Source organism: Battus philenor, unplaced genomic scaffold (assembly GCF_028537555.1).
Source record: "Battus philenor isolate CCGP_79_NKW_IND1 unplaced genomic scaffold, ilBatPhil1.0.hap1 SCAF_23, whole genome shotgun sequence".
NCBI classification, from domain to species: domain Eukaryota; kingdom Metazoa; phylum Arthropoda; class Insecta; order Lepidoptera; family Papilionidae; genus Battus; species Battus philenor.
In genome coordinates this window covers 11,619,333-11,747,506 of record NW_027181686.1, presented here as the reverse complement: position 1 = coordinate 11,747,506, position 128,174 = coordinate 11,619,333, and the positions used below count along the sequence as shown (strand labels likewise).

General features: G+C 34.2%; 1 protein-coding gene across 2 annotated transcripts; it reads right to left on the bottom strand.

Annotated features, from left to right (window-relative positions):
- Positions 1–9,912: 9,912 nt before the first annotated feature.
- Positions 9,913–86,837, bottom strand: LOC137924051 (rho GTPase-activating protein 12-like). Of its 2 annotated transcripts, XM_068767363.1 has the most exons (13): positions 85,630–86,837; positions 47,278–47,409; positions 32,303–32,414; positions 31,319–31,518; positions 30,134–30,322; positions 29,224–29,333; positions 28,584–28,698; positions 27,246–27,360; positions 18,394–18,531; positions 14,775–14,950; positions 12,349–12,487; positions 11,862–11,967; positions 9,913–10,773 (listed from the first exon to the last, which is right to left on the bottom strand). In XM_068767363.1, the coding sequence occupies exons 1-13, from the start codon at positions 86,680–86,682 to the stop codon at positions 10,584–10,586; spliced, it is 2,775 nt and encodes a 924-aa protein (XP_068623464.1). In that variant the 5' UTR covers positions 86,683–86,837; the 3' UTR covers positions 9,913–10,583. The 2 variants fall into 2 exon arrangements, with proteins under 2 accessions (XP_068623464.1, XP_068623465.1); XM_068767364.1 differs by lacking the exon at positions 18,394–18,531.
- Positions 86,838–128,174: the final 41,337 nt, after the last annotated feature.

Sequence of the window (128,174 nt, the reverse complement as noted above, 5' to 3'; positions counted from 1 at the left end):
TAGTTTTTTTTTTGTACAAATTATCATCGCTTAAATAAAATTTCAATTGCCATTAATAATAAATGTAAACACGAGCTTTGTATTTCGATTAGGGTAAATAGAATTGTACATCGTACTATCAATTTTTTTGTTTTAATAATACAGTCATAGGGAACATATTACGTCGTTAAAATTACGTCACCATATTGATTAGTGTTATAATTTGTAATTAAATAAATGATAAACTGTTAAATATGTGTGCGTGTACACGATATAATATAACTAATATATAAATAAATGTTAATTTTTGTATGAACATTTCAGTAGATATATCCTAGTGTTAATTATTCATTTTTAATTATGTAAATGGCAACATTCCTCGGTTACATGGGACATGTGTTTTTTATAACTCCATAATGAATATGGTTAAAAAATTAAGACTGCGTAAAATAATAAAAAAAAACACAGGATTGAAATGAGACAGCGGCAGTTTTAGTAAGTTACGTAAGATAACAAGTTAATAAAAATGTTTTCACACTAAGATTCGTTTTATTTTTCACTTGATTCATATCAAAGCACGATCTGTATAGTTAGAGCAAAAGCAAGGGTCAGCACAGCCGAGGATATTCCTAGAGGACTGGACAGACATGCGGTACAGTATTACCATCGTATATCAAATCTGAAGTAAGCAAACCATTAACCACTAAACCAGTGATTCCCAAGTGGTCTATATCGACCCCTAGGGGTCTATGACAACCTGCAAGGGGTCTACGTCAGTGAAAAAAAATTTGGGGGTCCATGAAATGAAAATGGGGGTCCACGATAGTGGATCTCAACGCATACACTGATAGTACCTATTTACTTACAGTATGATGTAAGTAAAATAAAGTACCTATGAAGTAAAAAAATCATTGCTTATGTTATTTTATTTATAGTTTATTTAATGTTACATATATTTTACATAACAGATACAAAATTTTATTATGAGTAGTTTTAATTTAATTTCAATTAATAAATGTCTAAATTAACATGTGTTTTTACTTTAAGTTTTTAACACTTAACTTGACTACAGTTAGAAATTTACAGGAAATCAATATCAGGTAAGTAGGGGGTCTACCCAACAAGTTAAAATATGGCAAGGGGTCTACGACACAAATCGTGAAGTGAACAGACTAAACAGACTAGAACTGACAGTAAAGAATAATAAAATAATGTAGACAAAATAAAACATAAGCAAATATAAATATTTTTAAATATAGATCAAAAATAAAACATTCAGAAACGTTACAGGTAAAAGGGTGTGGAAAGGAATGGAAGAGAATGTGAAAGACAAAAGAGAAGCGTGGAAATAACGAAACTGTTGTAAAAAAATTGTAAATAATGAGCAGAGGTAGCTTAGCGGTTGAGGATTGAGAATAGCGATCGTAGGTCGCGGGTTCAATTCCTGGGATCTTATATAACTAACAATTTGGATAATAATTATATCAACACAGTTCACAAAGAAGTTTCCAGAGGATGCAGTAGCGTCCTCTGCGTGCCATAATACCACACTGCGATCGCCAACCCGCCTGCCAAGCGTGGCGATTATGGTACATTCCCCCATAGATACCTTTGTGGGAGGCCTGTCGTGCTGTGGGTGTCAATGTGCTAAAAATATGACGACGAATTGCTCTGGAAAAAAGGTACATCCTTGCACATCTCCTCTTTCTTCTGTCTTAACTAACGAATGGGTAGGTATTTTATACCGATCAAATCTTCTGAAACTCTACTTGTCTTCAATCTGAACTTTTTAATCGATTTGCATCTGGTTTTGAAAATTAAGGAAGCCAGATGCTTAAAACGAAATTTACGATAGGATAACTCGCCTTGGATTCTTTGCTGTGCAATCCACTCTGATTCCGGAGTTGAGATTGGGAAGAGGATTAGAGAAGGCAGCATCGCCTTCCTCATAGGCGACGACAAAAGTCGCCTTATATTTCTAGAATTCTCCAAAATTGTAGTACAATATACCATAGAAAAGAATAAAACTCAGAAGTCAAGAAGTGTCGAGCAAGATCCCAAGCAAGTTATGAACAAAGCAATATATAGGTTTATTAAATAAGAAAAGATAATGAAATAGCTATAATTGTATAAAAATTAAACTACAAATAATTGAGTCAACGCTGTGATAATGTAACAAACCTTATAATGTAACAAACTGTGATAATGTGACAAACTGTGATAGTGTGACAAACTGTGATATTGTAATAAACTGTGATATTGTAACAAACCGTACAAGTAAAGTAACAAACTGTGATAATGTAACAAAATGTGATAGTGTAACGAATTGTGATAATATAATAAACTGTGGTTAAGGAATGAGATTGAGGAAAGGAAGGTGGTGCACGAGAGAAGATAAGAATGTGAAGAAATATAGAAATTGTAAAGGAAGAGAGGTGAAAGTGAAATAAAAGAATAAAATGAAAAAAAAATACTTTACCCGAGTTGTAACGATCCTGCTCATATATAGCAGGGGTAACGGTAGGTTAAAAAGGAGGGGGCGATAAGACTGCACAAATGTAGGTAGGACTGTACGAAACTGAAGGCTTTTACTAAATCATTCATTTGGTCATTATTTCTATATAACCGTAGATTTGCACAAGTTTCACTTATCCTTATTAATAATAATAAAATTAGGTGGAAACTGTGTTCGTAGTGCGGTGAAGCAATAAAACGCTTGGACGCGGAAGTGTGTTGACAATGACTGGCATATCATCATCAACAATGGTAGAATAACAGATATACGAGATGACATGTGTTCGGTGCAGCTGTTCTTGATGTATACTTACATAAAGTGGGCGCGGAAGTAGCTTGGGCAGCAGTCGAAAATATGACGGTTGAAGTGGCGGATACAAATCGTTAAGGACCGGTATCCGGAATGTACTCCTGTCCCTGGAGTTTTAATTTACTTTATTGGAGATAAACAGTAACAAAAGGCAGTAAGGAAGTACTAAGTTAGAAATTTAGAAATTTAAAATTAGTTACAATTGTTACCTTATAACAATCTCACTAAAAATGTTTAATGGTTTAAAGTCAAACAATGACAAAACAAAGAAAAACATTACTAAACAGGTATCAAAGATCCAGCGAATTAATATCACACCGTTCAATGAGTTTTAAATTGTATTGTTTGTATTCAATAATTTCGAACGAAATTGTCTTTTAAAAGATACGAGAGAGCACGAGAATATATCAAAATCACTAACATATGAATTATGAAGGTCATCCTATATAAGGGTGCACGTTTACCGATATTTGTCTTAGCCGTTGATAAAAAGAAGAGAGATCTAAAACGCGTTCTTGCTGCAGGAATTCGAAAGTTTGCCTCGGACAACAGTTCCGAACAGTTAACATTGCCACCACAAATATTTTTAAGTGTAGTCCATTAGAGAACGTCGATCCTTCAATGATAACATTTTTCGCAACTGTTTCAAATGTGTTCAAATGAAGTCTCTTTTTTCATTCTTCCTGTTTTCATACTTGATTCCGCTGCGTTTGACACAAAATTTCAAGATCATCGACTTACAGCTATAATAACGAATGAAAATAAATATGTCATAGATTAAATCATGTTGCCTATGCCATGTTTTTCCGTGTTGGGTAGACCTCCTACTTACCTGATATTGATTTCCTGTAAATTTCTAACTGTAGCGAAGTTTAGTGTTAAAAACTTAAAGTAAAAACACATGTTATGTTATAAAAATGTAATGCGACCACAAAGCGAATACCAACATCCTACAACTTACACAATTTTATTAATAAATTTTTTACTTTATAGGTACTTTTATAAATAATGTAAATGTTTTGATATTATAAGATAGAATGATGTAAGTAAATAGGTACTATTAGTGTATGTGTTGAGATCCACTATCGTGGACCACCATTTTCATTTGGACCTCCAAATTTTTTTCGCTGACGTAGACCCCTTGCAGGTTATCATAGACCCCTAGGGGTCGATATAGACCACTTTGGGAATCACTGGATTAAATTTATTATTTAAATTATATATAATATTTTTATATGAACAACTATATTTTAGTTTCAATGAGATTTGTTTTAAACTGTAAAATAATGCGTTGTCTGTTAGTTTTAATTAAAAAACAGCACGAACACTGTAGCAGTATCTAAAATAAAAATAGATTCTTAATTTACACTAATAGATTACATCAGTTAATTTGTAATTTCCTTAAGTGATCGTGTCCAATGTATACTTGTCGGTTCGTCCATTCAATTACAGGCAACACGCCCACGCCCACGCTACAAATTAAATGCTATTTAGCATTGTCCGTTTTATAGCGTCGGTTATTTAACAAGGGTTATAAAACGGACAAGCTGCTATTTTTAAAAAGAGCGTATATATTTGTTTTAAATTAAAAATTTAATGGAATCAGGCGTTACTTCGCGGAAGTCCATCCTAAGTAAGAAAAGGACCAATATTTAGCCACTTCCGCACATGCAGTGGTAGTCGTGCAATGAAATGCACCGCCCGCCAGCCCGCTGATAAATGCGTATGCGGCAAACAATGCGAATCACACAACCGCCACCACCAAATCACTCAACACGTGTTTCACCCCTCCACGGGGCATATGGATAGGGGCATAGGAGCAATGTTACACCGATTAGTGCCAAACACAGAGTTGTTCTCTGTGTTTGGCGCATTTCATTGCACGACTACCACTGCATGTGCGGAAGTGGCTAAATATTGGTCCTTTTCTTACTTAAATTAAAAAGTTATATAGAATTCCTCATCGCCGTAATATCAGCTGATATACGCCCACGGCTGGGCATAGACCTTCGCATCCAATGAATCTCTTTAACTATCTTCTCCTTTTATCCTTGTATATGAAAAGACCTCCGATCATTTTGACTCGAGCCTTTTATTGCTGTCAAAAAACATTCATTGTGTCTTTACTATTTTGTAATTAAATATAATATAAATCAAGTAAGATAGAAGATTAACCTACACCCGATCCAAAAATGTACGTCTGCCTTAACTATGTGGTAGGTTCACGGAGTGATAGGCTTATCCGCGTCACGGTAGTTTAGGGTGGGGGCCCTGAACTCCCACTAGCTTCGGCGAATCTGAGGCGGACGATGGTTCGACGTGGTCTCCAACTATCGTGATAGCACCACGAGGGTTTCGGGGGTAGCGTATACACGCATACCCCAGGACGGGCTATCGAAAATAGCACGGCGCGAGGGAAGACCGCGTGGCGATCCCTGACCGGGAGATACCGCGGTCCCCTATATAACGCAGAGGGCGATCACCGAGGGTTTTAGTGGGTAGGAATCCCACATACCCTCCCTGTCCTCCCCCCGGAGGCGAGGCAATTTGAACGTCCGGAAGATCCCCCCCCCCACCCCCCGAAACCAAAAAAGGCTTACCCGCGTCAACTGGGTCTTGATCGAGTATGTTAATGTTCAACGGCCATCGCCACGTAAGAGCGATACAGCCAACACATCAATACTGGTGGAATTTATGTAGCATTCGACAGATTACAATACTCAAAGCGGATTTTTAAGTAATCAATTTTGTTTCCCGAAAAAGTGGATAGATGGTGACCACAAGAGAGCCTCATGTGCTGGACAGATCTAAAGCTACCTCCGAAGATCGGCAGAGATGGAGTAACATATTATACGAAAAATTTTCCTGGATTATGATTCTTGGCTGTGAGGAACATGGTCCAAGGAGCACGGTTTTGCCTTACATATTATACTGTATAAGAAAACTACACTAAGATTCTACTGTCATAAATAGTGTACTCTACATCATGCTTAGCATATCAAGTTTAGGTTCAAAAAGAAAATCAACTACGTTCATGTTCAATTGTCTACCAATTCACATCACTATAGACTTTCGGGAACTCCTAGATACATCTAGAAGTTCCAGAAACCCGGGCATGTCTGCCATGTAAAAAAGGTGGACCCACTGTCCCAAGCACATCAACCTCCACCTCCATCAACCCACACCTCTCCAGTAGTACCAGAGACCAGGGCACGGCTCCCATGTAAAACAGATAGGCCCATCGTTCTCGGCTATCAGCAAACAAAGCCGGACCCCCACTCGCTACCACAGGCCCACCACTACCACCATCATCTCAACATGGTCTTTAAGCTATCCCTAGATATACATCATCATATGATAACAATCAATCTACCAACTGGTGAACTGATTTGTGCAACTTACCCGGGTCAAGGGTCAACCAACCAACCGTTATCGAAGCAAGAATCTTACCACGTGAGGCCTGTGACTGTCTTACCAATCGGTCACAGCACAACTCTCTCGGATAACTCCAACTTTGAACTTCTCACGCGCGTACTTGCGCCAACACATGCTTCACCAACGCATGTTGTTTTTTCCTCCGCACGCGCATATTTCGTGCGCCATTACATGCCCATCTTAAAGGCACATTTTACTCCCTAATAATGCTCGTTTTCCCGAATAAAATTTATATTTTATCAATTTGACATAATTTGTCATAAAAAGTAAAATAGCATAGCGACAATACATTGTCAGAGTGACAAAAGAGGTCTAATACATTTTGTTGCACCAACCTCGCGTCCGAAAATCGCATATTCGTATCCTGAACTTAAAACTGAAATTAAAACAATCTTGTTGTGTAACAATCAAACGGCTATTCGAGAAGAATCTAGAAGGTTGCAGGTGTTAAAGACACAAAGAAACCGGACCATGGATACACGTGGTCTGGAACTGTCGTCATAATACAAGGGGTAGTGACCAACGCAAACTAATTGTCCAGAATAGCACAGCATGGGGGACTGTGGGAGGAAATGACCAAACGCAGAAGGAGACCACCGATAGGATTGAAATGAGAAGGAATCTCAAAGAAATCTCTTTGACCAAGGATGATCAATTTAAACCTTAGCTGCTTGATTGGACTTACTTTAAAAATGTTAGAGTCCAGATCGACATGTCGCTTTACCCATGTATAATTAAGCTACCATCTTTCTTTTATCGGTTTTCTACCTAACGATTCATAGTAAGAACTCGTAGCCAGTTCAAGGTTTTGATATTGGCAATTTTTAAATATATAAGACGACAATTTAACGTAATTTCGTGTATATCGTGATGCTTTTAAAACACACAAACTAATTTGAAAAAGTCTTATTCAACGGTTTGCCGAGAAATACAAGAAGATTTTTCTTATATGATATTTAATTTCAAAATGCTCAACACGCATATGTAATGTTTTAAATAAAAAAAAAAATTTATTACAAAACTTCGTGTTGTTTTTTTTTTTCATTATTACACCTGGAATATTGTCAAGCTGCGAATGTATTCAATAAATAAATTGATCACTTTAAAATACGTTTCATTAATTTATTTTACTGGCCAATAACTTCTGGCAATACATCTGTTGAGATAACCATTTTATAAACGGTGAAGAAAGAAGTATCAGGCAGAATAAAAAACTGTAGTTTTGTTTTTTCGGCCCTGTTTAGTTGAACCTATATTGATAATGTTTTAAGAAGGAAGGTGGTTTAAAACAAAGACAAAACATATTTGAATAAGTGATTTATATTTTATGTAACTTCGTTTTCTATTTCCAAGCATTATTGGCGTTAAAATAATTATATAATGATAACTACACAACAAATTATAACCGTATGGCTGTTAAATCTAGCCGAAGATGAATAACTTTGGTTCCTAGCTCAATGAAGTCACAATATATATTGGTGTCACGTCAGTCATCTGTGAGACGCATATATTCTTTGAATTAAAATGACGCACAATCAAAATACTCTTATAGTTTCTAAAAAGCTATACAGAAATGATAAACAAAAACATGAATCAGTAAATTCCCGCCAAATTTCACACGTGCGCCATTTTGATTCAATCGGCCATTTTAAAAAAAAGAACTCCCGCCTCATTTCGCTGATAAAAAGTCCGTTTTATAACAATAAGGACTAGACCGCCACTTTTATAAGCATTTTAATTAAAAAAAAGGAATAAAAACAAATTACAACACATCAACAACTCCGAACCGTATCACATAATATATCATCTATGATGAATATTTACAAAATCATATATTATATTAAGGCACGTAATAAAGCAGGCTCAAAGCCTATAGGACATATCTATGTACAAGGCTGGGTCCGCCGGCATCTCGGGGTAATCTAGAAACGGTCTAGAAAATTCTAGAGCTATGAGCAACTGCTATCATGCTTCTAAAACTAAATCTAGGGCCTCCGACAGTCTTTCCGTAAACTATATTGACCAATCACAACACCGATTACAAAATTAACATTCTCCTTAAAAATTGTCACTTTCATTTTCAATAGACACCTGTCAAAAAAATCTACATAATTATTAGTGAATTTGTATAATAATAATTTCAATTCCAGATGTGATAATAACAATTTATTTATTAAAATATTTTTTAGGCTGTAAGACCTTGTGACCTTTGCCTTTCCATTAAAAATAAAAGTGACAAATGACGTAAAGGAAAAAAAATTAATACACCACTTCAACAATCAGCATGTAACAATCAAAGATGTTATTACATAGTTTAGTAAGACGGAGACATCACTACCGTCCCATGTAAACCTCGAAGACTAAACATTCCATCGAACATCCCCAGGTTGTTTCTGCATTAGGACGAGCTAAAATTTAATTAAGCGCAGAGATCAAGTCATAAATCATTCATCCGTTGTACTCCAAGCGCTTTCCCATTCGAATCACAATATATACAAGAAACTTAAACATTGGTGTACTGTAAGATAAACAATTCTAAAACACATACATTATTTAGCAACTTTAAAAGAAAAAAAAAACGAAAAATGACAATTAGTTTTGGCGCCAATCTGTCAAAGTCATGGCGGATCTGTAGCTGTCAAAATTGTATGAAATCATGAATTGTGATACTTTTAAATTGTGCACGGTCGGTAAATTTATTGGGAATGTAGTATAAATGAAGTAGAAAAACATAAACATGAAGTTCGTATTTAAATAAATAATAATATAACTTCGTGTTACAGTTAACTATATTTTATTAGCCGAGCAGAGTAAATATAGCTATTTCAACCGCCATTATATTAATTGAAAGGGACAGATGATTGTGGGCGTCAATGATTGTTTTGATTTCTAAAGATGCGTTCACATGTGAATAATTTGGGTGCATTATTTCAAGTTCAAAAAAAATTCCGTCTCAAATTTTTTGTTGGGAATTTATGATGTAATAACATAAGTCACAAAACAGGAAAAATGAAAACAAGGAACTAGTCTCATGTAACCGCATCTTTACCTAGAGATTAGATGTGCATTTTTTAGTATTTACTCCATTTGGCTAATAGTGAAGTAACTCTGAAAGATGAAAATTGTATTCTATACATATTTAAAACTCAATTAAAAACTATCACACCTAACAACCTATATACATATTTATTTATAATAGCCTTAAACAATCTTTATATGTGTAACATACCACGTAAATATATTTATATTAAATTCGCCTATATGACCCAGCTATTCAGTTAAAATAACATATATATATTATATCTAAAGTATAATTCATTTCAACACATGTATTACTCACATACATCTGAAATATTATTATCTAAAGAAGATATATTATTTTTTTATTTAAGAACAAGCTATGATGACGAGATATTTTTTAAAAGCATGTTCATATATATGCATTGATATGAATATATATAAAATTTATTTTTCTTATTTATTTGCTACTGTTCTGTCTAGAGGGGTTGAAATTTACTTATATTAAATATTATTTAATAACAAAATTATAAACATAAATTAAAATAAATTGATTTGATTTTTGACAGACATCGTAAGTTTGTGGCGTTCTGAATTTAAAATCATAATTGATTATACGTGTAAAAAAATTTTTTTTGGTATGTCAAACTAATTTTTTTTTATTAAAATTTGACAGCTCCATAACAACATAAGTTTGCATACGGGCACAGATAATAAATAATAATTACTTTTTATATAGTTAGAATTTTGAAAATGCTTTTTCTACTGTATTATTATTATGTTATATATTATTTTTGAAACCATTATTTTTTGGATTTTTACACCTACAACCAATCGCCTGTTTTTTTCCGCCATTTTGTTTAGACTTTATTTCATTTCACAGATTATATTAGATAGATTATATATGACAGTAAGTGTCTGGTATAACCGATTTTGTGGCTAAATATTTTATTTATTATAAGTAGATAATAACCAAATTTTATATCTATAAAAATAGCAGGTTTATGATACTTATACCGACGCTATTCATTTTCGATCTACCCTACAAATTTCCGGGGGAAATCCCCCTATACCTGTACCACTTAGTTGAACTATTTACACATATACATCAAACCGTTTCTCCGTTCTGATGTAAAGAAAAATCTAGAATATTCGATAAAATATATGTTACAATAGAGTCGTACATATAACAGAGACATTTAATTGAGTTATCTCTCTCTGTATCTCTTTTATTTTCAGTTAAATTGTGGTCCACATTTGGCTACAGTTTTTTCTTGCCCCTGTCTTGTGCTACGGCCGCGACGGGAATCCCCTGGGACCAAATGAGTCACGCCTTCTTCTTTCCGTCGAATATCTCGTGGTAATCGTTGAGAAGTATATCCACGACATTGTTCTGTTGGATGCAGTCGATGGCGATGTTGTGGGCCTGTTCAGCAGGCGCCCATAGTAGAGTAGGGCCGAATACGATCGCCAGATTTGCGGTGTGCATCCTATTGCGCTCGCTGTACTGTGTTACCCTGAAGACAAATAGATACATTTTAGTTTTCTTATACAGTGACTGACATAGATAGACTCTGTGTTTAACACTAATCGGTGTAACAACTCCTGAAGATGCCCCGTGGAGGGGTGAAACACGTGTTGAGTAATTTGGCGGTGGCGGTTGTGTGATTCGCATTGTTTGCCGCATACGCATTTATCAGCGGGCTGGCGGGCGGTGCATTTCATTGCACGACTACAACTGCATGTGCGGAAGTGGCTATATATTTGTCCTTTTCTTACTTGGGATGGACTTCCGTGATGTGATGCCTGATTCCATTAAATATAGATACTGCATATTTTAAATTTTAAAATTTATGCTACTTTTGTGTATATAGGATGTTCCATAATCTTTGAGCCCCAACGGCCATTGGTTGCACAAGCGATGTACCCCTCCTACTGCCACTTGAGATGGGCAATTCTTCGAGCCTCGTCGTTAATCTTGGTTCCTCAGCGGATCTCATTTTTGATTCGATCTCGCATCGAAAGTCCGAGCATAGCTCATTGTTCTCTGTGGACTTCGAGCGTTTTTATAAGGCCCGTCGAAAATAAAATACAAAAATTAAAATCACAAATCCCATTGCTAAGTGTTACCCACCGTAACATTAACACGTTGCACGCCAGACTAAAAGCCATGTTTAGTTCAGTGGGCCGCGACGGACACCATGTGACTGCCATCATGTTGGGTCCAAGATGTCGCGTCGGACACCACGTGTCCGCATGCCCTCGATCACTTCAGAAGCCTCTAGGGAGCCAACGGACAGTGTTTCGACTGTTTTTACCAAGGCAAGTGACCCGCGCGGCCCCGCAGAAAATAATGGGTAAATCGCTGTTTCCGTAAGTCGCCCATTATTTTTAAGGGTTTTACTGACAATATTTGCAAAAAAACACCTTGGCTATTTTTTTACGATTTTCGATTTAATGGTGTGGCCCCATGGGACAGTCGGCAGTGGTATATTGGTATCGGACTCATGGTGTCCGCAATGGCGTTCAACGTGTTAATATATTTTTATAGCAACATTTTTAAACTACGCAACGACCACACTATCTGGTTTAAAATTGAATCTACCTGAGGAGATGTTCCAGCAGAAACTTGAGGGTGTCCCGATTGCAGTCGGGCAGGGTGTGCACGATGTCTCTGAACTCCTTTATCCTCGCATCCCTTGGCTTTATCGCTGCAATCATAAACGACGTGGATCAAGTGGTCGCACGAAACGTAATTTTAAATGTACATTGATATGGCATCTTTAAATTAACAAGATACCAATAATTAGAGACTAACAGCGAAAACGTGAGTCAAAAAATATCGGAAATGTAAGTTATAATACTAAAAAGAAAGTGACGGACGATTAATGTCTGTGAAATATAGATTCTGAGAACTATGTTCTTATTCCAACTTCTAGCAATACCGGAGGGCTAAAATTAGTCTGTCACATACATCAAACTGTTCCAGATGGAATCGTGGACATAATTTAACAAAAATAAAACTAACTTCTTTCTTTTTATTGCTGCATTTAAGAACAACATGGTGAGGTGAATAAAGGAGTTGAACTCACAGCAAGCGGCGAGGATTCTATCAAACATGGTGCAGGGTATGAGGGGTTCCTTCAGTTCGCGGAAGAACAGCTTCAGCGCCCCAGTCAACACGTGGATGTCCGTGTTGTTGCTGATAACCGACTGGTTCTTCTGGTCGATCTGGGGAAGAATGAAACGTGATATTCGATGATGATGCAGGTATATAAGGTGACGGCTTCGTAGTATGGTACGACGGTATGAAGTTTTGTGAACAGTGGTAAATCCTATATAAATACTAGCTGATCCCGCAAACGTTGTTTTGAAAAAAAAATTAAAGTTTTTAATTAACAAATGTAAGATAAGAGTTGATAGAAGAGGGGTGAAAATTTAGGTTTGTATGTATTTTTGTATGCTGTATCATAATAAAATAAAAACCAAAAAAATTGTCTAAAAAATTAAAAATAAAATTTAGGGGTAAACCACCCTTATCACTTAGGGGTATGGAAAATAGATAGTAGCCGATTCTCAGACATACTGAATACGCATGTAAAATTTGGTAAAAATCGGTCAAGCCGTTTCGGAGGAGTTCAAGTTCGAACACCGTGACACGAGAATTTTATATATTAGATATAGTGTGAATTATATGACATCGTATCTTGGAAATCGAATCCGTGATATACAATTGCAAGTATCAGACATATACCGCTTGGCTACCACTGCTCTAAGGTGACCGTTTATAGGTGCAAAATCTTTAAAGGAGTGAACACATAGCTCATTTATCAGCAAAAATCTTTAGAAAAGTGATCACACTTAACACTCTATTGGAATGCGATGGGCATATATAACAGATATATATAAATAAAAATTATTATCAGATTCTTAAAAAAAAAATTTTATCATTAGTTGTTTATTATTTATGAAACATTGTTTCTTTGGATGGCGTGCGCCGTAACATATATTAATAAATATAATAATAATAAATTGACGGAAATACGCAAATTATTCAATAAATAAACATTTAAATGACAAGAATCCTTGGCAGTGATTGTCGCCTGGTTATTTTGATTTAATTTAAGCTATATATAAAGTGTAAATATAAATCTGTGTTAATTTTTTTTTAATGTGTTATTATGAAGTTCCTTCCTGCTTTTTCTCCGTTACTATAACACGTTGCGAAGCAGAGTGGAATAAAAAATAAAATAGATTAATAAATAAATAATACGTTGACGATCTACAAGAGTTCTGATAAAAGTTCCAATGTCGAATATTAAAGAAAAAAGAAGTATTTTATCTATTTTATCAATCAATCTGTATATAGATTTTCAATTATGTGATGTTTTAATTATTCGCTTGTAATACATAATAATAGGCTATTTTGTATTAATATATCATATATATGTATATATAAACAATATAAATAATGTCCTATTTTGTTTTCTCTCTACAATTGTTTTATTACCAAACAGCCAAACACTCTACCACGTTTTAAAACGACTCAAAATCTAGAACAAAATTATTATATTTTGGCGATAGAAGTCGGCGCTGGGTACAACAAACCCAGACGGCATCTAGCTAAAGACGCCCAAGCATATTGCAGGAGTTTGAACCTCGTAACCAATGTTTCATAACTTCAAAATGGTCTGACTCGAAATGAAACACCACTGGTTCACAAGGAGTCCTTTATTCACAAATCAGATGGTCACCCTACTTTAACACAAAGTATACTTTCGTCTAGTCCAAACTACGTTTCCAAATCGCTCAAGAAATCACTGTTCAAATAACTTACCAAATAGTCACTTGGTATCACTGATCGTAGATCTTAATCTTATAACTCGAAAAAAAACTTGAACTGTCCACATGGGTATTACACCTGTTTGTCTCACGGAGAAGGTTCCAGTAAGTTAGCGATAGTGAGTTTGTTTGGCGTTTACTAGGGTTCTGTAACTCGTGCTTTGTAACAATATTATAAGTAATTGCAATAAAAAAAACTGTAACAAGCGGCGACGGACTGAGCTCACTCTGTGTTTGGCACTAATCGGTGTAACATAACTCCTGAAGATGCCCCGTGGAGGGGTGAAACACGTGTTGAGTGATTTGGTGATGGCGGTTGTGTGATTCGCATTGTTTGCCGCATACGCATTTATCAACGGGCTGGCGGGCGGTGCATTTCATTGCACGATTACCACTGCATATGCGGAAGTGGCTAAATATTGGTCCTTTTCTTACTTAGTATTGACTTCCGCGAGGTAACGCATGATTCCATTAAATAAAAAACTGTAACGTAAATATGCCTTATATAGTGGTCGCGGAAGTGCTGATCACTGCCTAAGGTATGTCAGCTAGAAACAAGATAAACTAGACGCACACGTGATATTTGAGAACAGATAGATCTCCGGATAACTATCGAATAGTAACCATATAATGAACTGTATTTTCTTTATGTACTTTGTTGGAATATGTAACATACCTCAAGACGTATCTTCTGAACTTGACTGAGGTTGCCGCTGGCTCGATACAGTCCATCGGTGCACATGTTCTCTTCACTGCTCTCGATCTCACGCACACATGCGCGCACAAACTCCGGCACGCGGGGACTGCCTTCCGCGCAGACCTCCTCCAGCTTCCGTCCGAAAACCGGCTCATCTGTTCATACAAATAAGGTCCTTTTTTGAATAAATCGCTCACATGTCCAAATCGCATACATGTGTGCGTGTGTATATACGCAAATCGTATGTACGTATGTGTTATATGTATATAAATACAATATACAGAACCGTAAATATCATTTATTTATTTTTATAATAAGAATAACTAATTTTACGAAACATTATCTTTTTTACTACCATATTTTATTAAATCTATAGCTTATAAAAATCATAACAATAATATCTTTACAAAATAAATTGGTGGTAGAACAAAAGAATTCTTTATCTTACGTCCTATCCAGAAGACTGTCTCTTCCAAATTCAAATATCATAATACGTTGTCGTAAGACAGTCTTTGTCAGTTCGTTACTATTACAATATAAATAATACATTTTAATTGTAAAATGTTCAAATAACAATAATTTTGTATCAGTATCTTACAAGTGCATTATAAATTAATCGGTAATTTTAGAAGTACCCTAATGTTGTAATGTAGGGTAGTCGTAAATCTCAAATCAGTGTGATCTAAAATCAATGTTGAAACGTCTTACTTTAAGTATGTTAAGTATATATACTTTATTGTTATATATCTAACATTATAATTTGGTTATGTATGTATATGGTGCCTCTCGGTCGTAGGAAGTTTTAAGAAAAGGCCTATGGCGATGAACGTCTTATGGCAGAAATGATGGTGTTAAATGTATGTTTAAGTGTCTATCACTACGCCCAATGCACAAGCCTCTCCTATACACCACTTTGACCAGTCTTGCGCTACCCGCATCCAACGACTTCCAGACCTTGAATATTTCTCCGGTCCATCAGATGTCTCTATTAAATCTAAATTATTGATATTTTAAAAAATAATAAAATAGATATCAACAGGTTTAAATATAAGTAATGTATAGATGAACAAAAATACATATATTTCTAAAGAATACAATGTTAATAATAATCAACATTTGAATAACGTTCGGGAGATAGTACCGCGGGGAAGCCCCGTATTTCTACGCGCACGATAAATCGTCAGTACGACTTGGGAAGCGCACCGCGAATGACGTATCAAACTCCCACGCGATATAGTTCTCTAATCTCATTTGTGCTTTATGTATATATTATATACGCGTAATTAAAATGGTTTTTTTGTGTGTGTATGTGTGTGTACTATATTGTTTAATATAGATATGTATAATATTAGAATTATGGCGAAAATTTGGAAAATAAATAAGTAAAGACCTCTTGATAGCATAACTACGTCCACCTTAACAAATATATTTGATACATGTAATATCTATATAATTATGACATTTCATATATTTTAGGACATGCTTTACTTTTATAAGTTTAAGATATTTTTTTTTCAATCTGGTGAAATATTAAATGTTGTATACTGCAAGTTACTATAATTTACTGAAAGAGGTTCATTGAACCTTCAACCCTCTACCACCTTATGCCTTATAAGACTGTCAATGTCAACCGTCAAAGTATTTAAAAAAAAAAAAAAAACAAATTTTCGTGCAAACTTTTTGCAGATATTTTTTATTCAAAAGATAAGAAAACATTAAGCTGCGTTCAATTTACTAAATAAATAGACGTTCAAATTTTAGCTGACAGTTAAAATTTAAAAAGTTTTGACAGACAATAACAGATTGTTTGATGTGCGTTCAGCGCTGTGGGTTGTGGATGTATGCGTCAAATCATCTGTCTGCCATATAGGAATGAACGCCATCACCAAATTTTTTTGGCTTACTTCAATTCTACGTACCTTGACAAATTTCTTAAAGAAAATAATTTTAAGCGGCATTACGTCTAAATAACTAAAGATTTTTTTATATTTGTGCAATATTGGTTAATGTTGCCATTGCAAAAACGAATGACAGGTGCTAAATTAAAAAAAATACGTGTACTCATGTAGTATACAAGCTAATATACCTTGAAATAAAAACAAAAGATGAAAACACTATATTCTTTTATTAAACTAACCATAGCAAATTGTTCGACAAATATCATCTAATTACATTTCTACAACAACAAATCTATGTTCAGCGAAATGCTAAAAACAGGGGAAACGGGAATAAAAAATAAAACAATTCAAGTATTTTATTGTATAAATAGATCTTTGATATATTTCTATATTGGTGCGTTTTTCAAATTGATTTATATTTAATACACGAAAAGATTTCATCCTATACGAAATTATTTATATATATTTATACAGAATGATTGGTTATATGTTTGTTTATATTTATATATTAAAAAACTTTAAAAACTTTTACACCTATTTACATTCGCATAAAGTGATCACGCTGTAATTCTATGGGAATGCGATAGCCTAATAATTTAGCAATACAAAGTCTGCAAGAACAGGTAATAAATAATAATTGCTTTTAATAATTGAAAACGCCTTTTCTTGTTATGTTATCATTAAGCTATTTATTATTTCGACTGCAAATAAGCATTAAACCCTTTAAAATTTGTACGCATATAACCAATCAACCTGTATAAACATTTCTAAGCAGTGGCGTACCTAGAACTTTTGCCGCCCGGGGCGATCTCCAGTTTGCCGCCCCTTTTATTATAAGTCAAACAAATAGTGGTTTTTATAAATTAATACATATAAATAAATTATTAACACTCGTATATAATACCTACTCTTCTAGCTTTCATACTAGAAAAATCGTGTATAATGCTCTCAAAATTTATATTATTTGTAATTTCTTGTTCTATTGACAATATTGCAAGATTTTGTAGTCTTAATTGACTCATTGTAAAACGAAGATAATTTTTTATCAACTTCAATTTTGAGAAGCTTCTTTCGCAACTAGCGACACTGATTGAAATTGTTGAAAAAATTCTAAACAAAATTACAATGTTGGGAACAGAATTTTTATTTATAATTCAAGAAAGAAAATAAATATGAAATGAAATAGTTGCTTTTTACAACTATAAGTAAATATTAAAAATGTCGCCCCAAGGTAAGTGCCGCCCGGTGCGGACCGCACCCACCGCCCCCCCCCTAGGTACGCCACTGTTTCTAAGAGACCCCTTTTCGTTAGTCTTGAAACAATTAACATAAACATATTTTTTAAAAAAAGCACAGATAAAAAAATGTATCTCTATCAATGTCTACTTCTATAGTAATTTTTATGATCTAACACAACTACGTTGAATATTTGTTTTAATTACAGTGCAATTTTTTATCTGCTGCAAAGTACCAACACCATTTAAGCCAACCCAACACCCAAAAAAGCGTATATCTAAAGCAAAACGAAAAAAAGCGCTAAAGAAATTTACGTCTAAAGCGTTATAACTACAGCGATATAGAACGATACCTGCTATTAGCACTGCTATATTTTTCCACTAACGCCGCTACTTATATTGATTTCGTTTTATCAAAGTGCAGGCTATATCCGTGTAAGCAGAACATTTATATGCGTTCCGAACCTTTGTAGATTCCTTTTTTCACGAGATCTTCCATTGTGGGCCGCTTCGGAAAGAATTTCCTGAGTACTTTTGTCACTTGAGATTTCTGGGTTGAAACCTCAGTAGAGTCACTGAGATCCTCGTTGCTACTTCCACCAGCTGAAAGAGTCATAGAAATAGATACAGAGTGTTATGAAAACGGACACAAGAGGAGATAGAGAAGCGACAGATGAAGCTAGACAGGGATAGAATGAAAGAAGGCCAATTAGAGATATCAAATAAATTGCGAACCACATTCATAGCTTTATTAATAACAATATTAATGCTATATGCTATATAGCTTGTTAACGTTAAATAACAAATATCCGATGCCCGACCTTATTTCCCAGAATATTTATAAATAATTTCCAGATTAAAACATATCGGTGTAACCAGACAAAAAAAATGGCGCCAAATTGACATTCACAAAGACAGATGAACAGGCGTAATTTGCATTACATTTTATTTACCTTAAAACGATGTCTCCTTTTTAAATTTCAATCGAATAAAGTTTTTTTTTTTTGTTTAGAAGATAACTTTTTTAGTTTCACAGATGAAAAACGAAATTTTGAATTTGGAATAACGACGAACTCTCGCGGTAATATTTTATATACGTAAACGCAGAACCCGTAAGCGCATTTGAAAATAAATACATTTAAAAAACTTTTAAGTTAAACGGTTTTTTGATACCCATATTGTGGTGGTTGTGGAAAAATATGTACCTAGTCCGCCATATTGGAACGGCGTCCATCTTGAATTTTAAATTTTGACATAATCATCGTGTTCTACTAGTGTAGCCCTATCATTTGATACCCATATTGAGGGGGTTAAGGAAAAATATGTAATCCGCCATTTTGTATCGCCATATGTATTTTGTATACGGCCATCTTAGATTTATAATGTTATTGTTTTTTATATTGTCATCTAAATTAAATGTGTGTACCAAATTTCAGATCAATCTGACAACGGGAAGGTGCTTAAATTTCAATTTCTAATTTTGACCCAAATAAATAAACAAATAAATTCCGTACGGGTCGAACTAAATAAAACCGTTTAAAAAAAAGCAACATTATAAAACTGTCAATATTTTGGTTATTGATTTACGAATATAACGAATATAAATAAAACAAAATTTTGACATAAATTTTACCTTGGTAATGGCTTTTAAATGTTATTATATATATGATACGTTTACACTCCGTGTACATTCATTTAAAAAGATTTTTTTTTTCATTTATATTTATTTTATACAGGACAGTTGGACTTTCAAGAAGTGAATGTATATCTCATTTGAGAGCAAAAAGTTTTAAAGGTTTAATACTTTTTTATACAAACGTACGGTTTGTATTTCGTGCGACAGAGATAGCGCTCTACGAAGCCGAAATTAGCCGATTGTCACTTACCAAAGGTCGATGTGCAATATTTATCGCCGGGTAGTGTAATTAGAATTTTCAATTTTTTTTCTTACTATACTATCATTACTTTATTAATTGTTTCGGAAACCATTTATTTTTAAATATGTGCATCTAACATCCTTAAATTATTTGGCAGCATATAAGCTATTCATTGACTTTGAAGTTTGTACACCAATGTCCAATCACCCTGTATAAATTACAGTAATAGTTTATAACGGCAATTTTACTATTACTAATAATAGTAAAATTGCCTTTTAAAACTCAGTAATTAGAAATAAACGTCAGGTTATCATTCCTCGAATTTGACATAACCTAAAAATATAAAATGTCATTTTATTGCTTGAAAACTATCGTAAATTTGGTCAAGTTCAATAGATAACTAGAGATTGCGTTTATCTTCAATGATATCATACGCGATTGTTGCTTGATATAACAACGTGTTTAAATCTATAACGCTTGCAACACTGACGAAGCGAACTGCTACAGATTATAAAGATATCCTAACGATATTCCGTTAAAAAAAAATAATGAATAGACATTTTTACATTTGACATTTAAATTATTTGTTATCTCAGAATGTTTTTTACCGTTTAAATTCTAAAATTAAAAATATATTATTGAGTAAAATATTTTACAGCATTTGAGTTTTTTTTTTGATATGTGGAACTTCAACGTACATTAAAAATTGTAAAATTTTATGTAGCACGTCAGCGATTAGAGCCGGTAAATAGCATGCTAAATGCTATTTATTATTTGTATAGGTTATAGCTTTTTTGTTATCATTACAAATTACTATGTGCAATGTTCTTATAAATATTTGTTTTATGTTGAATCTTCTCATCGTTAGTTCTTAAAACCCGTGACTCACGTATTCCGTAAACATGGTTTCATAATCATTACTCATAATTTGTTAATTGTCCGAATTCTTCAATTTCTGTAACACGCTTTACTCTTATCTCAATAATTCTTTAATGCCACTGTTATAACTTCAGAGAACCAACAAATATTTTGAAAAATATTCCAATTATTTAAATTATTTTAAACGAAAAGAAAAAGGTTTCGTTAAATGCTATATTTTTGTATACATGCTATAAAAAGCTTTTTTCACATAGCATTTTTCGTCCCGTTTTACCGGTATTAAATATATTAGTTGCTATATTCATTAATGCATGTCTTTATCAACTGAGGATCATATTTAAATCACTTTAAATTATGAAAATAACACCAGATGAACTTAAGTTGAGAGACTTAATACAATTTACTTAAGTTAGTAAGATTTAAGTTCCCTTATAATAGCATCCTGCAACTTAAGGTACGAAGATTTCAAACGCGGCCTGATCTGAGAGGAATCCACATCAAACTCGAGGTGTTTTTTTGCTTTAATACAATAGTTAAATCAATTATTTTTCCAAAAATAAATTCTTTGTAACCATTTAAAATTCTTTTACATTGTAAAAGTATTTTTACGCGTTTTCTTTTTTGTCCTATTTTTAAGTCAATAACATTATATATTTTAATATGTATTTAAATGTATTTAATATATGTAATGTATATACGTAGTTTCATATGCCGTAATAATGATCAAATGCGTATATACGTTGAAAAAGCTATTTGAAAATAGCATTTTTATCAGCGCTTATAATTGAATTAAACTCTACACGTATATGTGTATATAAATGTTTGTAAACATGTAAATTATTAATTTAAAACTATAAATATTGACTATTCAGGTTATACATGTGTGATACATATGTGTTAAAAGGTTTATAGCAGTGAATGTACAGCGTATTTGCCGTCAATAAATATATGGAACACCCTACTCAAAAATCAATGGTTTAAAAAATAATAAATAATGTACCGTGACGGTATATATAGTAAAAAAAGCGTTTTTTTTTTTAATTCGGAACACTAGGTTGTCAAATTAATAATATCTCTGCAGACTTTGTACCGCTAAATGATTGTAACATATTCAGATTGATCACTTTATACAGGATGTTTGAAATCAGTAATAAAAGTTTTAAAGTTTTTATGCTGAATGAGGTATAACCTACACATCTTTAAAGCTTTTAAACATTTAACCAAACATTACTGTAATACTATATATATATACTATAACTAGCTGTTCCCGCAAACGTTGTTTTGCAAAAAAAATTAGGGTTTTAATTAACAAAAAAAATAAGGGTTGATCGTAGAGGGGTGAAAATTTAAGGTTGTATGTATTTTTGTATGCTGTATCATAATAAAATAAAAACCAAAAAAATGCCTAAAAAATAAAAAAAAAATTTAGGGGTGGACCACCCTTATCATTTAGGGGTATGAAAAATAGATAGTAGCCGATTCTCAGATCTACTGAATTCGCATATATAATTTGGTAAAAGTCGGTCAAGCCGTTTAGGAGGAGTTCAAGTTCGAACACCGTGACACGAGAATTTCATATATTAGATAATATTATCAAATATAAAACACTTTAAAAAAGCTATTATAAAATAGCATTTTTATTAGCAGTTATAATAATATTATAAGCTATATATAAATGTGTTCAAATTATTAATTTTGGTGTGTAAATATGAACTGTATTTACATTTGAAAATGGAATTACTAAAATATTTAACATTACTGTGATGCGATCCGAAAAACTGTTTGAATTTGGAATGATGTTTTTCAGTTGGACTCTTCTTTGGTTTCTCCATAACAGGGTCTGGTCTGGCGTGCCACAACTCCGTCACAGCTTGCACAATTTCAGGTTCCATATTTAAATGTTAACCGTCACGTCAGATATTCGAAATATTTGACATTTTGAATGGGTACAATTGGAACAATAGTACACTCGACACACGCATATTCCGTACGATAGCTGAGTAACACTGCGCCCGTAATCTAAGATACGCATATCGCCGCCTTATCTAGATTAACTTCGTAACAGCGCACTAATGACTATATATCGTATCGTTTCATGTAAATAAACATTCGTATCGGAAAATATAGAAAATTCACATCCAAAATGCCTTCCCTCCAGATGCAATCAAAAAAAGCCTCTCAATTAGTACACCTTCAAATTAAAATATATGGTCAAAGGTGTGGCAATTTCGTAAATTTTCCTCTCCACAACTACCTAATTTTTGAAGCCTGCAACAATAGAGCCTGATCCCGAGAAGATGGTGAGAGATTCTATACATCCAATTCCTCAATTTTCAGAATATAAAATTCCTCAGAGAGGGACAGATGATGGAGGACTGTGAGACAAGTGCATAACTCTCACGACTCTCAAGCTTATTTTTACATACATACGTTCATATACAGCCTCTAATTATCAATGCTAAAACGCTACTGGCAATGCTATTTTTAAATTAGCTGCTTAAATGTGTGTACCTCTGATTATTTTAACGTAACAGTACATTTAAATTTACATTTTGAACTTTTATACATACAGATGTATAAGAGATTTCCAATTATATATTTACATCACGATATCTCTGGAACCATAAATCTTGTAAACATGAAACTTGGAAGTAAAATATTTTTAGCAGTGTAGAAGTAAACTAAGAACAGAAACGAAAATCCACCACACAAGAATACTGAGGTAGCATTCATATAAAAAAGCATATTCTCTTACTATAGCCTTTATAGTTATTAAACTGGCAAGAATATTAAAACATGTGCATGCTAAAAATAGCATGTTAAAAATTACCGACAATAGATTTTATGACGCCACGCTAATCGGAGGACATAGTATAATAATTTATATTTCTATATATATACAAAATGTCACGTGTGTTCTTTATTTTTATATTTAAACAAAATTCGAAATACGTTGATATAACCTAAAATTTTGAATTTCAAAGATGGCGTCCATTATACCCGCGTGGTTTATGTCCCATACATTCTTTAACGCTTGCATTGTTAGAACCGTTACACTATTATAAAAATATGTCATTTTTATATAAACATATTGTTTTAATATTATGAATTTGTAATTATAATTTATTTTTTAAATACCATTATTTATTTACAATCTGTAATGGCGAATTTAAAGTCTCTAGGCATTATCTATCTGTCAAGTCAATTATTATATGGCAACACTTAAGATTTTGGTTGGCATAGATAAAAAAACAATTTATTAATGTGGTAAATTCATTATAGGAATTAATAGTCACTCTTTCTCTTAAATAATCAATATAATAAGAAGATGGAATACGCCTTTTCATTCACTTTTATTTCTCTTTGCAAGTACAAATCAAATTCATGTAAACAATACTGCTTATTACAAACACAAAGTGTGCCGTAACACTGGCCTGAATAAATCATTGAGAAAGCGCCTTTGTAGTAAGATACACGCTTGCGCATGTGTTTACATCCTATAAAGATAATGATCTCGTTCATTTCGCAAACAGATAAAAACATTCAAATGTTGCAATTGTATTATAACAATAAACTATTAATAATTTAGTATCCTAAATTATTTTTGGTCCAGGGATTACCAAAGAGATTGAATTTATTTTTCCAAAGGTCTATCATGAACATTTTTTTTTAAATTAACACAAGATCTCGTTTGAACATTTTAAGGTACTTTGTACGTTCGGATACATGTACCAACTTATTACACTTTAGTAGGAAATGTCATTGACGTGTTAAAAAAAATTGCCTTTTATGAATGTCAAATTTAATAATTTAACCGAACAAAAAGTTTTCAAATCTAAAGATAGGATTTTTAAAGTAATTTTAAATAGGAAGGCTTGGCCAAAATAGATTAGGATATATATTCCGCTAGGCAGTTAACAATACCCAGAAATAAAACTCTAAAAACACATGAGACGCTGTTTTTTGGATCGTTTCGTAGTTGACATACAAAATAGATTTTTTTTATTAATATAATTTCTTTCTATAACAAAATAAAAGTTTGACATTTGTTAATACACGTGAAAAAAAATACTGCCAACGTGTAAAGAAAAAAAAACTATAAACTAATAGTGTTAATAAATTCTTACATGAACGTCTTGACCGGAAACGGTTGACACATCCGCAAGTCATAATTCCACATCACAAATCGAGATGCATACACCGTGGCTCGCAGAAATAAAAAAACAACTCACACTAGAACGCGTATCCGAACGTAAAGTCAAAATAATTTTAAACGCGGGAAAATGTTGACACGATTTTTGTTCACAGATTAAATTAGAAATGGCGTAAATTGAATGAACACACAAATATGAAGGAGTTTGACCCGTCGATCACGGGACACTGAACAAGGAAAACAAGTGTAAAATATATTCTGTCTATTCATTCCAATACCAGGATTATATTCGTCATGCTCATGTTAAACATACGCTGTGTATTACGTATCAAATTATTTATTTCAATAAATAGTCGAGTAATCAAAATTAAAAAAAGTTAAAATATTTTAATTTTGTTTTGTGTCTAGCTTTCAAATAATCGTGTTGTCAAATGCTATAGAAATACTAATATATTCTCTAATTCAGTGCTCTAAACTGGACTCAACACGAGTTCAACCTTTTCGTTTTAATATAAAAATATATATATGTTACATAGGGGGTAGTATAAGAATTTTAGAAAGCCTAAGATAGTGCAAAGCACATAAAAGTTTGAAAAACACTACTCTTAATAGTTTTCCATGTAATAAACGAAATTGTTAACCTGATATAATCCGGCCAAAATCCGTAGTATATCACTGGAATAAATAAACGTGATTTCCTTCTGCCACGCATTTGTATTAGCCATTTTTTTACCTTATGTTTAATTGTTAGTACTATTTGCGTATTTATGTTTGTTTATAATTGTTTATGCAATATATTTTATATCAACTTTAATGAGTCGAATGCTTGGTATATGGTTGTGAAGACTAAGACGAATGTTCAATGAGTAGGGCAAATGCAATCAGGACACGCAAACATCTAGCTGGCAATGATTGGAACAATCTATTTTTAAATTACGAATCTTATACAACATTATATGTATCTATTTAGTTTTAATTTTTTTATTATTACTAGGATCCATATTGCACAGACATTGACATTTGTACCTTTGTTTTACAGTACCCGGCGATAAATATGGCACATCGACCTTTGGAAAGAGACAATCTGCTAATTTCGGCTTCGTAGAGCACTCTCTCTGTCCCACATATACATTGTACATTTACGTTTTTTTTTCGATTTTTTTATCACGTCTTGAATGTTACAGTGTTTAAATAAAAAGTAAGTCTCTTTATCTATTTTAAAAACGTCCTAACAAAGTCCAGTGTTTAAGATAACTCTTCGTGCGACCACTTCCTCATTCCTACTCCACATTGGCATCATCAGATTGTATGCCAGTATCCGTGCGGCGGTTGCCATATTCGTCACATCGATGAATCTTTTTAATTAGTTGTACAGTACTAAACCAGTAAACAATTTTGGTAGGTAAATTATTTTTTTCCTCTTTAATCTATTTAAGATTATAAAGATAATTTATAATCTGTAGTCGATTTAAATCACGTTCTTTTGATCCATATTTAGATACAGTACCCGGCGATAAATATTGCACATAGACCTTTGGAAACAGAGAGAGTAGTATAGAAAAACTAGTGTATTTTATACGAAAAAAATAATTATCAAAAGAAGCAAATGATACTTGTTGTAACAGCTCCTAATAGATACCGGACTGTTTGTATTTCGTGCGACAGAGATAACGGTCTACGAAGCCGAAATTATCCGATTGTCTCTTTCCGAAATTCAATGTGCAATATTTATAGCCGGGTAATGTACAGGACATCTCTATATTGTTATTTTTTTTTTACTTTCGAGGAAATTTCACATGAGATACCCTTTCACTGTGAGGGCACCAAAAGAGTTATATCTGATTACATACCAGCTAAAACACAACAATCCTTTCTGATATCAGTTATAAAGTTTCGGGAACTCTTTAAAATACCGTCGCAGTTTCAATGCTGTGTCTCTACGAAAAATAATCAAATGAATCTTCCCAACCGTTATAATAAAATGTGTTTTTAAATAAACCTTGTATATCATACGTCAAGCAGATCACGTAAGCCAGCAAAAGTATGACCTTGGTTCAGGTGGCAGTCACCTCAGCCATTTAACCCATGCTCATTAGAATACAGCTAAGATATCCTCTGTCGTAAGAGGCGACTAAAAGGACATTGAGGGTGGAGGCCGTTATCCTCCTATCAATGCAACCTCAAGGAGGTCAGCAATGCAAAGTCTACTGTTCCTGCAGAACGGTTCAGATTCCGGGATGTTCCTTGACACAGAGGCATCTGCGAGTTCCACAGGAACTCCAGCGACCCGTCCTTTAGTACAGAGGACCAAATTGTAATAAGTAGAAATCCGTTATAACCTTGTTCTTCCACCAGAGGGTAGTATACTGTCTATCGATATATCACCCCGAAGTAAAAAAGACACCCACCTTTCTTAGTCCGGTTGTAGTGCCTGGTGACCGGAGGCGTTCTGCCGAGGCTCTCCAGGTCTGTGTTGCTGCTCTGGTACTGCGGCCCTGGGTACTCATCTAGAGTTGGTGGACCCTGTTGAGAACATAGGTATTCTTATATAACTAAAGTAGAGATCATTCTTCATTCATCGTCATTCTTCTTCGTTTATGGCCAGATCTTTTACCACGCAAGCTGTTCCAGGAATTATTTACCGATGAATATAAGACATGCTAACTCACTACCTATTTTTAAGAAAATGATCTAGTAATATTTACTAAACCAATGATCATTTAAGAAAAGGACCAATATTTAATTTGGCACTAATCGGTGTAACATAACTCCTGAAGATGTACCATGGAAGGGTGAAACACGTGTTGAGTGAATTAACGGTGGCGGTTGTGTAGTTGTAGATGTGCGCATTGTTTGCCGCATACGAATTTATCAGCGGGCTGGCGGGCGGTGCACTTTGTTGCACGACTACCACTGCTTGTGCGGAAGTGCCTAAATATTGGTCCTTTTCTTACCTAGGATGGACTTCCGCAAGGTAACGCCTGATTCCATTAAATATTCAATGATCATTTGTACTATAATTCACATCACATCATTACGATTACACTATTGTAACCAACGATCTTTGATTTAAAATACATTTTTTAAACTAGGATCTTTATTTCACAGACATTAACGTCCATGCCTTTGTTATTATATTTCCGATTTTTTTCTTGTTCTAAACTATGTACCAATTTAAATCCTAGACTATTTCAAACAAAGTTGAAGTCAGCTATTTATTATGATTATGGTTTTTGAAATCATTGATATCTTGTTTGTTTTTAAGCGAAGCCTTAACAATGTCCAGTTTTTAAGATTACGTTTCGTGCGACCACTTCATCCCTACTCTATATTGCTATCAGGTTGTACGCTAGTATCTGTTCGCCACATCGATGAACCTTACGATCGCATCTTGAGTCTCGTCCGTGCAATACACGCACGAGTTCGTGTGATGTATTGCTACCACAGTATGATGGACACTGTTATACAGCCCGAGGGTGTCTGTTGATCGACGGACAATGACCGCCTCGATCTTCAGCCCCTGAACCTCGTGGATGGTGAGCGTCCTTCAACTTGTCTCTGTACTTGCCTTGGCTGATGAGAAATTATGTATCGGCTTTGGTGTGAGCAAGATACAATTATTGAGCATTGAGCCATATATTCACCACTTTCTAGCTTTTACACGTATAAACAATCATCCTGTATTTTCAAATCATAAAAAATCATTCAGGAAGTAGACAAGAATCCAGGCTGTAGACTACACTTACCAATTTATATATGATGCCCTGGATAAGTTTCAGGAGATGCTTCGCTTTCTCATCTGTCTCATCCTGGAGTAGATAGGTGTCGTACCCAACAGTCAGCATAAACGAGCGCGTATACCTAGAACGAGGGTATGCTGATAAAATAATAATTTTGATACTTGCCATTACAAAATCAATGTCAATCGTCAAGGATCAAGAAGGATTAGATTTGTTTTCAAAATTCTACAAAAATATAAGACGTACTAAGTCACTAGCTTATTTAAATAAAATTTTTAATCAATGTTTACTTGGCTTTTGCTTATTTATACTTTAATTATTTTCTTCTCTCTCTTTCTCTCTTTCTATTCTTTTTAAGGCAAGTTCGATCTAAGTTAGTTTTATGCTTTTGTTTATTATCATATAATTTACGTTTTATTGTTAGTATATATTAATTAATGTATGCTATATACATACGTATGTTTATGTCTGTATGTTTCGTATATATGTACACGTTAACTACTGTTTCTGGTATTGGAAGGTTGCTAATGTAATAATGAGTAAATTAGGCTACTTTTATTTTAGGAAAATTCTTAAAAAAAAAACTTATTATAAAATATAACGGCAGTTCTGTGAAGAGCATACGAAGAAATTCATGTTTTCTTACCTCCTGGTGTGACTCTGTATGCAGGGTAGCACGTGAGCGTTGCGGAGGGGGAGTATCAGCTCCGCCCGTGGGGCTGTCGGACTCGGGGGAGTTCCCGGCTTTCGAATCTTCTAGAATATCAATTACGTCTTATTTAATACACTGCTATGTCGATAGTTCAAGAAAACATATACGAAATTCTCTTCATTTATCATTATTTTTTGAAATATTCTAAATTCTACCAAGTATATTCCAGTACGTTTAATAATATTATATCACATAAGAATAGATATACTAAAATAATTCATCATCATCTTTAGGACACATCACCATTTCAGCCATGGAATGTCCACTGCATATAGGAACTTGTGGCGTGCATATCGCGCGCCACTCAAACACCAAGCTCTTACCCACGTGACCGTCAATCGCATCGCGGCGGCGCAGAGAAACAGATAAATGAAAGATGGCGCCACAGTAGACCCAACGAAAATCTGCATCGCGCTGTTGAGAGTCTCCGCGCTCATTATAAGGGCTAGCGGAGGTGCGGTCAACATATTAAGAAGCAACTGAAGATCGAGAAGCAACCGAAGAACAAGAAGCTACCGAAGAACAAGAAGCTACAGTACTACGACCACTCTTACACTGGTGACCCTTGGTGACTTCTATAGATTTTCAATAGGCCAGGTTGGACTGGCATCTTTCAGGGACGTTAAAAAGGTCTTTCCACCTTAAAAGGCTGTATTTAAGTGGATATCCTCAGGTGCTGAGAATTTAAACAATTGAGCTGAAAGATGGCCGCTGCAAGACTTAGATTCCTATATTCCTCAGAATATCGGCATGATCACCAGACTTACGCTGCCCGCATCATCACCGGTGATCAAGGGATTTCCCACGCAAATAAATACTAGAAGTTAAAAGAAGATTGACATACCGTTGCATTATAAGTCCTCTGATCCTTATAGAAGTAGAGTGCGGTGTTCGTGAGCACCATGTAGCTGTCGCTCCAGTTCTTTTTACTCTTCTTCCCACTCTCGGAGTACTTGGTTCTCTTCAGAGGTCTCTCGTCCACCACTGAGCTCGCTGACTGCGCTGCCGGTTCCACCGTCTGACGATCGAAGGCCTGCGAAGTTCGACTGATTTATATACAAAGATTTTTATTAATCTAGAAGTAAGGCAGAAAAAAAGAAGACGAAGAGAGATTGGTTGCTAAACTTTTTCTCCGCTTTGTAAAGTCATTTGAGTTTTCTTTTTAAATTTTCTATCTATATTTACAATCAGCAAGAATGCTTTAATTAAATTTGTTGATCGGATTGTTGTAGTTTTTGGTGATGAACCTATTTTCGATGATGTAGATTATCTTTTTAAACGGAATACACTCATCAGAGACTTTTCTAAATAGTTCTTATGACATTTCAATCTCTTTTTATAGATTTTATGGAATATTTAGATCAGTTCGTAGACAGTCGGCATTTCCAAATGTTTGTGGACTGTAATTATAATAGCTGGGTAACGTGAGGAGGGAGGGAACAGGGGGTAGCATCACGCAGGCTTTTGGACGCCTTCTCACACCCTCTGCTATTGACACATATAAGACCATTGATAGCCATCTTGAAGAATTTTTAAGAGCGTTGCCATAATGTACTTTTTTGAAGTGCCTATATAAATGTCACTATTTATTCACGTAAGTTAATATGGTCACCAGATATATGAGAGCTGAAGTGATAGCAATCTTTTCTGTGTTTCTCTTATAGAAGTTCCTCACTAACCAACTCTCTAGTCTCTAGAAGTCTATAAAAATACGGTAAATATGTACGTAATTACAAACAAAATATATCTATGTATGTATACATCAGACTCACATATAGTCATTTGAATGAAAAGTCCTATGAAGGACCTTTTAAAGAGTCAATATAGATAAAGTAAACCAAATTACAAGTACCCGGCGATAAATATTGCACATCGACCTTTGGAAAGAGACAATCGGCTAATTTCAGCTTCGTAGAGCGTTATCTCTGTCGCACGACTGACAAAACGTCACATAGATGGTGTGGGGCAGAGATAATGCTCTTGGCTGAATGTAAATATGTTATAGTACTTTTGATCAATTATTAAATACCTCAACAGGGGGCAGTACTCTTCGAGGAGCTGGAACAGGGGATCTCTTGTGCGCCACCATGGAGCGGGATTTCCTGCTCCTAGCGTACGACGGCTCCCGTTCCCGGACCTCAACATCCAGACTGTCACCGGACGATGACGCCGGGAGATGTATGTGGTTCGGCCGCAGGTTTGGCACGATCAGGTTCTCCGTTGAACCGCCTGGGAATAAAATAATGAAATGTTACGTTGCTAAGATATTATAGTATTTATTTAAAACGAGAAGAAAGTCAAAAAGGGTCCAATTTTTTTGAAAATAGAATCAAGTTGTAATTATCTTTAATAGAATGCTTCGAATTAAAACTACAAAGGTTACAAACGCACCCTGATTTGATAAAAGCTACAACAAACTAAAATCGCTATTTATTTTTTAATGTATACTAAATAAAACTTATCTATATTCTATTTTCATTTTTTATTTCAATTAGAATCATTTTTTTTCGTTTTTATTTCAATTATGCGAGCCAGGTATGAATTTTACAATTTATGTAAATTCTCACATCACCCACAACTCTAAGCGTCATCATACGTTCGCCGTTTTCGTTTCAATTCAAATCACTATGAACTGTCACGGCAATATATGAAATCCATTGAAATGACAGTGGCGCCATCTGTTGAAAATTCATTATACCAGGTGAGAAACCTTCGCGGTCTCATGCACAACAACTTTGCTAAAGATCATCACGTGATCAAATGCATAGTTTATGACTCTTAAGGACATACAGACAAACATTTTTATATATCCCGTGCACTTAACTATGTCATTTGTCCACCTACTGGGGGGTGGGGGCGTAGGAGCCATGCCCCGTCTACTGGCTCGTGGTCAAAACTCGAGAACCTTCCGGCCTCAACGGCCATCAGTTGCACGAGCGAAGTACCCAGCCTATTACCACCACACACGAGCAATTCTTCGAGATACTCCGTTGATCTTAAGAAGATTACATACCTAATTTCTTGTTGATCCTGACAAAGGGGGGGCTGTCGGCCGAAACCTTGCCATAGCCCCGCTCCAAATGAGCACTGCGCTCTGAAGCCGGACTCCATTCCTTCGCTGACTCCTGGAACAATTGATTACAATATCAGACTGCACATCTTTAACTACACTCTTTGATTATATGTGTAAAAGGGTAAATGTATCATTTGTTAGCAAAAACCTTAATAGCAGTGCTTTCCAACATTGGGCCCACATCCCACAGTGAGGCAATTTGATTGTAAATTAAGACAATTCGAAAATAAACTACACACGAGTTTAATCCTTTCTTTTAGGGGGACATATAAAATTTTAGAAAGGCTTAATTGGGTCATGACAGAAAAAAAGGTTGCGTAACACTGGTTTAAAGCGATCACTCTGAAATATGTTACATTAATGTAAATATTTTCTTTTGGAATACGACCTACTAATAATCTTTGCCTGTACAAACTATGCAAGGAGAGATAGTACACAATAATTATGTAATGTAATATAACCTAATTACGAAAATGCTTTTTACTACGTAACCTATTACATCACATTGATATTTCGATAGACGCTTACTGTACATCTAAAGATATCTACAGGGGGATATATATCATAATCGCCACACTTGGCAGCTTTGTTGGCGATCGGTATATACTATGGTACACAGAGGGCGCTGATGCCCATCCTCTGGACTTGTTAGTGAGTAGTGGTCATCCTATATAATTAACGCACAAAGTGTGAATTATATAAGATTGTATCCCGGGAATCGAATCCGCGATTTAGAAACGCAAGCGTCAGTCTTCTACCGCTGAACTACCATCACTCAATATATTGATATGTACTCAAAATTTATTTATTTTTATCTGAATATATATCGACAATATGTTATAACACCTTTTGTTTCAATGAAGAATAGGATGGTGTCTAAAATATTACACCAATACCTCGCTTTGCGTCGTTTCGTTTTTTTCGAAGTTGCGTCGCTGCTTAATTAGTACTAATTTTCACTGTGCGTCGTTAGATTTTCGAGGTTGGGTTGTTTTGGGTTCGAGTCTTTAATTTATTTTTTTTAAATTTTAATTTTTTTCTAAAATGTGTGAGTAACATTGAAAATGAGAGAAATAAGAAAATAGTGATATATAAATTGTATAAATAAACTAAACTGCAGTAATTAAAGATGGATGAAAGGATATTAGAGCGGAAGAGAAATATAGAGAGAATTATGGAATGAAGATTAGAATAATAGGAATTTTGAAGAATGAAAGAAGAATTTGATTTAGAAAGTTAATCCCTGTTCCCAACAAAATAGGGGGTGGAACGAGATGTCCCCAATAGCGGGGGCCACGTAAAAAGAAGTGGGAGGCCTATCCAAGCCACTGTAGAACCTTTCAGTCCTAATGGCCACTTACGTCACTTTAAATAGTGATAGTAAAAAAAAAGTTTTTTTTTTAATTAGTCAAAGACCAATAGAATGTCTGCCTGTCAATCTCAACACGCGACGTTTTACTAAGCGTCAGTATTTTATTTTCTTAATTAACATTTTAATTAAAAAACAAACCGTAAAATAGATTAGATTACGATTTCCGGAATTCCGTTGATGGGTGCGCTTTGCTTTATGCACCACAGATAATAAATGCAGATTATATAACGATGCCGGAACCCGCCCACGCGTGCATATTCGCACGCGGATCTCTATCGACGGATGTGACGTAATTAAGTTTTATTTTTAAACGATAAATTTAATGGTGGGTCAACAATGTGCGATATTACTACTGGATTTATTAATTATAATTTTTATGATCATATTATAGGGGCACCGATCTCTGGTCTCAGCCAGAAGCTAGGCACAGGTCGTTTTAAATTGATCTAAATGTCTTATATGATAATGACAAAAAAAGAAACATTCATAGATTAACTATTAATAGCCTGATTTACGAAAGTGTTTTTTTTTAATATTACTGTGTTTGCTTGAGGGTCTAGATGAAGGGAAAAATAGATTTTTTTTTAATTTCGTTGGAAAGAATATTATACAACAGTAAAATTCGTACAGCCAACCTATAAAAAAAACTGATAGTAATGTGAACATTCGGTTTAAAAGATTGGTATCAAAATTGAAACTCTAGGCTATTAAGGGTTAAGTATATGACATATGTATATATACTCTGTGTTCAAAAAGAAAGGTGAAATTGTCATTGACAACTTCCAGGCATTACGCAGGTATTTTTTTCATGCATTGGTAGGACTGTCTATAACATTTGCTAAAAGGTTTATTTATCTCAGAGTTACATGCGATTTTCTCAATTGTTACAAATTTGCCAAACGCGTCAGGTTTCGATTGAAAATCGCACAATTTAAAAAAAAAAACTTTAAAAATTCGACTGATATTAGTCTGGCTATTCAACAAACTCAAAAGGCTAATACGGAGATGCAGGTTTGACACGATTGAGGATATAAAAACCGAGTGTAAAATCTTGAAGGCTATACCGGAAAAACACTATTCTGATTACTCCAAGGATTGGAGATAGCGTTGGTAAAAGTGCAATTTATCTAACGGTGATTACTTTGAAGGTGATGAAATTGATTTGAAAGAATAAATACTTTTTTATCATAGTATCATGTTCATACCATAATCAATCAATAACACCGATTCACAAACTGTGATAATATACCCTTTGACTTGTATGTTTCTAATTGAAAGTATATATAAAATATTTTTTATAATTGCGAAAACACTGATTATTTAAAACTTTTATATAGGCATTATCATAAAGCAGATCTAACAGCCAAAATTATGAAATAAGAAAGCCATATTCACATTGACCACTTTAAATAAACCCGTACGATAAGTAGGGTGCGATAATGTTGGCAATAGTACCAACAAAAAATGTTTTAGTTAAGATTTTATCTATGGTTTGGCGAATCTGTAAAATATGTTTTATCTGTGCTCCCTCTCTGCTCCCTACCGGCACCGAGCACAAGTGTTTTCGTTTCCTTGTAAAATTAATTCTTAATAATTTTATTCATTCTCTGGACCAAGGCCTTTTAATTAAATACAATCCACTAAAGTCAATCCCAATCTTATACAGATACAAATATATAATCAAAGTCAAAAGTGTCAAAACAACCAACTATTTTATCAACTAAGGATACTTATAACAAGCTTTTAAACTAAAGATAAAGATACTTCGCCATTCAACCACTTCTCTTGAGTAAGAATCAATAGGGCGGGCGGACATCGAGTGGCCAATGTGATGCAGCTTCAAAAAGCAATCTAGACCAAGGGAGCTCGGCCCCTACATAGAGCAATGATCTATTGATACGCCAATCCTTGTCTAGCTAAAATCTTGCCAGCATCGTGTATATACAGGATGATCAGTTATAGGTAAATGTTTTTAATGTGTGAATATGTCGCTCATTTCTCCAAAAGCTTTCACATCTATTAGATTAGTAAAGAAATATTATTATTTCTTAAAACCTTTGATTTTTGGATAGTGTTACCATATATCATTCAACGAAAACAAGATGACCACGTGGTAAAAACTGCCTTAAGCCTCCCAGAATTCCCAAGAGGGAGAGAGCGTACAAAAGCTACGTGGTGGTCTAATATCAGAAAGGAACTGGAAACCCTTCAACTTGATGCAGAGACAATCCAGGATAGAGTGGCGCAAATTGATAAGGAGACCCAACCCCAAATAAAGGAAAAAGGGAAGGAAGAAGAAGAAGAGTTACCATATATCATGGATGCACAGACCGCGGCCCGCCGGTCGAATACTGGTGGCCCGCCGACAGCAAATATAATACTCTCGTACATTCGAAAAATATTGAATTCTAATTATTATCAATTCTTTATTGTCTTTATTTACCTATACTTCTGGCGGCCAGCCCGCCATCAGTTCATGATTTGCCCGAGTGGCCCCTAGTCTTAATAACGCGCAACCATGCCATATAATTGACAGCAAATGAACTATATATTCATGCTTTCTTTGTTCGCGTCTAAGGATCGTTGTATAAGTTACATTACTGTAAATTACATTTAAAATTCTCCTAGACATTACATTAGTAAGAATAACAAGTAAACATTTTAAAAGCCAGCCAGAGAGTATTGGAGACCATGATAGCTGGTAGAATTGCACGCAATCGGTAGCTGTTGGGGCCGAAAGGTTCTCGAGTGAAGTTCTTTGAGAGAGACCCATGCCATAGTGGGCATCCATCTGCTTTAAAGAAGAAAGGACGTCTGTCAGGACAGCTGGTTACCAATTCACAGGATGATTGGTTATTAAGTAAGAAAAGGACCAATATTTAGCCACTTCCGCACATGCAGTGTAGTCGTACAACCACCGTAAAACCGCCACCGCCAAATTACTCAACGTGTGTTTCACCCCTCCACGGGGCAACTTCAGGAGTTATGTTACACCGATTAGTGCCAAACACAAAGTGAGGTTGAGAGTGTGGTTGTGAGATTCGCATTGTTTACCGCATACGCATTTATCAGCGGGCTGGCGGGCGGTGCACTTTATTGCACGACTACACTGCATGTGCGGAAGTGGCTAAATATTGGTCCTTTTCTTACTTAGGATAGATTTCCGCGAGGTAACGCCTGATTCCATTAAATGATTGGTTATTGCTGCAAAAGCTTCATCAAAGTAAATGACAGCATTTATTTAAAACTTTCACTTCTATCTCCAATCATTCTGTATAAAGTTATCACTTTGAATAATGTTACATTTTTTTTTAATTCGCATGTGACAGAAATATAGCTTCTAGCGGCACTATGACTGTACGGACAGATAATAAATAACAATAATTAATTTTAAATTAACATTTCACTCTGTTTATTATGATATAATTTTACAAGAACTATATAGCTATATTACAATCGCAAATTAAAAATATAGCCAATGATAATTCAAGAAGTAAATAATATATTTGAATGTGAAATATTTCCTCAAACGAATTATAAACGGAACGGGTTCGCTTCGTGTGGACGAGGAAAAAACAAGTACACGAAGCTGGCAACACCACGCATATCGTTTTCGCGCCCGCAGCCATGTCATCGGTATATACAAACAGCTATTCAATCCGTACATAGCTCAATTGACGACAATTACACTGACATTATTCAATTAAATCTTGCATTAGATGCATCGTGGACTGCATGTATCGTGGTCGATCCGATATCTATGTTTAAAACAGCAGAATCTAAATATGTGTCATCATAATTAGCAAAGTCTTAATTATGTGGTCGTTTTCAGGACCATGTTCACCCGACACATACCCTGGAGTAAGTCATCCCAAATAATTTTGAATGACGCAAAGAATTGGGGGTGAGTTTTGAATGGAACTACTGAAGACCATCACAACAATGTAGGAGACGATAATAATAATAAACCTTCTAGAAGCATCCCTCCATCTGAATATTTGAATCAGGAGGAACCGAAGAGGACACCGCTTCTAGAATCTCCAAGGAAAAGGCATCCTTTCGCACGGCTCCGTTCTGTATGGCAATCACGGAAGCTGACTAGGAGAGTTAAGCTCAAAATATTCCGGTCCAATGTGAAAACCGTGTTGCTATATGGATGCGAGACGTGGAAGGTCACCAACGATTTCACGCGTCGGCTCCAAGTCTTCGTTAACAACTGTCTTCGACGTATTCTCGATATACACTGGCCTGAGAAAACCTCCAACGTAGATCTCTGGAAACGCTGCGGTGAGATACCGATCGACCAGCAGATCAAACGCCGCAAGTGGAACTGGATAGGCCACACGCTCCGAAGGTACCCTGATCATATACCGAGGCAAGCCCTAGAATGGAATCCTCAAGGAAAGCGAAGACGTGGCCGACCAAAGTAAACCTGGCGGCGGACGATCACTGCAGAAGTGAAGGCAGTTGTAATGAAGTGGAGCGAAGTAAAGCGCGAGGCTCAAGACCGTTCGGAATGGCGACGTACTGTGGAAGCCCTCTGCCCATCTTGGGGACATAGGAATGGATGATGAAACCAACGATCATAGAGGATGAAAGTTTCTAGAGTACCGACCACGATAATTGCAGTCAAAGTCGCGGGAAGTCCCTAGATGCGGGCAGAGCAAGACCGGTCATATCGGCGGTCTTCGGGGTAGACCTATACTCTGCAGTGGGCGTATATCAGCTGGAATGTAGGTGGTGATAAGACCTTAGTATCTAGATCACAAATTATACCTAAATCAAAAGCCTCCGCCATGTTTCTAAGTATACAAAGTTCTCCATATAACACTTAGTCATATAGAATACTAACTGTTCCCGCAAACGTTGTTTTGCCATGTATGTTATTTCTAGGAAACATTAAAAAAAAAACAAATAAAAAATAAAGGTTGATCGTAGAGGGGTGAAAATTTTAGAGTTGTATGTATTTATGTATGCTGTATCATAAAAAAATAAAAACAAAAAATTTTGTTTAAAAAATAAAAAATAAAAAACAAAAAAAATTATCTAAAATTCGGGGGGTGGACCACCCTTAACATTTGGGGGGATGAAAAATAGATGTTGTCCGATTCTCCGCACTGGCCGATATGCGCGCTAAGATTCACGAAAATCGGTCAAGCCGTTTCGGAGGAGTTCAATCACGCACACCGTGACAAGAGAATTTTATTTATTGGAGAGAGATATATATATATATATATATATATATCCTATATATATATATATACATATATATATCCTATATATATATATATATATATATATATATATATATATATATATAGGATATATATCTCCAATAAATAAAACATAGCTAAAGTCACTGGAAAAGATCAAGACCAGACAATATAGTGATCTTTGGGAAAGACCTATGCCTTACAGTGGGCATCCATCGACTGAAAGATAAGAAGAAGGAAGCAAAACGTAGCATCCAAAAAGTGCACATTGCAGATATTCTTTATATCCCCTTTTTTAATGTCACTTAATTTCTTTACCTCCATATGTACCAAAAACATTCTTTTTAAATACCATTTCTTGATGCGCAATTGCTGCATATCTATATAACAACCACCAGTCCAATATCTCCAAGTCTTCAAATGAAAATCTACAACCAAATTGTACCACCAGTAAAAACCTACAGTACTAAACCCTGGTCTTCCACTTCGGGCTTCATTAGAAAATTAACAATCAATAACCCATGTGCTCGAAATTTTCCTGGCATATTTAATCAGGAATAAGCAAATCCTTAGACGAGCGAAAGTTTCCTATATAGCCCAACGGATGGGCAAGTTCTGTAGCAGTAAAATGGACATATTGCGTGAAAAATCGATGGCAATGGTGAACAAGACGCCTGGAATGGTTGGACATCACGAATCTGCCAAACGCAGCGCAGATCATCTATCAATAACATGACAGACTACCTTGTAAGATCCTGGCAGGATATTAAATGCAGGTCGCTTTCTAACGCGTCCTATCAAAAAGGTTTATGTTCAATAGTGGACTATTTACGACTGAAATGATAATGATGACGTTTACTTAAATAATCTTTAACCACGTTTTACTTTTTTTAGCCTTCACGTGACGTAAACGGGAAGACCTATTATTGATATAATGTAATAATTATTTCCTCAACAACGCTATTGTTGCCACCTTATAGAAATTTATGACGCATTGACCTAAAAACTAAAGAGTTATTTTTTTTAAAATACATACGCTTTGGTTATAAGAAATTAGTATGCTGACAAAACATTTTTAAACTATCGTCAACAGATGGAGCTAGTTGTATCACACTTTGACAGCTGTGTAGATTCAACATCCAGTCAACTGTCAATGTCACAGAGTTTCTTTTACTTATGGCCACTTATTGTCAAATATCTTCTCGTCGACGGCAACGAATGTCTTTGATCTTGGGCCTTATAAGAAAGCTCAAGATCAACCAAAGACCAGTAAAAAGGCTGTAGAAACTTTTGCTGCGAAATCGAATCAGAAATAGAAATGAGGAGATCCAGAGAGAAGAAATCGCTGTGAAGCCGGTTAGATGTCGTTCTTTTAAAATAAATTTAACATATTTTATTGCCTCCAAATGACTCAAGTAAACAAGTTTCAGGATTATCCATTTATTTCGTCTAAAATATCTGTTATAAGTAATAAATAATATATACTGCAGATTCGAGGGAGCAGAGGGCGCTTAACCTAAAGGCTCTTTTAAGGCAGCGAAACTCGAGGGCTCCCTAGAAAGCCTTATCAGCTCAAGCAGCTACAATCTACTATTTTACCGGACTACCATGACCTGGTCAATTAAGTAAACAACATATTACCCAAATATATATCACTGACATAACAATAATAAATTGCCGCCATTTGTAACTTTTGACAGATATCTTTGACAGTTTACACAAAATCATCGTTATGGCTGCATTCATTTTAAGGTACGAATAATAACAATGTGACGTAATCTGTTAAATTATTTCTATATGCAAATATAATAAATAATGAATTCGTTAATTGGATTTAGATGCGATGTGACTTTATATTCGATTTTTAATTTATGTTTTTTTTTACTAGTTGTTTGTGTACAGCTATTCATAGATCAAAGGGACATACCTTTCCTATGTTCTGGCATTACATATACTCGTATTAACAGGAATTAAGTTATTCTTTTTCTAACTCCACATTTTTTGTTAATAAAACAATTGTAGATTAATTTAAAATACGAAACTTTCGAAAATAAAAATGGAATAATATATTTGAATTTGAACAACGTACTTAATGAGAGAATTTTAAATTTAGAACGACAATTATTATGATTCTTAACAGCCACTTGCGTTGATTGCGATGACTCAAAGGTTATAATAGACGTCCTGTTCCATTTCCGTTGATATAGGAATTCCGCGCTCGGAGCTCTCACGAAATAATGTTGCCACAACAAATTATAATTACCCTCCCGAACCAAGTCCTCTCCCTCTTCACTTTGAACATCGTTCCACTTCCTTTTTCACACTTCTCATCACTCGCATGTCCACATTTTGATATCTAAACCACTAAACATACACGTTCTTCACACACGTTTCCCTTTGTAAACTATAAATAAATTAAAACTAAGTAATAACGTGGATAGGGAAAAGTTGTTTAATAAATCGCGCAGGACATATTGGCGCTGTGTCACACCAACAATTGTGGCTGGTGGGCGCGAAACATAATGATATTGTTGTAGTGATGCGACGTGTCGATGGGTGGTCGATTCTTGTCGATAAAATCTAACCAAATATGGCGGTCAAGTGACGTTCGTCGAATTATAATTTTTTTCGTATTAAAAAGTTAATTATTACTTTGAATAAGATAAATATAGTTAATATTTATTACTCTATACATACTGTATAAGAAAAAATAAATTAATTAATGTATTTCTGAATCATCAGTTTATTTATTTTTGACGATTGGGTTTCACAAATTGTGCATTAATTATCTATGATTTTCACTGCTCAGAAAGAAGTTTCTAGATAGACAGCAGCGTCCTCTGCGTATAATACCACACTATGACCGCCACCCCGCCTGTCATACATGGCGATTATGGTATATATATATAGCATATATTTGAGAGAAATATATGTTTCTAAAGGCCTATTCCTTGCTTGAATCTATGAGCTGAAACTAAGAAGTTTTAAGTTATTGTTATAAAGGCATATAATAAAAACTCTTTTTCTTACTTTTCTATTACAGAACTTAATAATAGAAACAAAAGACGAAGTAATGTGATTATATTTTAATAGTAATATTTTATGCATGATATTTTTACGTTTGTCGATATTCTAACAGGCCTTTAGGACAACTGTTCTATTTTAGTTTTTGTTTTCAGTTGGTTAAAATAAGAGTTTCTTGGTTCCAGTTCTATTATCATCAAAAGTTTCCATTTGTTCTTTATTCAAAGTAATCCCTAAACGATAAAATGCACTCCAAACAGTCGGAACTGTCATTTTCCTCTTTAGTCTTCAAGATTTTCTTCGATTTCATTTTTTTCTCACACTACCAATGAAGTTTAGTCGTGCGACAGAAAAGACGCTCTACGAAGTCGAAATTAGCAAATTGTATCTTTTCAAAGATCGATGTGCAATATTTATCGCCAGGCACTGCACGCGTTCTTTTACCAATATAATAAAATGTTATACTTATCCGAAAGCTCAAGGTTTTGAGTTGTTTTTTTTTATTTAGTCTGTTTTAAAAATAAATCAAAAGCTTTTAAACATCGATATCTCGCATCGCATCACTACAGCTCCGTTATCAGCGGTCGGTCGTCGAATCGACGCTAGGAAACGTTCGCCATCGTTATCTTACGCTTTATTACGAACAAACTGATTGCCCCACACAGCGGAGTCGAATCAATGAGCGCCTCAGTGCATTCGAGTGGGGGCGAATGTGAACTCAGAATTCGCTTTATTAAACAGCCAATTAGCTATATATGCTACAAATTTACTTCTCAATTAGCAACGTAATAAATATTTATAGAAAGCTAAACATATGCCAATGATCCAACAAATATAATGTACATATCAAAAATTATATCATTCCATTTAAAAAAACAACAGTTGAGTTTCCTACTGGCTTTTCTCAACAGACCAGCATTCTGAACTGGTGATATCTTACTACAACTCATGTAAAAGCCTAGAGGATTTGCAAGTTGAACTGGCAGTACAGGCCACATGTGCAAAGAACAGATGACAGCTACAGCCTTAAGGTTCTGAGTCAGACCGCTTGCAACAGGTCCTATTTTAAGTATTTATGAAAAAGGCTTTAATCCAACAACAGACTTTCTACAACTAAAATGATGATGATGGAAGGTTATATCCATAAAGGTGTGTGAATCTTGGTCTACCAAAGTTCTAGAGTTTTCCACAGTTTAGTAGCTAATGTTTTAATATATTAAGATATAGAACCTCAAACTACAGGAATATAAAGTATTGTATATGTTTTTAGACCCTTAGAATCACTAAAAGATTATTTCTTAACAAAAATTACAATCCAAAGTTTAAATTTCGAGTGATCCATAGTTTTGTAGCACTTGTTTACAAAATGTTATAAAAAAAACTTTAAAATTTAGTAAAGAATAATGTCTACACATTAAATATTGAGTTTAATTGTATAGAATAGTGTGTTGCAAGGAACATTTCGAGTTTTCCATATTTTCTCAACACATGTATTAATATTTAAAAAAGAATATTTTGTTTAAAAAATTCTTCATATATTTTATCATCGTCATCATTTCAACCGTAAGACGTGGACTGATGAACGAAGGTCTCCCGTTTAAAACGACCAGAAAACTATATTCGGACAACTTTAACAAAGTTATCTGACGCACTTTTTGCCAAATTAAGTTTATTTTTATATTTTTTACGCTTTAAAAATTGAATATCACAAGCCTTATTAACACTTAAAAGAATTAGAAATAAATTATAAAATAATAATCGCATATATACAGCACTTTCGTTCCCGTCCCGACAAACTGTCTGCCATATCATGGCGCTAGTGCAGCAAGCTTTCTACACTTTGACGTCAATTGATAATAAGCATTCATAAAACATAACTTAGTTTGCTCTTGTTTTACTTAAGTTAATATCTGTGTTGTTTATAATTTTGGCGGGAAACTTCTATCACAAATTTCACGTACTTTAGAAAAAGACAGAGCTAGATCGTATTTCTAACCTCAAAAAAGAACAAAAATAATAAACAGAAGTAATAAAATAGATGCTCTAAAAAGTCGAAATTAGCCGATTGCCTCTTTCCAAAGATCGATGTGCAATATTTTTCTCCCGGTACTGTACGGTGTCAACAATTCGTACCGTTAATATATTCTTTCAACAAACTTTAGTAAATCTGTCAATATTTGTTATGTTATTTGACGTTTTTTACTGTTATATAGTGACAAAACACTTAACAGTATACTAAAGACATTTCCAAAATAATTTAAGCATAAAGCACCTTTTTCAAAACAAAATATGCCTTTTTTATTAAATTATATATGTGTACATACTTTTTTTATTACAGTATCTCAATAAACACTGCAAACATAAACATAATTGCATTTGAAATGGGTTCATATTGCTGAAAAGCTGTTAAATTTGAAATGAAAACGCCGTAGTGTTTGTCATTGAAAAATAAATTCTTGCGTGCATATTAAAGTACACATTTATAGATTCAAATTCAATTCACTCGATCGTTGACAGCCGGACGCGTCGATGGCGCGCGCGCCGCCATCTTGTTTGCGAGGGAAGCGCATAGTGCTGCGCGCATGGCTAATGACGCGACATCGGTAATCGGACAAATTAGCAACCAACTACGGATCGCTCGTCCGGGACCTTTGACTCACCGGTTTTACTCTGTTTGCAAATTCGTCTTCCCTCTCTTTCGTTTACAACTCACTATATATAGACAGTCACAATGTCTAAGCATGCCCTAATTTGTTATACAATTCTGCATTCATGAACGTACATCTAGGAATTTTTTCACACAATTTATTACAAATTAAAACAAAGAAAACTTTGTTAAACCAACGCCTAATAAAGATGACATTGAATAAACAAAAAAATATTAAAATACGAAATTGATAAGTTCAAGTAGCAATGCCAAAATGGGATGGTGTCGTCCATCTATTCAACTTTCAGGTTCTGGATTAGAAACCTTCGAGTTGGACGTTGCAGAAGGTTGACAGAATACTTTATCTAGGTCGTGGGTCTAAGATGCTGGAATCTAGACTGCTTTCAACAGGTCTTATTTTAAATTTATAGGGAAGACTTATGCCCAGCGGTGGACGTCTTCTGGCTTAAATGATGATGGGAAATTAATAATATCAATTATTATTCTTAGTTTTAATATCGAATATCACATATATTGGGGGAACCGGAAGGTAATGTCGCTTTTTTAAGTTAAATTCACACGACTACATTTTTAACAAGTTTTTATTTCTAATCAATAATATATTCAATTTGTTATCAACCTTTTGCCGTCTAGTATACAATCAATGCCGGAGCGGTAACAAATCAATCGGTTTTCATGTAAAATTTGTCGACAGATACGACATTACTTTTTTCCCTAATACAAACCATATAAATAATCCCATAAATGAAGTAAGGATATTTAAAATATATCTTTATATAAAATACGCTATTTTATTAATGCCATAAAATTGAATCGTTATCTTAAATCAAATTAGTAATAGTTTTTAATAAGATCATTGCAATCATTGATAATCTTCAGCCTATTAAGTTTATGTTAGTTGGTAAAGCGCCATCTATTGATAAGAACAAACAACAAACTCAATGAGATTTATAATTTCTTTTGATGGTTGTATAATATAAAATATTAACTTAAAATTCGAACAAATCATATCCAAACATATTTATCGTGAACATAGTCTAAAATATAGTAATATGCTTTTTGACAGAGCCTGTGTTTAATGGATTTCTTGAATTTACTAAGAAATAGAATAACTATACTGAATGTCAATAAGGCAATGATTAGATTTCTCGGTTGTAGATTGTCACTGCTAATAAATAATGAAACGTTTTACTTTGTTAAATATCCTGAATATTCGAGAAAAATCCTTTTGTTATATATTTATATATATGAACTATAATCAATTGGTCTCAATTCTATACGTCATGAGAAGAAATACCCGATTTCTCATATTACGGTATCTTCTTACTGAAAAACTACATCAGTTTCAAAAGCACCGTGGTCTAATAAAAGCCTACAACCAACTCAATCGTTTAGTTTTTAATTATCGTCTTCAATATCTATAATCCAATTTTATTTAGGATCGCAATGTCACTGCTGTCCAAATGGCATTTGCAGATTCCACGGGTTTAAGATGGCAGAGCGAAGAGGGCATCTAGACAAAGTTCTCTTTTAAAATAGCGAAGTTCGAAGGCCTCCGGGGGAACGGAATGCTCTATGGAGTGAGCAAGGCCAAAGGGCCCCACAAGTGGACCTCGGATTGGGCTATCACGTTGATAATACCAGCTTAGTAACCTCTGCTTGGCGAGTTGCTATTGTCTGACTTATATCACCTCTACCATATCCATTGGAGATGTTGCGGGAGAAACTTTTAATGCGTCTATCTAGTATGATCGGTGGTTGGCGACCCTGGTGATATATGATCCGACCTCGTATTGCTTCAAAAAATTCAGGCATTATTGTCATTTAAAATCGTATTAAAATTGTGCTTGCTGTATAATATATACCCTATATTGTATACAATAAGTGGTAGATTAATATTACAAGACTACAGATGTAAGGCCGGTTTAAAACGAAAAAAACCGTTTAAAACCGAAGAAACCCATTTTTTTCGATTTTAAACGTTTAGTGTTGACGACTATGTTTTTCTTAAATATAAACACATTATCTATTCCAAACGTAGACATTACCTAGCTAAGTTGAAAAACTATTACCTAGTTAACTATATTGGTTATTTTGAAAAGATTTATCAATCAGTTTCATTCGGTTTAAAACCAAACTCACACACTTGCACTTCTCACGCGGAGGGACGTCAAGATGCAACGTTGCCAGCTCGCCTACTCCACACCACACACACACATACATAGCGTGTTGCATGCGAACATGTCAGTGTTGCCAGTATTGTAAAAAAAATGTACAAATTTGGATTCAATATAAAGGTACTCGTACCAAATATGCCAAACATTACTAAATAACTAAAATGTAATGAGCTGTTATAAAATTAGATTATTAGGTACCCGACTTTTTCTTGAAAGGTAATATTGTTTCTTTATAATTATAGTACTTTATGTGTAATATACTTACCTACATAGGTATAAACTGCATAGGTAACTAACACAAGACCAAGTATTGTAGAGAATGTTGTGTAAAAACACTGTTTTTATATTTTAATAGGCAAGTTTTAAACCGTTTAAAAAGATTTATTTGGGGTTTTAAACCGCCACTTTTGGTTTTAAACGTTTTAAATCGGCTTTTTTACATCTATATACAAGACACTCACCTCGTACCCATGCGCAACAAAGTTCTGCGGCCTGTTGTCGCGGCGTAGAGCGCGATACTGGGTAATGCGGGGAATGACAAGCGGAGGTCTGCGTTCACGGTTGTACACCGCACACTCTTCGGGTGTGATCCACTGTAACAATGGAAAGATTTAATTAAAATTTATTCAAATAGATGTTCTGTATTTAAAAAAAGTTTTGTCAACACCCGTGTATAATAAAAGACCTAATTAACCCTTGGGGCAACCTTCACTAGTCAGACAATATGTTCATAGGTAGAAAAAGAAAGAATTGTAAATATTTTATTTAATTGTTAATTAAATATGTTATACAATAAAAAAATTTGCTTACGCCATTAACCATTCATAATACAATGATTTCCATTTTTTATCACCGTAACTACATAGTATAGTATATATCAACATAAATCGATTAAACAGAAAACTTACTTGATTGTAAGCGCCAGATATTATCTTTTATCTGTAACGCATTTCAAATAGAATCGTCAATGTCACATTGTCGTATAAAGAAATAAATAAACGCTGTATTAAATATAATCTGTAAAAATTAAATTAAACTACTAGTGACATCTCTGATCGCCGCGCATAACTATCGTAAAGCAATCAAGGATTATATTTCATTGCATAATCCTAGATGGCGCTAAACATTTCTCTTTCCATTATAAAAATGATAGTTCATCTAATGGTCACTAGAATTCTTGAAATTAAATTTCTTTAGACGCTTTTGTATATGTACTTATAAACTATATTCATTTATTATTTAAAATGAAAATTTAAATAATGTAAATATTACTTCTCATGTGTTCTATATGTTGAGGTGAACTATCCGTATGTATTATTTAATTATGACAAAAAATTATAACTTCTCACGCACTTACATAAATACACGCAAACATTTTTTCTTTTATTTATATGATTGTAAATAATCAAATATTATTTAGCATAGACAATAATTAAAAATAATTATTAAATAAATTCGTATATATTACTGGCCACGTAAACAGTGCCTTTTAGTACATAAGAGTAAATTATTCTTACGCATTCGGATTCATATTCGAATACCGATTTAAATTCGGACGCCATTAGTGAGTTAGTCGCCATTTTGTTTGGGTCAAAGTTACTGTTAAATAATATATATATACATATAATATGTGATATATATCACAACTTAATTTCATTTACTCGCCATTGAATAGTGAAGAAATACGCCCACTCAAGTGGTAAGTAAAGTAGGTAAATATATTAACATCGTAATATGAATCATATTAGATCTTTTTTTTGCTTAACCTAGCGGATGTTGTGGTTGCCTGTCTTTCAAATCGCATTTAATGACTAATTAAAAATACGATTTTTAATTTTGTTTTATATATGACATTATTAATGTATTTGGAAATCATATATAAATAAAATAAATATATACAAACCACTTCGCCTAGTACTATGTCATTAAATATATTTGTAATATTTTTTTCTATATAAAGACAGACAAATTACTGAAAAAAAATTGTAGATATCTCAATATAACAGCCCCTCGTGTACGGACCCTCGTGTTCCGGATGTACGGAAACGCCGCCAGCGTACTAAAGCGCTGTTCCGGGTTCGATCCCACGAGATAATGTTTGCGGATGTCGCCATTATGAATAATGTTCGCGCAATTATTTTAATACCTGTGCAACATTTTAAATGTCTTTGATCGATTGTTGATGTATATACAGGGTGATTGGTTATAGCTATAGTTTTAAAGAGGTGAATGTACGGAACATTTTGTTCAATTATGGGAACCAAAATCAAAATAGCTTAATGATAATATATTAAGAAAAAGCGTATTTAAAATTCAAATTACAACATATTAAATTTAATTATTGTTTACAGTCTATCCTTGCAGAATTTATACTGCAAAAAGTGAAGTTTCTCTTGATATAGGATGCTGATAAATGAGCTATAAATCTATACATGTATACAACAAAGCGATCGTTGGAAGGTCAAAACGTTTCCACGCGAAAGATCTTTCCCATACCTCAACAATTGAACTTCAAGGTATAACATTGTACTTAATGTGTAGACCTTGAGGTCACTTATCCCTGAATCTGATAATTTTTAAATTAACTTCTGAAGTAGAAACATCTATTACCGCGTTAAGAAAAATCGGCTTCAATTACCAATGTATAAAATATTGTCAAATACGGACAAGTTCTACACTATCTTCTATCGAATAAACAGGCTCTGGTGGTCTAAACTAACAATGATGAAGTGGAATACCAATATATTAGATACATCGGTGATTAATGCTGATTTTAAATATCGCGATAATAGATGCGTTATCTCAAACGTAAATGCATTTGTCAGGGGAATAACTTTTAACGAAGATCTTTGAGCAAAGTTTGTGACCACGTCTCGGATGTCATGACGCATGAATCCGAGGTGGTCGCTCACGGACCAAATGAAGACTCAAGGTCACCCGGAGGTCACACGAGTTTGAAATCAAATATGAAATGAGGAGGTGTTAAGTCTCTTAAAATCATTGAAGGGTTCCGAGTCTACCTAACCTAACACCAGCTTCCTCTTGGCACCTGGTCTTGGACTTCCACATACCGCTATTTCACCGAATTGGGATTCTATACGTGTGATCACTGTAAATGTTCCTATATATATATATAAGAATAAATGATCACTAAATCCATGTATCGCGAACACAAAAAAAATTTAACTTACGAATACCAAGGATATTCTGACTCATCTTAATTGTTAATCAAACGCAGGCGATTCCGGGGGCGTGTATTAGTCATGGCTCCTTTGCCGTGGGTCAAGGTTTAGAGCCCGTCTAGCGGCACCCACTGTCTCTCATTGATCTAACGTCATTCATATTGCAATACATACAGAATTACTACATATTGTGTCACATAGTTATTTTCTGTCTGGAGTTGTTAAATACGTAAATTTAAATTTCACTTTTCTAAACCTCTTCATCTCTCTGTTCATTTTTATACTTACAAAAGAGTATATAAAAGAAAAAAATAATTTTGAATTTGTATTAAATTAATGTTTTTTTTTTCTACACTCCACGGACTGACATAATATTTCCAAACTTTTTGCTTGCGTTTCTGTCAGTGTTTACTGAGTCTCTTAAACTATTTCCTGACTTAAATCTTAACCATTACCACGGCTACACGGTGTTGATTAGTTGGAGCCTGATTGTTTATTGATGCCCAAGGTCTTGGCCCTGGTTCTCATATACGTCCATTTCGCGTTTGGTAACCGCCTCTATTCATCCCTGGTACTCCTCCTCCCTATCGTACCCCACTATAGCGGCCAATCACTTTGGGTTCAACTTCCCCTTCATTTCATGCTAGCTGCTTCAGCTGTTTAATTAACGGTGATCGTTACGTTTCCTTAGACCTCCCTCCGTTGAACTCCCTCACTCACATCTTTGGTACTCCTCCACCCTGTCTCCCCTTGGTACCCCACCATGGCTTACACGCTGATCACTTTGGGTTCCACTTCCCCTTCATACCATGCTAGCTGCTTCAGCTGTTTAATAAACGGTGATCGCTCCTTTTTCTTAGACTCCCCCTCTTCCACTCCCTCACTCTCATCCTTGGTTGTCCTCCTCCCTATCTCCCCTTGGTAACACACTATAGCGTCGAGGCTAATCACTTTGGGTTCAACTTCTCCTTTATTTCATGTTAGCTGCTTCAACTGTTTAATTAGTCTCCCCCTTCCACTCTATCAGAGCAAACTTATTTATGAACGGCCTTCTAGTTGACTTTTACAGTTGACTGCGTTTGAGTTGAAAGACCTGTGAAAGTGCTTATAAAAACCTGTTAATAGAAGCAAAGCTTTAGGTACTCCAAGAACCTCGACGCGAGCCGGTACATTGCTTATTTCAACATAACAGCTGTGAGATCTCCTTTTCTGAACATTGGCCTTTCTTGAAGACACCTGCATCCAGCGTCTAAACTGTCTATACTAATAAGGACAGAAAATATTTGAAAATGGAATTACAAATATTCCAATATTGAACTCATTTGACGATTTTCAATTGTTCTATTTTAGAATCGTCATCCAATATTTTCGAATTTTTGTTAATTAAATCAGTTCATTAGTCAGTTCCATCTGTCATTTAAAAATATTGTTTAAAACAAATATACAGTTTTAAAATTAGTTTAAAATTTATATATATTTCTTCCATATTTATGTGACATAGTTTAATAATCATTTTTTTATAAATCCACTTCTATGTGACTCAAAATATTACATATAGAAATGAGGTCGCTTAAAAATATGCTATGTACGCGATAAAATTTTAATTAAATAAATCATAGTATAATATATCGCAATATAGCATGTAGTTGTTTCTATGATTAGTCGATTATATTTCTCATTGTTTCGTAATAACATTGAATCATCTACCAAACTTCCCGCCATTATGCAATCTGTCATTTCTTTGCCGCCATTTTGAAAAGCATTTTGCCAAGGTGATAGTGCGTTTTTGAACAATCGCATGGCGACCTTTACTAACATTTCCGTAATTATATAACGCTTATACATCGTGACGTGTAAACTATCAATTTGACCATCACTTGACCTCAATTTATCGTCGAGGCGGGTTGAATCAACTTCTTGACCTCATGTCAACGCAGACGGTCCATTCATGTCTTTATCTGTCGTCTTTCTCCAACGCTTACAATGTTATATAGGTGCGAGTGAAGCGGATCGCACCGGATGTGAACTCGATAACTCTTAATTAGTTGGACAGGCGAGGTTTAAATGAAGAATGCATTGTAGTCATTTAGAAATTGTACATTTTATTCCAGTATCCATACAAATGTGTTTAAATGTAAGTAAAAACGAGAGAATTTTAAATACATATAAAATTGCTATTTACTTTCAATAATTGTGCTGTTTATTTTTAAAATATCCCAAATTTCATACGTAAATTTAGATATTAAAAAAAATAATTCCAATGCAATTAAATAAAGGCACAGATTATAAATAGGTACACACTGCTTAGATTTATCTATGTGCTATTCTTTATGATTTATGTGTTAACTTTTCTAATTGTAAAATAAACAAATATAATCAACTATATGCATTGTCTTTTGGTAAATTAAAGATGTAATATAAATTAAATAAACAATTTATTATTTACAACTATTATTACTATTCTAATGTCATGTACAGTACCCGGCGATAAAAATTACACATCGACTTTTTGGAAAGAGACAATTGGCTAATTTCGGCTAAACACAAGAGAGACGGAATTAAAATAAACATTATGACTAAATATAATCATTAAATAGCTCATTAAACAACAAAAACAATAAAAAAATATTTAGAATAATTAATATTCCTTAGTTAGAACGGAATAACGCAAATGTGTTATGACTGGATTTCGCAAACAAAAATCATTAATCAACAAACTTACAAGATAACAAAAAAAATGTTACGGTTTTATTATTGCATTAGTGTAACAAACTGAACCGCATTCCACAGACCATATTACATAAACGAAATATCGATAAAAATAAATAAAGTGTATCGATATAATAAACACTAGGCGAAACGTCATAACATATCAGGGCGCTGTTACATGAGCCATACTTGATTAAAGAGTGGTATACAAGTCTTTGTGCCTTTTCACATGAGTTACGGGTGTTAATCGTCGACATCACTAAGTGGATATTACCCTCCTTTATAATGTAATTGAACGAAAGAATTATGTGGATCTGTCTACATGAAACGATTGTGTTAAAAGAATATATACTACTGATATATTATTTTTATAATATATTCGTGCACGATACATAAATCAATGAAAGTAATCCATTAAGCTGTGACCAGGGCACATGGTGCGAAAAAAGTTGACCTGTTTGTTTATATAGTGGAGACAAATCTACAAGTGTAGCGTATCACATCCACTAGATCAGTGATTCCCAAGTGGTCTATATCGACCCCTGAGGGTCTATAACAACCTGCAAGGGGTCTACGTAAGCGAAAAAAAAATTGGGGGTCCATGAAATGAAAATGGGGATCCACGATAGTGGAACTCAATACATACACTGATAGTACCTATTTACTTACATCATACTTTCTTATAATATCAAAACATTTACATTATTTATAAAAGTAGCTATGAAGTAAAAAAATTGTTTATTTAATGTTACGTATATTTTACATAACATATACAAAATTTTATTTTGAGTAGTTTCAATTTAAATTCAATTAATAAATGTATAAATAAACATGTGTTTTTACTTTAAGTTTTTAACACTAAACTTCACTACAGTTAAAAATTTACAGGAAATCAATATCAGTTAAGTAGGGGGTCTACCCAACACGGAAAAACATGTCAAGAGGTCTACGACACAAAAAAGTTTGGGGAACTCTGCACTAAATGGACAGGAGGCTTCGTTCAAGCTCTATTTGAATTCTAAAGTAGACCTATGGGCACCTATTAGATGAAATAATGTTGATATTTATATATCAACACAACGTACAAAAATAAATATCCTTGCTGTAATTTCATTCGTAACTTTGGTGTTCTATTTACAAAATAAAAATAATCCATTTTTTACAGTCAAATGCTGTTTACCTATCGTCATTTACATCACTGGGTTTGTAGTGATAGAAAGCTAAAGGCAATTAGTGTTATCATGTTTTCGGTGATTATTCTTGATGGCTATGTCTAGATTTTCACCTCCGAGCGCCATTTATTAGTTAAAAAAACCAACACATAACTTCAAAAAATTAACATCTTTGTCATCATTACAACCGTCCACAGCTGAACATAAACCTCACCCACATATTTACAATAAGAATTAATAATTTTACACCACATACTACTAGTATTCTTCTCTAAAAAACATATTGTTAAAACATATAGTATGTGTTTCGAATTATTTTTAAAATCATTTCGATTACATTATATATGTCCAATGATTGACATTTTTTACTTACTTAAAAAGGCGATTGCTATGCGACTTGTAATTACAATACATATTTAATCATATTTAAATAAGTTATAAAACAATTACGTTTAATTTGCATATTTTAAGACAAGATAAAATATTTAATTTATATTTATATAAGTGTATATAAAATAAATTTTGCTAAAATACAATGCGGCACTTGAATAGTAACGCATTTAATGCGATGTCTTACAATATGTATTATCAATCAAGTGATGCCATTTGCAGAGGTCGCCCATCGGCGCCATCTTGGCGGGCTGTCTCCAGTCGGCTACTGTCAGACGTATAATGTTCAAACGCCCAGCCTTTTGGCCATGTTAAAGTTAACATTGTACTCTTAGTTCTTTACATTATTTTATTATTCCTACATTCATATATAGACAGATATATAAAATGTTTCTTAATAAGGATATATTAAATTGCACAATAAGTTTCTTGAATGCACGATTTTGCTGTTCGGGTAATTTTTTTTTTCACATTTTCAACCTTCACAATCAAATCGTCACCTTCATCACCTACCTACTCTAAACTTCGTTGCTATCCCAGTTTGCTATATTATCACAATTTTGACTAAATAAAATAGCTAGTCTTATCAGATCTTTTGGCTGAGATGATGATATTGATGATTAATACATATCGTAAGAAAAGAACCAATACTAATACCAATACGAATACGCATTTATCAGCGGGCTGGCGGGCGGTGCACCACTGCATGTGCGGAAGTGGCTAAATTTTGGTTCTTTTCTTACTTAGGATGGACTTCCGCAAGGTAACGCCTGATTCCATTAAATAATCCATATCGTTTGGTTGTATGCCAGTCCAATTGGCAATCTATGGAGAAAGCAAATGTCCCTCAGTGAACGTCTAGCGGCTGTAATAATAATACAGTAAAGACTCCTTATTCGCGTTTTTAATATTCACAGATTAAAAATATGCGATCAACGCATATTTGCAGCTAAAAATGTCTCTATTCGGATCTAATAAGTACAATTACAATTGATATCCAATACATTATCTTTTGTAAATGCCGCGAAATTAACAATAATAAGTAATAAAATAGATCTTATTATAACTTTACAAACATAGCCGAAATCGCGAATGGAATATGACGATAGGTTCGAACAGATAGAATCAAGTGACATTCAGGAATTATTTAAATCGCCAGATGAAAATTGTGAAATCAAATGTTAAATTCACAGCCCTTAAAAGAAAAAGCGTAAAGAAGTACTGGAAACGTGACATTTAATTTTAAAAATCTTATTGAAGGTTTAGTAATAGCAAATTAACTTTGAGATTTCTTTATGAACATTTATTTGTCTATGGAACGAAATCTAATTAAGAGACAAATTGCAAATTGTGTCAGTCTGAATTGAAACTTTTAAAACTGTCAAGCTAGAAAAAATTACAAAATTCTTCAAACATTTGTTTAAGTATTAAAAAAAATTATTAAAAAAATATTTTGTTACCTAGCAATGTATCTCCTATAATCGCATATAAATGAACATTCCGTATTCACTCAAATAAACAGCTTTTAGTGTAAATCTCGGTATTGCTTAGTTCTGTGGGAAAATCGATTAAAAACTCTTTAAAAAATATATTTTATAATGTAAATGTTTTTTTGTATGTTAGCTGTGTAAATTACGTGAACATTCTGTCAACAAACGACCCTAAAATTAACAATACACGGACACGTGACCCCCGTTCGAGCGGCACAGAGAACGTTGACCTACATATGGCGACCCAGCGACTCGACACACGTGTAAAACACGCCAAATTCACCTTTACCGTACATACATATAAGGTTTATAAATCTAAAATAAATTTACTTTTAGCTACGTATGCAGATTAAAAATATATAACAAAAATTTAAATTTTAAATATGCATTTGCGTACAAATATATTTAAATATAAATAGATCAGTAATATTCAATTTTGTTTCATTATATGTTTAAATAAATACATAGTTTTATTTACTTTTATTTACATAATAATTTTACTAAACTATTTCATTATTAACTTTTTTATGTATGTTATGGTGGACGTAATGTCATATAGGCATTCTTTATCTGTCAAAAATAATATCGATTTTTTACATGAAAATGCCATCTCATCAAAATCAGCCTGTTTTTCATCACCGTCATCATTACAGCAGAGAGTTCACAACTGCACATGGATGAAATCCTGGTTTTTTCTTACGTCATTAAAAGTGCATTATTAAATATTAGTCGATATCTTTTCTCAAAACAAAATTATGTGATACAAAGAAAAAAAAATACGGCTCATATAAGGCAACCATTTTGTTGAATCAATTTAATTCAAACAATAAAATTTACATTACACACTACAAAAAGACTACACAAACACATCAGAATATTGTTCCAAATTTAAACAAAATGGATACTTATAAAGAAAATAGAGAACGTTGTAGCACACTACAAAAGAACACACACACGAAGGTAGCGGACAATATCGTTCTAAATTCAAAAACAGCCGATCAAGCGTCCCGCTTGTTTACGCGCTAGTAAACAATAGTATCAAACAGACAAAGATTGTATATGTACATTCGCAGAGAGTACAAATAGATTACACATGTTATTGCCTAACATGTACCAAATATTTATTTTTCGAATATTTTTGCCTAATATTATTGTTTCATTAATCAAATTTTCAAATAGACTTCAACGTGTATAAGCATTATACTGTAAATTATATTTATGTGTAATAAACATTACGTATGTTTTTTTTTCTTGTTTTTTTTGACATTTTAACAGCTGTAATATCAATTTTAATTAGCTGTTATTTAATTCAATCTGTTTATTTGTTAATAAAAAACGTAAACCAATATTAATAAACATAATACTGTCAAAACAAACGTTTACAAAATCTTCTTTTATTGAAATGGTTAATAAAATTTACTTTTTTATTTACTTAGAAAACTACAGATAACGTAACTATTGTAAATTAAAAATAATTAATCAGACACAAACAAATAGGTGATATGTAATTATATATCAAGATGACATGAATTATAAATTCTTGGTCTTTGTTTGAAAACTGTCATTTTGGTGAAAAAGTGAGAAATGTCAATACGGTGGACCAGCGGATGTTATATTGTTCTACCAAAGACAAAATCTTTTAATAAATACGTTGTTGTTACATTATTTGTACGCAGTACCAACGTGGAACAAAAACTTCTAACATGCACTCAAGGAAAATCGAAACTTTTATTTTATTATTTACATATCTAGTATCACATCTCTTTATTAACTTAGTTTAATAATTATAAAATTTACATTATTGAAACATTAATATTTTCAAATTTATTGACCAATAATCGTCAGTATAAGTAATCATAGAAAATTATTTTTAATTTAAATGGGTTAATATAAATGAATACAATAAAAGCTTGAGTACAGGTAACGAACCCTATAGGCATCGAAATAGAAACACTCCATTGCGTTTCGTCATCTAAATTTTTTTTAATCTTTGACCGCACTAGTTTATTTTGATGGCGCGGGAAGTTGGTTTACGTGGGGATGACGTGTATAAGATAAAATCCGTTTCGTTAGATAAACGGCTTCTGTATTGTTCATTCATAAGACACGCTCGTATCTTTTGATTTTAACTCCCTCGCAGTTAGATAAACCATGGAATAAATTATATAGAAAGTTAACATTGACATTTTATTAACAACTGTCAGACTATACTGCTAGAAGTTATTAGTGTATCTGTGGTAAGTATTGCAACAGAAAAAAAATATGGCGGATTTCAGAGTGATCGCGTTTTACATTATTAAATACGAAAATATGATAATTAATTTTGTGGTCGTTAAGTATTGACAAATCAAGTTATGCGCCTATATACAGGTTGATTAGATATACGTATTTAATCTTTAAATGTTTGAATATGTAGCTGATTTGATGTCAACTAATGTATGGTACAACCTATGATTTAAAATTTATTACTACATATTAAATTAAATTTTTGTTTACTATCTATCCCGGAAAACTTTGCACTGGCAGTATTTATTGGCCTGTCGCATTTTAATAGAAAAAAAGTAAATTTCTAATTTTAAAAAATTCAGAGCGATAAATAGCATAGCTATTTACTAACAAATAAGCTATTTATTAACCCAATTTAGAACTTTTATCTATAATTAACGTTTATACATTTGTCTTGAAATTATGAGACATTTTAAGGATTGCTTATTTTGCTTACATTGTGTTACGTAAAAATATAAATGTTTATTTTCAACTACATAACACTTAAGTCTGTCCATACATTCGATGTTTTTAACACTTTCAAAGTACTCAATAAAAATGCTCCGAACTCAACCTTTTTACGAACAAGGAAAGGATAGTTCCCTAAACACAACGTACACGATATTTACTTCTATTACACTTGTCTTACGGATTATAATACTCTGAAGGTTTATTTATTAGCCAGTATGTATTTTATACATAGATTAATACAGTAGTAACGACTTTTTAAGAGTTTTCTATTTACGGCAACGCATTGCGGTTGTCTTGAAGAGAAAATTCTTAGTGTTCATATATGTGCAGCTATAAAACTGTTCCATAAACAATAATTTAAATATTTCCCGCCATAAATATCAAAACTTTTGAATTGTTTGTAAAATATTTAGTTCACAGTTCCCCAAACTTTTTTGTGTCGTAGACCCCTTGCCATGTTTTTCCGTGTTGGGTAGATCCCCTACTTACCTGATATTGATTTCCTGTAAATTTCTATCTGTAGTGAAGTTTGGTGTTAAAAACTTAAGGTAAAACACTAGTTAAATTAAAACTACTCAAAACAAAATTTTGTATCTGTTATGTAAAATATACGTAACATTAAATAAACAATTTTTTTACTTCATAGGTACTTTTATAAATAATGTAAATGTTTTGATATTATAAGATAGTATGATGTAAGTAAATAGGTACTATCAGTGTATGTGTTGAGATCCACTATCGTGGACTCCCATTTTCATTTCATGGACCCCCAAACTTTTTTTCGCTGACGTAGACCCCTTGCAGGTTGTCATATACCCCTAGGGGTCGATATAGACCATTTTGGAAATAACTGATTTAGTTCAACATGACCTTGCGATTCAATGTTATCCAGTTGTTTGAGTCCACAAATACACCTACTGGAAGGTATAGGCCTCCCCCAGAGATATCTATGGAGGGATTAATCGCCAACTTTGCAGGAAGTATTGTGATACGCAGAGGGCGTTGCTATCGGGCCTCTGGAAACTTGTTTATCGAACCCGCGACCTACGATCACAATCCTCAGTCCACTATCACTGAGCTACTAATGTATTTATTGCTACTAATACTTGTTTTCCTCTCCATTATTACAAATGCAATAACATGATACTTGAACCCATATTGATTCTGTACAATAATGTGACGTCGCAACGGTGACGTCACGCTTTCTTAACACACTGCGAAGCTATGTCATGTATGTTTTTCTCTACTCCGTTATTCTTCCTTTCAATTAGAAGAGTCGCTGAAGTTTGTTCCGCAACTTCTTCTCCAAGAGGTAAAGTCTTCCAACCAAGCCGAGGTTCGGCCCACTCCGGTGCCATATAATATATATCCGGTGCCATAGACATATAATGCTTAGTACACCAGCGATAAACCATGTTGACCTGTACGGTATGTAATGGAATCAGGCGTAACCTTGCGGAAGTCCATCCTAAGTAAGAAAAGAACCATATCATATTCAGCCACTTCCGCACATGCAGTGGTAGTCGTGCAACAAAGTGCACCGCCTGCCAGCCCAAGAGTAACTCTGTGTTTGGCACTAATCGGTGTAACATAACTTGAGATGCCCCGTGGAGGGGTGAAAGACGTGTTGAGTGAATTAACGGTGGTAGTTGTGTAATTCGCATTGTTTGCCGCACGCGCATTTATCAGCAGGCTTTACAATAAAATCGGTTATTAACAATTGTTTCAATTTTTTTTTTGTGAAAACCGTGTAAAAGTGTAAAACAAGTACCGTGTAAATCGGGGGATAGGTATACATACATTTTTATTTTTTATTTATTAAATTCTATATTCTATATCTCTCACATACTATATCAGTTTTTTTTCTCATTCTACTTTTAGACATATATATATATAATACTAGCTGATCCCGCAAACGTTGTTTTGAAAAAAATATTTTTAATTTTCAATTTAAAAATAAGGGTTGATCGTAGAGGGGTGAAAATTTAGGGTTGTATGTATTTTTGTATATTGTATCATAAAAAAATAAAAACAAAAAATTTCGTCAAAAATATAAAAAAAAATTTTTAAGGGTGAACAACCCTTATCACTTAGGGGCATGAAAAATAGATAGTAGCCGATTCTTAGACCTACTAAATACGCATTTAAAATTTGGTAAAAATCGGTCAAGCCGTTTCAGAGGAGTTCAAGTTCGAACACCGTGACACGAGAATTTTATAAATTAGATATAGCTAAATAAACACTATAAGGTCACAACAGTGTTTCGTCTTCATTTATAAACGTACAGACGGTCAGACGCCTTGCCAATCCTTGGACATCCTTAAGCACCCATTAGCTTCTATTTAAGGCTCTGTAAGGCGTATCGTATGCGCAACACATTAAATTTCAAAACGCACACCTCGCCCGCGTCTAGAATACTAAAGCGACATGTAAACCCGTTTCATTGTGCGACTTAGTCGCACAAGTTAATTGGCTTAAGTGATACAACTTAACCCTTTACTTGTGCCGTTATATAAGAAGAAAAATATATATTTATATTTCTACCTCGATGATAGTAGGTAATTTTAAGTGTAAAACTCGAAGCGTAAAAGTCGCAGTGTAAAACTCGCACCCCTTTGGGGTGCGAGACGGTGTGAAGGTTGTGGCGTGAACTAAATGATGCCCAGAGGATGAATAGGACCAAGGCGTGAATTTATAACGTAAATTCTAATTGGCCCCGGCGCGTGAGACGTCACGTAGCTGGTGTACGCAACCGACACAAAGAGTGTGCGTCGGTGCGTGAGACGACACCTAGCTAGTGAACGCCGAGGCCAGGATCCTTCTGCCTGGCAAATGTGAACTGTTCTCGCTGGTGCGCGGGCGCATAGGAATTTTTGTTATAAAAACAAAGATCCGCTGAACCAATAGCACGCTCCCACGACCCCACGCCACTTGAGACGTACCGTTACCCGCTAAGGGTTGAACAATTTTTTGCTGTATTGCGATTTATGAGACGTTTCTCGTGTTTATATTTTTTTGGTTAAAATTTTAACTAAGATTCATGGGACGTTAACTTGCAACGTTACATACTTACCGCAGTACGTTCCGCCGAAGTATACTCTACTGAACCATGTGCGAAGTGTGTATTGCATGGCTGTAGGCTGATATTCCAATTTTCTCATTCGTGTTACACATTTAAATATTCTACTGGTATATTAAAACATAAGTTAGGATAATTGTTAGTAATTTATATGGCTGTGATAAATCTTAAAATAGGGATCTACACATAGCGTACATTACAAGATGGATGCCGGCTAACTCTGGCGCTGGTAACGAAAGGGTTAAGGAGACACTTAAATTGATTGTTTATACGTCAAAAGTCTAGTGTTGTGATTGAAAATATTTATCGATATTTGTAAAATATCTCTATAGTTTTATCGATAACATAATTAGGCATAACATCTTGATTGGTTATGTCAAAATCAAAATATTCTTTATTCGAATAGACCGTTACATGCAACAATCAAAATTCAATCAACATAAATTGTCGACATTGTTGTCGCAACAGGAAGCTACCACCAGCTCGGAAGGCAGTTCTGCTGAAACCGGGGAGAAACTAAACAGTTGCTCTTTACAAATATAGTTTTATAGATGCGCGACAATAATTAGCTTCCTATATATATTTAAATCTATAAATAATTATTAAATTATATATATACATATATACAATATAAAAAATTTATTTTTACTTAGATTAATTTTTTTATACATTACGAAGTTTATATTACAATTATCCCAAGTAAACTGTAATCTATTTATAAATTTAAATAGCTGACTTTTCGAAAGTGTTCAACAAATCGTATTTGTAAGAATAAATATTTGTGTCATTATTTTATACATGTAAACAATCACCCTGTATATATAAATGAATTTATTATTAGGCAACAGCGCAGTATGAACGGGCCAACCAACCGCCCAGCGTTACATTATTCATTGAACCTTATTTCCTGAACAATTGTTTATAAATGTTTTGCAACGTTTTGCAAAAGTAGGTTAAGATTTCAACTAATTTCTTGTCTAATTTTAAATTGTACTTGTACTTTACACGACTCTAACTGCAACTAGTGATATTACATTGTATGATGACAAATAGCAAACTAGCATTGTAAATTAATTGTTAAATATATTACAGCTGTATCGTCTCATATACTAAACGGCAGGGGCGGCTGTAGCTCGTGTAGCGCACGTGTGCAATGAAATCCTGGCGCCCCCTAGACCTGACCCCCCCCCCCCCGGCCATAACTAATAACTTTGCCGTCGTAACAAGAAAGTTTTTTCATATTCCAACAAGCTATTTTATAAGCAGGTATAGCTTACAGTATGGTATGTTACGGCTTCTAAATTTTAAATACGTGAAATTAGGTTTATTTCGAATTGAAACAAAATGTTCGAAAAAGAAGTCGTACATATGGCGCTCGCGTTTGATAACTGCCGCCACCGCGCTGGCTGGCCGCTTTATATCATTGTTGTACCATGATGGTCCGAGACGATGCTCTTAGCTGTCTCAGGGAGCACGGCGGCGCCCGTGTGCATTGCACACCCTGCACTATAGGTTAAGCTGCCCTTGCTAAACGGTATCAGGATTCGACAAATCTTTCTATCTTTTATATCTGTCTTGGTAATCCTTACGGGACGTCTATGCCTTGCAATGTGCTTCTTATCGTCTGTCAATATGAAGCACTATTTTATAGAAACTAAAAACAAATTGAACTTATGTTTTATCTTTCAATTTAAACCTTCGAGTGTCTATAAAACGACTGGATCTAAGAAAGGCCTACAAGTTTATATCCTTTACCAATACAATATCTGTTTAAACACAATACACACAAACATCGCCTCTATGAAGATGCCAAAAGTAGGGAATCGTTTCTCAGTTTTTGTAAAGCAATAGTCAAACATGTTACAAAAATAAACATGTAAAACAGTGTAATAGAGTAAACATAAAACTGTTAATAAAAATGTGAAATAGAGAAATAAGGCGATGTATGAATGAGAATTAGAACGAAAGAGAAAGATAGAATGAATTGTGGAAAGAACAAATGGAACGATAGATTATGTGAAGAATGATAGTAGAGAATACAAATGAAAAGGACAGTGAAAAAAAATAATAAGACAACAAACGACCCACTCCTTCCCAAAGATAGTGGAAGGAGATTAAAAAAACACAATATACATGCAAAATTCAAAACGCATATTAAAAGGAAATAGACGGAAGAGAAATATAAGTTGAAAAACTGCCTGTACTAATGTTTCGACTGCAAAAAGTCTTTTATTCATTTGTAATATACGGAATCAGATTTTGTAATAAAATTCCGCAAAACAAAAATCTGAAAAAAAAAGTACCAATGGCTGGGTAGCATACATTGCGCGCTTGACGCGTTCAAAGTCCGCTTTATAGTACAAAAGTTGCCATAAGCACCTAAAACGAGTTACCGTCGAATTGAACAACATCACCGCACGCGTATCAAGGTAACGGGCCGAGGTCAGGACGACGCTTAACAGATAAGAGTTTGTTGACACGCATTTCAGCAAACGTCAAAGCAGTAACGACAAGGAAAACTAACTCACAAGTACGTAACAAGAGATATTTCAATCAATTATTTAATAATTACAACGGAATATATTTTAAATAAGTCTTGAACAAGCTACACGAAAGCCTACGACATAATTATGTGTGTTACTAGTGATGATTTATGTCTCACATTCTGAGCCTCATTTGAAAGTTCACAGTCGCTTAACGAACTTTAGAGAGAGGAGGGTTGGGTTTGAGATGATGAAGTAGCAGTAGGCAGACCAAATGAGCGGAACATTGCCGCTGGAACTATAATTTTCTAATGTGAAGACGGTCTGGCAAAATAGCAGTAGAAAGTCCACTTACAAAAACGATATTGCTGAGGTCGCTTGTAAGTCGTTGAAAGCTCCTAAGTTTTTAGGTTAAGACCATGTCCAGCTGTGGTAATATAACTTAAATGACGATGACGATGATGTCTACAAAGCCTAAGATAATTTAAAATCAAAATAAAATACTTGTTAAAAAAATAGTAACATATTTCAGAGTGGTCGCTTTATTTATTTTTCCTGTCTTCCCTGGAATAACTACAGGTAGCACGATTCGTTCCTCTATATCCTTTTCTTATACTCGGTTTATTTGTTTCTGTTTATATTTATTTCTATAACTCTCTTGCAGTACTCTTGGAAGGTCCGGCAACTGTCTTATCTATCTACCAGCGAGGCAATGGCATCCTCACTGATCCCTATCCAGCTGATATTTTACCTTCAGCTCGTAGCTCAGTTCTTGTGCTACAGTCTGGTCCACCAAATAGTATCAGATTGAGAAGCACTTCTGTTCTCAGATCCTTTACAGACGCTCTTCCTTGAGGAGACATCGGCTCGGACGTTTATTGTCTCATTTATTTGTATCACAATTATTGAGAGGAAAGTAAATGTAAGTCACCGCCTAAGTCGGAGTCGGACTAAGACGCGATCGACAAATCGACATTTGTCTCATTCTACCGCTCGTGTACAACCAGAATCGACAATCGCTTGCGTAGAAACACAAACATGTCTGTCAAATCTAGTTCAAATCAAAATTGGAATAACAAGGAACAGTTTCGAATAAACGCAGAAGACGCCATCACGTGTCATCTCAAATGAGACGATTTAAAACATTCATCTGATTAGCAATCTGCACATGTGGTCTAAAAATGAATATTACATAGATTTATTGCTAATTTAAACTAAAAAAATGATGAATCAAATCTGTCTCTATGCTACCAAATTGTGTTTATAAGGAGTATGACGTCAACAATTCCGACGTCATCATATTATATCTGTAACTAAAACAAACCTCCAATACCATACAGTTTCAAAGACCTCAGAACAAGGACCCTATCTACAGTTTACTTGCGTAGAATAGTAAAATACTTCGATCAGATTCGTTAATCAGAAGCACATAGATGTTGGTAATGAAAGTAAAAAGTCTAAAGGACTGTCGCAGTTGCAAAAGCGTCCAATACCACCGTGCACAGCTAAATAAGAATTTATCAATCCTGTAAAGTCTAGAAAGAGCAGAAACTGATATAATTGACCACGACAATCAGCAATAATACGAATTACTTTTTTAGTATTTATTTTTAGTAGTAGATTAGTGCAAAACACAGAGACTCTGTGTTTGGCACTAATCAGTGTAACATAGCTCCCGAAGATGCCCCGTGGAGGGGTGAAACACGTGTTGGGTGATTTGACGGTGGCAGTTGTGTAATTCGCATTGTTTGCCGCATACGCATTTATCAGCGGGCCGGCGGGCGGTGCACTTTGTTGCACGACTACTACTGCATGTGCGGAAGTGGCTAAATATTGGTCCTTTTCTTACTTAGGATGGACTTCCGCAAGGTAACGCCTGATTCCATTCAATATTTATGGAAATTACTGAATAGAAGAATTGCAGAAGCGAATGAAGTAACGAATAACTAACGGATATGTTATCAAAAGGCACTGGTTATTTGGAATATCGCGAAATTGATAATCATAATGTCAGTCAGTAGACGCCCAAAGCAAGGAATAGAACCTTCAAAGATCCTCGAAATCACAGGTATTTTGCTGTCTGCATTCAGCAACTTTCTGCTTTGCTTCTGCTCTTTCTTCTGCTACCTCCACTACCACTCTATCTAGTGGAGATCCTGCCCCCGTGGCGACTACTGAGTCACGATCAAGACTTGAGAAACTTTTGGCACTAACTTGCCACTTCACACTAGTAATTTTTATACCTACGTCATTGACCTTATTTTTTATGTAAGAAAAGGACCAATATTTAGCCACTTCCGCACATGCAGTGGTAGTCGTGCAACAAAGTGCACCGCCCGCCAGCCCGCTGATAAATGCGTATGCGGCAAACAATGCGAATCACACAACTGCCACCGCCAAATCACTCAACACGTGTTTCACCCCTCCACGGGGCATCTTCAGGTGTTATGTTACACCGATTAGTGCCAAACACAAAATTATTTTTTATGATCTCGCAGCAATGGTGACTTTAATGATTTATATCGAACTCAATGTAAAAGAACACGACTAAGATATATATTGCACTGATGTGTACTTCATATTAAGAAATAATTGATATCAATACGGACTCCATGCGTCATACACAATTACTCCAGCAAAACAATGATCGAAAAACAAACCATAAAGCAGAGACAAAACAACGTGATTAATGAGAAACACGCACACATGGACGTTTTAATGTAATTACAATTGATTCATTATTAAAAAGCGACCGCAAACTTTAACACGTCATCGGCACAAACCTGCCCAGCGATGGGCTTACGGTGGACAACATCCGGTCAGCGGTGACTCAAGAATCAATCGACACAATTGTGATGCAAAAGTAATATTTACTTTGCAAATAGAGAATACCATTCAAATAATGAGGTCAATATGACTTGTTTTACATACCAATATATTTGTTAGATATATTCCGAACAATAAGAAGAAAAACTGGATGATGTCTTTAATAAACATATCCTTTTAATTAAACTTAAACCAGAGTTCCCCAAACTTTTTTTGTGTCATAGAGACCCCTTGCCATGTTTTTCCGTGTTGGGAAGATCCCCTACTTACCTGATATTGATTTCCTGTAAATTTCTAACTGTAGTGAAGTTTAGTGTATGTTCAAAATGTATTGCGACCACAAAGCGAATACCAACATCCTACAACTTACACAATTTTATAAACATATATAATTTTTTTTTACTTTATAGGTACTTTTATTTTATAGTATGATGTAAGTAAATAGGTACTATCAGTGTATGTGTTGAGATCCGCAATCGTGGACCCCCATTTTCATTTCATGGACCCCCAAATTTTTTTTCGCTGACGTAGACCCTTTGCAGGTTGTCATAGACTCCTAGGGGTCGATATAGACCACTTTGGGAATCACTGACTTAAACTAATCTTTGATTTCTTATCGGACGCCACGTTTCGTATGCTTAATTCTCACCGGGTTGTAGTTATTATAATATATATGAAGAAAATATGTTTTTTTCATTATTCATTTCATTTTAACAATTTAAAAAAAAATATATTTATTTTCCGAAAAACGTTATACATTTATTTATATGTATTTAATGTGTAGTATTTTTGTAACAATCTCCAACATGAGGAAATGGTTTCCTTTTTCACGTTTCACAGCAGTATAGTGTTGTTTTCCTTCCTTCAGGCTACCTACGATTAGAACATACTAAGTAGTCGTTGCGTTTTCCTGTACCATCAGGTTGCAAGATATGTAGTTTCCCATCCAATCTCCCCTCATTATCTGATATTGAAGATACTATTAAAATTAATAAATTTAATTTTTAATCAAAAAAAAAGTAATTCAAAATGCTGCATTAGGTAAATGCTTTGTTGGTAATGATAAACTAAAAAGACAGTCGTATGCGCATTCAATAGGCAGCAAGTTGCATCATGATCCAACTTGTCGCCTCACACGTGACATACCAGCGCTGTAGAGAACTACCGTTATCACGACGTCAGAGGAGACTATAATTATTACTTTGAAGTTATAGATCAGGGGTGGCCAACCTGCGGCTCGCAATCGACAGAACCCGAGCTCTCTTTTAATTTTGGTGTGATTATTTTTTTAAAAAATCCTGAAAACCAAACACCGTACAATAACTAAAGAGCATCTGAACTGTTGTCACTAATTATTAACTGTGTTTAATATACATTTCGTGCCACATTTTATACGTGTTAAATAAATATAATTTCTGTAATTTATTTAATACCTTTTTGTACATATTACGTATTTAAAACGTGTTAATTTTGGATTTGTGACAATTTTTCCTTAAAAATATTAGAAAATAAATTAATGCAATTACATCAAATTGATCACTTTATACAGTGATTGTAAACAGTTGTAAAAGCTTCAAAGTTTTTTAACAGTTTTATTTAGTTCGACCCGTACGTAATTTATTTGGGTCAAAATTAGAAATTGAAATTTAAGCACCTTTCCGTTGTCAGATTGATCTGAAATTTGGTACACACATTTAATTTAGATGACAATACAATATAATAAAATCAATAACATTATAAATCTAAGATGGCCGCCGATACAAAATGGCGGATTACATAATTTTCCTTAACCCCTCAATATGGGTATCAAATGAAAGGGCTACACTAGTAAAACACGATGATTATGTCAAAATTTAAAATTCAAGATGGACGCCGTTCCAATATGGCGGACTAGGAACATATTTTTCCACAACCACCACAATATGGGTATCAAAAAACCATTTAACTTAAAAGTTTTTTAAATGTATTTATTTAGCTGGCAAATGAGCTGTATATTCTTTTTTAAAGTTTGTACACATATAATAAATTATCCTACTTTTCAAGCATATTTAAACTTGAATCAAAACAGTCGGCCTTTTTATCGCACTATTGTACAAAACCCCAGCACGTGGCGTGTATATAAGATAACTATATTAAAACAGATGTTCGACATATCGTCAGTTACAACGTATTAAAGTTTACATATCACAAATGTGATACAGCTGGATACCAATATAAATATTTACGATCATAATTTTGTTATAAAAATTTTTTGTTCGACATCAATTTATGGGACCCCCGTAGATTGATATAGCCGTCATAATATTATATTGCTTATGGAGTACTAATCACAAGCTGTGATGGCGGAGCGGTGAAGAACTAAGACTTACAATCATAGGTCGCGAATTTGAATTGGAAACCGTCTTATATAAATCTCACTTCGTTCAATAATTATATAGGATCTTCATTTATTTGTCTTTATATCACAGTTTATTTCCCTTTTTTTGTTTTAGTTAAATTGTTTATGGAATAAACTTTATTTGTTGGCTCCTATCATAGGTACAATGTCCTTCCAACGGAAATCTAGAAATGTCTGTCGACTTTCCTTATAACTAGTGAGGTGTTCTCTTCTGGATACTTCTTTTTGCAACCGAAACTGATAATCTGCTCTTTTCTCTCCAAATACGGGACGGTTACAGGCATTCCCTTAAATTCATCTTGTTGCCAAATGTATACATACCACGTTTCACGTTATTTTATTGAAGTCGTGTGGAATGTGTTTCCGAACGCACTTTGACGACCATAGATAACAAATATTTTTTTTATTGTCAAAAAAGAAATTATGCAAGTTTCGGCGGCAAATCTATTTTTTTTTAATAGATATTTGTAATTATTAAATACCTACCAGGAAACATTTTTTCCAGGCCGCAATAATAAACCATGCATTTAAGGGTTAAGTTTTTTTTTTTGGACTTTCACTGAGTACTTTTTTTTGGTTTCGGGGGGGGGGGAGGGGGGAATCATCCGGACGTTCAGGATCCCCAGCCTCTGGGAGGAGGACAGGGGTATGTAAGATTCACGATGGATATCACGATGGTACGAGACCACGTCGAACCATCGTCCGCCTCAGAGTCGCCGAAGCTAGTGGGAGTTTAGGGCCCCCACCCTAAACTCCCGCGACTTCGAAGGCCCCGTTTATGGTAGGGGAGCATCATTCACCGGAGGGCAGGGGAAATTTTCATCTAATAACTTCTGATAACAATAAAGTGAACAATAATAAATTTTGATATGTATATATACATCCAAAACCATTGATTTTTGGATATCGTATACACTCACATCTATAAAGCTTTCGCAACTTTAACCAATCATCTTGTATATTGATCTATTGTCAAGTTAAATATCATATAAAAGTTACTAAATCTACCAAATCTTGATACTTTAGACGATTAATAAAAGATATTATTTCAAAGTCACTTCACGTTAACGTGTTATAATTATTAAGTGTACCACAAAGTGATGTTACGAGAAGTGTGGCAGGCGAAGCTTTGATTTCTCTTATCTACAGCACTCACTCGGCGCGGCCATCTGGACGAGAATCGTTGAACTTACAAACTTTCAAAAGTGGAGACATTACTAAGAAATGATTCAAAAGACGACCATTTCGGAACTCAATCTTCATAGGAACCGATTTAAATATACATCACACATTTTATCTACGATCGGAAGACGTGAAAATAGCATGCTTAAAATAGCAGGTTAAATTTATTAGTCGTTATACGCTATATAACGTGTAAGTTTAGCAAAATGTTTAGAAATTTATAGCAAAAATATAAAAGTACATCACCTGAAGGGCGATATCATAATCATCATTGATGATAAGAGTCCAACTGCTGGACCATATAATCTTACTAGTTAATGATTAAAACGCTCAAGATCACTCAAGTCCAAGAGAGCAATGAAGAGATCTATGCTAGAAGTTTCGAAAGAACTAAGTTTAAGGCGTAGTTTAAAAAAGTGCTTGTGTGTAGTGGCAGTGGGGGGGAGGAGAGGGGGTAGGGGGAGGTCCAAAAGTTCTCTGTGTAAGCTGGCCCTTCACAAAGTGGACCGATAACATATCGAAGACTAAACCTTGCAATTGGAATCTATCGGCTAATATGATCAATAAGGAACAATGTTCATAGTTTTCTGGCGGTGACTTAAACTTGCAATCTTATGTCGCGTGTTCAATTCGGATACAAACTTATATTACACTTTGTGCATTAATTGCATATGAATGCCACTGCCCACAAAGAAGTTTCCAGATGATGGGCAGCAGTGTCCTTTGCAAATTATATCATACTTCGATCGCCAACTCACCTTCCATGCGTGGCGATTATGGTATACCCCTTCATAGATATCTCTGAGGGAGAACCACGTCTTTAAATTTATGCTATTGTATTAAGTATTTCAAACGTTGTACACGCGTTAAACTTGCTTTTCTAAATAAATAAAATATATTGTTAATATATAGCACACTTTAATTCAAGAATCTAACCAATCTTTATGTTTAGCAGATGGTGCAAAAGTAATGTCATAATTTAAACCGACTGCCATTTTGTTATAAATTAAAAAAGAGCTCTGTAATTGCAAAAAAAAATATGTTTGAAAGTGTAAGATTAATGATAATAATTTGAAAAAATCATATCGTTCAAGTGGCCACCTTCCGAGTTAAAGAATAATTGCGCTCTTTTTACTGCATTTTGTACTAGCAAAACTTCTGTTTCAATATTGACGTTATTTTCATAAATGTTAGGTTTAAGGGTTGTGAAGTGGTTTGAAAGAAATAACGCGAGATTTTAAAAAGCCTCAAAGGAAGAAGTCTAGTGTATGACGACGAAATTAACACTGCGTTAAAACAACAGTCAGAAAATTTATTAAATAAGTATAACAATAATACCACATTCTAGATCTGTGTATTGTTCTATCACTTATTGAAAACTAATTCTCTATATATATACATCATAAATGTCAAAGCGCAGTGACATTTGGGCGCCATTTGTAAAAATTAAGTCGCGATCACATTATGACATTACTTGTATGCCAACTGTTATATACACTTTACATTGTTATACATGAATTGATAATACGAAAAATAGTTTATTTATTCAAATAATTGTTATTAATGGGTAATTTAAATAAATCCAGATAAACACAAAAGATTCGACACAATCGGAATTTGAAAGAAAAACGCGTAGAAACATGTCATTGTTCGCCACACAATCGTCTAAATATTCGCCGCAACGTAAACAACTGGCTCTACGTGACCGTAACGGTTGCCTTTAGCGAGAGTGAAAACAAGACGAAAAAAAAAATTTAAGCGCACGCGGAATCATCAAACTAGCTAGTTTATGCGTAATTTTCAGGGTTGTCAACTCATATTTCACGTGATAAGTAAATCTAAACCTTCTTCAAATTTTTTCATTCTTCTTTTTTTCTTTTTCCCCCGTCTTAAAATCTTCCACTCCTTTGACATTGTTATACAATCTCTCATACCTTTTCACCTCTCCATTCTATCCCCAAAATGTCACAGTTTTGTTATTGTATTATTATCACAGTTTTCTTATCACATTTACTTATTTAATATATTTTGGTTTTTATATCTCATTTAAAAGTGTTATTTGACCAGTTTATTGTTTACTTTCAATTCTATTATTACTATCGTCTTACATCACTTTACTATTTTTTTCCATTAAATAATTACATTTACAATTGTCTACCGAATCGATGCACATTATCGCGACCGATGCCATATTTTCTACTTAGATTTTAATTGCAAATTAGATCAGACCACTGCACCCGCAGGCCAAGGTAAATGTTTTGCCGCGACGCCTTCGAGCGTGAAAGAAAATCGCCATTTACTTCCGCGATAAGAAACCATACAAAAGCAACTGTTATCAAATAATTTACCTGCTTTTAACATTCTCAAACTATATTAAAAATCAGAGCCCAAATTTCTCAGACACAGATGATTAGTTACAAGCATAAAAGCACAGGCTTTCAAACTTTTCCACCAATTTTCAATCACTATATCACACTATGAAATTTTCTAAGAAAATTCAAAGCGACCACACTACCTATGTGACGTTTTGTCATTCGTATTTCGTGCGACAGAGATGAAGCTCTACGAAGCCGAAATTAGCAGATTGTCTCTTTCCAAAGATCGATGTGCAATATTTATCGCCGGGTACAGTATATGTATTGTATATATTAGGGAAAACGGAAAGTAATGTTTCTGTCGACATATTTTAAATATACACGCACACACGCACGCACAAGCACACACATGTGTGTGTAAAGAACATTTACTTTTTTAAACGGTAATAATTTTCAAATTTACTTCTCTTTAGTACGGTCTTGACGTTGATTTATGGGACAAATGTTTCGCATATACCGTTTAGTATTGTACATGAACGAAATAAACAAGGTATTTCTGATTGCACGGTTTAGTTATCGGTCCATTAGTCAAGGCGTTATGGCCAGCTGTTTAGCTGCTGTCGTAACAAGTCGCCCGCATTCCTTGAAAGTAATACTAATAAACATTTCTTTGTGTGCATCGTATTGTCTGATGGTAGATTTGTCTTTGGAATTCAGAGTATGGTTTTGGCGGGAATCTCTGGTAGTACGCGTTACTTATAAAATATCAAGAAGCCATCTGCCATTGTGGTGAAACACCATATTATAACAGAACTGGCCATTCCGTTACGTCTCCATCATCTTCCCTAGGTCTTCACTGCACCTGCATGTCCGTGCCACCACCGGATTGCAGAGAAGACAGTTGCAGCAAGACAGAGAAAGATAGACAACATCATTCACTAGTGATGACACCGGAAATTAAACCGTGCCTGTCCAAAGACTTCAAACTCGCAGCCACAGTTCCTTCGACTGATATAAAAAAAAATAATTTTAATATACCTTTTGCCTTACGACCATATACGGCACATACACAAAAAAAAATTATTTTTTATCTGTCTGTTTGTTCCAGCTAATGCCTAAAATTCCTGGATTTATTTCGACAAGACTTTTCCGGCATATAGCTTAAAAACTAAATTAAACTACTTTTATTTTAGAAATAAAAATTACGACGAAAAAAAATTAATTAAACTGTTCTCTTTTTAAATTCCACTCGGACGCAGACACAGCTGGCCGATAAATAAAAAATTTAAATTTAAATATGGAATTATAAAATTCTAGGAATGAGCAATCGATTGGTCTCGAGTTCCTGGAAACGACGATTCTATTTAATAACGCTTCGGGCGTAAACGTTATCAGTTAAAACGATTGCAGTTAAAGTTAACCGCCATTCTTCGCGAATGAGTGACGAGGTTATCTACTAACTGTGTTATTTCAGCTGTTGGCTTCTTATTTATTCAAACTATCTATTCAGGAGTGAATGTATATCTCATTTGTCTGTTAACGATTTAAAACGCTATTATACCCATCTCTAATCAATTCAATTTTTATATTGAAATACGTTACGCCAATTACTTTTTGCAATATAAAGTCTATGTTAATATTGTGTTATTATACACAACTATATATATACTTTAACAACTATAAATATATCCTGTATATATGTCGACGTGAGTATTGTGATCAAACGTATCAAATGAGCATGAGTTGTTGAACCACGCTACGGATTTTTAAGACGTTTTGTTAGTTCAGGGGTGATCAACATGCGGCCCGCTTGCGGACTTTTTAAACTGTTTATACGGCCCCCATTGAATTTATTTTATCGACTTTCTCTCATCGATTTATTCATTTAAAATTAATTATTATAAATAGTAGTACGTATTAAACCGTTGTGACGATTTACTCACACAGCGATTTATTCAAACATGGAATAAGAACGCGATGCGTCTGCGCAATTTTTTTATATTGATTCTATGTTCTATCTATGCTCTAATTTGCACTAATCATACCAACACTTACTAGATTTCTACCTATTTCTACCATGGTGGGTCAAATTATCCTATTATGTTCCTGCTTTAATGTATGAAATATGGTTTATTGGGTAGCAAAAAATTAGTATAATAACAGTACTTGTAAGAAAGAGTCATGAAGTCATTTGCAAAGGCCTGTTATGGTATATTTATTGTTAAAAAGGTTGCTCAGCCCTGTTTTAGTCTAATATGAAAACATTCTTCGAAACTGTATTATATTTAAAGTTTGTTTTAATCACCAAAATTTATTTTTAACAAGCGTAATGTGGTACATTCACATAAATGTTACGGAAGTATTAAAACTTAATGTTTATAAAATGATATACACTAACAAATATTTAAAATCGATTCAATAATAATTCATTAGTGAATGATCGCAACATTAACGAACTATTTATAAATGGAATTTCTTAAATGCACAGATTAAAAACGTGGATGTAATAAAGAGAGAATTTATGTCTTTTGCAATGGCGGACGAACGCATGACAAAGGTGACCTTGTATTAATGCCTTCTGAAAACATAACCCGAAACCATGTGTTTGATTTTATTCTATTTTTAAAAACATTTTGAGCGATATTTTTGTCCTATGTGTCAATAAAAAAAAAATTGATTTTCATTTATTATCTACGTATATATGACATTTGCGTCATTATGCTGACTCATCACGATATCTCTTCAACTATAAGGTTTGGATACATGAAATTTTGTATCAATATTCCTTTTGTTGAGTAGTAGTCAGCTAAGAATTTAAAAAATCCGAACATACATTCAAATTTTATTTATTTGTATGTATAGATGAACATATTTACTAACCTAACTCCGCACCTGTTTCGCTTGCCGGTTCGATATCTCCGACTTTGCAGGCAAGCCGAGGTTTAAACAACCTCACATATAATCAATGATAGTATAAGAACTTGTAACAAAAAACCTTACATCAGTCTTAACAAATATATAATAGGAAAAATATTCGCACACTTTCATGACGCGTCATTAATATTAAAACATTGAGTTTTGCACGAAAGAGGTTGCATGCCGATAAATTGATTGCAAAATCGATTTCTTACGCAATCGATAATTGACAGACATAATTACATCGATTGACGAGTTTTAAAAGTAATAAATATTACATAATTTATGATTATTAAAAATCGATTCTAATCTTTTTTTTTATTCTTTTCCTCGATATAAAAATAGACAAAAGTAATACGTGTACAGCCAAATTTTGAGTTTTTTTAATATTCGCAAAAATTTTACTGATTTTTCCAGAAAGTACGACTTCATTATCGACATGTAATCTGATCTTCTGTATCCTATATCTATGTTGTTGGTCCATCAAGTGGACGGCTTTACCCACACTGCGACATATACAATAAATATAAAAAAAATAACAAAATTTCTTGTCTAAAAACGCGAATTCATTGAATTTGCTTCTATCTTTACATGAGCAGCGTTTACTATTGCCATAGAATCTCAGATAAAATGTTAAGTAATCTTTCACTAATATGTTTATAAAAAATTGTCTGTCCATTTGTATGATAAGGTTTCAAACAATGTAAATGACATCATAAAAGATACATATCTCAGGCATTCCATTGGAAAACCCATCAAATAGCCTGTTAAAAATCTCATCATTATCTTTATTAAATACTAGCTATGCCCGCAATTTTGTCCTCGTGGTAATTAATAAAAAATATTTACTTATTTTTTTTCATTTAATATTTTTTCTTAAATAAAAGTAGCTTAAGTTACTGCTATTACTTCAGCTACCTACAGCTTTCTTTCACTTTCAGCTACCAGAATAAGTACCGTCGAAGGAGCTCAAGTATTTTCAGAGATTAACCAGAATATACATACAAATATTTAAAATAGACATGTTAATTTAATATATGTACCGTATATATATCTACTTACGAACAAACACTTTAATTTTATTTATTTGTATAGATATAATTTTACAATTATTTAAAAAATAAGTAGCAGTTTAGAGGCATTTTATCCGAACTGGTGGTAGATAGGTTTAACTTAATGTCAAAACGAGATGTAATCTTTTGTATCTTGAATAAAGAACTTATATTTTAATTAATTTACTAATTAATACTGATTTTATAAAACTAATTGTCTGTCTGTTTTTGCATAATTTTAATGCATTTTTTTACATTATTAATTATATAGCAGTTGATTAGAAAATATCATATTAAATGTATATTATATAATAGTATAGTGAATGGCTCAGCGCGGTCAGAGATAGAGCGACGCCTACACCGTCGTCTCCAAAACTGTAGTCTTTGCTTCCTGTTCAAACCGGATATAATTGAGCTGTGACGTCATGTCCTAATCAAAACTAGTTTATACTTTTTTTTCCAGACATCACACTTCGTCACTTCCGGTAGCGGTTCATTTTTAAATGTTCTATTCGTTTTTTAAATTATAAGAATATCCCGGATAAACAAATGCATCTGTCTTTTTGTTTTGGTATGACATTTCTTTCTATTAATGCTTATATTTTTTTCTCGTTTTAGATTTCCTTTATATATGTTAACATAGTTTTGTTATATCACCTATGAGACATATATGTGAGTCTTTTCAGTTCATATACGCCTCCAAGGCATGAACTTCCAGCAAAAGATATCTATGGTGGGATATACCATAATCGCCACGTTGGGAGGCGGGTTGGCGATTGCAGTGTGGTATTATGGTACGCAGAGGACGCTACTATGCACAAAGTGAGCATTACCTGAAATTGTTTACCAGGAATTGAACCCGATACCTATGATCGCACATCTCAATCCTTTAAGGTTCTATACGACATAAATTCCGCCATTATTGTATGTTTTTGGAAGGCCTAGTAGTGATATAAGCCAATAAATATAATAAAGCTTGTGTGTGAGCAGTTGTATTCTTATATAATTAATGTACAAGGTGTGAATTATATAAGATTGTATTCTGGAAGTCGAACAGATGACCTAGGATCGCAAATCTCATTCCTCTACCACTGGACTACCACTGCTCTAACAATGCGACTTTACCAATGTAACTATGGAAGCTTATTAGCTATATGTGATAAATTGTTACTCAAACACAATGATCTGGAAACACCGTAGTATATATCGCAAAGTTTCGACTCATGAGAACCCTGGTCTTTATAATCTTTCTATATATAGCTGAGACTCAGACGCAGAGGATTCTAAATTGTCGTAGAGTTGACTCCCTGAGGATGTGGCGCTGGAGACGTATGCTGATAATCCCGTGGATACCTCACCGAACCAACGTTTCGATCCTCAAAGAATTAGACATAAAATATAGGACATCGTCCACTGTATACATAGGAATATTTTTTGTTTGGACATGTCATAATGAGGACTCAATGGAACTGAAATGAATTGAAATGGAACGTGAAATAAGAATTTATGTGAATTCCAAAATTTTTTTCCGCTATCATAAATGAAGAAAAAATATTAATACTAATTCCACGCAGACGCAATCGCGGGCCACAACTAGTTTTTTTATAAATCCCTAACAATGTATAGAATTTTTACAAAGTTGTTTGGACAACGTGTTTAATTTATTGCATTATAATTCTGTGGCATTACGAGAGAGTTTATTATGAAAACGTACACGCTTACAGTACGCGGCGATAAATATTGCACATCGACCTTTGGAAAGAGACAATCGGCTAGTTTCGGCTTCGTAGAGCGTTATCTCTGTCGCACGTCTGACAAAACGTCACACGGGTTAGTGTGGGACAGAGACAATGCTCTTCGGCTTAGCCGATTTTCTCTTTCCAGAGATCGATGTGCAATATTTATCGCCTATATATTAGTAACTAAATATAATAAATCCTAAAAAAAGATATAACCAGTGTGTTTATAAGCGTTTCAATCTTTAAGTACATCGCCATATTTTTCATATTAATATCTATATTTATACACAATTAGGGTTTTATAAAAGAAAGTTCTCGAAAATCTTTTTAAAATGTAATCATGGTATATCAAGAACATAAATACATCTTTCTAAAATTTATATTCACCTGTTTCCATAAACAATTTAAAAACAAAAACCCACAAGTTTGCCAGCCTTCGACTATTTTATGACCGCTATAAACTGACTTTTCGAAGCGATTAAATACCCTTAAAAATAGTTAATAGCTGCAGTGTTGCCACAAATCAGAGTGAGCGGGTCGATAGGCTATCTCATTAAAGATATTTAAAAACTTATTTAGTATACCCACACACTGACAAGTTATACACACGTACACATGAATACATGTGTATCGCATACGAACTAGCATTTATTTGCATATTGCTATATAGCAGTAGCACCATAACAAACAAATAGCAACAAAACCACACTAACGAAATCACAATTTCTCTCAGGTACTATTTTATGATCCTTTAAACTGTTACACGATTTTTACGAGTTTCTTTTTTATACAGAAGTTTTGTTTCGATCCTAAATTCTATTAAAATGAACACTTTCTTCATTTTTTTTTTCAAAATGTACACAGTTTATCAATATGGATAATCATAACATGATAATAAAACTAATAAATATATAATCCAAATGACATATTTTACTTAAAATAAAGTGAGAAATGGACCAATATTTAGTTTTAGCCGATTAGTGCCACTCTTTTGGTCACTCTGTGTTTGGCACTAATCGGTGTAACATAACTCCTGAAGATGCCCCGTGGAGGGGTGAAACACGTGTTGAGTGATTTAACGGTGGCAGTTGTGTAATTCGCATTGTTTGCCGCATGCGCATTTATCAGCGGGCTGGCGGGCGGTGCACTTTGTTGCACGACTACCACTGCATGTGCGGAAGTGGCTAAATATTGGTCCTTTTCTTACTTAGGATGGACTTCCGCAAAATAACTCCTGATTCCATTAAACACTTAAAATAAATTTACGCGGCAAAATTATACACCATAACCAATATGGCGGACAATATTTAAAATAACCTGTTTTTAAAATTACATTATTATACTACCTATGTGACGTTTTATCAATCGTGCGACAGAGATAACGCTCTACGAAGCCGAAATTAGCCGATTGTCTCTTTTCAAAGGACGATGTGCAACATTTATCGTCGTTTACTATTGTTTTGCTATCAATTTATGATTACTGTATTATTATTTAAATACTTCTTATGTGAAATATAACAGTATAAGATAGAAGAATAATAAAAGATATTAAGAAGTATAAAGAAGATAGTATAATAAAAAAAAATTAAGCAAACAATTTCTATCCGATATTTAGAGGGAACGAGGTCCTCTCACAATAAGAATAAAAGTATGACAATACTGTCTTAAAAGCGACACAGATTACATCTATTTCTTTCGCGACGTTTCTCTCTCTTTCTATCATTCAAAAATTCCGGAGTATAATAGAAGAAATATGAATAGAGATTAAAGTCAAGTAAGTTTCCGTGCACAATATAACGCGCGGTGAAATCACTTAAAGTATTTATGACTTCTTTGAAACTTAAATCTTTGTCCGTGCGATAAACAAAGACATATTTTTATTCATTTAAAGAATTCCGAATATCTATAGGAAGAATAAACGACATTTATACATAGAGTCTTGGTAGTATTAACCTATGCCCGATTTAAAAAAAAATAATTAAAATCTAATATATAAAATTCTCGTGTCACGGTGTTCGAACTTGAACTCCTCCGAAACGGCCTGACCGATTTTTACCAAATTTTACATGCGTATTCAGTATGTCTGAGAATCGGCTACTATCTATTTTCCATACCCCTAAGTGATAAGGGTGGTCCGGTCCACCCCTTAATTTTATTTTTAATTATTTAGACATTTTTTTTGGTTTTTATTTTATTATGATACAGCATACAAAATACATACAAACCTATATTTTCACCTCCTACGATCAACCCCTATCTTACATTTGTTAATTAAAAACTTTATTTTTTTTTGCAAAACAACGTTTGCGGGATCAGCTAGTTATATATAAAAACTTTTTGGACGCTGCGCAAATAACAGACGATATATATAAAACCTTCGTTACAATTTAGACCAATCAACGATACTACGTAATAGTTTATTTACGCATGCAAATCAATGAGAATACTTATAATATGACATAGAAAAATTTTAATACTTGACATTACATAACAATTACGTCTAATTAAAAGCGTGCCATGTTCAGAGACATGATTTTAAATTCGTTAAAAATATACGTGTATTAAAATTTTAGCCGTCAAGTATTTTCATTTTAAGAGCAACACGTAATAGGTGGCGCAAAAGTAATGTCATAATGTGAAAGTGACATAATTTTTACAAATGGCGCCAAATGTCACTGCGCTTTGAGATTTATAATTTAGATATATAAAGAATTATACGTAAAAAGCAATGAAGCGATATACTCCTCAATAACGTGGAATTACTTTTGCTGCTAATTTGATAAACTTTAATTCTGTTGTTTTAATGGAGCGTGATTTTTGATTTCGTTTTGCTCCTTGTGCTAGAATAATCAAGCAATTGGCTGAGCGCTTCATGCATCTGGATCTGGTGGTGCTGCCATTAAAGAAGCTATCGGCAATTTGGAGCCAGATGTTTTGCGAGGAATTGTTCAAAATCTAGTAAAACAGGCGTAATTATGCATCAACTCGTGTTGCCACTTAAGCCATATCATTTTTTCTAATTAATGTCATCAATCTTTCGAATAAACTTTTTTCAACAACAGAGTCCTTTTTTAATTTATAACAAAATGGTTGCCGGTTCAAAATATGACATTACTTTTGCACCACCTGTTAGCGAAAAAAATCTCCCAGTCCTCCCAGGTCTTGAAAACGGAGTCATTTATATAAAAAAGTGACCTGGAAGGTCCACGGGTCCCAATTTAATTATAAAGAATGGTTCGACCTGACCCTGTTTCCTGAGAGAACTGAGTTTATTTATTGTAGTTCTAGAATCTTCTAGATTCTCTTGCTGTCAACCGACAGCGATTCAAATTTAGAAAAATACGTTCCAAAATCAAAATCCAACAGAGATATGAAAGATAAGTAAAAGTAAAAATATCAAATACAAGACGTAAGTTTTTTAACTCTGCTTAACTTACATAACAAAATTGATATTGCAAAAAAGATTTCTTGTAATATAATTAATTATTAAAAACGTATTAATTATGAATAATAGACAATATTTTAAATCAGATTCTGATTTTTATTAAATACTAACGAAGAAATATATATATATATCTTTGTAGCAGAATTATAGTTTTAACAATGAGCTAATACGTTTATGCTATTTAGTCTGCTATAAATATATTATCTATCGAATCTTAAATTGAAAATGGACAAAAAAATATATCCATTTTAAGTCGTTTTAATTCTTGTTCATACAATTGTAAATATATTTTATTTGTGTATGCGATACATATATAAAATATACTAGCTACATATATAATACAGGGGTACATGGGTCGAATCCCACTAGATGGACTGACAATATAGTGTAAGTCGCGGAGGTCCTTGGGGGAGACATATGCCTTACAACGGGCGCCTATAGGCTGTCATAAATGAATGCGCTATACCAACCGTATTTATTCTATACTAGCTGTGCCCGCGTCTTCGCCTGCGTGGTATTTATGTAATAATCCGAAATTAATTTGATGTTTCATAAATTAATTTATATCAAATGTGATATAAATTCAAAACACTAAAACTTTTATTTTAAACTTATAAATAATCATCCTGTTGGTACTTGAAAATTCGTGTAATATTTTATTTGATATTTAAATTACTAGCTATGCCTGTGACATCAACCGCGTGGAATAACAATTTTTTTTTGTTTAAAAATTTTTCTAAAATACAGCTACCAACCAGTATAAGGCTCTTCAAATTCGGTTAAGCTATTTCAGAGAATAGCAAAAACAAACAGACAGACATACCAAAAAAATTGTTGGTATACATATTCAAATGGATGTCGTAAAAAGCGATTATTTTAATCAAACACACACTCGAATTTTATTTGTTTTTGCTATTTATTTATTGAAAGTGACGTTTTTTAATCTGTGTTTTATATCTTTATCTTATCGAATAGCAATGAATAGTTGCGAAATTGATTTTTATTCTTAATTTGAATTTGTATTTTGTATGTTCTGTAGTTATGAAATTAATTTTCACTGTTTTTTTTATTGTTTTTTGTTTTATAAATACATATGTAAGATATATTTTATTGTTAATCATTTGATCTTACACGATATTTATATGTATATATGTATATATATGTGGTTGTTTGGTAGATATCTCGAGCGATAACACCAACTGTATCTCTTTATTAAACTAGTTGAGCACGCAAACGTTTTTTAGAAAAAAAGTTAAAGTTTTTATTTAACAATTAAAAATAAGAGTTGATCGTAGAGGGGACAAAATTTAGGGTTGTATGTATTTTTATATGCTGTATCATAAAAAAATATTTCTTTTTAAGGGTGAACAACCCTTATCACTTAGGGTTATAGAAAATATATAGTAGCCGATTCTCAGACCTATTGAATACGCATATAAAATTTGGTAAAAATCGTTGAAGCCGTTTCGTAGGAGTACGGTAACTAACATTGTGACATGGAAATTTTATATATTAGATTATTTAATTTTTAATTATTATCTATGTTTTTTTGGTTACATTTCCTGTTAGATGTATTTCTATATATATTTATGGTGTACAATAAATTTTAATTAAATAAATACATATTTTAAGGTCAATGACCTTTCTGACATATTAAATATATGTCACATGTATTTAATTTTTTTTTGCATGCTCATCTAATGTAAGTATGTACCGTGTAAGTAAAATCGAGTGTACTTTAACAATGTAATTATGCAATTGTAAACTGTCACTGTTATATAAGTGTAATTTAATTGTTTACGTGTTCATTCAACAACGCAACAGCGTCGATGAGACGACTAAGGATAGTTTTGCATATACCGTTGGTACTGTAGAACACGACAGGAAATCCTGCGCGGTTGTACATCATCGACTGTCCCTGTATGGGATCCTTTGCGACACCCAAATGGCCACGCATAACTAATGTGCCAATACAATGTATCTAACCGATGCCATATATAGACTCAACGAGGGTCATAATTACTTACTTTTTAACAGTTTCTCTTTGTCATACGAAACGTATCAATATATTTATATATTCATACATTTCAAACACTATTTTGCTGCTGCCAAACGTTGTGTTATAACAAACTTTAAAAGAGTTCTTAACCCTTTGGGGCACGGAATTTTAGAAAATAAAAATACCCATGTTGCACCGAAATTTTATTTTGTTCAAAATTTAACAAAATTGGTGTGTAATTATTAATAAGGATATACCATGATACAAAAAAATAAAAATTTAATTCTGTTATTAACTACTAAAAAATTCCGGTTTAAACACTTGATGAACCTGTCATATGATGATAAACCTTGCCAGCGCAATCGAGTATATTTTTAACAATTGCTAATTGTGTTGCCAAATACATTAAATAATAAAGTTTAGAAAAAGATGTATGAGCGCGCAACTATTCCAATATTTCCAGGTGGGTCGAGAATGTCCCACCATGCGTTATTACGCATCAAAAAGGTGGGACATTTTTAATACCAGCGTGCCCCAAAGGGTTAAGCCGCACTCTGCTCTGCCACCACGAACTCGCGATGATGTAATTTGGGCAGCAGTGACAGTCCATTCCAAAAAAAAAGATAACGCAAAGAAAAAAAAATATTAACACATAATGCTATATAGCATATAACACATAGCATATGGCATATAACCATTAAACAATATTATTAGATTATAAAACGATCGTTCGAAAACATGTTAATTTTTGTAAGAAGCTATTAAGGTTATTCAATTTATACTTGGTATTTGGGTACAGGCTGTTCACTAATGACGTCTTAGAGACTATTGTTTAGTACACCCTATAGTTACAGAAATAATAAATAATCTAATGCGTAAAAACATTTAAAAATCGAATGACACGTTAACATTAATTATTGTTTATTATCTGTCCCTGACATTGTGACGCCAGAAGTAATTGGCCACTTGCATTCCATTTTAAAAAATATATAATATAATATTACATATTACAGAGCGTATATATGATAACTACTATACACTATATATTTATCATGTAATTACTAATACGAACATACTTAAATGTGTTAATAATAAAACGTTAATTACATATATATATAAATTGCTTGCAAGTTTTGTAACCAAACTTTCTGATTCTAGCTTTTCTTATGTTCATCATAACTATATAGCCTGCTCCATTTTCTACACGATTTCCTTGTCTTTAAAAAAAACGTAAATAGAATGTATTTTTTGTAAGTCCTTAAGACACGTGTAGTGTAGTTATAGAGAAAATTATGAAATACGACGAAAGTAGCTAAAACAAAACTTCCTTTTTTTTTTTTCTTTCTTTGACTTATAATATAGATTAAATAATAACACACGTTTCTAACTGTCAAAGGCTTAATTCCAATCAAAACCTTTACAGTTAATGATGTAAACAAACAAACAAAAAACATAGTCTAACAATGTTAAGTTTAACATAGAAATAACACAAGTAATATAACAAACCAACACAATAACAACAAAATAACAATGATATCATAATTATTGTTATTTAAGTCTTACAGTATACGGAATAATAAATAATATTTTATAGTTATTTATTAAAATTATTTGTAATGTTAACAGTGCAAAGTACATCAAGTTAATGATGTTTAAAGAAGTACAAGTTCACAAGCGCACAGATAAGAGTAGGAACTCACCTCGTCTTCCTCATCTTCGTTATAGTACGGATCGGAGAGGAGATTCTTCCAGAAGATCACGTCAGGGGGGACGGCATAGGCGTCGTGGTCCCTGAGGTTTGCGTAGAGAGGGCTGTCGCGGTCGGTGCTGGCGCTGGGGGAGCGGCTGTCATTCGTACCGCATGAGCAACCCTCGTCTGTGTAGCTGCATCCGTACTCGATCTCCTCGTATATATTCTCGTCGGTGAGCGCGTCGCGGACCGGCTCATACCCGTCCGCCTGGTCGGGCGTCATCGCGGCGACTGAGCGCGCATCGCCCGTGCACCTGTCTGTTACCTCCAACAACGCGTACACGGAATATCGCGGCGGCGACAGTTCCCGCGCCGTCTCGAACGCCACCCGGGACTCTGTAGCGTGATGCTGCGCCAAAACCCTTCGCAATATCTCATCAGAGTTGTGAAACCCGCTCGAATGCGACCACACCATAGCATACGCTTTCACCTGCTCCGAACTAGAACCACACTCCTTGTAACTCCAGCAGGTGCTTTCCGAATCGCTGTCAGAGTCGAAACGGCTCAGAACTTCAGGTGCCGAGAGAACCACGTCTATTTTCTTCCTCGGCATCGGAATAGGTGCACTGCGTTCCATCTTCGTCTCCTCGCACCTCACAGGAGTACTGGTCACAAACGAAACGTCAGACAAACTCGATTCACAGTCACTATCACCGTTTAATATACAATCCGTGGGCACCGGCTCCATCTTCGCTGTCACCTCCATTCCGCGCAGACACTCGTCGAAGATATCTAAAATACTTAGAGACACTTCCTTCTCCGCCGGGACGAGATTTCTTTGATACTCATCGAGTTTGTAGATCTCTGTTCCGAGTTGTGATAGGATCGCATCGAAGGCGTCCTCGGATCGATCAGGGGGAGGTCGGATGGTGACCAGCGGATCGTATTCTTCGACGGTGAGACGGATGGTACGAAGCCAGTCTACGAGCGGCGCGGTAGAGCGGTCGTCGCGCAGTGCGCTTGCGACGGCGACCGGCATCCAACTCCTGACCTCGCACGCCATGTCGTCACCGCAAACACGATAACCGGTGTATGAATCAACGCGCGGGATTCCGCGAAGGGCTGCCACTACACGCCATCGCCGCTCTACTACAACGATCGCACTGGTATTCGAATCCGCAGCGACCACAATCTCTTATCATCACATTTTCTTCCCGACCTGATATAACGAAAACATATGCATCGCCTTTGACCTAACTTTAAAAAAAATCACATTTATCGCAATTTTATATATAAAAAAAATATAATCTGTATTTGACATTGACGTCTGTTTTCGCGCTTTTTCCTCCCGATTTAAAAAAAAAATGGCGCGTAACGGAAGCGTCCGCTCGCGCCGCGTCCACCGCGATAGTGATGTGCCAGGGCAATTAATTGGATGCGTTCATTCTCGGCGGAGTCTGTGACCGATATTCGACGTTATTTCTGTGGCGGTGCGCGAACGCATGGCGTAACCGCACTAAAAACTAAAAGCAAATGCACTGTGCATTAGATAAATGAAGCAGAGCGCCTGGTCGCATAACACAATCTGCTACACGCCCACAACTTCTCAGGCAAATGGGTCGCAAATTCACAACACCGAACAACAAATCATAACACCCCGTCACAACATAGTAACATCACTATTTTATAAATACAACGAATACGTCGGTTAAAGGAAAACATAAAATCATTTCCAAGTCTTCCTCTTAGCGTACGTTTCGTAAACAATCGATTTAAAACAATGCATAAATTATTTAAAAAGAAATATATAAAAGTGTTACATGAACGGCAATCGCGGAAGCACATATTCGTTTAAAAATGCCAAACATATATAACATCGCAACATAGTTACACAAATATATATTATAAAACCGTTTAAATTGCTTTGTTCCACATATATACATATTAGATATTCTTTAATAATTGTGACGTAATAAGCAATGAAAGCCAATAAAAATTATTCATCAATTTCAGCAATAACATGTCCACGGCTGGACATAGATATTTCCAATAGAACCTGTTAGATTGACCAGATTCAAAGGTAGTGTTATTGCGTGAAAGTACAGAGAATGGAGAGAGTTCGAAAGAGAAATAGATAAGTTGAGGAAGATTGAAGAATAGACAACAGAAGTTTCTCGCGATACCAGAACCGATCTTCATCATTATTTGAGACAGAGGACCTGACCACTGCTTAACATGGAAGGAGGCCCATAGCACCAGATAGAAGCGGCCTGTGTTCTGAGTTCCGACCATCTTAACATGGTCATTTCCACCTTGTATGTGAAACTCTTACTGAACTATTATCAGTCTTTGGTTTCCACTACGGAACCTTAAAGTAACTGCGGTCTCTGCCGCTCCAACTACCCAATCGGGTGCCCTATGTTACATTAGTCCGTCTACCGATCTCCAATTCTGATATTCCATTAATGTTATAGAATTTAATTATGACAAAATACTACTGTTGTAACAATTAAGAAACTTTGCTGAATTTTCTAATTATCCGCTTCAATAATGAGTAAGTTGAATTATTATTAAATGTTGAATTAACAATTCGGAGAATTAGATTGACGTGCCATTTATTAAAGATGGCGTATTCGAAATTCAACTATTTGGAATGTCAAATAGACTTACAGTACCCGGCGGTAAATATCGTCGTCCTTTGGAAAGAGACAATCGGCTAATTTCGGCTTCGTAGAGCGTTATCTCTTTCGCACGAAATACGACTGACAAAACGTCTTATGTCTCTACGAAGTCGAAATTAGCCGATTGTCTCTTTTCAAAAGTCGATGTGCAATATTTATTGCCGGGTACTGTATGATATTTGTGAAATATATTATTAATAATAACAATGGATATAACTCACGCTTCCTGCCTTTTTGCCAATGCTTTAGTCCTTCCAAAAATATACTAATAATCGTTTTACTAACATAAATTATAATGTATATACATGTGTATATAATAGGTTTACACCTACGCAATGATTCATCACAATATCTCTATAATAATAGTGGCTCGAAATTAGAAATTTGGTAAGAATAATCATTTTGATAATTAAATATCAGCTAAGAAAGGATTATATAAATTTCTACCTGCAAGGGGAATTGAGAGGCATTTATAAAGTCAATGTACAATCTTCAACAATACTAAAATCTTTATCGCGTAGTTATTATTATTATTATCTATACAATCAACAACAACAACCACTCAACAATCAATACAATCAATCAACAACACTAATATATTTATAGCATAGTTATTAGTATTATTATCTATACTTTTTAATTAATTTTAAAGAATTGTAGACTTTTTTTATTTTGACAAACTTATCATATCGAGATGCATTTGTCATCTTTTGAAAAAAAAACTAAATGTATATAGATTATATATACCATCATGTCAGAGTTGTTGTCAGTTCCAAGAAATATTATCTGTCATAAACATTACACGTGGTGTTCACATTGCAACCTAATTATGTTTCATTATTTCTCCATCAATAAAGTGAGGTCAAAAGAAAGTTGCAAATGAGTTTTCCAGATCTTTAATACACTATACCATTAACAAACCTATTATATCTTAATGACTTCTATCGCACGAAATTAGTCAAAACAAATATTTTTTAAATGCGCCTGTCAAAATAACTTCTTACTTTCTTATATCGTTTTCTTTGTCGTTTTAAGTTCACAGCAAAACGAAATACCGTTATATACGTTATTCGTTAAATGCTATAACAAATACAAAAACGAAAGAATAATTTTAACAGCTATTTTCTGAGCTAATCTAAAATGGATGATTAGAATAGATTTCTATCTCTGTCCCATGCTACCTATGTGACATTTTGTCAGTCGTGCGATAGAGATAACGCTATACGAAGCTGAAATTGGCCGATTGTCTCTTTCCAAAGGTCGATTTGCAATATTAATCGCCGGGTACTGTACCAAGTTTTGAATTTCTCACATTAATTATGAAATCTCTTGACAAATCTATGCTAAACAATTCCGTTTCTATATTTTAACGAATGAGGCCAAAAAAAGAAGCTGTGATAACAATTAACGGTGTAAAAACAAAGGGTCCGTACTGGCGAACTGTTAAACAATTTGTGAAGCGGGCCGCGGTTTAAGAAGCTCTAATAAACGCACAAGGAACCTCAGAGGGCAAGCTACAAGGCGTATTCATTCACAGGCGAAATTAATTTTCATTCACTGCCACGTCATAATCGTCTGCAACGTCTGTGCAGTAAGGGTTAAACTCGTTAAAAATAGCTCACGCATATAACGTTATAACGTTAAAATTAGCTGTCAATGAACACTGTTTTAGCGTGTTCCACGCTATGTATTATGAAAGTAAAATGATACGCTATATGCAGACATATATACATTTCGTAACAATATACTGATATATTTTAAACAGTGATATTCGATTCATTTTCAAAATAATCTTTTTTTTAATACCGTTTATGCCTATATCATTTTTAAAAGAGAAAATACTGCCACCGTGTTGTTTAAACAAAGTAAATTATTAAAAAAGTGTTAATAATAACAAACCTAACCTATAAAAAATTGTTTATAGGTCTAAAAGCTTTATAGCTTTTTTTCTGACTTAAGACTAATCATTCTGTAAAAATTCTATTGTCAATTATGTATCTGTGGCTCAAACTTAAGCTATACTGGAATGTTGGATAAAAAAAATTGTCGAGTTTTTTGGCGCGAAATAAATCTGATACTTTTTTTTCAACAATTAATTGTTATAATCTGTGATCATGACATTAATGTGTCATTATTAGCTAATTCAAAGGCGCGCATACGAATTGTATTTTAATTCTTGTCGATGTTGCGTTAAGACTTCATTAGTTCGAGTTTATCAGAGAGGTCTTAAACGAGGCGAGGCAGCTGCGATCGCCCGTAGCCGCCAATTCCCTCAATTTAAGCCGGGCTCGGACTAATTACGCTAAATGGGGCTCAATTCGTTCGTCCCGCCTTTTTCAAGCGCGTCATTGTCAACTTTTTTTTTAATTTAACGATTCGTCACTGATATCATACATACAGCCACGTTCTTCAAAGACCACGAATTTTTTTTTTAATATTTTTAACATAAGGTTGCAGTCGCTGGCTGCGAATAGTACAAGACACTTCTTCGTGAAGATCCATGCAGTGGGCATCATTCAGTTGGTATAGAGATGATGATATATATACTTTCTATTATCTCATTTATGAGTTCCTAACAAATATATTTTACGAGAATTGTTATCTAAATGTGTCAAATCATTTGGGGTCCAGGCGCAGGTTAACATTCGCACTAGTTTGATAAATTATTTTAAAATAAGATAAGGCGCAATAAGATATTATGGCGAACTATAAACTTAAATACAGGTTGTATTTATCGCTTGATGTATATGAAACATTAAAATAAATATTAATTGTTGTTGAATATGAACCTTTGAAACTTCGACCACCATGTTAACGTTGTCTGAAGATGCATGATGAGCACACATATGAGCACAGGCCACTTCCAACTGGTCCTAGAGGGGCTGCCCCCATGTGCTGCCCTCATTGCCCCCAGTGGTCTCCCCGGACTCTAATAATGATGGTGATGATCTATTCTGTTCTTAGCCTTCTTCAATCTTCCTCAAGCTATCTCAAACCTTACCTGCTTCTCTCTGTAACTCTGTTTCTCTTCTCTGTTCTTCCACACAATAACACTACTGTTTACATATTTGTACATTCTATTTCTTCTATAGTGTCATCGTTTTGGTTTAATTAACAGGTCGACCAAAAATTTTAAATTCATCAACGATCAGCTTCGCGCACGATTCGAACATGCGGGCCCGCGGTCACTGTGCGTGACCTCTTGATTGCAACGCATGTGGGGTCGCGATGATTCGAGATGATTGTATAGGCAAGAGTTAAAATTAATATAATTTTCATTTTATTAAGTGTTGCCATCAGAATGTACAAGACAATAAAAAAGTAAGACTTATTGCTTCTTCTTTTTTTTCTCAGGACTCCTCCAAAGATCACCACAAAGGCTGCGCCTGCGCTGCTCGTATCCAGCGACTAACCGTGACTTTACGTCGACGGTTGGTAAGGAACCTACCCACGTCGTCTTCTAGCTCCTGGTCGCCACCTATTGGACCCTACTGTCATCGGTTGCACGAACGTTAAGCTCCTACTGCCATTTCCGACAAGCAATTCTTCGATCGCTACATCTGTGGTCTTGGTTCTTCTGCGGATGTCGTCATTTCTGATTCAATCTCGCAATAAAACTCCGAGCATAACCCTCTCCATTGCTCTTTGGGATGAATAGACAAGTACAACATGCATTAAATTAAAAAAAAAAAGTATTTTTAAAACTAAAAATCACATTCGTAATGGTTCAAAAATAAATACATTTAAAAAACTTTTAAGTTAAACGGTTTTTTGATACCTTTATTGTGGTGGTTGTGGAAAAATATGTACCTAGTCCGCCATATTGGAACGGCATCGTGTTCTACTAGTGTACCCTTTCATTTGATACCCATATTGAGGGGGTTAAGGAAAAATATGTAATCCGCCATTTTGTATCGGCGGCCATCTTAGATTTATAATTTTATTGATTTTATTATATTGTATTGTCATCTAAATTAAATGTGTGTACCAAATTTCAGATCAATCTGACAACGGGAAGGTGCTTAAATTTCAATTTCTAATTTTGACCCAAATAAATAAACAAATTCCGTACGGGTCGAACTAAATAAAACCGTTTAATTAAAAGTCATTGACAAATGATTTGACAAGTTAGTTTGCTGTCATGAACTGACATGGCGTTGATAGCGTTTATTATAAATAAACTAAATTAAATGGAATAAAAAAAATAGCTCCGCCAATAGTAGAGGATTGAGAGATGTAACTAATAAAAAGTGAAAAAACTCAGTTTTATTAAAGTTTCGAAAACATTGTTTCGGCAGATTCATTATTTATCTGGATTTTTAATAACAAAAAATTATGCGCCAAAATACATACACACAAGATATAACATATATATTAGTCCGTTATAGAAATTATATAGCATATTGGAAAAGTACACAAAATATTCTCTATTCGAACTAGCTGATATAAGCATTTTCAAATCGTCAAACATAAAATGGCGGCATTGTTGTCCCTACAGGAAGCTACGGCCGGCTCGGAAGGCAGTTCTAACAGCTGGCAAGAAACTCAACAGTTGCTCTTTGCAAATACAATTTTATAGATACGCGACAATAATTAGCTTCCTTAGCGAGCATCAACATTTAATTCCAAATAATAATATAAATTTTTCAGTAATATTTTTATAATTTTGGTGTTAAATGTCTCCAGTGGCGGATTTGAAATTTATTTAGGTACAATATAGATAGATAGATATATAACAATTATTATTTTAAGTTTTAAGACCAAAGCTTATGTTTCGTTTGTATATATACATGTATTTTCCTATAAACGTGCAATGAAAAAAGTAGAAATCTAATTGAAGATTTTATTTTCCTTTCAATACAAAAATAATTAAAAAATTATATCTTATAGTCAATACTTAATACTTAGAGGTACGGAATTTTCGCAAAAAAAATATCACCAATTTCGCATTTATATTTTTCAAAATTTGCAAATTTCGCATAAATTTCGCATTTATACTTTAAAATTATTAAATTTGGGTAAATTAGGCATTTATTAAACAAAAATTTTTGTTTAGTAATTTTATTGCTAAATATGAAAGTAAAATTTAACAAAATTTTAAAGTACAAGTCTTAACTTCAAACAGTTTTAATTAATTAAAAGATAACATTGTAAAAAATAAAGATTCGACTTTTTAAACGTCGTTTTTTGGTCTGTACGACGAGATTTTATATGCAGAAGAAGCGTTAAGCGTCCACGCTGTTAATTGCACTATGTAATGCTGCTTCAGCAAAAAAACGAAAAGTTGCATTTGATGGCTAACAATATGTCCTGCACATTGGGGTTTTTATCTATATTAATGGACCGAATAATTAGCCTATGACAGTGTGCATATTCATCAATTAGCTCATTTTGAGGAAGACCTTGGAAAAAAGAAAAATACCATACATTTCGCATTTATTCGCATTTATGAGTAATTTTCGCATTTATTCGCATCTATTTCGTAAATACGAAATTTCCGTACCCCTATTAATACTTAATTAATTATTATGAATATTTTAGTAAATAAAGCACATTTCGTATTTTTAATACAATATTTATATATATGTGAAATAAAATTTGTGACCTTAATATTAAGACACACAAGTTAAGTACACAGTTATATAAAAAAAAAGATTAAAAAAGTGGCAGCACCGAACAGAACCGTGAATACATTGTATATTAAATATTCCCGCCATTTTTGCCTTCGGCTCGCAAAGATGGCCGTCAAATTTTTCAACCGCCGGATGCGGCGCATTTGTAACGTCAAAGGCGCGTTGTCGCGTGAACTAAAATTGAATTTTATCCGCAAACATGCTTAATGTTAGTGATGAAATGTTAACAGACTGAACGAATATCTCTTGTGGGTGACATTTAAATTCTTAATTGATAAACGTAAATGGTTTTTATAATAGTTATGTTATGAGAAGAAGGAATAATGGTATCGAATAAAAGGAAAAATGGATATGAAAAGGAAAGAAAGAAAATAAACGAATGGAAGATCACAGGAGTAACGATAGAAGAATGAAAAAAATATTAAATAAAAACAAAGTCCCTGTTCCACAATAGATAGGGGTACGAAAGGTCCCTATTAAAATGGTTTTTATATTTAAAAAAATCAAAACTAATGTGTTCTTTAATGATGGTCGTATCGTTGACATCAGCCGGAAGACAAAGCGTGGGAAGGCTAGGTTAGTCAAGGTCCCTGCAAGTCGATATGGCCAACAAAATTTACTATTATTTTTCCTCTGAGAAAAATAGTAAAAAATACGCTTCTATATATCATACAAGCTATGGACTTGTAGTAGTAACATTACGTCATCGTCAGCGGCGCATCGAAAAGTGGAATTATAGAGAAATAAAATTGTTCATTTAAGTCGGTATAAACACGGGCGAAGCTCTCATATACACACTTTCACAACGCTGCAAGCGCAAACCACAAAGCATCATCAGCAACCACTGCATCTGCAACACTTTACACAGGTCGTCGCGTTCTACATGACAAAACAAAACATCGCCCACCACGCCACAATACCCGTTTTTAGTGAGCGGCCGCCCGCTCCCTAACCGCGAACAGCGTGGGCGAACCATGGTTGGATCCGGATCCCTCTTCGGCTCGCCTGTGGTCTACGCTGCTGTCCCAACCCGCAAGCACACTCCAGCAACATAACCCGTCAAAGCTCTACCGCGAAGAGCCTTAACAACGTGCGAGCGTCCCCGTGCAACTGGTAGACCCCTCCCCAGCTTTTAGTTTCTAGTTTTAAATCTAGTTCACGGACCCTTTCGCTCCGTGAACTCAGTACTGATGAAGCTGTAAAAGCCTTAGGGCTAACAGCATTAACATCTTCAGAAATAATATATATACACACTTCTACTTCGGATATGTTACTACCTTAAGACCTGCCAACTCTAGAGAGAATCCCACAGACTAAATAATAACATATGTCTCTGATTGTCAAAGATTTGACGTCACTGAAAACCAAAAAAAAGTGTTTATATGTAAAAAAAAAAACAAGAAATATATACATTACAAATAAAACATAAATCGGATACACGCAGCGTTTCGATCTCAATTGAATTTTATTTATTTTTATCCTGGATTGGTACTGGCCAATTACTTTTAACAATATGAAGTCTAACGCGACAGCTGCAGTGTTCATTATGATCTAACTGTAGATGTTTTTCCTTATGCGGAAAACGGTAAAACTGTTACTTGTTTATCAATTAAAATGAGGTTTATTTAATTATATAAATATCATAAGGTAAGTAATGTTATTAGTACAAAAATAAAATCCTGAAATTGCTACTTTATACAGTACCCGACGATAAATACTGCACATCGACCTTTGGAAAGGGACAATCGGCTGATTTTGGCTTCTTCAGTCGTTCTTGAGTCAGGATTTTTAACAAAAAAACGTTGAAAAAAACAATTAAAAATGATACATGAAAGGTAAAGGAATAAGAGATTATGTGAAAGAAAAAAGAGAAATGAGTAAGAGATATTAAAACAGACGTGAGAGAGAGAGAGATGCGAGAAATAATAAGAAATAAAAGTGAATAAATTATTTACCCTAATAGCGGGTGTCCCATTAAAAAATAAACAAATATTACGTAATGAAATATAAATAGTGAATGAAACAAATGTAGTTTCAATATGAAAACCATTTATTTAAATTTACAGTTATAACTCATTGGAATGGGACGAAAACAAAAACTGAGATCGTTCATCATACAACATTTACATATGCTGCAGACGGGCTAGCGGTTCTAATCCCGGTATATGCATAAACATGCACGCATCATCACCCGTCATGTGCTACTTCACCAAGATGAAGTGATTAATATTCAATCAATGTATACACGGTGATCGGCTTAACACTTTAAAGTTAAATGTCATTTCGCAGTAGTAAGTTGATTTTTGGAACACAAACTAATGATAATATAGTACAGAGTTCCCCAAACTTTTTTGTGTCGTAGACCCCTTGCCATGTTTTTCCGTGTTGGGTAGACCCCCTACTTATCTGATATTGATTTCCTGTAAATTTCTAACTTCTCCAACACTCTCAAACAAAATAACACTGACTCACTGTAATTTGTGTAATAGTATATCATACTATCTGTTTATATATTTTTTAATATTTTCTTAGCACTTTCCTTTTCAAGATTCAGGAAACGAATAAACGTATTTGTTCCACATTCGTATTTATAGAGTGACGAATTGAACAAGTCAGTGCAAGTTAGCGAAGCTCTGAGACTGCGACTCTCAGGTTTTTACAAGTTCAAAATGTACTGCGACCACAAAGCGAATACCAACATCCTACAACTTACACAATTTTATAAACGTATATAATAATTTTTTTACTTCATAGGTACTTTTATAAATAATGTAAATGTTTTGATATTATAAGATAGTATGATGTAAGTAAATAGGTACTATCAGTGTATGTGTTTAGATCCACTATCGTGGACCCCCATTTTCATTTCATGGACCCCCAAATTTTTTTACGCTGACGCAGACCCTTTGCAGATTGTCATAGACCCTAGGGGTCGATATAGACCACTTTGGGAATCACTGATATAGTAGAAAAAAAGAATTTTTAAAATTCGAATTAGCAAGATTAAAAACTAATCAATTGTTTATCTGTCGCTGACTGTACTTACACATATTATTAGCTTGTCGCATTCCAATAGAAAAATACATATTTCAGAACGATAATTTTATACAGCATGATTGGAAATAGATGCAAAAGCTTTGACGCTTGTTACTGACAGATGAGCTATATATACACTTCCTTTTAAACCTATAATCAATCACCCTGTATTTACTGTTCATCACAGATCACTTGTCGACGTGATTTCTTTAGTCTTTAGGCAAAGCGTTTGACATATCTAGCCTGATGTTTAATAAATACGAGGTCAATGATGCTACATGCTTTTCTAGAAGAAACCTATTCAATATTGACATATATCTTTATCTAATTTAAATAAAACAAAAAATAAAAAAATAAAATTAAGCAATGATATAAATAAAATATGAAAAAATCCGTAGACAAAAGTAACCGACAGTCTAACAGATTCACAAGTTGAAGCAATAATCATTCACAGATTAAAAATAAATGATATAATAAAAGAAAATAATTATCATGTTTTAAAATATTTCTTATATATTGTTAAATTCTTCATCTTAGCAAATAAAGAAATTAATAATCTTCAACAACATTTATAGTTTAAAATATAACGTAAGATGTTTAATATAAATCATCGCGTATAGAATGCGATATGGCGGATATTTAAAACTTCCGTTTTCCGTCGGACATCTTGTTTGCGTTTATGGCGGGAAATGTGACATTTCGTAATGTTCAGTTTTATAATTATCGATTTCAATATTACGTAATAACATATTTGAAATTGATCATTTATAAATAATAAAAAATAAAAAACGAGAGTAATTTTATATGCATTTTTACTTATGGTAAAGCCATTAAATACGTATATGATTTTAATTTATATTAATTACACTCAGATAACATCAGTGGTATGATAACGGTTGGATTGAGACTTGCAATAGAGGGTCGCGAATTTGATTCCCGGGACAGAATCTTATATAATTCAATCTTTCTACGTTAATTATATGGAATTACCACTCACAAGGAAGTTTCTTTTGAGTACCATAATACCACTCTACCATCACCAACCGTCCTGCCAAGTATGGAGATTATAGCAGATATCTCGAAGCCTATTGGAGTGGGCGTTTACGGGCTGAAAAGATGATCTACTGCTTCATAGAGTTTGTGTAATTGAAGTAATAGAGCTATAAAGGCTGAATGTAGAGTAGGTCAAGCCTTTTCACAGCAACAACGATCGAGGATCCTTTTAGAGGCTTTATCCGATGGCCACGAAGTCCACAGGTCACTTAGAATATTTTTTTTTATGACCCCGCTATTGGGGGCCTCTCGTACCCCTATTTATGGTGGGATAGGGACTTTATTAGCATTTAATTTATTCACTTAATTATTTTATTTTCATTCTCTTCTCTTTCATTCTTCACATAATCTTTCATTCTGTTCTTTTATACCACAATTCTGCTTTCTTTCCCTTTTGCTCTGTTTTACCATTCTTTCATCCTCTTTTCATTTTACATTTTCTTAATTTCTAGTTTTGTTTTATCATATTTTTATCTTTATCTTTATCACAGTTTAATATTATTTATTTTTACATATCTTTTTTGTTTTTGTTTGTTGATGCCTAACTTTTATTTTTTTCTATTGCATATTGTATAATTCTTTTGCAATAACTGAGGAATTCTTTCATGTTTTCTTTTCCGCCTATCAGGGAGGGTATTGTCGCCTCCCTGATTTCAACGCCAGACCGGCACTCGAAGCCGTTACTTAGAATGTTATTTGCATTGGGTGTCAATTATTATATGTAACACCCAATCCATACGAGCAATGCTAGTCTCGTAGCGACATACAAGCGTAGGTCGCGGGTTCAATTTTCCATATAGGAATGCCACAGCTTACAAATAAGTTTTTAGATTTGGGACAGTGTCCTCTGCGTACCATAATACCAACCAAACGCTAGAAAAGCGACAAGCATGTCGATTATGGTAAGTCCCCCCGTAAATATCTTCGGTGGAGACCTATACCTTACAGTGATATAGATTGTAACAATGACGAGTTACAACAGCAATTCGTTCCCAAACTGTTCAATAAGCTATTTCAATTGATTTATTTTTTATATTTATTAAAATCTTAATATTATAGCTATATATTTCGTAAAAAAGATTTTTCTTTTATAAATTAAATCGGGTTTAATTATTCTGTATATAAATATATATTCTCTCTCCTTAAATATTTACACATTTGTTAGTATATTTATAGAGTGGATAAAACCAGTTGTTTTTATTTTCTTATAAGGCGTTTCTTCATTTGAAAAGCGGTGATTGTTTGACAACGCTTTTACGGAGTCGATAAAAAGCTCTTTCTTATGTTGCCTATTGGCCTATTCTCGTTCTCCCAAAACAGTAGTAATTTTGAGTCCACGGGGTCTTTTATGTCAAAAAGGGTAGAAAGCAGTAAATAAACACTAGGAAATATTTATAATTAAGGTATCAATCATAGTTAAGTAAGATTTTACATTCTAATTATTATATTATGTTAGATCAATGTTGATTTATTTGATTTCTGATTTTTTTATTTATTGCTACATTTTGACTATATTTATATATATCTCGCGGCTCTTTTAGTTTTTAGAAATAACCTTAATAATTCACTGTATTCTTAACACATTTTTAATTTTAATTTAGTATTTTTATATACACATTTTTAAATTAAGAACTCTTTCGGTGTCTCAAGTCGTAAGCTAGATGTTTCCTACGTGCGATTACTTTTCTCTTCAATCATTTTTAAATCAATTTATTCTGATTTGTGGTCTCATCTTCCTACAATGTTGTATAAAGTAAATGTTTTAATGTCACAATAGAACCTGTATTATTCAATGGAATCAAGCGTTACCTCGCGGAAGTCCATCCTAAGTAAGAAAAGGACCAATATTTAGCCACTTCCGCACATGCAGAGGTAGTCGTGCAACAAAGTGCACCGCCCGCCAGCCCAACACAGAGTAACTCTGTGTTTGGCACTAATCGGTATAACATAACTCCTGAAGATGCCACGTGGAGGGGTGAACCACGTGTTGAGTGAATTGACGGTGGCTAAATATTGGTCCTTTTCTTACTTAGAACCTTTATTTACACGGTAACTTTGAATGTATTCACTGACCCTTCCGCTCCGTGAACTCGTGTCAGATGAAGCTGTAAAAGCCTTAGGACTAACAGCATTAACTTCATCAGAAACAATAGAACTTTTAATGTAATTTATATGTACTACTGGTGTACTTAAATAAAAAAATAGTTTCCTCATAAGATTGCGTGACCAATTCATTTGGAAAACTTTATACAGTGCAATAAGGGCAACTGGTCCATGAGTTTCTATAACAAATATTATAAATAGGCCCGCGTCCGTCCTGCCACGTGGTGATATAATTTATGGTGTTCCGACCGCGGCACGGGACGGTGGAAACTCGTGTGGCCACAATATTAAGTAGGAAAAGGACCAATATTAAGCCACTGATAACACAGAGTGACAGGACTCTGTGTTTGGCACTAATCGGTGTAACATAACTCCTGAAGATGCCCCGTGGAGGGGTGAAACACGTGTTGAGTAATTTGGCGGTGGCGGTTGTGTGATTCGCATTGTTTGCCGTATACGCAGTTATCAGCGGGCTGGCGGGCGGTGCACATTTTTGCACGACTACCACTGCATGTGCGGAAGTGGCTAAATATTGGTCCTTTTCTTACTTAGGATGGACTTCCGCGAGGTAACGCCTGATTCCATTAAATAGCCACACTATTAGTAATGTAGTCATGTCAATGTAATTTATTTTAATATCATTAACATTGTTTTAACTGTAAGATGTCCACAGCTGAACATCGGACTCTCCTATAGACTTCCAATACAAACGGTTGGAAGCGGCAGGTGGTCTGTCCGCTTAGGCGTTATATCTTTCACTTAACTCCATGTTCTAAGGCTATATAGGCTAATGAGCCTTTAAATCTTTACACTTTCTATCAGGTACGTATCTTCTATAGCTTTCTAGAATGATCCAAACAGCAAAGAATTGTTCCGCATTATCGAACTATTTGATATAAAATATTCAAGCCCAAAAGGCAAGAAACAGACATAGGTTGCGTCTGTTTTTGCATCTATCATTCCTATAAAAAGATTCCAGACTAAGGATTGTTTTCTATTACAATAAACCCATTAATCCAGCGGTAGTAGACTGAGAGCTGCGATCCTAGGTCTGGAGTTCGATTCCCGAGATACAGTCTTATGTATGATTCATATTTGGTGCATTAATTACATGAACTGCCACCTACACGTCGTCGTTTGCGTAATATCACATTGCGATCGCAAACCCGCCAGTCAAGCCTGGCGATTAGGGAATATTCCCACTTTGACATCTTGTAGTGAAGCGACGATGACAAAACTATTACTAAGTAATTAGTTTCTTGTGTCCAATGTATTCTTTGTGACTTTCAAAGTTGTAGTGTCTTGGCGTATTTATATCTTATGGTGAAAATCAAGACAAGTAATTTAGGCACACGCGTCTTAGAATCTTAAATTATATATATTATGTCCAGGAAATTTCATAAAAAGCGTGGTGTTATTAGTTCAAGTTTAAGCCGTAAGAGGGATGCAGAGCGTTCGATACGTCTAGCGCGTGCTGTGGGTGGTCGCAATTATAATTAATGATCTCATTTAACAGCCCCATTTGAAAAAATCGATATTTCACTTCACGGTCCTCGATAATCGATTAAAAAGATTTAAATAACACACGGCTCGGCAACGCTGATAGGATTTGCTACGGCGTGGAATAAACAATTTGTACAAAGAATAAATCATTTGCATAGGATGTTTGCTTATTAAAAATAATTTCATGCAGCGATACGTATCGTTTCAATTAGTCATTTATATATTAAATTTTTATTTATATTACCTTCAACAGAATGAATTGTTAATAAAAGTTTGTTATTTTCATTACTCTTAATTAACATAAATAAAGATAACTTCAAAAATAAATAACATAAAACCCATTTTGAATTCAACGCCATCTATATCAAAATGTAGACACTACGAAGTCGTATGCGAGCTCTACACATAAGAAGCTTCATGCGTATTACGTAGTTTACATAATCCACCGCAAGAAGGCTCTATTCTCAAACATGTATGATGTAACAAATTTAATATTAATCCTAGTAATTATTACTATAATTTGCCTTAATGATGCCAAAATATATGTAAAAATCTATAATTTGCTGTGAAATTAGAATATCTGCACTGCTAAATATAGATACGGCGATAAATATTGCACATCGATCTTTAGAAAGAGACAATCGGCTAATTTCGGCTAATTTGTTTTAGGCTGTGAACTCAAGCTTTTTGAAAAAATGAAAAAGATTGTTCTTGTTGGAATCAGTTTAAAATTTAAAACACGAATACTATAATGATATTATGTAATGTTGATGATGCTAATTCCTATCTGTCAAACATTTGACGTCAAACAAAACAAAAAATGTATGGAAATGAAATATAATGTACAATTGTTATTATATAAACGTAATGAAATTATTATAAATGAAAATCAAAAATAAAATCAAGTTATTGTTTATACAAATAGGCTGTTATGAACACTTTCAAATCTTCAATCAACATAAAATGTCTGAATTGTCAGTCGTGCAAGAAGCTACCACCGACTCGGAAGTCAGTTCTGCTGTGAAAAGCCTGCGAGAAACTTAACAGTTGCTCTTAAAATATAAAGTACTCGATGTGCAATATTTACCGCCGGTTACTGTATGTATTTTGACAGTTGTATAAGTTATAAATTAAACACATCATTCTTTTCTTTACATACCATAAATAATTAAATATTACATTAAAAAAATTAATAAAAAACTAGAATGGACAAAATACGGAACGATTATATCAGAGGTTCGTTTAAGGTAGCTCCGATCCCCAGCAAATTACAGGAAAAAATATTACGATGGTATGGCCACATTCAACGAAAACCAGATGACCACGTGGTAAAAACTGCCTTAAGCCTCCCAGAATTCCCAAGAGGGAGAGGGCGTCCAAAAGCTACGTGATGGTCTAATATCAGAAAGGAACTGGAAACACTTCAACTTGATGCAAGGACAACCCAGGATAGAGTGGCCTGGCGCAAATTGATAAGGAGACCCGACCCCAAATAAAGGGAAAAGGGAAGGAAGAAGAAGAAGATTAAAAAAATTTATTACAAAAACCACAAAAATCCTCTGCTTTAAAATAGTAATTATATATACCATACACAATAAATATTTAATAATTCGTAATGACATTTATATTAACGCGGGATGTAATTACAAAAACAAATATGGCGTCATCATTGTGTATACGAAAGACATTATTAGTGGTATTTGGAACATATGGATTCGTTCGGAAACTTTCTTCGACCTAGAAACAGTACAAAAATAAAGAATGCACTGATCGACGACCTCGGTTTTTCAGAAATAGATTCATATTGGTGGCAGATTGACGCGTTCCTTCGACATTGTTGTACTGTGTAACTATCTTGTTTGATTTAGTAACATAGTATACGATAATAAGTTAAGGTTATATGTTCATTATGCCTTGCACATAAAACAGTATAGTTTTATACTTGTTTTTGAGAAAAATATGTTGTGAACACAGAAACGAAAAAAATACTTGGAAATGCAACAAAATCCATTATATCTCCATTATAAAAGTAATGACAACAGCAATCTCCAACTCAATGTAATAATCATAAGGTGAATCCATTTATTGCGATATGTATGTAAAAAAATATTACAGAGTATTTTGAAAATATGTTTGTATTACTCCAATTGTCTTAATTATTAAAGATATTTAAATTAAAACTGTATTACTAACAGATATCATTGTTTACACCACGAGGTCCACACCCCATAGGTGGACAATTTTATTATTTTTTTTATGTAATCTTGTTTTTAAGGCCTCTCGTTTATCAACAACTATCATGGATGTAAAGTGTAATGTACGTAATAATTCTTTCTTTCTTTTGTTTATATCTCCATACTCTTTTTCGTCTCTTTCTATCTCTTCTCTATCTATCGCCTCACCTCCATTGCCTTCCCTCCAGAGTTCTACAATTTTAGGTCTATTATTGTTATATTTTATTTTATTTATTTTCTTACTATACATATCGTACTTAATTTACAATTTATTTATAAAAATTATATATGTTACATAAGGAGGCATAAGAATTTTAGAAAGGCTTTTATGGAGCATAGAACAAATAGGTTGAGAAACAAGTAAATATTTTATAACAGCGCCACCTATACCCGAATTTAGATAACTTATGCATATTAAAATCAAATTTTATATAACGTTACCTTTCTCTAAGCTTAGCTTAGACCAGGAGCGAATATCGGGTGATTTAATGTTATTTAAAGTCCTTTCACAGGAATATAGTCAGTTAAAGTCAAATGCTATATTGCAAGTAGACTTTGAGTCTTGTAATTGGGTCGATCTTCACTTAAAATCGAGTGTACAATAAAATAATATCAGGATAAAGTGTATAAATATACTTAATTATAATAATTTTTACAAATTCCGTTTGAATGAACATCTGCGAGAGGTGCAATACATGACCTTGTTTCGCCCTTGAATAGCGGTTCATACCCCGTTCACCCCGCAATGGTAGGCGCATGCAACCAGTTAGAAAACGCATCGCATCGTTTCGCAGTAATCTATCTACATGTTGAAATGCAATATGAATTCTAACATTCACCCTCTATTCTATTATAATCCTCTTAAGGTAATTAAACGAAATACACTCGAATAAATACTAATAAATGTAATATTTAACGGAATCAGGCGTTACCTTGCGGAAGTCCATCCTAAGTAAGAAAAGGACCAATATTTAGCCACTTCCGCACATGCAGTGGTAGTCGTGCAACAAAGTGCACCGCCCGCCAGCCCGCTGATAAATGCGTATGCGGCAAACAATGCGAATCACACAACCGCCACCGCCAAATCACTCAACACGTGTTTCACCCCTCCACGGGGCATCTTCAGGAGTTATGTTACACCGATTAGTGCTAAACACAGAGTAAGTGTGAGACTGAGAGAAACACGGTAACGCCTGATTCTATTAAATATTTAAGAATGGGAGGAGAAAGTAAAATAAAAAATGTTCAATTTTTGTAAACCAAGTCCCTATTCTACATGTTGGGATGTACAAGGGGTCTCTCTGTATTAAAATATTGGTTGTTATAACAATATTATGAAAGTAGATGTTATTTATATTTAGTCTATGCATTAATCTCTAGCAACTGAACTGTTCTCCATCCAAAGGTTGTCTGGTAGATATCGCCTCTATATGAATTATTTCCCTGTTTTTGCTTATTATCTATGGTCTACAATAAAATGTAAATAAAATAAATAAATACACGTAAATAATAAATAAGATGACTGTCTATTTTCGTGTTACATGACCGTGTTGCTGCTAGCAGGTGACAACTGAATAGGCACCGCTCCGTAGATGCCGACGCTTGGTCGGCGTCCAAGCAGACTGTCCTAAATTCCTTGAAGCATATTATTATATAGATTTTATATTTCGCTTACTAACCACACGTTCAAATCTGAAATAACACAGAGGAACGAAAGCAAACAACATGGCCCAATAGATTGGCAAGTTAAACTGAACGGGCCACACGTGTGGCTTTTAGAAGTAGTGTCCAAGAACCCAGAAACGCAGTGTGGGACGTTCGCCCACATGGTGGACCTCAACATGGTGGTTGAGGTTCCATTTCATCCTGTTGAAAATCTACAAAAGATCTATATCCAACAATAAACGTATTAAGTCTGAAATTATGAAGGTGATGAGAGAAATAAACAATTTTTATTTCGAAAAAGTTTGACAATCACTTGACTGATCGATGGTTTTAAAACGCACGTGTATAACGGTAAAACAAAACTGTTTTCTATCTCCGAATATTCGCACACAAGTGGGCGAAATGCGTGGGCCTCCTAATGTTGAATATTAATCAAGCAGTTTTAATTCACCTACGCATTTTAATTAAAAAACAACTTTAATTAATCCACATCATAAAAGTAAAACAAAGATTTATGTCTGTACGTATAAATATGTTAACACTATATATGAATATAGATTTATTTAGAATATACAGGTTATTTTGTGCACATTATGGTACATCCTACAAGAGGTGAAAAACTAAGAATTGCGGTAGCGGGTTCGTTACCAGAGATACAATCTTATGTAATTACACTTTATATGTTTTGGATGTACTGCTTACAAAGAAGTTTCTTCAGTTATCGAAGATAGGTTACAGGGTCACGAAAATACTACTTTGTAAAAAGAAAATTGAACAAAGTAAACATTTAAAAAAACAAAAATAATATAATTCTGCCAGTAAATAAATTGGAATAATATTTACCCTTTTTATAACTGAAAACAACACTTAAAAATTTATTATGCTCTTTTTAAAAAAAAGCACAACTCACTACACACTACGTAATTGAAATTGAACTCTAAAATTGCCAAAACAAAGCGAAAATAAAACTGTATTCAAATTACGTTGATTTTTACTTAGAAAGGGAATCCCCGAGTTTTGATGGCATGGCGCTATTAGAAACAAAAGTGTTGCCATCTTTAAGAAAAAAAGTAAATTTCAAAAGCGAGGTATTGGTGTACTACATATTAAGATAAGCTATTGCTACTACATGTCCTTGCAGACTACTGTCAAAAGTTTTTCTCTTGTCGCATTCAAATGTAATAAATAAATATATGTAACATATTTTACATTGATCACTATATTTTTTAATGATCGAAATACTACACTAAATAAAAATGATTTTTGTACTTTACAGCGACAGATGACAATAACTTTTGACTTTTGAAAATGTATATTAGGCTATGTTTAATACCACTCTGAACTATAGATGTCATCTCATTGAGTTACGAACATCTTAGAGCAATAAAATATATCGATAAATATATTTAATCTGTTTTGATGTAAAAACATTTTTAATCTGTGGTTAAATCCACGTAAAACTGTCTCAAACTGGCTAGATAAAAAAGTCGTCAACTAAGCCGAGGATGTAAAAAAAATATATGAATCCTATTCTTACTAGATGAAGGTCGTTCGAGAGAAAAATAAAGAAATTCGTCTGACGGTATTGAAGGTATTTTCAAGGTCGAACCAATTTGCTTTATGAAATACAAAAGATATTTTTATTCTTTAAAAACCTTCGAAATTCACAAAAAATATGATTTTCTCTGTTGTGAATTTTTTTACCTACTTTTATTAATAACTTCGTCGTCGCTTTCGGTCTATGAACGCAGAAATAATGTAAATATTATTTACAAAAGTACCTATGAACTAAAAAAATCATTGCTTATGTTATTTTATTTATAGTTTATTTAATGTTACGTATATTTTACATAACAGATACAAAATTTTATTTTGAGTAGTTTTAATTTAAATTCGATTAATAAATGTATAAATTAACATGTGTTTTTACTTTAAGTTATTAATACTAAACTTCACTACAATTAGAAATTTACAGGAAATCAATATCAGGTAAGTAGGGGGTCTACCCGACACGGAAAGACATGGCAAGGGGTCTACGAAACAAAAAAGTTTGGGGAACTCTGGTCTAGTTGAACTTCTACCTGTCCGCGTCTACTGATTGGTTGTCGCATTGGAGTACCGTACAAGAGTGGTCTTTATAAACTATGTATATCATATGAGGATATTAATTATATCCAGACAATTAGACAATTATAACGCAAGTCTTCAAGATGAGATTAATTAGGTTTCTATATGACATCAGGCGAGAGTGAAGTCAAATGATTCGCCTGTCAATGATTAAAAAAAAATATATTTTTTATCCCTTACTAGGCCTGCACCACCAATTCGTCTGTTGAAAAGCGACGGTGCATTCAACGGTGGAGCACAGAGACTCAGTAGATGCCTATATCTATTTATTTGACCCTGCATAGAAACGGGTTATATTTCTCAAGTAATAAAGAAGCTGGCAGATTGTTCCATATTTAATATAGGTTACCTAAATATATATATATCTATACTATTACCAAAATTCTTCGAAATAAGATATAACTTTTATGCGACACAAATAATTCTGATTCCGCATGAACCTTTTACAGAGGCTGTTTTTTGGAACCGGCAGAGGTCATTTACCTCGATTTGATTCACTCGACGTTCTAACACTAAAAAAAACAATATAATACTTTGCATCTAAACGCTTTAAAACAGGGGTGAGCAACCTTTTTTGGTCGGAGGGCCGCAGTTTCAAAAACAGTGGGCCATGAAAAAAAAGTATATATTCAAGGTTCAAACCATGTTCTAAACGTAATTTATGTTCGTAATCAATCGATTTACAACTAATTAGACACTTTTATTATCTTTAAAACCTTGATTCTAGCATTTTTTTTAAATACAAAAATAAATTAAAATTTACTTGCCTCTAGGGCCGCATGCGGCTCGCGGGCTGCGAGTTTCTCATCCCTGGTTTAAAACATGTTTTCGTTAAAAATAACAATTTAATTCTAAAGATAGTCATAGATCACCAACATTTCGTTAATTACAACACAGATTCGAACAGTGAAAAGTCTTGTAAGATTTAAATGCTCCGGCGGTTTGAACTACACTGTAACATCCTATGCTTTCTTTTGACATGACTGTCACCGTTCCCATCATTATTGTAGCCGTATTAGGTCCACTATTGGACATGGGCCCAACCAATATATTTAACGTAGAAGCAGTTGTAAGCGGTGTCCTTTCAGCGGCTCCATAATTTGATTACCGACCTCCATGTCTCACCAACGCGTGGTCTTTACTCCAAAATCTTATAAACCCTGGGGCCAGGTGTCCTGCGTATTAAAGTGTTCACTGTCACTTCAACTTTCCAATCAGCTATACTAAGTCATTGGCCTTGGTTTGTCTCTGAATGTCCTTTTTCTGATTCGATATCGCAGAGTAAATAAATGTGTATTATTTATGGAATCAGGCGTTATTTTGCGGAAGTCCATCCTAAGTAAAAAAGGACCAATATTTAGCCACTTCCGCACATGCAGTGGTAGTCGTACAACAAAGTGCACCGCCCGCCAGCCAGAGGGTTGAAACACGTGTTGAGTGATTTAACGGTGGTAGTTGTGTGATTCGCAATGTTTGCCGCATGCGCATATATCAGCGGGCTGGTGGGCGGTGCACTTTATTGCACGACTACGACTACATGTGTGGAAGTGGCTAAATATTGGTCCTTTTCTTACAAATGCGTATTAGGTTCTTCCTCTCAGTCGATTGTCTCCCAAAGATAGCAAAGATGACCGCCCATGTATTCGCATCCTGCTCCACTAGTCCACCTAGTCCAATTTTTCATTAAACAAACTATATTTACTATCTGTCTATGTCTAAAGTTTTTTTATTATTTAAACTATTTAAATAAACAAATAAGCCACTCAAAATCATTATTTCAAACCAATTTGAAAACTAACTTTAATAAATACATTTAAAAAACTTTTAAGTTAAACGGTTTTATTTGATACCCATATTGTGGTGGTTGTGGAAAAATATATACCTAGTCCGCCTTATTGGAACGGCGTCCATCTTGAATTTTAAATTATGACATAATCATCGTGTTTTACTTGTATAGCCCTTTCATTTGATACCCATATTGAGGGGTTTAAGGAAAAATAGGTTATCCGCCATTTTGTATCGGCGGCCATCTTAGATTTATAATGTTATTGATTTTATTATATTGTATTGTCATCTAAATTAAATGTGTGTACCAAATTTCAGATCAATCTAACAACAGGAAAGTGCTTAAATTTCAATTTCTAATTTAGACCCAAATAAATTCCGTACGGGTCGAACTAAATAAAACCGTTTAAAAATATAATGGCATATCCACGTCACGTCTACCGACTAGTGATCACCTGTCATGAATCTTTCGGATCCAACAGCCATCAGTGGCACGGGACACCATCAACTGCCATTTCAAACGAACGATCATTCATTTCTGATTTGTTCATCTTTGAGTATAGCTCTTTTGGTAGCTCTTTGGTTGTGAGTTCAGATCCATATCACTAGCAACAATTAGTTAAACCTTTCAGACGGTATGAAAGATATATTTAGTTATTTTTAAACGGTTTTATTTAGTTCGACCCGTACGGAATTTATTTATTTGGGTCAAAATTAGAAATTGAAATTCAAGCACCTTCCCGTTGTCAGATTGATCTGAAATTCGGTACACACATTTAATTTAGATGACAATACAATATGATAAAATCAATAACATTATAAATCTAAGATGGCCGCCGATACAAAATGGCGGATTACATATTTTTCCTTAACCCCCTCAATATGGGTATCAAATGAAAGGGCTACACTAATAAAACACGATGATTATGTCAAAATTTAAAATTCACGATGGACGCCGTTCTAATATGGCGGACTAGGTATATATTTTTCCACAACCACCACAATATGGGTATTAAAAAACCGTTTAACTTAAAAGTTTTTTAAATGTATTTATTTGTATTTGTTTATCAGACAATATTTTTTTAACCAACCGATCTAATTCTCAATGCGGCCATGCCGACACATATTTTATGTTTGTCATTGTGACAACAGTGTATAGAATGTAAATATGTCTGCAACAATGCAATATAAAAGAAAAAAAAATTATTCATTAAATAGACAGTCTATTGTTCCAGATGTGAATATAAAAATATTTACATATATATTCCAAAGACATGAAACATTACGAGAGCGTCTAATTAGTGGATACGAATGTCATTGACTTGTGTATTTTATTTAAAAAGATGTTTTATTTATTAATTCTAATTTGTATCGCTAGTGTTTTGTTAACAATATATTTTTTCTCTTTCACTCATCGCAGACAGTTGGTAGAGGGTTGCTGCTATTTGATACGGATCTTTCTTCTACCAGTTACCAGTCACAACAGGGTAAATATAGCAAAAATTAATACATATAAACAATACAATTTGGAAATTTTACTCTGTTATACATCAATTGGTACATTATGATTTGTGGGCCTATACGACTTAAGAAGAATTCTAGGTGAAACAAAATTGAGATCTTGAACGGAACGAAATAAACGACATAGACCAGCAGGCGGGTCAAATGGCACACAATAGATGACCGCTGAGGCCTTAAAGTTCTGGGATAGAGAGCCGGAAGCGCAACGTTGGACCTATCAACAGATGTCACAGTTAGAAGACGCTAGATGCAGGCAATTAAAATCTTATTACATATGTATAATAAACATAGAAAACAAGATAAATATTGTAAAGTAGCAGTCCGGAAGGATTGGTGAAGCAAAAGAGGCGATGGATATAAGAAGAGTGGACAAATAAAAAATAACGTAGAAGAATTATTAGTCCGAAATTGTCCCTGTGTACCCCAGAGGTGGGAATGTACTACAGGCCCACAGAAATGGGGTCCACATAAAAAAGTTAGTGAATGTCCTATAGCGAGCATCTTTAGGCCTCAGCTGCTAACAGCTCTGCGTAATATGCGGTTTGAACACTGCCAATCTAACCTGCCAATCTGCTGAGCGGTTACTTTTATTCTTATGGCAATGTCCCTGTTCCAACAAATATAGTATGGTATGATTACTGATGGTATAATATTAAAAAAAATAGTACTCTGCTATAATAACTGCTAACTCACTACCTATTTTCAAGAAAATGGTTAAGAACCATTTACTAGACCTATGATTATCTATCTGTTCATTTCTTTTCTTCCTCTGTTTCTTTCTAAGGCAAGTGCGATCGAAATCAGTTAGATGTTTTTATTTAATATTGTATTATATTTATAATATGTATTATACCTTATTTATTTTAAATATATGTTATATACATATGTATGTATGTCTATGTTCGTTTGTTTGTAAATATGAATTTTTTGTACACGTATACTACCCATTATTAGAACTTTAACCTTTTTCATACTATGGTTGTCTGTAAGAGATTGCCTTGTGTGATAAGACCGTCCATTGTATTTTTTTTATATATTATTGTAAAACTTATTAAATGTATCCTAACGTGTACAATAAAGAATATAGTTAGTCTAATGTAATAGTTAAGTAACTCAATAAAAATGAAGATACTAAAACCAAAATATATGTAATTAGTAAATGTAATAAGAAAACTGTATTAATAACACTTGAATAAAAACTGTGATATTTTGGGAATAGTGTAGAGGGGTAAAAGGCTATAGGTGGCAATGTCAAAAGAGTGTAAGATTTTATGATGAGAAAGAGAGAAAAATAACGTAAGATACTGCGAAGGAAAAAGCCGAAAAACTGCAAATAAAAAAAATAAAAAAGATTTTACTCGAAAATGTCTCGAAAAGTCCTGTCGAAACGATATGAGAAGGAAACAAGAGGTTACCCTAAAACACGGAGGGCATTATAAGAAAAATAGAATAGAGTAGAACTCCTCACAGGAGAACAATCAGTCATCTTTATCATATCAGCCGAAGGAAGCAAAGCATAGGCTTTCACCAAATATCGCTACCATGACCGATTTTATGTTTCCCACAATCTTGACTACGTCGTGGGTCCATCTAGTGAGGTTTCTACTCACGTTTCGGCAGCAAGGACCAACAGTTGCCATTTCAAACGACCTACATACTATATCGATGACATTAGAACAATTAAATAGGTATAATTAAAAATTAAAAAAGTAATGTTTCTCTTTCAAAACGTAAATGGTAATTAGACCTTCGGAATTCAGACACCGTTAGCCAAGACCCGAGAACCAACGGGTCACACGCTCTTTAAACAGCTTATATATGACTCTATTATATTATATCAACTCGTGGCGAAAGGACACCTGCGCTGTGCTACGTTATGATATAAAAAAAAAAAACTCAATGTCATTGTAAATAAATTTCGTTGCAGTTGTGTCCAGTTTTTGCCCTTTTTCTTTTATAAATACGATTACTTAAATTTTAATATATACATAAATATAAAATTCATTCATTAAACATCAAAACTTTTAACAGAACTCTTAATAATATATAATCGACATATTTTTTAACATTGCTTAGCAAGGAAACAGACTCCACAATAACACATATTTTAATAAAGTTTAACTAACGTTTATATGTATAGTTACGCGCACTGATGCTCACAGTAAAACGAAGGAAAATCGCTTACTTGGGACACGTTCTTCGACACCAACGATACAATCTCCTTCAACTTATCATGATGGGAAAGGTCGCTGGTAAAAGGAAGGTTGGTAGGAGAAAGAAGTCGTGGCTTTGTAACATTAGAGAGTGGACCGGAATCGCCAGCGCTGCTGAGCTATTACGCAGAACTAAAAATAAGGAAGAGAGCAGGAAGCTGATAGCCAACCTCCACTAGTTGGAGAGGCACTTCAAGAAGAAGAAGATACATATTTATATATACACACTGTATTAAATATAGCCTAAATGAAATCAAAACAATCAGACGACATCACTGTCAAGGATTCTTATCATTTAAATATTCATTTATTGAATAATAAGCCTTTCCCGTCAATGTACTTGTAATATGCGTTTTGAATTTTGTAAATGGTAGTCCAATAATGTTTTGGGGAATTTTATTAAAATATCCGATTCCGTTTATTAAGAATGAATAGGAAACCTTTTTACAGTTGAAACTTAGGTACAGCCAGTTTTTCACCTAAAATGCCTTTTCCGTCAATTTCCTTTTAATATGCGTTTTGAAATTTCTGTCTTGTGCTATTGTGGATACCCATTTGTGAGCTTTTATTAATTCCAATCGTGTTAGAGACACTCGAAGGCTTTATTTGAAAAATAAGCAGATCAAAATATATGTATAAATGAATTGTTATTTTCTTTGGACATGCTATACCTTAACAACTTTACAGATTCCGTTCCAGTCCTAACTGTCAAAGTCGGGTAACTATATAAAAATGTTTTATCATATTTTCTCCAAACATCTACTAGATGGCGCTAATCGGTAAGACTCATAGATGTGGTACTGTTTTACCGACATTTTGTTACTTTCAAAACCACTCTGTATACGTGTAATACGTGTTACATAATTATATCACAAAAATTGTGTTTGTGGTTACCTACAATTTGAAAAGCAGCCTACCATCGTGAGGGTCAAAATTTAAATTATACTATATGTATATTTAAATTTTAAATTTAACGAGTCAATAAATATATACAATGGAAATTGTAAAATGTTAAATAGCGAGATATGCCGCGAAGGACGGTCGAATTATGATTGAAACGTAAATAGAAACTGTGAGAGTAAAGAAGAATTACGATGTATACAAGAAGAGAGTGCGATAAAGTTTCATATGTAACTGAAAAAATATTTTGAAGCAGAAGAGAGAGAGAAGAGATAGAAAAACGAGAGGCTTCAAAAAAAGGGGAGACCATTAAAAAAACAGTCATTTGTTCTGTGCGCAACGTAGTCTGCCCGTTGCTATTATTTGCAAATCGGCTGGTACAAGTACAGAGGTTTTATATACAAAATGGCGTATTTTCAAATTAAATGTGGACACTTCAAAGAGAAATAATTATGAAACTGAAAATAACACGCGGCCGCCTCCGATAACAGTGTCGCTTGGCAAAGTTCAAGGTCAAGTTACGCAACCTTGGAACACTGCAGCATCCGAACTGTACCCTCCTCTCCACCCCTCCCCCTCCTCCGATACCCACCCGCCGCGATAAATGGACACCCCATCCCACAAACCAGGGAACGGGTGGTAACATTACATAATACATTACTTATAATATTTACAAATGTAATATTTATAAAAGAATTATTCCAGCAAAAACTTATTATTTCGTGAATCTATTTCTGAAAGGTTAAAATATTGAGTGATAAGTTATGGGTGAAATTACGTAATATATCAGCAAAAGCTTCACCTTGAATACAGTGATCACTCTGAAGTATGTTAATTTTTTATTAGAATGCGCCAGACCAATTACTTCTAACAGTAAATCGAAGAATTACAATTCTAGTAATATAAAGTAGTCTTTTTTTTATTATGTACACCTTAAACTATATCTATGGATGCGAGACGTGAAAGGTCACCAAAGATATCTCGCGTCGGCTCCAAATCTTTTTTAACAATTGTCTTCGACGTATTCTCGGTATAATAATCTGAAAACGCTGCGGTGAGATGCCGATCGACCTGCAGATCAAACGCCGCAAGTGGAACTGGATAGGCCACACGCTCCGAAGGGACCCTGATCACATACCGAGGCAAGCCCTAGAATGGTATCCTCAAGGAAAGCGAAAATCACTGCAGAAATTAAGGCAGTTGGAATGACGTGGAGCGAAGTAAAACGCGAGGTTCAAGACCGCTAGCGATGGCGACGTACTGTGGACGCCCTCTGCCCCATCTTGAGGACATAGGAATAATTAATGACACCCTAAACTGCCCTCTTCTTTTATTTCTCTCATCTCTATCCAAAGGTTGTCACGTAGAGATCGCTTCGAGCGATAAGACCACGTCTTGAAGCTGTATATAAATTGTTTCTTTTATAAATCATTATCTATGTTAATTTTGTACATTTCTTTTTGGTTTTTGTATAGGTGATGTACAGGAGGACAGATGGCTATAATTAATTTTAATATATAATTGGCTGAATTTTGCAATTGTTAATTTTTACTATATTTTCATTACGTCGAGAAAATCAGACCATTGATTTTTGGATACGTATGGTATAGCATATGAGCTATATATTTAAGACTTTTGCACCTATAAACAATCACCCTGTATAACTCATATAATACATATACATGAATATCAACTTGATGTAAAAATATGTCTCTGTACGGACTGCATGTTTCTTACAGCATACCCAGTAAGAACAATTCCTCTATATTACGCAACCCTATAATTACTTAGAATGTAATGTGACCATAAATCACTTTCGCAATGAGACAGTTCTAAAATTGTATGAGTCATTTTGTTTACACACATAGCGTCAAATTATACGTTACAATATTTTGGATTTTAAATTTGGAATTTCCGCAGCGACCTGGGTTAATCAAGTCATCTTGTAACAGATCTATTCAATAGAATTAAAAAACAATGGGTAGTAGGAGCTTCTAGAGGTAAAAAATCATAATTCAGTACTATATTCGTCAACACCAACGTTTCTGCTACCAATGTGTAAATATATATAAGACATAAATAAGCTTTTTTGTAAACATAACTTGAAATTATGTTTGTACAATGTAGATACAACAAATTATACATGACAATTTTGTGTATTTTGAATTATGGAAATTTCGCGGTGATCTGGTCAAACCAAGTCATCTTGTAACAGATCTATTCAAAGGAATTTAAAAAAAACACTAGATAGTAGTCGCTTTTAGACCTTAAAAAATATAATTCAGTAATATTAACAACACAAATGTTTTTGCTACCAAGAAGAAAAAAGAAAAAAACATATTGACATTATGTTTACCTATTTAATTATTAAGAAACATTACAACTGTGCATAATAAACACTATTATACCTATTATTAAAATGAGACTTTATAATAAAAATAATAAAAATTCTAATTCTCAATTACTTCAATTTCACTATCTGTACTCTCAAAGTGATCAGGTTTTATTTTTTATTATTTACAGATAACGCTCTACGAAACCGAAATTATCCGATTGTCTCTTTCCAAAGGTCGATGTGTAATATTTATCGCCGGGCACGTAACAAATATAGCGTAGAAGCGTTGGTAGTAAGAATAAAAAAATTATCACAGTCCCAATTTACGCGTGTAATATTTGGTTACCCTACGAAAGCGAGAATGCACACTAGGGTTGTGCAAAACTTCCCAGTGACTTCGTGTTACAGTTTCGCAATACAGACGGACAGACGTTGAAAATTTGCTTTTTTACTATCATTTTTTTTTGTTACACAGACCATTGCGTACACTGTGCGGTTGACAGTCAAACAACGCTCATAATTCTATTGTGAAATTTTATAATTACGAAAGCTTAGAGAAAAGACATTATTATTATTGTATAGTTGTCGGAAGAAGGTGATCGCAAGTCGCTTCTGGGTACTATTGGTAATTTATGAAGGTGGCTTATATCCAACAGTGGACAGTGATTACGAAACAATGAACCTGAATTTGTTTCAATTATTTTCACATAGTTTATTACAGCCCATATACGCCCACGGCTGGGCATAGGCCTCCACGAAAGATGTCTATAGAAGGATATACCTTAATCATCACGCTTGGAAGGCGAGTTGGCGATCACAGTATGGTATTACAAAGAGGAAATTGCTGTCCATCATCTGGAAACTTGCTTATGAGTAGTGCATATAAGATTGTATCCAAGGAATCGAACTCGCGACTCTGAGACCGCTGGGCTACCAACCTCAACGAAAGCCAACGTTAACCATGTCTTTATAGAAAAGACCAAGTTGATAAAACTTTTAACATTCTCTTTCAAAATGAAAAATCATTCCATTCATCAGTCCTAGCACGTTCACTGCTTGACACGAGTCTCCTCGATTCCTAAACTGCATCTAGCTTCAGACTCTGATGCATTCGATGTGTTCTAGAAACATCGCGATAGCTTCACGAGGGTTTCAAGGGCAGCGTGGACTACGTCAAAAATGGCTATCCAAAATAGCAAAATTAGAGGGAAGATCTCACATAAACCATATATATAGGGTGTCATCATTTATTTCTATGTTCCCAAGATGAGGCAGAGGGCGTCCACAGTACGTCGCCATCCCGAGTGGTCTTGAGCCTCGCGCTTTACTGCGCTCCACGTCATTCCAACTGCCTTCACTTCTGCAGTGATAGTCCGCCGCCAGGTTTGCTTTGGGCGGCCACGTCTTCGCTTTCCTTGAGGATTCCATTCTAGGGCTTGCCTCGGTATGTGATCAGTGTCCCTTCGGAGCGTGTGGCCTATCCAGTTCCACTTGCGGCGTTTGTTCTGCAGGTTGATCGGCATCTCACCGTAGCGTTTCCAGATTATTATACCGAGAATACGTCGAAGACAGTTGTTAACTAAGATTTGAAGCCGTCGCGAGATTATATAACCATGTTCTACCACCAGAGGCAGGGTATCTTTAACATTCGGAAGATTTTCACCCCCGAAACCAAAAAAAAAACTGGCTGGAATCGACCCATATCCAGGCGTCACCTGACAACCACAAGTTCATGTCTCCCACTTGAGGGCAGACGTTTTACTCATTAAAACAAATGTATACTTTATATATACATTTCATGGTATATTAAGTACATGAATACATATATAATCACGATTAACCCTTTCCTTACTGCAGTACGTTCCGACGAAGTGACGCTACTGAACCGCGCAACACGCCGAAGTGTTCACATTGCATGGCGGTAGGCTGATGTTCGAATTCATTTGTGTTACATATATAAATATTTTACTGGTATATTAATTAAAAATAAGTTAGGATAATTGTTAGTAATTTATTTGACTGTGATAAATCTTAAAACAGGGATCTATATAAGCCGACAATACAAGGTGGATGCCGACTAACTCCGGCTCTGGTAACGAAAGGGTTAATACACATTGACTGCATAACAGTGTGGTAAACAGAGCATATCTCCTCTTTAGTTTGTTTCGCTGGCATATCAATCATATAATACGGGGAAAAAATATGTAAAAATTCTTTACGTGAAATATAAATCAAAACTAAATTGATTTTAATGTTAATAAATGTTATGGAAGATATTGTGACACGTGAAAGAGAATGATTAATAAAGAAAATACTGAAAAAATTATTGAATAATAAAGTCCCTGATCCCAATAAGTTAGGGGTACGAGAGGCCCCCAATAGCGGGGGCCATTAAAAAAATGTTACTAAATGTTATAGAAATGTAAAATAAAATCTATTTAATTATATATATGGTAAATACAACAGAATTCAAACTCCAATATCAGATGATGAATTTACGATATATTTTTTTATATATTATATATTACCATTTGAATTTATATTCCTGGATATAGAGATCACTGCAAAATCACCTCATCAATGTTTATATTAATCGAGCTACAAATAGTTAGGTGATATATAAATTAAAAGAGGTAGATTTAAGATAAAAAACAGTATTTATGTAACTAAAATACAGTTAATATTTATTTATATGCGTTTATATAACCTTGTAGTTTATATATGTGTATTTTAAGTGTGTAGTTTTATTATAATTTTTCAAAATGAACGAAAAGTTGGATATAACATAACAAGAAAACGAACACAGGGACTAGAGATGTGAAAGACGGTCATAAGGTGGATATACCTCGTTGAGGTCGATGACCTCGATGTGAAAATCATATGCAATGTTATATATCCTATGGCGGAAGTAATGACGATAAACAAATAAACCTAGTTAGGAATCGAACCGTAGACCTATAGCTGTAAAGCCGCAGTAACATTTAACCCTTTGCTTGATAATGTAGAGATACATCAAAATAAAAAAAAATAGTGGCATCAATTTTAAACGCAAAGTAATCATTTGTATGTGAATGTTTAGGCAATTTCTTAATTTTCGAACGCTTGTTAAGTTATTTCTGTTCGCATGCTTGGGTCTTAAAAGTGTGGTATAAATATTAATGTAATTTAAAAAAAAACATGCAAGTTAAGGGTTAACATAGCCCTTTCCGTTCAAATGAGTGTCCGTAATCATTATAATTAAATTAATTTCGATTAATTAAATTAAAAATAATTTTCTTAATTATGAAACACTTTGAATGTCTGTGAGAATTGGCGTGCCTCTTGTTATTACGATAACAGTTTCGAATTACACGCATTGTGTGGAGTTGAGACTGATGTGGTGAAATTCGACCGTCCCGCCGCTAACGACCTCGGTACAGTCGCGAACAGAAATATATATCTGTACAGTCGGAATGAGAAGTACAGTCGAAGCTTATATAACAACTCTTGATAGTCCTTGCAGTTCATGGGGCGTTCGCCTAAACCAGTGATCCCCAAAGTGGTCTACATCGACCCCTAGGGGTCTATGACAACCTGCAAGGGGTCTACGTCAGCGAAAAAAAATTTGAGGGTCCATGAAATGAAAATGGGGGTCCACGATAGTGGATCTCAACACATACACTGATGATGGACGATATTTACTTAACAGATGCAACATTTTATTTTGAGTAGTTTTAAATTAAATTCAATTAATAAGTGTATAAATTAACATGTGTTTTTATTTTAAGTTTTTAACACTAAACTTCACTACAATTAGAAATTTACAGGAAATCAATATCAGGTAAATAGGGGTTCTACCCAACACGGAAAAACATGGCAAGGGGTCTACGACACAAAAAAGTTTGGGGAACTCTGGCCTAATCGATTTAAGTACTCGGCAGCCTTTCAACCTGAAAACGTACGAGACGAGGTCCTTGGGGAGCTTACAGCTTTGTTATTTGAAACAAGGTTTAGCCTGGACATATCGTCGAAACAAAAAAATAACTATCATCACTGTGTCAAAAACCGTCACATGACATCTGACGTAACAGAGGTGATCAGCATATTTAATGGAATCAGGCGTTACCTTGCGGAAGTCCGTCCTAAGAAAAGGACCAATATTTAGCCACTTCCGCACATGCAGTGGTAGTCGTGCAACAAAGTGCATCGCCCGCCAGCCCGCTGAGAGCACAGAGTCTAGAGTCTTCTGTGTTTAGCACTAATCGGTGTAACATAACTCCCGAAGATGCCCAGTGGAGGGGTGAAACACGTGTTGAGTGATTTGACGGTGGCAGTTGTGTAGTTCGCATTGTTTGCTGCATGCGCATTTGACAGCGGGCTGGCGCCTTTTCTTACAGAGGTGATCGGCAGTCTAGAATGCGTCTAGAATACCAATGGGCGAGGGTCATCACTCCTGTTACCGACGGCTGTTGGGGTTGAAAGATCCTCTAGTGGCAACCACGAGCCGGCAGACGCGGCGTGGATATGCTCTCCACCAGGCAGAACGATGACATAGTGAAGGTTTGAAGAAGTCGCTGATGATGATGCTGAAGTCGACGATGTAATAAGAATTTACCAAATCATGACACTTGTCTGTGAATTACGATAGAAATAAACATATAAAGACGAACCGAGGCTCCCAAGGAAGTACTTGGGAGACAGCAAATGCCACTTGAGCAACAGTGAATTGACAAAAAAATATGAACAAGCATTTCCAAGGTTTTCAACATACGTAAAACTTCACATCACTTTAGTATATGTTATCTTAGCGAGTTACCTTGACTATTTCCCCGGTTCCCCCCTAGAAGGGAGCGTACCCGTGCCGCGTCTACGGGTTCCTAAGAACGTGTACGTGATATCAACATCATTTCACTCCCACTGGAAGACATATGGCTTCACCAAAGGTCACCACGTTGATCCGTACTCGCATTGACTTAATCGTCGGTTTACCTAGAGAGAGACCTCTTTTTTGGGTTCCTTGAATCTCCCGCCGGATGTTCAAGACGCCCTGTTTCTGGGGGGAGGATAGGGTTATGAGCATTCCTACCCACTAAAACCCACCCGGTACTCCTGATCAGGGATCGCCACGAGGTCTTCCCTCGGTCACTACCTCGCGGTGCTATCACGATGGTTCAAAACCACATCGACCCATCCGCCTCAGAGTCGCCAAAGCTGGTGGGAGTTTAGGGCCCCCACTCTAAACACCTGCGACTCCAGAGGGTGATCTACCCACGCCTCGTCTACAGGATCATAGGTACATGTACAAAAACATGAATTTATTATAAAAATTTACATAATTATGCTGAGAAAAATTCGGTATAACATTTATAACGCACTCTCAACCCCATTTGGTACAAGAGGCGCGGTGAGGTCGAGTCGTGCCCGAGTTTTTATAATGAATCCGCCACGGGCACGCTGCGAGTGGGCCACGTGTGTGAGGTAACTGAATACGTAACCATCTGGAAGTGATTATAATACGCTAATTGCTTGCCACGTTTCCATTCGTCGACTCTTAACGAATAAAATATAATAGGTGTTATTATTTAAAATTTAAATTTGGAAACACTAGTAAGACAGAATGATCGGAAACAGCTGTAAAAGTTTTAAAGAGGTGATGTGACATATTTCAGAGTGATCACTTTGTACACGATGTTTGGAATTAGATTTTAAAGCTCCTTTAAAGCTTTTAAACTTATATCATCCTGTACATAAGAGCGGAGTATACTTTGAAGCAATTATATGAAACAACTTATAAAATCGGAAGTAAATGCTATAGAAGAACTATAAGAATCAGTTGGCTTTATCTGTATGTTTGTCTGTTATCTGCAAATTTTTTTATATATATAAATTTGTTTTGCTTATTAGCGTAAAGATTTCTATAATTAATAAAACAAATTTTGGGAAGTTGATTCTTGGGTACACCCATATCCTTTCATGAAATGTATATTACCCCGCGATAAATATTGAACATCGTCCTTTGGAAAGAGACAATCGGCTAATTTCGGCTTCGTAGAACATTATCTCTGTCCTACACTACCTATGTGACGTTTTATCGGTGTATTTCGTGCGACAGAGACAACGCTCTACGAAGCGGAAATTAGCCGATTGTCTCTTTCCAAAGATCGATGTGCAATATTTATCACCGGGTATTGTATTCATATATAATAAAGTTTCACGAGATATCTTAGACCTACCTTTTCTTATAGCGTCTTTTTATAACAATAAAGAGTTTTTATTAATCGAAATGGAACTTGATTGGTTGAAAATTTACATCAGTGTTTCCCAACGAGGGGCTCACGCTCCACAAGGAGGCAATTTTATTGTTAAGGGGGCCAATAGGAGGGGCAATTCGCTGTTATCCTTTCTGGCTTTTAGAGCTTTTTCAGACCCATGGCTATCGGGTTTGAAATCTTCGAGCTAATAAATTAAAAAATATAATGTCAATTTAATCCCTTCGCTTTAACATAAGACATTTTAAATCTAAAATTAAAAGTATATTATTAAATAAATCTTATTATAGCATTAAACTGTTTTTAGTTGATCGAAATGTGTGGAACTTGATTTATTGACTCATTTCTATGATCGGTATTAAAAAGTAAGTGATGAAAAATTGTTAGATTTTATTTAAAAGAGCAACTCTTCTCAACAAATCAGCGTTACGAGCAAGTGTTAATTTACTGCTCATATTGTTAAAATAATCGAACATTCAAAAGTGCATGTAAATGCCCACATAAAATTATTTTGAATTTGAATTATGAATTTAGAACTCGGTTCTGAAAATTCTTTAGTCTCTGCAAAACGCTAGTAATGTAAATAACGATTACAGATCTATTTTTTACCTGATCTTACCTCGAGTTTTTAATGATAAATACAAAATGAAAAGTGGTCGACCTTCGGCAATGGGTCGCCGTTGTAAATAAGCCCGTCTCTTGTTTATTTAAGCGTATGCCTTTTTACTATCCAAGGGTAGAAATAAAAAAACAATTCAGTTAGTATTTATTAAAAAACCTTCAATGAATTTCAAGAGAGTTTTATTTCTCTTTGTAAATATCCTCTTAACCTAAATCTATTTTCGTTTTTAAAAAGATTTAATGAAGGGTATTCCCCAAAATAATATATTATTTATGTTTACACATAAAGTGGACAGACAAGCAATATACCATATATAAATATTAGATTTATAACAGGTGGCGCAAAAGTAATGTCATAATGTGAACGCGACTTAATTTTTACAAATGGCGCCAAATGTCACTTTGCTTTGACATATGTAATGTAGATATATAGAGAATTAATTGCAAATAAGCGACAGTATATATCTATATGTGGTACATATAGATATACAGTACTCGGCGATAAATATTGCACATCGTCCTTTAGAAAGAGACAATATACTAATTACGGCATATTGTCTCTTTCTAAAGGATGGCCGATGTGCAATATTTTTTTTATTTATCACATTAGATATATTTTCGTTATGACATTACTTTTGCACCACCATATATATATATATATATATACATACACATATATATATATATATATATATATATATATATATGTATATATGTATATATGTGTATATATATAAATAGATGAACTTTATTCTATTTGACCTACTGGTATAGTTTAAACTACACCCATAAGGTAACTGACAAATGACTTTATAAATCAGGTTAATGGTTGACCGAAACTCAAGATGCGATAACTTGAAATAGCTATTATAATTTTAAAACCTTTATTCATATAATACGTGAATATAGTACGTATATAACTATAATACAGACCTTCAAGTGTAGTAGACTTTAACGACGCTGTTTGTCCACCTTGTGGGCAAACGTTTGGGCTTGATTTCAGAACTTTGCGCCCACATGTTTCGAATGATATCTGGCTTTCCCTGGACTATTAGGTACTTTCATTCCGTACAATCTCAATATAGAAAATCAAATGAGAGTTGTATAAAAATGTAAATAAGGATATTACGTAAAATGTATTAAAAATTTAATATAAAAAATATAGTGAAATATGGAAGGCTATGTGTAAAAGAATCAAATAATTATTACCAAAAAAACCTGTAAAATCATAAATATATGTATCATAAAAATATATTTACATTGTAAATATTTATACTGATGATATCTAAAATTTATATTACGTAAATAGAAAGTTAGTTGATATATTATGTTATTGTGACTCGGAGCGGAGACAAAATGGCCGCCATGTCTGGCCAATTGTCTATAGCTCCCACAGCGCTATTATTCGAGCCTTTGATTAACTTAAAGTATGTTCCACACATATAGCGCTGCTATTAGCAGACAGACATCAGCTATTTTTATCAGTAAATAAATACTAATTTATTTATAACATCCAATTTCGATTTACAATAATCAATCGTGTAAAGTGAAGTGTGGCAGAAGAGATATAATTAAATAAATACTAATTGATTTATGATATCCACTTTTGATTTACAATAATCAATTATGTAAAGTGAAATATGGCCGAAGAGATGTAATGAAATGAGTTGTTATTTTTCTTATTGCGTTCATTTTCGCAAATATATTTCATACTGTAGTTAGAGCAATGAATTATCATGTTTTATTATCACTTAAATATACTGTATGTGATTTTTAACGTGTTTTAATTTAATAAACTTTATAAAATTGTTCCATGATAATTTATATCTTAAAACATGGTTACACAGCCAGCGAAGCGATTCGAAAATTGAATTTATTTTATAATAAAATGGTAATACATAACCAAAACAATGATCAAAAATAATTACCAATCTGGATTGAATGATGTACGATTAGAAAGCTGCGTACACAGCTACCTTAATTCCGTCTGATATTGATCTGTTTGTATCGCTTCGACTCGTCAAAAATTTTAGGTAAATAAATATTTTACATTAAAATTTGTACACGACATCTTTACTTTTATGAATGTAACTTTATACGCTAATAAATTATAGAATTTTAATTTTCTGTTGATAAAAAAGGTTGCTAACCCCGGATTAAGAGTCGGGATTATACGGGAGATAATTTCTTCTTTTTCTCTTCAGCGATAGACGCCCATTGTAGGGCAAAGGCCTTCCTCAAAGAATGCCACGTTGACCGGTCCTGTGCTGCCAGTATCCAGCGACCTCCCAAGATCTTAACAATGTGGTCGGTCTACCCACTGGGGGGCATACTCGCACCTACCGGCTCGTGATTGCCACTCGAGAACCTTTCGGCTCCAATAGCCACAGGTTTTTGTTGGTCAATTCTTCTTAAGAAAAGGACCAATATTTAGCCATTTCCGCACATGCAGTGGTAGTCGTGCAAAGGAGTGAAACACGCGTTTGACTCAGTGTTTGGCACTTATCGGTGTAACATAACTCCTAAAGATGCCCCGTGAAGAGGTGAAACACGTGTTGAGTAATTTGATGGTGGCGGTTGTGTTATTCGCATTGTTTGCCGCATACGCATTTATCAGCGGGCTGGCGGTGCATTTCATTGCACGACTACCACTGCATGTGCGGAAGTGGCTAAATATTGGTCCTTTTCTTACTTAGGATGAACTTCCGCGAGGTAACGCCTGATTCCATTAAAAAAAGAGCAATTCTTCGAGTCACATCGGTGATATCAGTTCTTCTGCGGAACTTGTCATATCTGACTCGATAATCCGAACATATCTCTCTTCATTGCTCTCTGGGTCATCTTGAGCCATCTGATGAAGCTCGTTGTAAATGACCAGTGGGGGGTGGCATTTACAACCAATGAAATTCTCTGTTGAGCAGCAGAGTCAAAGTTGTGAATCGAAACCTGTTTCAGGAACTGAACGATAGCCTTATAAGGATTTTACATGTAAAAATAATGTACATATTTATTAGGAAAGCTAATACGGACAGATAAATTAGATTTCATTAACATATATATAGTTCACACAAACAAGGAAGCGGGGTCAACGTACCCTCGTCGCATTACAACCAACAAGTAACAACCAATTACAAATGTAATTAATTACAATTGTAATTCACTGGAAACGACGCACGAGATTCCGTTCGAATTCGCGACAGAAAATCGAATAGCGACAAAATGTCTAATAAAGGAAAGCGACGTAATTGAAGTGATGCATGCAATCATTTTGCCGCCAAGAAATGTGACAGCCGGAGAGATGCCTTCACGCGTCCCGCGTGCCCATAGACAACGATGTCCGTACGACCACAGACTATATTACTCGTACTGTCATAATCAACTTTTCCCGCCTTTTAAGGTGTCAAATTGACATTACGTTTGTACTAATAAACCTATTTTTTAATTATTGCTGTTTATTAACATATAATATAATAATATTAACTATACTCATTAAATATATATGAATATTTATGTAAAATTGCAGTGTTTTTTTTATTATATGAAACATTTTCATGTTCAAAAATTCCGAAATTTCAAATGTATTAGAGAAACGCGTTATATTTGTGAATATATAGACACGAAATTAGTTTCTTTCGTTAATATCTACAGGATGATTAGTTATAGATTTGAAAGCTTTAATGTGTTGTTAACAAATAAATTCGAAATTGGAATAAAATTTTACTTTTTATGGTCGTTTATGATGAAATTATGACTCCTCTTTTAAGTTAAGTAATTGAGGATTTAGATAACTTAGTGCTTAAGCTCCAGGGGTTCTTTCAGAGACCTCGGCATGAGATATTAGGCCGATTTTTATCAGATTGAAACTTCACGGATGTCTTAGATTACTTTAGCGAACGATTCGAGTGAGTAGGGATTTCTGCTTGATCCGTTACGCATTTAATTTCGTCTTAAGGATACTCTACTTCTACTTTGAAACAGCGATACGGGTCGTTCAGTTTGCGATGGCGTCAATTTCGTATCTTCTAGATTTAATAATTTACTGACTTGTTTATGACCCTTTCCTTTACCATTTCTGAGTAGCAGCATTGTTATACAATTCAGACAATAAATAAATTGAACCCGTAACCCACGAGGATAAAGCACAATATATTAATATTTCTTTATAATACTGCACATTGAGTTTTTTTTAACTTATTCAATTATTTTATAGATTTTGAATCACTTTAGTTGTCACTGGTGAGAAGAATGCCAGAAGGTTCCAACTTGATGGCAATTAATATATTATTAAGCTACCTAATAATGACATATATAAGCTCTACATAAGTGATTTGGAGGGTTCCAAACGCGCCCTGATCGGATAAGGGCTTGTGACATACTCTGTCGGGATATTTTTGTATTTTGAAAGTTTTTTTTTATTTACTAACAAAAATTAATTTATACTAATAGCGTATGCTAAACCTATAAAAATTATTGCATTAAAATTCAAAATGGAAAACACAGGAGTTTATTGTAAAAGTGTTCACAAAAAGAATCTAGTGCTATAGATTCTTTTTTACATTATATCGCTTAATTAAAGACAAATATATATTTATTAAGATTTATTAATATACAATAATTAAGTTTATATGCTATTTTATTAGCTAATTTGATAATATAAAATCTTTAGTAATAAAACGGAGTAAATAAGTACGGAGTAATTAGGAAACTTTATTATAAAACATACTAAAATTATCATATAGAGAATAACCGAAAAGGTCTGTTGTGATAATTGTAAACAGGGATGATGCAACTTTTAATTGGATATGAAAGTGGCCCCACAACATCCTGCGACTTTTGCCTTTTCCGGCCGGATTTAAAAAAAAAACACTCGCCCGCTGTCAATACGTCACTGTAATGG

What these genes read in the sequence shown, in the direction of transcription:
- LOC137924051 (XM_068767363.1), bottom strand. Translation starts at nt 86,682, where the DNA reads ATGGCGTGCGAGGTCAGGAGTTGGATGCCGGTCGCCGTCGCAAGCGCA. An exon ending in AGAGGACTTATAATGCAACG is followed by an intron (nt 29,334 to 30,133) that starts GTATGTCAATCT and finishes TTGATATTCTAG; the next exon opens with AAGATTCGAAAGCCGGGAAC. An exon ending in CTACAACCGGACTAAGAAAG is followed by an intron (nt 18,532 to 27,245) that starts GTGGGTGTCTTT and finishes TGACTCTTTCAG; the next exon opens with CTGGTGGAAGTAGCAACGAG.